This window comes from Lepisosteus platostomus, chromosome 10, assembly GCF_059453375.1.
Source record: "Lepisosteus platostomus isolate fLepPlt1 chromosome 10, fLepPlt1.hap1, whole genome shotgun sequence".
Classification (NCBI taxonomy): Eukaryota; Metazoa; Chordata; class Actinopteri; order Semionotiformes; family Lepisosteidae; genus Lepisosteus; species Lepisosteus platostomus.
In genome coordinates this window covers 1,107,795-1,251,973 of record NC_142620.1, presented here as the reverse complement: position 1 = coordinate 1,251,973, position 144,179 = coordinate 1,107,795, and the positions used below count along the sequence as shown (strand labels likewise).

Sequence of the window (144,179 nt, the reverse complement as noted above, 5' to 3'; positions counted from 1 at the left end):
CAGGCTTTATTTAAATAATCTAACTTCTATCTCCAAATAAAAAAATACTCAGCTTTTGATAGGTTAAGTTAAAATGTACTGTATTAAATGCACATTGGCCATCTTTACAGTAGGCTTTATTCACTAAAGATTAGTGAGACTACACAGAAGCATCCTCAAGATTTTCACTGGCAGCAAAAATTACTTAACCAATCTTCTATCTCTGTAAAAGCACATTTTGTTAAAATACTGGAACTTGTGTGCAATGACAGAATTAGAGCAATTAGTTAACAATGAGAATGGAGCAGTTCTAAACAATGTACTGAAACCTAATTAAACACAGCCATTAGATCATTATGTCAATTATTAATCGGATTACAATTAGTCAGATTTAACCCATATACTGAAGACTCAGTTTAAATGCATCTGTTATCTACCAGTGTCCTGGTCTGAAGTCAGAGAAAGCTTCTCTGGACCGGAGTGGCATGTCGATAGTGACAGTGACAAATTGTCACTAAATTGCAATGACTCCTGGCAAGAAGAGAGGCAGGGGGATCAGAAGCAACGATCACTGGAGTGGGGAGAGACGCTGTAGCTTTTGTTTCTCTGTGAAGTATAAGTTTTCCACAGCTGAGTGGGTATACTACAGGGAAGAACGGGCAGTATTCCAGGGAAGGGCTGGTCACTGGTCACAGAGAGGGAAGGAGAGACATGGACGGCACCCTCACAGTAACTCAGAATTCCCCACATCCTGCATGAACACAGGCAGACAGACAAAGCACGCTGCAAGAGACTGCAGGCCAAACAAAATGGACTTCCAAACTGAGGTTCAGGAGGGATGATGACAACCAAGTCACTGTTCATCCCAGCTTATTCTAAATCATAACCTTTCCCAACATGATTAATCGAAAGATGTTTATATTTCGAGCACAAACCTCACTTTTTTGTTACATGCGTCCCTCCTCCACGCCATCTCCGGCTTGGCTACTCCTCACTCTGACTCATCCTACAGCCAGGGGGCTGCCCCTCGGACAAGCAGGTCAAGTCAAATCTAACTTTACCTACGTACAGTACTCAGCAAATACCCTCGAGCACTTCTCATTCTTGGGCGCTATAACTGAACTAAAAGCATAACTGCTGTATTTGAAATTTATGGGAAACAGCAAAAAACAGAACTGTGCAAAGGAGTCTCCGTGATCCCGCAGGTAGATCACACTTGCCCAGGCTGTGCACACGCTCAGGGAACAGCCAGAGTGGCTGGATCAGAGCTGCGCTCCTCTGTTGATCAGCTGCATTGAAGTCCACCTCATCCGAGCTGCTGCTCCCCACCAGGTGCCCCACTGGAGCCCACAGTGCAATACTAGCAGCAATACTAGTGATCACGAGGGCTTACATGGAAGTCCTGGACCTGGGATTCACATTCTAGACAAACAATTTACTGTAGGGATTCAATTTTTTATGATAAAACTAAAGGATGTTTTTAAAAAAAAAAACTTTTTTCTCATTTTTAAATGAGAATTGAGACTTTCTCTTTAAATTACCAAAGCTGGACAATTTACAACATTGTATCTTCTTTTTGAGGAATACGGTGATCATGTCACTTTATGAACAATTCCTTCCGCTTCTTGACAGCAATGAAGGGAAAAGGTTGGTCTACAGTGATGAGCCAAACATTCTCAGTGCAGCAGCTTCAGTGAGAGTGCACAACCTTTCTGTGTGGGCCTTCCTTTTCATCTCTTCAGAGTTCTCTGAGAGAGCTTATGACCTCTTCATATCAATTAGCTGCTAGCCACTAAGCAAGCTAGATGGCCATCTCTCATTTTAGATCATTCTTATGTTCTTAATAATAATAATAATAATAATAATAATAATAATAATAATAATAAAAACAATTGTCTGGTGGCGTACTCTGTGTCAGCCTTGCTACTATACAGATAAACCCCTGGGGAACAGGCATGGTTCTTCCTTTAGGAACTGCTACAGGCAAATGTAGGGATTTGATGGTTATTCTGGTTGGAGCAATCCAGTGCTAGTTTGCTAATTGCACAGTCTTCTGGTAACAAAAACCATTCAAATTCTGTTGAATGTTCCCCTTCACTGCTAATATCTATAGCGCTGCTTGAAAAATTGATCTATCTAAATAATACAGAATAATACAGGATTCATTTATCAAAGCACTTATGAGCTTATTTACCTTGTTGAACACATCCACATGTGTAAAACAGAAAATTGTTAAACTATGTACCCCCACATATCGAAAAATAATTCTCTAAAGCTTTGTGAATGAGGAAACTGTTTTAACTTAAGAATTAAGGTAAAGGACAGTAGCATAAAATCTTACACTCTCATCTTAAATCTGCAACTGGATTTCAGATGCCCAGTTACACTCACCTCACAATGATATTATCTGTGCCAATTTACATTTCAGTTCTCATTTTTAATCTTATTTTAAAGTGTAGTTAACTTTCAGCTATTATTATTATTATATAGAACCTTTGCAGCACAATCAGAATCTGTAACTTTTTTCCTGCACAATTAATTTGTCAGATTGACTGTATTTACCAATTAGAAATTCCTATTAAATAGGAAACATTATTTTAAAAATATAAACTGATCAAAGTAAAATTACTCTGCAGCACTTCTTCCTGTGTTTGAAAATATGGTTGCTTTGAAGAAGTGACTTGACAGCTACAGAAGAAGTGACGAGGGTCATAAAATCAGTGTTGTGATTCTATTACCATTGCACACCCAGATTTCTTTGTCATGTTTCAAGGCACTGTTTCCTGCAGGTCTGAACTACAATGGATACAGGAGGTGTTCTTGGCTTAGAAGACCACTCTCCAAATCAGAAGCTCCCTGTTTCCAAGGGCACAGTAACCAGGGGTGCGTCACTGAGGCGGGGAGGGCAGGTGAGCATCACTTCATACAGGAGCTGTATAGTAGAGGTGTCACCTCCAAAATCTGCAGCTGGGGAATAGCGCAAAGCTCCAGTAAAAGCAGAAGAAGAGCAGTAACAGTAATTAAGTTGCTGGAATATCCTGCCTCACTGTTTCTGCTCACAGTCAGCAGAAAACACCTTACAGGATTCTGTGGAAGATACCTTACTTCCCTTTCAAAGTGATCACTCTCATACTAATTTCATCTATGCCACCCAGACTATTTAAATTATTTTGTAGAATACTGAATAATTCAATGTAGACTGCTGATAGTATTTCCATTGACTAGAGAACAGTTAAACTCCCAAACACAAAGTCAAATGGTCTTTTCCTCTGCTCCGTATTGAACAATAGTGGATCATACTCTCTGCTGCAGAACCCCTGAATATTGCCCACAATCTAAAAACTCAGTTTGTTCTCATATATATATACAATCCACAGCAGTACACATACACATATCGTCTGCATTACTTTGGGGATTTTTCAAACCAGTTGAAAAAGATTTTACCTTGAAGTATTTCCATATTATTTCAGTCTAGAAGGAACGGTCCTTTAGACTTGAACTTCAACTTGACCTTATCCATGATTGGATATCAAAACAGAGCACCATCTGTCCTTGCCCTGCCCTGCTGTGGCTTCAGAGCACAGGGTTAATATCATACGGTTAGAAGCGGAATAGAGACCATAATTATCTTCAATTCCAAGACAGAAAATCCTATTATTTGGTCCCTCTTTGACAGATGGAAGACTGCACTTTCCACTCCCATTCCTCAACTACCCAATCTGGTCAGAAGAGTTAGGCCTTTTAGACCATGGTGAGAGACCATGAGGGGCTTCTTCTGCTTTGTTTGGTCTTGTGTTAATGAAATAGTACAGTGAAATTCGAGCTAGAACTGAAGCTAATTACAGTCCCAGCTGAAGGAGAGCTACAGTGGAAGTAAAATACCTGATGCCACAGAATAAGGAAAAGGAGCTCCAAGGGACTGAATCTTTCTAAGACACGGTATTCATTATTTTAAAGATAATACAATAATAATGCTGATAATTTTAATGAGGAGAAATTCTATCAAAGAATTAGCAATGATATTGATCAATAACATCAACAAGATGAAATCCCATCCTAGGTCACAAAGTCTCATAATTCTATTAAAGAGTTGATTCTTCAGCATATTTTTTATACTCCAAGAAAATAACGTTTTAATAAAGCTTTAAATGATGTTACTTTAAACCTGTTTTCAGCCACTCTAAGTTTTGGCCTTCCTAAATTTAGGGAATTTGAGTATCAAAGACTGTTTCTGTAATTCTCCTAACACAAACTTCTCATAAGTAAATTATTGTAAAATACAACACTTGGAAATCAAGCCTTTAAAATGTATAGATATCAAACACAAGCAAAATTTCGTATTTCATTAGCAATAATACAGTCAGTAAACCAACGAAATTTGCAGATGACACTCAGAATGGCAGTTTGCCCAGAAAACATTTAATGTAGAGAAGATAAGATAAGAAACACCAAGCTTAAAATGCTACCTATGAAAAAAAAAACTTACAATTACGTGTATGTGTAAATTTTAAATGTTTAATAGTGTAGACTTTAAATCAAGGGGTTTCTGTTTTCAGATTGTAAAATGTACAAGAATGACATGATTTAGGTAAGAGTGACACAATACTGTGAACACTTTTGGTAACACTGAAATGAGTGCAGAGAAAATGGATTCCTATCCTTAAAGGAATGTACTACCTTTTAAGCCTTGAAACACAGAAGACTACAGGGGGACCTTATTCAAGCATTCAAAATTCTCAAAGACACTGACAAAAGCAATGCAGTAAACTTCAGAATCACCTGCAGAACATGAACCAGGGCAGTACTGTATGTAAACAGGCCTTACGGGCCAAACGGCTCGGAAAGGCTTGTTAAACAATAAAATACATATATACATTATGATATCGCAAGTACTGTAATATCTAATTACACTAATGAATAGCAGATGTATCCCTTTTTGGGGAAAATTGGTGTAGGAGCTTGAGAAATCATTGTCTAAATCAATTAGAGCAAAAGATGCTCTGATAAGAGCAGGGAGAGTATAAGGTTCAGTTCATGTCAATTATTAAGCTTACAGCCAAAAAAAGTCAACTGAATTGTTCAAAGAAAAGTGTATTTGTTTGAGCCATGATAAGATACTTTGTGGCACACTGATTTATTAGCTCAATGGGTGCGACAACAAAAGCAAAATGTGGTATTTGTGTATCATAGCATTAAATCTCAAATCACATGCGCACTGCGGGGAACTCAAGCACATGTTTTCCAAACAGGCTGTCGAAACTAAAGTCACAGAACTGAATTTTCATGTAGTATCGGACCCTTGAGATTAACTTTACAGAGCAAGAATCAGCAAATGCTTATTTAATTACAGTTTGTATCAGACACATCAAATGTGTAGCTTGGTTTCAAAAGAAAGTGGGACGAATCAAGTACTTGTAATGTAAGGCTTGAATTAAATATATAAAACTAATGGTGTCAGTCATGCATTTTTAAAGATTCTGTCATAACATTGGTTTATTGCATTATCAGACACTTAATTGCTACAGCCTGCCTAAAGAAGAACTTAATAACAGGTTTAAAAACAGACTTCTCTAGATATTGGTACTCACTTTTGACTATATGAGATGAAGAACCCAATGTCATAAACTTCAGTTAGGTACCCATCAAGCCCAAAGAAGCTAGCTGGCACACATGCCGGATATCCTCAAAAGCTATTTGATATGAATGGTACCAGCCAAGCTCTTTTTATATGCAAATACAGATGTGCAATATGCTGGTAGCATAGAAACAATCAAAGCGAAATTCAGAAAATCAAAGTAAGTTGAAATGTCTGTATTATGGTGTGTAAGGAAAGGGGTGATGTTACCGGTACAGAACAAACTAGACATACAGCTACAAATGAGACAGACAGGCCATTCATCCTACCCAGTAGTTAGCAGTGGGATAGGAGGCCTCTAAGCAGAGCCCGTTGCTGGTGTAAGTGGTGCTTGTCCCTCTGCAGCACAGTTTCTAAAGCGATGCCCCCTGTAGGGTGACCAGGCTGTAGAAGATGTAAACCTGACTACTTGGTCATTAAAGATCACATGACATTTTTTGAACATCAGGGCGTGAGTTCTGGTTTCCAGGCTTTATTCCGCTGTAGTAGAAATTTCCCACCCTCAAGCTCCTGCTGATTTGCTGGCGAAGAAGTTTCTGCTGTTCCCCACCTGATCTGCTGTGCTCTGGAGCTGCTGCGCGTCACCCAGGTGGGTGCTGCCCTTCAGCAGTGGATATACGTGAAGGCGTGGAAGGTGCTTGAAATCCTTTCAGGTGGAAAGAGCAATATACACCCAGGAATTACACAGAGCATCTCCCAGCACTGCAGAGAACTGCAAGCAGACCCCAGTGTGAGAAAATCTCACTGGACCCACACGTGTGAGCACTGCAGACATTCTGCATGCACACTAACCTAAACCACTACACTGCAGTCTTGTTTGTAGCTTGTACACAGGACAATGCCCTCAGCTCTTCAGAAGACAATGTTTACTATAGGACTAGAACTCTCAAATGGCATTCTGCCTTGAGCTACAGCAGAGCCTTGTCTGTTGTCGCCAGTCCAGAACAACCGACAGAGTTGACAGTTCAGAAATACCGTACTGAAGCTTAGAAACATGTAACACAGGATATATATATATATGCCAGTTTATAGGTTATAAAAGTTATTTGGCCCATCTTATTAACACAGCTATATATTGAAACTCCTTTGACATACAGTACAGTACATACAGTACATCACATAGCCTAAAATTTTTGCTCAAAATACAATTTTTGCCATCTTCTCAATTGTTCTACTTCAAATCTAGAAAGCTGCCTAAGTGGATTTAATTAAAAACTAATTGTACAGTCAATGTTTAAAGATTCCAAATTGAACACTGTCATATTAATTTGTATGGGTTACAGTTTGAAACTCAATAAACAGTTATATACTTCAAAAACAAGCATTTTACATAAAATAATAACTAAGGAACTCTGACCTGTTTGAAGACGATATATAGTTGTTTCTATATTTATATGCACAAGTCTTTTTTAAAATTGAAAGACTATAGGAGTTTACAAACAAGAGGTCATTTAGCCCAACAAGCTTGTGTTTGTTTGTAGCTAATTGATCAAATCTTGAGTATCTTACAAAGTTGTTTCTTGAAAGAAGCTGCAGTATCCACTTCAGTATGGCTGCAGAGTTTGCTACAGGCTCCCACAACCCTTTGCGTAAAGACATCCCTCCTGTTCCCAAGTTCCAGATGCAACTCCCCTTAGGTGCTACTTGTGTCCTCTGGTTGTGAGTGAAATAAGCATTTATTCAAAAACAATTCTTTACACTGTAAAATATAATCTTAGCCTTTCACATCGTGGTCTGTAATGTTCATTAGAACTACCAACACTTCCTTAAACATCGCAGTTTGCACATCGGATGTGCCTGATGATGTCAAATTAATTAGGACGAGCCCTTCGGATGCCTCCGCAGTGTCACTGATGGTTGTTTCACCAATGTTTTTTGGTCTTTACTTGTCCGGACAGAGAAATCCTTCATTTGAAATGAGCGGCATGAATGAATTGAAAATGTTAGCCTGGACAGCTCAAAGTAAAGGAGTCTGAGCACATCCTCAGCTAAAGAATGATAAACATGTCTTTTTGATGACCACTAAATCCATTCGATGCTGCCAAGGGTAAATCGAATTAAATTCTTTCATTTCGGCCTCCAGACTTGGTGTGGCAGCTCCAGCCCAAAGTGGTCTATGCCTGGAGGACGTGTGGAACATGAGTCTGTTGCTTTGTAAGGGGGCAGAGCATGGTACACTACCAAAAAGCCCATGCCCAGACAAAACTAAAAACGAGTTTATTTCACTGCATTTTTAGTCTTTCACCTAGACCAAAAATTAAATGTGTATCTACATTTTATCATGTCTAGTATCTTCTTTGAAATTGCAGGTAGTGGAGTGTTTAACATTCCCTTGTCAAGCATCTCCCTGCTGTGACAATAAATGCCTGTCCAGTTTTGTTCACAGCAGCATACACAGATTAGAAACAGCAGGAGAACTCTGTAGTGTGAATACAATACCGATAAGAACGCTTGTCTTAGCCCCACCGCTCAAGCAATTCTTGGAATGTGAGAACCCGCTGTTTTCTAATATTTACACACAACTAGAATCACAAATGCACCATAACTGAACGGAAAAAAATGCCTTTTTTCTTTTCTAAAACGGGTTTGGGGAAATAAATAAGTACATGCAATAACAGAGAAATTTATGTTACCTCTATTCCCTTCAAATTCTCAGAGAAAGACTATTGAAAATAGCAGGTACTAAAACTTTCTTCAATCGCAAAAGACAAAATAAAAAAATTAAATATATAGAAACTCTCACTACTAGAGCATTTGTAACATTCATCCCTGACTCCCACTGTCGGGTATGCAGGGTAAAACAAAGAAGATGAGATTTAAATCTTTGGGCTCCGAATGCCAGAGTTCACTTTTGAATAAAGACACTTGTCTTGTTTCTGAATATTCACTGACATTTCTGCAGCCTATACTGTTCATGCAAAAAATCCGAAAAGGAGGGGATGCTTACTTTTTACTCCTTGAATAAAAATATACACAAAACTACAGGCACCCCAGCCTATAGCAACAATTGTACATAAAATCAATCCCACAGTTTTGTCCCAAGTGATAACACATCACTAGATTAGCCAATATAATGTGAAGATACTGTAGCAATTTTTTCTCCCACCCTTTCAAGAAGGATTTGACCCCTCCGCAGCTATGAATTTGCTTAATCTGCTCCAAAGTACTACATGGTAATATAGCATTAAAAAAGTAAGCAGCACTGCTTGTTCCATTAAATAAGGCTTGATTAATTGAGATATTTATACCTGCTTTACTGAAATTCGCAAGCTATTAGTCAAGCGTCAGGAGCTAGAAAACCATTGCAGTAACAGTCACAACATTCTGTTACTTACAGAATGTCCTATTTCTATCTGAAGTACTCATTCACAGGTTTTGAACTTGTTACAAGAAAAAACTGCAAGAACTAAAAATCCCAAATTAAACTTCAAATGAATTCCTGTCCTTTAAAAAGCCTACTGCCAGCAAAAGAGATCGTCGGGTTAAAGGTTTAATAAATGTTCAATCAATACTACTCATTACCTCTATATTTTCTCCAGATAAAATTGTATTTATAATACTCCAGCAAGACTGCGATATCCTTATTATTGGTATATTTTATATACAAATTTTTTTCAACGCATTGCAAAAACATGCTATTTTTTCTAATTGAACCCAACAGACTTTTTTTTAAATGTTGTACATAAAACTGTTTTTTTTTTATTAAATAATACTCCTTACTCCTACTTAGAAAGCGCTGTTCAATACCTTTTATATTAAAAAAAAAGTCCTATTTCCCAGAGTGTATGTTCACCTTACTGAGCAAACGCCTGCAACTCCCTGCTTTTAAAGAAACAACAAAGAAAGACTGCAGAAAGTTCCAGGGCAGTGCATCTAGACAAATCTAGACCTGACTGTCACCAGTTTTGTGTGATTTCAATTAGAATTTCAATCAACAAATTTCAAAAATACTAACCTTTTTTGGATGAAGTGAAGTTAGAGAATTGAAGAATTCTGCATCATAAGGAAACTCCTACAAACAGAACTTTGGGCGTCAGAAGTACTTTGTTGTGTGTCAATTGAATTAAATTTCCTAACGGCTCTTAATTTAAATAAAAGGTATGTGAAAAATACTGCTCGAGCGACAGACACTTTTCACATGTGAAAACGGGAGAAGAAACAGGTGGCACTTGTGTGTCATACCCCTACAGCAATCATTAGGCACTACTGCCACCTGCTGGGCACAAGTGGTGGAGTAAATGTGCCACCTTTTTCACTATCCCTTGTGGGCTCCTGCAGGACTAGATCTTAGCTTAAATACAAAAAGTACAAACTTCTCTTGAGCTGTAACTATTAAATACTAAAAGGCATGTCTTTCCACAAAGGACACTACCTTGAAATGCTGAGAACAAAGACAAAATGCTAAGATAGTCCTTCACTTCTCTAAGTGCACAGAAAACAAAAGCATAAAAAAGTACCTACCGATAGCTTCAAAATAACAAATATTAAAATGCATTAATTTAAAAGTAGTGCAGGAAAAGTTTAAGCTAGGATCTATTATAATACATAACCCTTAGCAACCTACATCTGTACATCTATTTCATATATAATTAACAGTAAAAAGAGCTGCAGGTCACCAGTCTCATTAGATTAATAACTATTTTTGTGGTTATGAACCTTGATATACCAGCGTCACATTTATCTGTGGAAATCTGACAAACCCCTATTATCTGTAATGCTTTCACAAATGATGTCAGTTAATTTCAGCTCTGAATGTCAGTTTTAATTTTTTCTTTCCTCTAGATGTAATATAGAAACAGAATTTTTGGCACAAGCTTTCAGGGCAGTTCATTGCTGTGTCAAACACACAAAAGTGACAAACTGGAATTTGCCGAGCTGAATTTGGATCACTCAGATTTCTGTAAACTGTTGAGATTTACTGTGTTCCTGACAACAGAAAACAAAGGGTGGAATCTAAAATTCTCAGATACTAAGTTATCAGGTCCACTGTATTAGAATTAGAAAGGCCAATGCATAAAATTACAGCTCTAGAATGTAGACTGTATTCCTTTGTGAGTATCTCTGCATTTCCATTGTATTTTAATGATGTTCTGATACTCGTTTGAAAAGGAAGCAAGAGGAAACCCACAGTATCTGGGTGAAGATCCAGGTGGAAACCATGCGAATAACAATAAAAGTAAACAGCAAACACTCCATTCTATACTTTTGATCAAATAGTGGAAAGTTGCAACAAGCCACAAACAGACCCTGTGCAGTATGTGTTCTCTACAGCCTGCCACAATTGCCTGCTTCAGCACTGGTATCAAAGGGCTGTCTTGCATCTCTGAGAAATGAGAAATATGAATTCATGACTGCTTTCATGCAAAACAAAAAGGTAGGAATATGGTGAAGCACCAAAGTGAAAAGGGGCTGCTTGCTAACAGTTTAGGATCTTACACCCACAAGCCCAGCACTCCCTCTCGGGCTAGGTTTACTATTTTATTTTGAATTTTGCGGCACTAGACTGCAAAAAGATTCTGAAGCCTTTTCTGAAGTTATTTATTAAGAAATTTAGAATGCTGCACATTAAAAAAAAAATTATCAACATATAAAGTATCCCCAAATTTGAAAACTATTTTCCAAGGGACAGAGCAAAGTTTAAAACAAAGACATTCGAGACAAGTGCATTACTCTAAAACATATGTCAAAACTACAGAAAAGCTGGTCTCAGGCATTCTTTTTTGGCCGCCCTCTTCCTCTTCCTCTTTCAATACTTGGGGAGGTCTGAGTGCCCATCTCCACAAGCTTCTTTCTGGGAGACGGCTTTCGTTTCAACATACTTCCATCTGAAAAAATGAAGAAAAAAAACATTGGGGGGAAAAAATGAAAACTCATTCCAAACACTCCCACTCTGAAATGCAATTATGTTTTTATTTTGTAATGAATTGAGCTTTATTTTCCAGTAAAAAAAACAGATTTATAAGAAAACGCCACCTTTTTTCGTGGGGGATTTTGCTTTCTTCCTTGCTGGAACACTTGCTGCCTCTTCCACAGATGCCTCTCGCTCCTGCGCACTCTTTCTCTTGGTGGGCTTCTACAGGCACAGGAACATCGCATTCAGAACAGCAGCAAGCGGCTGCTGCCTCCGCGAGAGGCGACAGAGAAGCAGCAGCAGCAGCAGCAGAAGCAGACTTTCGGAGTTCAAAAGTCAGCACAGTCAGAATTCAGTGGGAAACTGTATTGAACAGTTTCTCCAGAACATCACTGTAAGGAAGATCCTTACCAGGAACAAGAAAACATGACAGAAATAATTTTGCAGGATACTCTGATGCACTCTGTGCAACTGAAATTCTAATCTGAAATTAACTTTCAAAGGAGAGAAGCCCTTTTACTTTAAACATTTCTTTAAGGGCTTTTACCTTTCCTGTAACCCTCAGAAAACGGCAGATCAATACATTTTAAAAGCTTGTTCTTCTTATAGGCGATATTTGTTTTACATTTGCACTGTCACCTTTGATTTAATTTTCTTCTCCAAAGAGGAATAATCACACAATTGCTGCACATCCTTCCTGTTCAATCACCGTAAAGTATAATTGACCATTTTAATTCAGTCCTCTTTTCCTGTTCATTAACTCGTGCAGGCCACATTCATAAAGCCTGTTTTCACCATGCAGAGTTAATCATGGTGTTTTGAAAAATGAAATAAAGCCCTAATATCTCAGAGAAGACATTGAACCTACATGCTGAGACAGATTATACTGAAACTTACTATACATATGTTCTTTAAAAATGAGGAAAACCAAGTGTAAATGTTAGGGAGCAAGTAAACAATTTCTAACTATGTAATTCATGTACAATGCATAGTATCCTGCCAGCCCTTACAAATCTACTCCTAAAATGCTGGCAGAATTATCTAGGACTTTTCACCACTGCTATGAAAGGTAACAAAAGATCTGGGCGATACTGGTTTTGGCACTTCCAAATTTACATCAAATGAGTACCATCATTTTGACATCCATTTTAAAATGGTAAGTATCCATTTTACAAGATAAATCTTGCAAATTAAATAATAAAAATAACTAGGGAAAAAACTAACCTTGAGAGAAAGGTAATCCAACACATCTGTTCTACTATAAACTACCACATACAGTAGCTTCATTCAGGCTTTTTAGTAGAGCACTATAATCCTAAATAGCCTAATCCATTTTTTTCTAAGCACAACAAACATTCTGTAAAACAAGAGAAACAAATCAGGCTAATGATTTAGTGATTACTGTATACTGATAGAAAAGCAATGCACTCCAAACACCTTTTTGCTTCTGAAGATACTAGAGAACCACAGCAAAACGGAAATTTATTTTGGGCTTGAAAATATCTTAACTCAGGTGACAACGAAGATGCACTTAAAGACAGCAATCAAATCCTGTCTCTCGCTAAGAGATTGCAATAATGAACACTTTTTTCCTGACTTGAACTATCACAGTACTTTTTTTCCATTTTGCCAATTGCTGCCTCATGATTACCATCTAGACCCTGCTGAGCTGAACAGATTGGCTCGATAATTACATACAATAACTGCAGTGGGCAGGTAACCCTCAGCTGGCACAGGCCAGCTCCCTGGTGGAAACTTCCATATGCAAACTGCACTGAAGAAGTGCATTATGTCCATCCTGCCTGCCGCAGCACAGCAGAGTGATTATCAGCCAGCTCAGACTCCAAGGTTACCATGTCAGCAAATTTGTGATACATTAACACGGAATAAACACAGACACTTCAGACCCCGTCTGAAAATTAAGGTGGAACAACCTACACAAAGCCTTCGTTATCAGTGGTTTATTAAAGGAAGCCATTACTCTTCTGTTTTTCTTGACACTAACTTTTGCAAAGATTGATAGGAAATGCCTTTTTTCTTAAAAGGAATTTAAATACGAGTTACGTAGAATTACAGCTCATTTATAGAGACATATGTTTGCTGCATTTACTTGATAATGCTACATTAATAGAATTAAAAGTTTCATCCTTTTTTATCTTTAGGGGGAACATTCATGATGAACACATAATTCAAAAAGTTACCACAGCTAGCTATTAATAAAGAGAGGGACCATATCCTTCATATATGAAAAACCTGAAATTTTCCCATACACACACATAAGCCATGTAATGCACTGAAAAACTGTTGTTCTCTCTCTCAATGTAATTTACCTTATCCATGTAATAACATTATAGGAATCTAATGTATTTGATCACTATATAGCTCATACTCTTATGGAACAAACGGAGGATAAGGAGGAACAGGAGGAAAACGCACATATCTGACAGACTGCTTCACAGGATCTGCAGTGGGTTAAACAAGAGGGGCCCTCTGGTCCCTGCTGCTCAAACTCAAATCAACATGCAAAGGCTTAGAAACATACGGGTTTTAATAACTCCAGTTACGACAAGAAAGGCCAGCTGTGATCCTGGAGGGCTAACGGGTGCTGGTGTTTTAATTTCAGATGATCGCTCAGGTACCTAGCTGAACAAATCACCCACTTCAATTGCCATGACAAAACTATTCCATGCCTTTACAAAATGACGATTTTTAAAGGTGACCTGCAAAGTCTACTGATTTGTGGCCCTCCAGGAACATTGTTGGCCACCCCTTGTAAAATGTCAATTGTTATAAATATCTAATTTTTTCTGGATGACAGATTACTTGGCATGCTTGAAGAGTACAACAGACAGTGATAGAAAAGAAAAGAACTGTCACCTAATAAACATATATGCTTTGCAGGCTAGCACATCACAATTCAAATTCAAACAATGAGTGGCTCAGAGACAAAATCTCAGAATCTGTGGCAAAGTCTCAGATTTTCATCCTGGCACTGAAATTCTCACCCTCTGCTGTAGTACATAATGTAACGAATTTTAATTCAGACAGGTTCCTGAGTGTTTCTAGTGTTTTATCAGCAACACGAAAAGAACATACAGTGCTTATAAAGCCATGGTCACTTCATAATTAATTCCTCTTCAAACTAATTTCCAGAACTTAACACATTGCCATGCACTTTGTAACGCAATGGATGTACTGTGCAAACAGTCCTGTGAAATAACACCCATAGTATACCGAACTGCTCACTGATCCTTCATTGGCTTTAATGAAGGGATTTCTAGAGACTTTCATTCAGTGACTGGATGCTGAAGCTACGTGCCTAACAAAATTTACAGATGAAAACTACAGAACTACTGCATCTGGAACTAGACTGGTACTACCCTACAGCTTGTATTTCTAAACATGACATAGCTGTAAAATACGTGTTTGATTTTTCATTTCTGTTTTTTCTTTCAAGAAGTCTGTAGTCTCCTACCTTTCTTATCTTTTTAAATGTGATAGTAAACTATAAAAAATAAAAATAAAATAGAATTAAAATAAAATAAATTAAATTAAAATGTTAATTAAAAAAATTGTAATAAATCAATATACAATAATTATAATAGAACCAAAATAAATGGAACTAATAAAAAAATAAAATAACTTTAAAACCAAATATTTACAATATGCTGAACAACACAACATGGATAAAAAATACTTACAGTATCCATCTTAATGAATTTCATTAGATTATCTTATTTCTTTAATGTATAGTTTTCTAAAAATAGAAAACTGTTCTGCAAATCCTATTAAAATGACCCCTGAAGGATGTGGAGTGTAATCTCACAAGAGAATGGAGAAGATCTTTCCACATAGACCTAAAATGTCCTTGGGGTAAATTCAAATGAAACACCTCCACTTTGTAAACCATACGCTTGGTTTGAGGATTAATTATGCAATACACACAAAAAGCATGCACAAGAACAATGTGACAAACACTGCTGCGTGGGATCAAATTTAATAGCTGGAGATCCTCCACCTCACGCCATGTATGTTGGTGTATGTTAGGAGGGTGCAGTGGTCACTGCACATCTGCCCCAAGAGTTATTTTAACTATTGAATTTAGAACTGGACAATTCTTTCCCAGACCAAGACAAGATCAACCCACCAGCCGCAAATGTCAGTTCCAGAACCTTTTGGAATTGACGAGTGCATCAAAGATTGGATTTAATCCTGGTCTTGAGCTGAATTGAGCACCTGAAGATGACACTTTTCATGACCCTGTAAATTGGCCACACATTAAAGAGACTGAATTTAAGACTGAAATTTTGGCCACTGTCCTAAAATGTGCCATAGCAATAAGAAAACTGATAAAAATGAGAAATTAAACACTCTTAAGACAAAAATAGGCTATAGAAAGAATTAAAGCACACTGCTGTGCTACACAATAATTCTATTGCAACTCCAAACATATTTGAAAGATACCACGATGTTATAGAGGCAGAAATGGCAGTATCTGTTCCATGCACTGCTGATGTTCTGTGCATAAAAGTGACTAAAAGAATATTCCAACATAACTAAATAAAGAAGAGGCTGTTCGCCTTTTCTGAAAATATATTTCTAACCTTGCCCAGGGATGAAGCCGGACCATTGGCAGATACGGAGAAGTCCAGTTTGTCATCATCGCTAGAGCCTATGGATTTCAGACCCGCCTGAAGTATGACACGCAATTTCTGGTAGGGTGGTCTGTCAGTGTATCCCAAGGACTTCACTTCTTCCATGAACTTTATCATTTCATCTGAAATTTTAATTAGAAAGGGAAAAATGTCAAAAAACATTCCTACTCAACCAAAATGCTGAAAACAAAATCCTATATTCACGCACGAACAAATCAAGCTGATTAAAGCTGTCTTCGCCACACAGTCCAAGCTTTTAAGGAGTGAAAGAAAATGCAATCAAGTTTTCATTTGTTCCTAAGGCATTTCAAAGAAACTGACAAACATAAAAGTAAGGTTAAACAGGAATAGAAACAGTCCTTATCACAGCTCTATCTAAATTCTTCCTTATGCTTCATTAATTTTATATTTTTGTTTACCATTACAGTACTAAAATAGACTCACCAAACAAAATTATTACTGAAAGCAGTAATAACACTGCCGGATGTCCAGTGTATACACATGACAATAGCCTAAAGAAAAACAATCCATTACTTTCCCATGCTGTGACAGCTCAAAAACTACAGTGATGCCCCTTTACCTTAATCCCAAGTACAAAAAACTGTAAATGGAAGTTTGATGGATTTAGCTGTTTGCTATTTGTATTCATACATTAAACCTGTAGTCCCTTTCTAGCTCAATATCCTTTAAATACATTATATTTTGGACATTCTTTCTCCTCATGTTGATGTTAAACCATTATATGAAATTTAATATTTGACTGCCCCTCTGCGGAAGGATATACTAAATTACTCTATTAAACTGGAATGACAGAAAGAGCACATTCTACTTTTTAAAACTTCTGACCATGTCAATTATGATTCTCTTACGTATGGCCAAGCCTGCTCAAAACAGTTGTTTAGATTCTGTGAAGTTTAGTGAAAATTAGCATGCTGTAAATGAGCTCTCATCGTCGGAGAATCAACAGGTTGCTGCTCACAGCGTGAAGAAAGAGCTCTTCACGTCACTTATGTTTCATATTAGGAAGTGTTTCAATTCAATTACCACTCTGACGGTAAATAGACAAACATGCCCTGGTTAGTATTATCGAATGAAGAGCATGAGAGGGCTTTAGTTAGCGGCAGAAAGCACCACAGCCGCATCACTGGGCAGTTAAGGACATTTTAAGGATTAGGATTAGTCAGGTTTTTCATATCTGAATGTAAATACCTTGACATTGAAATATTAATTGCAACCATTAGTAGTTTTTAAATTTAAAATTAAAGCAAACGTTTCATACACAAAACTAATTATAAATGCTAGTCATAGTAATCACTGGCTTACATGTTACTAAACTCACACAGTTACGTATCTCAAGTTAAATGTGAGAGTTCTTAATTAAATTAAAAAAGGAATTAAGAAGGGAAATTATGGAGCAGATTTCTAAATACACATTTAAGAAGACAGCTAAACTAGGACAGTAAATGTTTCTAATAAAATAATCTGCGTGCTTCAGCTTTCTTCCAAAACATTTTTTCAGGAAACCATAAACATAATTTGAGATATTGTTTTAATTGTTACACTGGGCAGTGGTTAAACTCTCACTGTGGAGCTCTGCAGCTGTGATTCAGTTTCTGTTTCAATAGGTGTTTTTTTTTCCTATTTAACACATTTCTGGAAAATGAAAGATATTACAGAGTATTTCACAATTTACTTTGCACCACATATGCACACAAATATCTGCACTTACCTGGCTTTTCCTTGGTTGAAAAACAGTTTGAAATAAAATCTGAAATGTTCTCTCTGCACCTGGAATGAGTTGATTGAATTAATTTTCTTAAAAAACAAACATCTGGAAATCAAACATTCAGCATGTCAGCTTTTTGCAGCTTTTGCATAATAAATTCAGACTGCAGTGAAATGAAACCATTACCTGAGCTTTGCGTCTCGAACGTAGTTGGGGTCTTGCAGATTATCCTCCCAAGGCAAGCGGCCACACAACCACTGAATCATACAGTACGCCAGGATCTCAATGTCTCCTCTCCTAGAGGGAGCTGGAAAGGAATTGGAAAGACAGAAGAAATGCAATAATGTTTCAAAAGATCCAACAACAAAATCTTGATAATATGCAGAGGCTTTTACAATATTTCCAACAACAGTAATTGGGAACATTAATAAAGTTTGATTTTAAAAAAACTGCTGCACTTTGACTATTACAATCTTGTGGTTGTGAGGCTTTCATTTCCATAAAAGTATTTGGAAAGTTGAAACACTGAAAAACAACATATTCAATATGTTCAGCATTTGTCATTTTCAGATGAGTCAACCAACTACCTTCTTTCCGCATTAAACTGAAGACAAATGTAAAAAAATCTAATTATTTCAATGGGTAGAACATAATGTATGTAAGTAACGCTATCTTCATATACAGGGAATAATATTTTCATCTCATTTCGAATACTAACGTACCTGCTCCTCTGTGTGCATCAATGCTGGTGAACTCAATGGTCCCATCATGACACCTCTTTGGATCTTCTTTATAGTCTTTTATGTTCCCCTCTGGACAATACCTATAGGCCAGTCCATAATCTACTAAGTAAACCTGAGTTTGCAAATATATAAATATATAAATTAGATAAATATTTGTATCCATATCCATAGTTATATACAATGAGAAATATTATGCAATAAACCTATATTAATCTATACAAGTTTTAGATGCAGATTGAACTGCAGAGCACAAAACATAAATGAAAAGGTTTTATGTTGTAGATAAGCTTTCAATGATAAAAAAAAGAGTTTCAGGACATTTCTGGAAAATATCCTACTTCAGCTGGTCAGAAAGGAATTGAACAGCAGTGCACTAAAGCCATTACTGGCAAGGAAGCTGCTAGTTATAACAAGTTGAGCAAAGGATGGATTACGAGGTACATCACGGTATTTTATCCAAAAACCTGGTTCTTTCTGTTAAGAAGCTCAAGGTTGATCACAAACAGAAATTACATTATAATGACCTGAAACATTCTTCCACATCTACTGCCAAATGCTTAAAGGAGAATAAAAACATTAGCCCCACTGTCCAGCACCTTTTCTACATTCTTCTCAAACACAAGGGAGTAACAATAACATAATGACTGCTGAGGTGTGAATAATTTTGAACACAACTGAATTTTTGTTTGTTAAACCTATTTTCAGTTACATCAAGTTCAGTTTGTACCAAGGGTTTGAATAAATTTGAAGCCAAATCAACAGTACATATCTTTTATAAACTAAATTAGCCAAACATGTTGCATCTATAGCCCTGAACATTTAAGCAAGGAAAGAACAGCTTGAAAGTCACTCACATTTCAATAACTAAGGAAAAGGCGAACAGCTAAACCCAACAATCCCAAGAGGTCTCTGTCTAAATTTTAATTATAAAAATAGCAGTTTAATAATATACCACTGTTGCATTATTAATCTCCAAATTAAATATTTGCTCATCTAATGTGCTTTGAACAGGCTTTGTAGTTATTTCATCTATTTTTTCAAGGTATCACATGCACAGCATACAAACATAGGTAGACCTTTATTTCTTACAACTTAAACAGAAATAATGTATAAAAAGCAATAACACAGCATTCTGTTATGCATCCTTATTACCAATCTTCACTTTACACAAGCACACAGACGAAATAAATTAATGTGGGTCTTAAAATTTAATTTAAGCAAACTGCATCAATCATTTAATATACATCGTAATATTGGTATTAACAAGTTGAAAAAAACAATCATTTTCTTTCTGTCAGAAATCCTAAAATAAAAACATAACACAAGGACACTGACCTGATTGGGGTGTTTGTAGCTAAGAAGAAGGTTCGAGGCCTTGATGTCTGCATGCACATACTCGTGCTCATGGATGTACTCCAGGATGTCGAGCTAGCAAGAGAAGACAAGTGCTTCAAACACCACGGCACCATGGGAGGTCAGGTGTCAAATCTATTTTTATACAACGCTCTGAAAAAGAGGACTGCACAGAGTTAAATAAATACAAAATGCACATACTATACATACAAAAAAAACAACACTGCTGCTTAGCTACTAAAGAAAACCAATAAAAAAAAGGTTTTTCACTTGGACTTCAAAGAACTCAAGAGTTTCAGTATATTTCAGCCAACATCAAGTGGAACAGAATTTAGTAGATGGAGAGCACAACAGCAATAAGCTCATTGTTTTCTGGTCTTCTCCAGTACAACCAGAGAGTCAAATTGCTCAGATCTGAGAGTAACATGAAATTCAGAGCTCTTGAAGATATTAAGGACTTTAACCTCGAAGACCTCTGCATGTTAATATAGCCATTTTTAAAGTCAATTCAATGATTCATGACTCAGAAATAGCCAATGTAGTGATTTTATAACTGCTTTAACAGATTGAGAATGCTTTGTGCGCACGTGCAGCCTTGCTGATGAATTTTGAACAAGCCAAGACATTCAAAAATCAAGCCATGAATTTATAAATGTACTTGTCTACATCATTCAAGTTAAGCAGGTTTCTATCTAGCAGTTTAAACAACAGAATTTAAATTGAAGGAAGGCTCAGTTCTGTATAAACAATAATAAATCAACATTTCCTTCTAAAATGACATTAATGGAGTCATATTATGCCAAGCCTCCTTTAGAGCCAATTGCAAAAACTCTCAATTAACAAATGTCAAGTTTAGATTTTCTATTTGTCCTCAAAGGCAGCATGTAGCCCAACCAAAGGAGCCCAGAGATGGTCCTCTGAGGAACAGCAAACCTCAGAGCACCCAGATTTTGAAGACCAGAAAGAAACCAGTCCAGCCTTACCAGAAAGATCAACATAAAGTCTCAGATGATTTCAAAGGCTTGTATGAGCAAATGTATCAACTGCAAAGAACATTTCTAACAAAATAATAGGCCAACCTTTTCCAGAATTCATTTAAAGGTCAATGTAAATCTTTAATAAGGCAGTTACTATGCTCATATCTGAACAAATCCAGACTGAAACTTCTCTAGCAAATTGTTACTATTAGCAGTCCCTTTTGCAGTATTTTATATAAAGATAGTATTGATACATAATTAGCTAAACCCTTAAAAGAAAACATGGATTTTAGAAGACATATCTAATCAATGAGCAAAGAGGAGTGTTCAGTCTTTGAAAACCCAGGTAGGTCAGGGATCTAAGTTAACAGCAGCAGGGTGCAGCTCCAAGACTACTTTCTCAACATCACAGCAAGACAAGCTACTGGTAGACAGAGCTGAACTATTTGTAGGATAAACAGCAATGGCAAATTAAGTCAGGAGGAAGAGAAATTTTAAAAATTACAAAAGATAGGAATGGTTGAAGATTTGTTTTCAGAGAAATTTCAAATCACTACAATAGGTAAAAATTGTTCATTTTTCTCTTCTAGAATTGAAGCAGATAAATAATTAGCCTAAGCTTTTGCCAGGGCATCCCTGCATTACATCAAGTGGGACTTTTGGACACCAACACAGACCTTAGCTGACCTCCATCGCTGCTCCAGCTCAGAGGGAGCTTTCAGGTCCATAGAGAACAACGTCTAGTTAAAATCGAACATGTCTGAACTGGAGCTTCTGCTTTTATAATTTAATGAGAGCAATATTATAATAATCAGCAGTTTCAATTGGCAAGAAAAATGAGCCCAACGTTAGTGATTATGCTCTGAATCAAGATTTAAAGTGAAAGGAGGTTATGCTCTCACCTGGAAAACGTTAGCACAATTAGAATGACAGCACCATTGTTAGCTGAAATCACAATGTTGGTGATATTCTGTTCATTTAAAAAAATCACAGCATTCTGCTGCAGCAGCCATTTGCAGAACTACATGTTAAATGAAAAATTTCAATTAAATTACATTATCTTGTTTACTCTACAGTCACAGAAGTATGAGGCTGAAACAAACTACTTACAAGCCTCAGTCCAAGCTGCAGGACTGTTTTTCGAGAAAACTGCTTTCCATTTTCTTCAAAGATTTTTTGCAGGTCTGTACCAAATCGGTCCATAACCATGAACCTATATCTAAAACAGTGAAGACATGTATAAAAATATATATCGCTTTGAATTTTAGTAAAGGTTAACAGTACAAGCTGTGATGATGAATTAAACTGTCAGGACAATGATGAAATAATGAGAACATTTCATTCTAATCAGTTGAGCTTATCAAACAAAATGTCCTTATAAAGCTAACAAATAGTACAGTAATGTTTTTTGTTATTTCTTTTTTTTTTTTATTTTCACTTCCTAGTGACAGCACTAGGTATATGTAGCTGCTGAGAAAATTATCTTTGAAGAAGAAGCATACAATTATTTCTACAAAACTTTAAACAGCCCTCTAAAACAAAAGGGCTTTATTCCACATATAATAGAAAATAATGAAATATAATGGTTTGAAAAGTGAAACTATTTTAAACATTTGGCATATTAGTCACTAAGATATGATACAGTTTAAATTGCTAGGCTTTCCCAGATGCACCACTGAAGACAAAGAAATGCTGAATCACGCAGTGAAACATTAAAAGCAGATTCACCTCTTCCCTCCCTTTGTGTGCAGTCCTGATCCCCAGTACGCCGGGACTCCTAAATATTTCAGCTTGTGAGACCTCACCCAGCTCTGAACTAAACAGGAAAAAACAGTCTAAAACCTTCACACCCAAACAGTCGGTCACACTCAGTCAACCTGTGAATGTAACCTTTCACTGTACAGAAACCACATACAGCATCCAAAGCAGATTAGAAATGCATTGGAGAAAATTGATCATACTTTATTGAAAAACTATACAGTATAGTCAGATTCTGCCGACTGAAGTGAAAATTAAATCAAGAATGGGGAAATCAATTAAACGTGTTTAATGAAAAAATCCAACTTTCTTGTATGCTATGTAATAATAACGCAATTCCACTGAGGCAAAGTTATGAGTGACTGCAAGCAAACTTGCTAGTGGGCCGAATATTTACCAACAACATGAAAGTTTAATGAATAAAATATGAATCTTACTTAGTAATATAAAGATTAATTGTCTGGGGAGATGCACATGAGAATTTTAATTTATATAATCCAAACCCCTGGGCCACAGAGAACACCAAAAGCATTTTGCAGTGTGTGTATTTGTCCCTTAAGTTGTTGAAGAATAACTTTTTAATAAAAAAGTTTTACGTGCTTATATATTTAAATGACAAGAGTGTTACAATCCTCACACTTATAGAAAGCTTACTTAGTTCTGATTTAGCAGCTCTCATGTAGAACTTCAGCTCGGAAAAAAGAGGTCCGTTGTCACTTGGCTCCTGTATAAGCACAGTATACAACTGTAGTTTTCACGTTTGAACACATGCCTTAAAGTTATAATCTATAGTATTAGAAATATAATTGGCACCCTTTCTCAGGTATTTACGTGAACCGCACAAGAATCACCCACGCACTAAAATAATGCAGTCTATATAATTTGGATTTTTCAGTAGGGACTGTGCTATTCAAAATCAACAATTCAAGTCTCTCAAAAAATGAAATCTTACCACTTTAATGACATAAGGTGCATCACTCCCAACTGCTTTAGAACTCTCATCAGCTAAAAAGAAAATCAGATACGTTACCCAAGTTTGTTTCACAGTCATAAAAAAATTAAATTACAATTAAGTGACAGACTTTTACATATCCCCTTACACATGCACAGCTAAAAACATTAATTTAAGATCGCACATAATGGAAATTAGATTTAAATCACAGGATGAATCTCACAGTACTTTACTATAGAACAACAGAGGTAATAATACACAAATACAGTAAACTGACAATAAAACCAGTTTATAAAGTGAGTTTTAAGACCAGATTTGAAAGTGCTGAGTGATTTGTAAGATCTGATATGGGTTAGAAGATCACTCCAGTCTTGGAGCAACAAAACAGGGCCCTTCCTATTCAAACCCAGACACCCAAAAGAAGGCGGTGCAGGTTACATTTACTTTAGAAATGCAGGTTTATTTAAGATCCAAGCAGTTCTAACCAGCTGCAAGTGAAGAACCCAAAACTGCACTGTAATAATCAAGCCTAAAAGAGATAAAATCACGCATTAGCTTTCCCGCAAGAGAGAAGGAGAGCTGCGAAGGATTTATTGAAATTTAATTGCAATTTAATGAAAAAGGAAAAAAAGGGATCTTCAGAACACTGTAAACATGAGCTTCTGTTGGAAAGATGACCCGAGAATACCCGGACCGATGCCAAGACCTTCAGCCGGAGCTGACCCATTTGCGGAGTGGATAAAGGGAGCTCATCAGCAGAACCCGCTCCAGCCAGAGTTCGGGTAGACTCACCCAGGTACAGCACCCCGAACCCCCCCTCGCCCACGGGCCCGCCCAGCTTCCACTGCTTCTTCGCCGTGTCGGCCAGCACCTCCCCCGGGGGAAACCGCTCGGCCACTCTTCTCTTCGCCGGGGCCTTGCCCTTCCCCGCCACCTTGCCTTTCGGGGGCATCTGGCGTTACACACACAGTAAAAACACATGATGAGAACCACGAGTCCAAGACAACTCTCTACACCGCTGAAGACGACTCTTAGGGGCCGCGCTTAGTTCTTTAACCCGGGCTGTCAGCTGCTATCCTGGGAGTGTTTACATGCGGCGACTGAACCTTCCCTCTGGGTCAGCTGCACAAATTCAAAACACAGCACGACGAGAAAAGCAAAAACGTACATAGTAACTCCAGAGTACATGAACTGCAGTAAAATTTAATTACGAGTTTTGCTGGAACTTTACACGCTTTGTAACACATCGCAATGTTAGGACTTGTTTTTAAAACGTTACGGGGAAGTCTAACTTCACCGATTTATACGGCCTACCGGTATTTACTGCTTCGTCAATTTCCGTGCTCCTGTTTTGTTTCCAAATAAAACCTCAGTGATCGTGCAAAAAAAAATGGACAGTGAAGATAGCTAACCTCTCAAGGTACCAAAACTTATAGTATCCGGAAGAAACCGAGACTCTGAGCTCTTCCTATTTTCCTTCCTGACGACCACAACACTCCGAAATTCCCGCACTGAGAAGCAGAAGGAACACCTTCCACAAACACAGCAACAACGGAGCATCTCATTGGTCAGAAACGGGAGTAGTGCGCGCTTCACATCCGGGGTTTCGTCGGTGTTCATGGTATTTGTAGTTCTTACACAGTGAGTGAAAAGTCGCGTTTGAATTACCAGGAAATACTGTAAGATGCTCGTCCTTACAAATTAAATATACAAGAACAGCCAATAGTAAATTAAATACCAGTTTTCTAATTAGACCATTCTAAAATTTGATAGCCTAAACTATGCCAAAACAACATTTTATTTCAGTTTTTGTTTCTCTGTATACCATGAACCTCTTAAAGCAAGGACGCCATGCAAGTTTCAAGATATCTTTGAGAAAAAATAATAACATTTATGAAGAGACTTGTTATTTTTGGAATTCCTATCAGCAGTAACGACAACACACTAACACAAACTTAGCTTAATCAAAAAGTTACAGATGGCAGTGTGTCAATATTTCAGAAACTCTGAGATGGTAACAGCCTTTACACGAAAGAGTTGCATTATTTGTATTTATTGCTAGACAGCACTTGTTTTGTCGGGGGCAGTAAGGTTTCCTCTTATACGTGGGGATGGAAATAACATTTTTCTCCCCCTTTTGTATTTCTGGTATATATACAAGATATATATGGGTGTACATGAAGCCTATTATTTGCATTTTATAGTAATTTTAACAATTGTCCATGGTTTCCTTTCAGCGAGGATAGGTTTAATGAGTCCAGCTGCAGCGCTGCTGTCGTGCTCTGCAGGCGGGTAGAGCTGGAGACCCCAGCAATAGGGGATGAAGGGAGAGGAGGAAATTGGGTCATGTGTCAAGGGATTCTCGGCACGGAAAGAAGCCGCAATCATCTTTCATTCACATTCATTCTGACCATCTACCCGGCTGCTGGACGAAATCCGGACATTTTCCGAAACGAGCAGAGCCCGGAGCGAACACGTTGCGCCGGAGAGGCAGGGCTCTGAAGCCGCTCGCCATTCGCGTCTCCCCGTGTACGGAAACTGTAGCAAAATTCAATTAGACACAACACACGAAACCTCTCCGGACAAAACTGTAACATCCTTAACTGTCGGATTGTTCGCTGCGTTCAAAAAGAAAGGAGAGGCCTCCTGGACACACCGCCAGATTATTGAATACTTTCTTTCATATTCACAGTCAAAAGAAGAATGGAAGCGAAACTTTTTTTTCCTCACCCTGTTGATGTGTGATCAGCATATTGCACATAATGTATTCATTACTGACACGGCACCCGTAGGGGTAATTAACAATACTTTGAAGAGTTCGTTTGTGTCTTCATATTAATAATTAGTATTTGGTGCCTATGAACTCATTCCCAGAAATCTCCATAGTGCATACCCAGGGCACACTTAGAGCATTTAGCAAAGAGGTCCTTTAAAATAAGATGTGTTGTGCAAATGTAGTTTATGCCTTCTTAGCTTTAGTTTCTTTTATCTGGCTATTTGATATGGAAATATTGAATTTCACATGCATGTTAGAAGACTGCCTTATAAATAATTAATGGCATGGTATCCTATATCAGCTTTACAAAAGTGTAGAACAGAGAAAAGGACTTCAGACTTCAGCACCGACCTGTGTCCTCAGAGAGTTACTATCTGTTGAAGCATTTTGCACTACTGAATAGGAAAGATGCATATTTAAGATTCTGCATATCTTAGCTATGCTAATAACTCTATATTATGACAGTTCTTCATAGGTTAGCTTTGTTATTATTGGTAGTAATAATACTGATTGACTTCATAATGCATACAAAAAGTATATAACCTGGAACAGTGACTTAATACGACAGTTTTTCCAGCGTAATAGGACGCAAAAGGAACAGAATCTGAAAATTCGACTAAAATCCACATACAGCAGTGCACTCTATCTTAGGTATTACTGTGTGGAGAAAAAAATACAGTTTGTTTTTACTGAAATGCAGAAGTCAAGGAGATTGTGAACAGACAACATTTAGCTGGTTTAACTCCAGTCCTGTACTGACAGGGTGCTGAGCCCACAGCTCGAGATGGCTCACTCTGAGGACCACAGCAAGGCAGCGCTGACTCCCTCTCTCCAGTTTACAAAGAAAAGCAAAGGCGAGAAGCGTGTGTCTTTCCCATCGGATGAAGAAATGGTGTCAGGCTTCGCTGAGCACAAGGACGTGTGGAGGGACGGTGAGCTGATGTCCTTTTTGTACCCTTTCGTCTCTGCATTCCCCAGACTGTAGATATACAGTAGAGAGGGTGTGTGGTGAAGTGGGGTGAGTTGGAATGTAAGATCTATTGGACATTTTCTGGCCACTCATTCTTCTGTATTTTCAGGTTTTAGCCCCATAAATCTGAATTCTACGAGGGTTATGACCAGTGTCCCCCAGACTTTAATTAACTGGTCATGTGGGATACTTTGCAGCTTGTCTTTTTAAGTACCCTGATATCTCTTGTTTTTCACAGTAAAATGCTGCTGCTGATGACATAGCTAGAACACTATGGTACTCATTATATTTCCACTCGCACCCCTTTCCTAATGTCAAACCACTTTTTTTCCACTGCTTTTAAGGACAAAACTATGTATTTCAATGGAATTTTATCCTTACGATAGCTTGACTGCACTACCACATTTTATTTTTAAAACACTGCTTTCTGTCCCTTTTAATTTTTTTACTGTAAGGAAACCACAGTTAATTTTTCTTTTGTGTCTTTTAATGTCTTTGCTGTTCCTGTTAGAATTAATATACCCTTATAAAATATGTAAATAGAAACACTTTTTAAAGATGGTCCAGATCACTATGTATTGATGGACAATCATGATTCTTAAGAATTAATTTACCTTCTTCTGTTTTTTACTGCAATTGTACTTCTATTGAATGTTTACTTCAGAGTTCTGAGCCTAAACCACATAGCATCTCCTTTGAAAATTCAGATTTTCTGACCACAATTTGTTCTCTAGGTATAATTGTATCCCATTTTACTCTATCTGTTCCATTTTTGTATTTATGTTTACTCTCTTTTCCGATTTAAAATACTTTAAATTGATAATTCCATCAAATTATGAAAAAGACTAAAACACATTTGCTGTGATCAATACATACTGTATCCTATAACTAATTTTATCAAGATTAAGTGAACACTGCCATTTTCCCGAGCCTCACATTAAATGTCTGCATTTACCTTTTGTAGTATTTACCTATATGCAATAATTTCTGCAGTCACACCAAAAAACAAAAAATCTCTCCAGCATACTTACAGCTATTTTATGGGGCAGGTAAATAAGCTCAAAAACATATTTTATTTCCCTAAAACTATATTCCAAAAGAAAAGGATTCAAGACTCTGGGTAAGTTTAACCTGACCTCAATGCTCTGGGACAGGACCTAAAGGTTACAAATCCTGAGGGAACTTGGTTTAAAAGAGCATTAAGAGACAGCTCCTGTGTTCTTTACTATCAGTATGCTTCTCCAAAGGACAGTGTGTACCTCATGAGATATTTCTTTGAGACAGGAAGCACTAATGGTCATTTATTTGTTAGTTGAGTGATTTTTTTGTTAACATGTCTCTAAAGCTGATTCACACAACCCTTGAGACTTCCTATAACTTTGGTTTCTCCTTTTTAAATAATGATACAAAACGGGGACAGCTTTAATCTAGATTAAGTTTTTAGTGAAAGCTCAGTCCCTGTTAAGTGCGTGTAACATATGTTTAGTGAGTAATGATGGAATATTTTTGTTTCAGTAGACAGCATCACCTTGAAAGAGATAATAGCAAACTATAAGCAGGGCTGTCAAAAGCACCAAGTGGAACCCAAGTCAATGATTCTGGAACAGCTCCAGGTTAGTATATAGAGCATGAATCTCTGCACCCATCCCCTGTTCAAGACAATGAGGGTCAATTCAGGCTGCTGTCAGATTTGAAGTTGATTTAATGTACCACACTGGTGAATTATAGTATGTGGTATGTCTATATTGCATATCTAATATTTCTATAACTTGGAAAAGCACAAACGTTCAACAAAATAATGACAAGTCAGAGGTGTATCTTACACATCTTAAACATCAAAACTACAGAGTACACTTAGAAATATATTAAAATCAGTTAATTAAAAAGTTTAATGAATTATCTTAATTACATTAATTAAAGCTGGTATGAGCAATTTTAAAAGGAAATGAGTATGGGTTAAAAGTTAAACCAATTAAAAGGTGGGTTAAAGGAAGAAAGTGAAGGGTTCAATTTTCATCTTATTTTACTGAGTTATCACGTACAGTATTAAGCACAAGTATATATAATGAATTTAATATCCGTCCTTTTAATTTGGCTACCCTCCTTTTTAGCATCCATTTGTATTCAGATACCATCTGTAAAAATAATGATTAGATCAAGGAGAATTATTTGTCAAAAGATTGATATAATACAGTATATCAGCTTAGATTAGGCTGATATACTGTATTATCTTGTAGAAGTAAACGATCCTGAATGAAGGGAAAAGTTTTGTAAGTGGTCTTCATACAGCAGTATAATATGTATGGCTTCTGTATGCTGCAGCTGAATGGAGAAATATTTAGATTTAGGCTGCAAGTGAAGTCATAATAAGAGTATGCAAAACAGAAATTGCAGCTTAAATAGCATATTTATTAAATTAGGTATTTGAAGGCAGGGTAGTCCCGTGAGAATGGCCTTGAAAGACTATTTAAAGCATTTATTGTACCCGTGGGCTTTCAGTTTCCTTTGAAATGTTTCAAGTAGATAAAGCAGTACTGCTTTTGGTTACATCTTCATAAGAGCGGTAAACAATAATGGGCTTGAACACAGGGCTCTGGGCCCTAGACTTAACTAAAGGCCTAACACCCTCAGAAGTTCTCTGCAGGGACAGATAAAGTCTGGAGTGTTGTGCTTTAGCTTCTGTGGCATGAAAAAAATTACTGTAATGGATTTACCACTAGAAGGCACCAAATTATATCAGAGAAGGGTTTGGGATGAGGGAATGGATTACTTATTAAAGTAAGTGATGCATTCATTGAAATTAATTTGCAAATTTACAACATCTACAACTGTATTTGGCCTAACGGATGTTTGTGTAGATGACTACTGCAAAAGCTGCTGTATATTTTGGAGTTTTAATTTCCACAGTCTTCATTAAATTACTAAGGACCTACAGTACAGTATTGATTCCATTCATCGACTTACTAGAAACTTGTTCCTTGTTATTTTTCACTTTTTACACATGTACTATAGTAGTATAGCATCAAATATGCATCCTTGTGCTTTTGTTTTTGAAAAATACTTCCGCTGATGCACCTGCACACATCATCAGTGATGTTACCTGTGGTCACTGGGAGTTTCAGGTCCTTCACCGTCACCCTCGCCCGGTGACTAGTCTGGGTTGGTAAAGCCCCAGGATGCATCCAGGTGACTTTGTTGCCCACGAGTCACTGCTCTTGATCCACAGCCATATTGAGGCTCTTTCTGCAGCGTGTATGTGGTTTTGATGGCCTTCCTCTTGATCACCCCTGTTAGGCCCAGAAGACTGTAGAAGACAAATCCTGTGCAGCCCACCTCAATGGCCTCACACCGCGCTCTCCACCCATTCAAATGACACTGGTCAAACAGATCTTCATCCTTTCATTAGCCTCCTCCACTGGGTCTTCCCAACAATACAATCTGCCTGAGTGTGGTCACTATGATGGTGTTGGGGAACCTAAGCTGCCTTCCTAGGTCGTCCTTCAGCTGCCAATCTCTCCCTTTTGCCAAGAAACCCACTGATACTTTGGGCTGTGGCTGCTGACCAGCTCTGACAAATGCAATGGCCCAATTTTCTAGGTGCTGATGTTTACTGCTTTTGATACCCCAGCTAATAGTGTCCGCTAAGTTCAAGCAACCTGGCACCTTAGAGATCCCACCCTTCTGCACTGACATTTCAATGTAATTGTTCTTAAGGATATGTCAAGTGCTGGGTTACAATGCTAAAAAATATCTTCTCCTCAGCGTTGAGCAGTGAAATGATCCTTTTCATTTTAAAATCAATCAATGCTTTTTGAGCTCTCATCTTTAGAAATACAGACACCCTCTCCCATCCTCTACTGTTGTGCCACTTTACCTCTCCACCGGACAACCTTCAAAATCTTCCGAAGCCCGAAAGGGAAGCTTCGGGCATCACCTGTACTCTTTCTAGAGTACTCCACTCAGGCCAGGTGCTGAGCTCGCTCTAGCAGCTTTGTCAGCCTCCTGAATCTCCTTCCAGCTGGCTTCTGTTTCATCAAAGTTGATGCCAGATCTTGCTGGATTTACTAAGCAGTCCCCGAGATCTTCTTCTCGTCTTTCATCACTGTGGGTATTCCACAGATAACAGCCAATGTCCTCTTTAGAACAGGAGAGCTGGCCGCTGCGCGTCCTCTCAAGCAACTGTTTGATAAATCCAAACAGGTTTGCAAAGAAGTAAGCTTGCTTTACCTGGCCCTGTCTCTCGCCCATCTCCTATGCCATTCCGCCCAACGCAGGGATATAAGCTTCTTCTGAGGATATTGCTTAACTCAGCCAGTGGTGTTCTCTTTCCTCACTTGCCTTTCAAAATTCTCAGCTCATGCCTTAAGTGCAGAATTTTGGCAGCTCTCCTGTTCATTGCAGAAGGAGCACTGGAGGTCTTCTTCTCCACTGTACCAAACCTCTCAGCGGCAGTGTTAACTATGATTGATTTCATGTTTTTACAAATTCTAGCAAAGCTTTCACATTAAGTTTGCCACCTAACTATTCCTTCATAATCACAATAATGTAATGGTATTGGTTCCACGACCATGTATCGCTACGATTTTAGTGCCCCAGATCCACAGAATACCATGAGAATACCTCAGCTACATTTTAAAGGGCAGGACTGCTTCTCTTAGTGCTGAAAATTATATCTTTTTTGTGTTGATTGACTTCACATACTGTGGTGAGTGGGTGGAAACAAGCCATGTTATATAAGAGCTGGGATTTTTAAGGCAGCAATACTCACTACTTGACCTGGATTTCATCAAAACCCCAAGTCAGCCAAGAATCTCAAATTACAAACATAATACGTGATAGAGGCTTGGTTTACTACTGGTTTCTTGCACCTGAATGGTAGAAACTCTCTATCAAGTGTTGGTTTATAACATGAAACTGGTGGATGGGTCAAAATTTAATCCAGAAAATAGTGCCAGGGAATTATAGATTTTATAGGTGATTTCAGATCCCCAGTGGCTGAAGAATTGAGAAAACCCTTGCACTTTAGACCATTTAAATCAATAATTGATTAAGTCATTAAGTGCTCACACAGACTGGAAACCAGGTTACTTCAGTTTCACTCTGGGAACAAGAGTGAGGATCACAATTCTTAAGGAAAGGGTTTTGTTTTATACTCCTATCCTATATATTCTCAAATAAAAGCTTGATTCTGAAAAGGCTTAACTGTCATATACTGTATGTATCATTCCCAAGGAGAAGCCTGCATTGTGCTCTGGTCTAAAGTGTGCTGTTAGTAACATGCATGGACCCTGAATACAGAAATGATGCAAAACGTCCAGCCAACCCAATGAAAAGCAAGTAATGGTATGTATATGGGCCAGCAACCGGGGAAAGGAAAGAAATAAATGGGACAAAGTATGTTTGCTGTGATGAACATTTTCAAGAAGAATGAATCATGATGGAGATGCAGTGCACAATATCCAAAGAACAATAAGAAAGAAGCTGATCCTTTGTCAGATGCCAGGAGGAGGTCCTTAAGCTGGCAGGAGAGGCTGGATGGTGTTACAGTATACAATGATGTTACTGGACAAAAACATCCAGCCGCAGATTGATGACAATGGAGATGCTATTTGTGTGTGGAGCTGTGAGGGTTTCACATTATACAGTGTTAAAGACCACGTGTCAGGTACTGCTGTTGCAGATCCTTGACAATCGGGATCTTTGTACTGTACATTGTGAACAAGTTTTTGAATACTATTTGAGATGCCACAACCTGACAAATACCTTCCATAAATGTCTTTAGAAACTAAATAATTTGGAAATTATGTACTGTACATTCCTTTCTTTTAATCTAAGTATAATATTAAAAAAAGCAGATTGGAAGTACAGACTTCTAAGATGCTTCTTGTAATATAACAGAATTTGCAGATGTCTTTGCAAATGAGTACAAGTACTTGCAAATACTTCGTTAAACATTTTTTTTTAGTGAGGAAATAAATTTGAATTTTCTCAATGCATGATCATTAACTCCTGTTTAATCTACTGACCAAATATCATAAATCATGTTTCCCAGATTGTTATTTTTTTCATGTAAAAACATGTGAACTTTGGTTTAATTTGTCCCTGACGTGACTTACTGTAAAAAGTCAATAATAGTGAGGCACAGCGTTAAAAAACAATGGTTCACATTTTCTTACACTTTTTTCTTCGTCTGATATTAGGCATAAAATAAAAATAGCTGACGGAAATCACATGCTCTTTAGAAACTAGGGCACTATCATTAATACGCCAGTATTATGTCTACACCAGTCTAGATTTAGTAAGCCGACAAAATCTTGGAAGCATTTAAATGGAGGAACTACTTTTTCTTATTGTGTTTGTAAAGTTCTGCTATACTGTATAAGAAACACAATAACCTGGAGATGCTGAGAAAGAGCGAAATATTTTTTTTCGGACTCTTAAGAAGAGATTGAGCATTTTGAATTTTTGATACCCGTATCACAACACACTGATTTTTTGTAATTTTGCCTAAATGAATTGCCTGACCTTTTGGAAAGATGTAGAGTGTGCAGGCAGCCGTGTGGAGGAGAGGTCAGGGCTCTCAAGTTGGAAGGGTGTAGGGTGAAGCCTGGGGCAGGCTCCACTGCTGTCCACTCACGTGGATCGCTCCGGTAGCATGCCATGCTGCACAATCGGAAGTCGATCTGGATGTGTGCACCAGCCAAATCCAGTCATAATGATGATTGCATGATTTCTTGTTTTATATGTATTATTAACACGATTGATGCGGATATAAAAGGGCTGCCGTGAGAAAAATGCAATTAACTTTAAATAAAGATTTCAAATTGCACGGCCAGTCATCTCATTCTTCTTTATATGATGTGAAAGAGCATGTTTGTTAGTGTTTTTAAGAAAGTGAACTCTTTACCTTGCCCACAGCTACAATACCCGAGTTTTTGCACCGGAGTAGTATGATTGACATGATGTTGATGGAAATGTCTGCGTTCCTTATGCTTCCTCACAAGAATGTCTGTAACAGAGAAAACCTGGAATTAGTGGCATGTTGGTGAATCATTTAATGAATAGACATCAGTTATTACTCTTGCCGATTATTCAGTTGAGTGGTCTGAAGAGAAATCAATTACCTCTACATAACTTCATTCTTTGTTTGAAAAAAAACCCAGTGCAAGACTGAGAACATGACATTTACAGCTTAAATTCTTAAGGTCAGACTCATTTCATGCGAGTGCTGTTTTGGCTGGGTATTACCCATGTGAGAAACTGCTTCAGCAATTGAAAGACCTAAAAATGGCAGCTGTTTTATATGCAAAATCTTTGCCAATGCACCACTGGTTTGTAGGCTCTGATTAAGGCTAATATCAGAATACCATGCCTAGGTAATGTTAGGTTTCCTAAGATTAATGCAAAATCTAGGTCTGTGAAAACTGACACAAATGTTTTCTAATGCTGAGATTTTTTTTCTCACAAATACTGGTTAACTACAGTATAAATGCTGATTATTGTTGCTCCATCCTAATGAATAGTCTGACAGAAGTCAATATCACTAATAAAAGTATCTTACAGTATTTCTGTGGCTTTTGTATTTAATAGAAAGTAAACCTTTACAATATGTATTTTAACATTTTTAATTTAATTTTAACAAGTATTCAAAATTGGTCATTTAAATTGATTTTTTGTAAAAGTCATCAATCAATTTTATATAAAGTTTGTGCTTTTTACAAATGCTAAAATGACACCCTCAGTTAGACTTGCTTTAGAATAGGCATTGAACATGTATTTCAGGGCATTGCCCCATCAATTTAATTCTTACATGTGTCGTTTATAGAAGTGAATGGCAGTGTTGCTTGAATATTTTTATTTAGTTACTGTATGTGGGATGTGGGTCCCCTCTCTGTATACCAGTAATTCGGATTCTAAAGAGTTTTAAGGCTTTCATTTGAGTGCTAAAATACGTTTAAAATAATAACACCAACAGCTGTTACTTGAAAGCTGATGCTTGAATAAAGTATTTAAGGTCAAAAAAACAAATTGTATGCCAAGAACAGTGAATTCTTATTTTCTTCAATTTAAAGATTAAAATTACCAGGCTTAGTTTTTAAAAACTGAAGAGTTTTTCAGTTAAGCTCAGTATGGTTATCTTGCTGTTAAAGATTTACATTTTGTTTTCTATTGGCAGACAGTCACTGCTTAGGTCTCTTTCATTCCTTTTGTATTTAAAAATACGAGTTCAGTGTGGGAGAAAGGGACACATTGAATTCCTTATGGTCATGTTGTGAAATTCTGTGAATTTTGTGTGCAGAAAAAGCTTGTAAAATTGATGCTGTGACGATTTTGTGAAACCAGATCTATTTACTTTCTCTAAAGCGAGTAGGCACCGTGCAGAAGACACTCATCTCATGCTCATGAAGGCAAAACAGCTGCTTGAAACTGAATGTCTTACACCTTCAGCAGACAAGACACTGCATTCTTCTGAGCTGATAAAGCGCTCCAGCTTAGGAGTCTTGTTCACTTTTTTAGTTTCAGGTTTTCTTTTCTAAGTATAATGATGCTATGAAAAAGACAAATCAATCAATCAATCAATCAATCAATCAATCAATCAATCAATCAATCAATCCACCAGAGACACTCAATGAAATGTAACTGCAATACAGAGCTACCCAATATGTTAACCCCCATTATCTGAAAGCAAGGTACTTCTGGCCTTTAAAACCTAAATGTGCTTTTTTTAGTGGGCATCCACTCTGACATTACTACAGTATGCACAGATTAAATGTATCAAGGAAGGAGGCAGAAGTATAAGATTATTTATCTATCTACTCTTACAGAATCTATCATGATACATATATGTTACTTCAGCCACTTAGGGTTACAACATATTTGACATGTAGTCCAATTATACCTTTTGCCTAAGAATGCAGTGTCTTGTATTTGAAATCGGAACCAATGAACAAAGAAAAACAGTGGAAATATTTTGAAAGTCAATTAAAATTTTGTGTACGTTTTCATTTTTTTAATGATAAATTAAGTTACTAATTTTGTCTATGCTCTTTCTAGACACTGCAGGTTTAATTGCTAATTGTTAACTGGGAATGAATACATTTGCATATTAATTAGCTCCCAATTTACATTTTTAATTTGCTGCCTTCAAAGGGTGTGAGATAAAAGGTCGTGTTATTTTAAATAATTTATGCTTTATTGCTGAAAAGATGCTGAAAGGAAATGTGCAGCTGATTTTAACCCCTGAGAGCTTTTACTGTATAAAGCACTCTGAAAATTATTTTAAAAATCTAATTAAATGAAAAAAATGAAGTGAAACAGTTCTTAACACAAAGCCACCCAGAACTGAAAAGTGCTTCAGTGAGTCTCCAGGATTTGTACAATGAAGTATAGAATGCACTGGAGATGGCTTTGTTCAAGTCAAGTACATACAGTAAGCTGCATTTCCAGGAACTTACAGTATATCTTTTTATAACTTTTTCCAGTGTTTTGCTATTTCCCTTCATTACACTTTGTTGTGTAAATTTTTTCAGAAAGTTAAGCAGTAAAGTACATTCAATTGTTCAAAATTAAAATGTTTTAGAATTCCCATTTTCTTTGTGGAAAACTATGCCTGTGAAACACACCTACAGTATTGTAGACCAGCTTCCTGTGAGGCACACAGTATTATTCCTGAATATATGGTTCCAGATGCAATTCAATCCTTTGGTAATTTATGTCCAAATTTTATTGTCCATCTCATTTCCTTCTGTACACTTCCTTTAAAAAATATATTTCTTTGTCCATTCTATCATGATCCAGATGAAGGTTTATTTCATGTTACTGTTTCCATTTGCTCAGCTTTGTTAGAGCTATTAACATTAATCACTATGCATTAATACATTTTACAAATTAGCTGGAAGTATGCTCAAGAACATTTTAAATGTATTACTAGAGTTTGGACTGCATGCTTTCAGAAAAAATCTTTAGTTCAGTAAATGTGATTATTAATATTGTATTTTTTCATTTCGCTCATTCATAGATTTACAGTTTATTCTTTGCCAATGTCTGGCCTCTGCACTCTCTGTCATTTGTTTTTCACTGTCAGCCGTGCTTCACGGAAGGTATAAGGCTTTATTTCTGCTCAGATGGGAAGAACTGGGACCCATGTAATGGTTAAAGAACCATATTTACTGACATGCGTCTAAAATGTGAGAGAGATTAGAAGCGTTTTTGCTTAATTGTCCAATATGTTACGTATTAGCGCAGACGTTAATGAGCCATGGAAAGCTGCCATCCCCTGACTGTGAGTCTTAAAGTGCTGCAACTCCCCTTCATGCTACAGAACTGGGTCCAGGGACATTGCAGTTTTTACTGGTTTATATGTGTTGATTTGTTGGCTTTATTTCTAATACTTGTTTTTTGTCTTGAAAAACACCTTGCATATTCCTGTAACCATGACTTTTCCAGCTGTTACCTCTCCTGTCTAGGCAAGGTCAGAGCGAGACGGTTTTAGTGATCTTCCTTTCTCCTGTCAAATCTAAAATTAAATGAAGTTATTTCCTCCTGCTTGTAAACAAATGGCTTAGCAGAGCCGGTGAAGAGTTTTTAGCATGTTCATTTTTAGTTGAACTTTTCCTCTTATAACATTTACACAGTATTGCAGTACTGAGGAACGGATATCCCTCTGAATATACTTCATAGTGTAATCTACACTTGCTAAAAAATAATTATTAAACTATACTGGAATTGTAAACAAAAATATTATGCAGATGAAGAGTAAAGTATAATACTGCCCCTTTACAATGGCAAAATATCTTTAAAATATGTACGGTATAAGCAAAAAACATGCAAAATATGTCTGTCAGACATCTTTACTTTACATAATAAGGTTCAACAAAAGGCTGCTGACGTGTCTTAAAATTATACTAAGTTACTACTGAAATCATGTAATGCTTGTTTTCAAGAGGGGAGGTTTATAGAGTCACTTTTATCATCTCAGAACAATTTTTCTTCAATGTTATGAGCTAGATGGGCTGAAAGGGCTGTTCTTAAGATTGTATAATTGCCAGGAGAAATGTTGTCCATATCAGCCACCCAGACAAATATGTCACCTGAGAGAATCTGTGATGGAGTTAAATGATATGGATGGAACAGCAGACAGCCAGAAAAATGCATCAATTGATGGGCAGCTGTTTTTAATTAGTATACAGTAGATAATTGGGCTGGGTTTTACCATAAACAATTAACCAAACGGGATAAATAATTTATTATTTGATTGCGAGAATATACAGTAAATACGAATTGACTATAAAAAGTCAAATTATATTTTCTTCATATTGTTATAGTTTTAATTATATAAATTATTGCTTTCTTCCTTCAATAACAATATTTTTTGTGCAATGTTTTCCATATTGCAATGAGGTGTTTCTGAGAAAATTATTCTAGCTGGTCCATTTGTTAAATAAGTAAACCTTTTGTGCCATTTTAATCTTTTCACAGTTGTATTTTATTTCTAAGGTGTTTGAAGCCACAGCTATCCCGAGATAACGTGAAACTGTAACCCTATGATCTAATACAGTGTGCTGCATGTACTGTACATCCACAGTATTAGCAGCTCTTTCTGTGCCTGTGTGGTACTATGTTTTCCATTTACATAAATGCAGGGTATTTGTAATTATATACTACATGAATTATGTGCACTTTAATATTAATGCAGCTTGTCTGATTTATAACTTTGAGGAATCTTTGAAAACAAAAACAAGCAGAACTACACAATTTTGTGTCTGTAACATTTGAAGGTGGAGAGTTAAATGTAAATGGCAAGATGTTGCAAAAGCCATCAACATCTCTGGCTTATGAATTTACAATGCATGTGTTGTCCCTCTGGTACTGGCATTATTCAACACTTAACTCTTCTGGCACAGGAGCTTGATGATTCTTTAGAAGACATTGGCGGAACATTTGTAGTGCATTCATTTATTTTTGTTCTGTAAAAATGTTTAAAACTTTTGGCTTGCTACAGCACAGAGCAATTGAAATCAGTAAGGCAATTCACAACAATTGCAGTGCTTCAACTTAAAAGCGAGTAAAGCAATAGTGCCCATAAATGATTAGATAAGAGATTAGAATATAGAAGAATAGTTCTGTATATGTCTTCTGCTTGTAAAATGATATCACAAGGGAAGTTACCTGTTTGTTAGTCTTTAGAGGGCACTGTGATTTGTTTTGACAAAAGCTCATCAGCTTTTCAATAAACAAAACAGAGGAAAACAGATATTGCTGAAAATACCTAATTTAAACAGTACCCATGAATTAAAGCATAAAACAAAAAGATTGTTACAAGGCCATGAGCCACAGGATAATTTTTATTTTTTATCCCATCCTTTCCTAAGGACAATATTAGTCTCTAGTATGTTTGGAATCCATTTCATATGGATGCATATTGGAATACATTTTATGATAATTTGTTTGAAACAGTAAATGCTGACTCTAGTCTATAGTAACATTTTCTCAGATATATGTGGTGGAAATATATACTGTATATACCTAAAGTTGACTGAAAAAGTGTTTGTTTTATATGACATTTTCTATCTTGTTTTACATGACACACAGGGCATCACAGATGTGAGTAACAGGGCCAGATGCCTCGATCTGAAAGGTACAGCTCTGGAATTTAAATGACCTCTGAAGAGTCTGATTTTTATCCACTTTGTAGAGGAGAATGCATTGGTATGACTGCTTAGATTTCTTTTCAACAGAAATGTATTATGTGACCAACACGTGTTGTGTGAAACAATAAATTGACAATAATATATAATATTTAATTTTTTCCTTCAAAAATGATGATCAAGTTTCTCTCTCACAATCACAAAAGTTATCGTCAAAACTGTAATACACAGCAGCTTTTGGTTTACTGTGGTGTTGTAAAAACTTGTTTAGGTCTCCACATGCTGTGTATGGTATGGAGATCTTAACATTTTTGATTTTTTTGTATGATTAAATTAATTAACTTGCGTCTTGTGGAGGAATCCCTTCAGCATTTTTGTATTTCTTTTTTGTTCAGTTTGGTCAGCATGTTCTTCTCATTTCGTTGTCACACAGAGATGACATCTGACTTTAAGCCTCTGCACATTATCTGTAAAAGGCAGAAGGGATTAGAAAATGGGATTTCAGATCCCTTCGTATGGTACAGTTAAGTGATTATTGTAAAATCATTTTATAAATGATATGCTAATGATGAATAAATTATTATCTACCAACATGCAGCTCAGAGCAATCTGGCACACTTACCAGCGAAGAAGATAAGAGTTTATGAGGAGAAAGGGTCCTTTTGAATATGTTCATAATAAAGATGGACTACTGTGTCCATCAAAGTGTTTCTCCAGGCTTTGTTTAAAAGTCATCTGTTTCTGAATAATCAACAGCTTCTTTGATTTTACTGGGAGAGTGGGAGAGATCTTGTTCATAGGCATGACTTGCATGTAACTAATTCTAGCTAAGACTCGTATGTACATATACTTTATATATATATACTCACTCCACAGGGGGACTTTGTGAAAAGTATTGAAAAGTCAGGCTGTTAGCGTTTGGAGATATTCTGGACTGCTATTATTCTGGCTTTGCAATTTCGTATAACTTTGATCTCTGTCTGAGATCAGCAATTTGGCTGCGCAGCAAACAATTGTAATTGTCTAAAGTCTGATTGCTTTTCAGGTGAACGATTAGATTACCAATCATGTGAGTCTCTTGAAGAAATATTGAAACTACTCCAGTTTGAAATCATCAACCTACAGGAGACTGAACTGGAGGAGAATGTAAGCACGCAAAAGGAACTGTAGGAGAGTCGGGTGTTTTATAGATTATGCAGTTTGATGCCCTCTTTGTTTGGTTTCACTTAAATAGAGCTTCTGCTTATTTTGATAATGCAGTAAAATAAATATTACATAAATTATACCCAATAGCAAACAAATATACAGTACACAGAGCCTATAGAATGTCTACTCACTGATTTCAAAGTGACACTTTTTGTGGCTGAACAGCCTGAAATCAAGATAAATTAAAACAGAATTTATTTTACCTTTATTTACACATTATAACACACAACCTACAGGTGAAAAACAAAAGCTCAAACATTTGAAAATGTAAATTTAGATGTCCAAAAATTAAACATGAAAACCTACACAAATGGGTTATATACACACATAAGTTATATGAATTGTAAATTAGCTCGTGTAACCAATTGACTTCCAAATCACACAAGCTAATTAGCCTCCACCTGTGTTTGAGTGTAGTGATTGTGATGATTTGAGAATAAAGTCTGCTGTTTTTGTAGGTCTTCTCTGCTGGGTAGTGCTTCCTAAAGTAAAGAGTCAAAATTGGCAACAAGAAGCTATCAAAACACCTCTGGGATAAGATGTGACAAATAAAGCACAGAGCAGGAGATTTCAAAGGCCTTAAATACTTACTAATAAGTGGTATATGGGCCCACCTAGATCTTACCTGGATCAGCAGGGACTTTCTCTGCAGCAGGGATTGGAACACTGGTCAGGACTGAAGGGAAATTGGATTAAGCAAAATACAGGTAGATTCTTGAGAAAACCCTGCTGCCCTGCTGAAACTGACAAGAAAGCTTACCTTTCAACATGACAATGACCTTAAGCACACAGCCAAAGCAACAGTGAAGTTCCTAAAGAACAAAAACATAAATGTCCTCAAGTGACCCAGTCACAGCTCTGACCTCAATCCAATTGGAAATCTGTTGAATGACTTTGATGGTTGCTGTCCATCAACAGTGCCCTCACCATCTGACTGAGCCTGAACAGTTCTAAGGAGGAATGGGCAGACACTGCCGAACCCAGGTGAGCTGCGTTGGCACAAACCTGTCCAAACAGAATTATTCTGTAATTCAAGCAAAAACGTGCTTCTACCAAGTACTAACACAGTTAACTCAATTATATAACCCCTTTTTCTAGGTTTACATGTGTAACTACTTATCAGAATGTTTGAGTGTTCATATTTCACTTGGAGGTTGTGTATTACAATGCATAAATGAAGGTAAAATAAATTCTGATATAAAGAGAAACTGCAGTGGCAATTTCTCAGACTGGTTATTAACAGTAACAAAATAAATTCATTGATGTTATAGAAAAAAAATACAAATTTTCAATAAAGCACAAAATTGTGAACTTTGTTAAAGTACTGTAAGTCACCATGTTATCGCAAACTCACATTCGAGTTCCCACAAATGCAACATGATTTGGCCCTTCCTGCTCACTAGTCTCTGAAATGACTAATCTACTGTGATGTACGAGTGAATAAGTACAGGGTGAGCAGCAGACACCTTGCTGGAGGAATGTTTCAACTTGATCTGGATGCAGACAGAGTTAACAAGTAGTATTTGTCATCAAACCATCTCAAAATCGAAAGCAATATTTCTATTGGATTAAAAAAGATGTTTTCACAAGCCTGCTTGTCATAGGGCGGAACGCGTTGCCTGATGTTTTGTTGCCTTATTCTGAATCACAAACATGGTGCTGCGCATACCTGGAAATTGAATCAATTTTGTGATGTAAATTGGTGGTTTACCCCTTCTAACCCCTTAAATTTAAAAATAGCATTGCAGTTCCCCTTAAATGTACCTTGATTTCAGACTGTTAGACCTCAAAATGTGTTACTTTGGAAAGGATGTTTCGACTCTATAGGCACGTAGTATGTATATATACATACGTACAGTACATGGAAAGATATATTGTATATATCTTATATTGTAGATATAATGTACTGGGCACATTAAAGTCACACACTTTACTAAGAATGTGAATGGGTCAGGTGGATTGCTCAGAATACACTTCTTTTCTCTGAGGAACAGCTGCAGTTTTCCTTCTGCAGTGGCCTTCAGTATTCGTATTGTTTGCAGGGGGCGTCTGCCTTGCTGGACATGATTCTGTACTATGAATCCACAGCACGTCTTGACATGTCGTCAAACACAAACATTGGGGTGGGCGGCTGGCAGGCTCTGTCTCACCTGCTCCAGAAGGTAAAGACCCGGAGGAACTGCACCACAGTGAGCCAGGACCAAATTCGGACTAGATTTTTACCAAAGGGCTTGTTTTTCTCTTATTGCAGAGAATATTGCAGTGGATTTATTCAAGGGGGGTGTTTGGTAATATGGTCAGAGTAGACTTAACAGAACCTTTAACATTTGGAATGTCCTATAAGAGTTCTTGGTAAAATTAGTAGAGGGTGTTGGGTTGTTAATAATATGGTAATAAAATCCAGAACTTTGGGTGACTTAAATTATTTTTAAAATTAAAATCAAGTATGATTTGGCCTCAGACACCAGAATAAAAAGCATTTAAAAGATATTCTGTGAGAGTAATAGCAAAATCAAACATTCTCACTCCAGTACAAAATTTCTTCCTGTCTTTCCAGTTCTTTTCATTATAAGCATAAAACATTTCAAAAAAATATTGACACTATTCATCCATTGAAATGTTTTTATGTGTTAATCCATTTTGCTCATCTAGAAATACATTTGGATGTTATTCTCCTTTGAACATATGCTGTGCTTGATGAAGAGGCAGTCAGGGTCCAGGCTTTGTGCTGTCCAAGCAGCGGCTGGTGTCTTGTGTGTTTCAGAGCCGGTGCCTGCGGAGGCTCGATGCCTGTAACCTGCCCCTGCAGGAGTATCCTGCCCAGAGCCTGTCCAGGGCCCTGCGCTGCAGCAGGCTGGCTGTGCTGCACCTGGACAATGCCTCCCTGAACGGCCAACCCCTCTTCACGCTCGGTATGCTGCCCCCTCCCGTGGTCACAACAGTGGCAGCACTGGCGACCTGAGTGACATTTTTCCGTGAACCTCAAGACAAAGACAAAACACACTCTAGTTTGTAGCGTAGAAGCACTGCAAGGAACGTTACACTCTTCGAATCTATATGGAGAAATACTTTCTTACTTTGACACTGGGTTCTTGCTGTTCATTTAAATCTCAAACCAGTATGCAGGTGATGCATGTTTGCTTGAGGGTAGGTCAGCAGGAACAGGACACATTGAAAGAGAAAACCACCTCTGACCTCTGTGAATTTCCCAGCCTGAGCTGGGGATTACAGGTCCTAATCTTCTGGTGCCACTTTAAACACCAGTATCCTGAGAGGCGCATCCTGCTGTGGTCAGAAACTTCGAAAATCGGCAAAGATTTCTTCTGCAGAGATTTTAAATACACAACTAACAATACTCTGTCCTTCTGGAAGATAAAAAGGTTCTTAATGAATCAATAAGCCCTGACTCAATGTTCAAACTCTCTACTTCTTTGTTATTAGTGCAGTGCTGTCATGCAAACTACCTAATCGTGATAAAATATATTTAGTAAGAACTTTTACTTGCACAAATGTACTTGCTCAGTACCCTTGTACAATTACTTGCGTGTCTTTTCCGTAAATACTAAGGCTGTAACTGCGATGTCAAACAAATGACAAAATAGCAACAAGGACACAGTCAAAACATGGCTACAATGTACTAATCAGCCCCAGTCAGGGTGAAAGTGCCCTGTAGCTGTGAAATGTTTTGACACTGATAAATTCTCAAGCCTGATGGAGGTGGTGTCATGGCTTGGGCGTTAGTGACTGCCTTTGGAACTAGATCACTCATTATTATTGATGATGTAACTAATCATCAGCTGAATTAATTCTAAAGATTGCAGAAGCTTTATGTCTGTTTATGTGAACGGAAATGCTTTCAGAATCATTGGGAAGCGCTTCACCTTGCAGCATGATACTGACCCAAAACATACAGCCAATGCACCAAGATGTTCATCAGGAAAAATAAATAATGAAAATCTAGAACTCGCCAAGTCAATCTTCTGATTAAATGGGAAACTGCAATTTTTAAATCAAGGGGTTAAAAGGAATCAGCATTGATGAGTGCATGTCAAACCATAATTAAAGTAAAATATACACAGTAACTTGTAAAACCTCCAATTTACTTCACAAAATAGATGAAATTTCTAGGTATGCGCAGCACCATGTTCTGCAATTCAGAACTTGACAACAAAACGTCTGGTGACATGTGTGGTCTTATTACATTGTAAACAAGCAGGATTGTGAATACATCTCTTTAAATCCAATAGAAATATTGCTCTTGATTTTGAGATGTTTTCCAACAAATACTGCTGACTTATTAACTCTGCATGCAGATCACATTGGAACATTTCTGCAGTGAAATTTCTGCTGCACAACCTGTAATTATTTGCTCTTACATCACATTACGTTAGTTATTACAGTGACTAGTGAGCAGGAAGGGCAACATTTACATCACAATTCTTACAAACTTTCACTCTTGCCCTGACCAGGCTAGACCAAGTGTTTGTGACAACAAGGTGACTTACAGTGCTTTCACAAAGTACACAATATTGTTCTGTACCATCAATGAATTTATTTTGTAATTGAGTTTGAATAACCAGTCTGAGAAATTGGGACTGCAGTTCCCCTTTGAATTTTAAATCTAAAATGCATCTTGCATATTGAAGAAAAAACTGAAGTCAGAACACTCCAAGTACAGACCAGAACTTAAACTGGCTACATCTCAGATGATCACACAAAGAGTTTTGCAAGTGCAATGAACACAGAGTTTTATACTCACTGACTTTTATACTCTGAAATTGACTTCAGTGAATGAATACTTACAAGCACTTAGAATCACTGTATGTTTCTGACCTAATAAGATCAAACTTATGCCTGGAAGTGCTGAAAATTAAAACATGTTATGCTTGTCATTCATATTAGTCTAATCATGACAAATACAAATTGCTCCACTGTAAAGCAAAAATTGCAGTTTTGACTTTGCTGTCCAAATACTTTTGGAGGGCACTCCAAAAAAATAAATATGATGTAAATAACAGCTCCTCTTACAAAGCACAAAATTATGAAAGCAGAAAAGCTTTTAAATGTCTTTACTGCACACAAAAAAGGCCAGATTCAGACTGAGCCCATAAAGCTCTGCAAGTTCAAAATGAAGCCAGCAGACAGAGACAGTTTGCGGGAGACTTTCAGAGCCTCGTATCCCATGCTTTGCCTGTCTCTTCCAAAAGATGAATGCCTGTGGGAAACAGAAGAGATTTATTCTCCACTTTTTAGAAATATTAACGGATTCCAATGACTCAAAAGAAGCAGGCTGAATTCTTTGTGTCTTATTGTTTTGTTACTACTACACTTGTCATTATACGAAGGGACAGATGCAGTTCACTAAGTTGGTAGTGAAAAGAAAGTTCCACCTGTGTTCCTTTCTTGCTGAGCCCAACAGTGCTCTGTGTAAGTTCAGCAAAACAGAATCTGTCCCTTTAAACGTGTCTTGATTCATTTGGTATTTTGGCTATGCACAGTGTCTTCTCTCTCAGTGGGAGACACGGGGGCTGATCATTGAAATCGATTTGTTGGGTTTGATTGCGCGACTTGGCGGCCTTCACAGTGGAGTCACCTGAATCAATTTCAACGATCAGGCCGTTTGGTTCCCACTGTGTGTGATGACAATGTTGGCATTCCGCATGCAACCAAAAGGCTTGATCAAATCTGCTGAATTGATCGGCGAAAACAACAGTGTGTGACCACCACAAAAAGAAACCCTAAAGACAGCAGTTTTCAGGAGCCTTTCATTGAAATGAAAAAAAAAAACTATCCTTTTAAGAGATGAAAAATGGAAGTTGTTTTTATTAAATATGTAATTAGGAAAAATTAAGATAAAACATCAATCAAATAGAGAATATTTCTTTCTATTGTCACTGTTTCGTAATCTAAATTTGATCATTTGCTTTTAAGTTCTTTTTGGAATGCTGGTCCTGTCAGTGTTCATCCACACATACTCAGTTAAGCTCATTAAAACTGCACGTTTTAGCCTTACTCCGTTTAAGATCCATATTCTATTTTACATCTGTTTTCAGAATAAATATGTATTGGATTTACAGCTGATAAAATAAACTGAGAAAAAGAATTTGTCACGATATTAGTTCCCCCTCCTTAAGGGTGCTCCAGCCCTATCACTCAAGACTTTATTCCATGCACCTGCGCCCTATTCCCTGCCCCCCTTAAAAGCCAGGCGCTGACGCTCTTCCGGGCTCTGCATCTGATTTCCATATCGTGCGAGTCCGGGACCAGGAAGCGCCTGGTCCCGTTAAGGTTTTAATCTCGGTTCCCGTTCCTGTTCCCCGTCCGCCGGTTCCGTCCCGGCCTTCGTGGTTTTTAATTCCTTCGTCGGATGGATCTCCTGGTTTTGGACTTACCCTTGCGTTTTGGATACTCTATGGATTACTCTTGGATCGTTCGCCTCGGCCACACCTCCCCCGTGCACCAGCGCACCTTGGACACGCCCCCTGTCTTCTGCCCCGTTTTCCTGCATGACATTTCCCTAGTGTTTCCCCACTCCGTCGGACTGTGTCGTCCGCATAGGGTCCGGAAAGAACTGTTCGTTACAGAATTCAGTCAAAACCATACCATTTACCAATACAAGTGCCATTAAAGCAAATCACCTTGATGGAGCCTTTATTTTTATAAATGTAAATGGAATATAAATCACACATTTATTTTGTGTTTTGACTCTATATTTCACAGTTTGTGCTCTGAAGGTGAACTGTGCCTTACAAGAACTGTACCTTGGAAACAATAAGCTTAACAGCTACCAGGATGCCATGCAGCTGGGAGAACTTCTCAAATATAACCACTGCCTCAAACTGCTGGACTTGAGTAACAACCTTATTTCAGATGCAGGTAAACAATCTGGTTTATCAAATGCCAATAAAGGTAATCACAAAGGCAATTACATACCTCGTTTAACATTTCAATTCATGATGTATACCATAGTTTATGTGATAGTGCACCTACAGTATCTACCTATTTTCCAACTATCTTCTAGGTCTGGAAGAAATCTGCGATGGTTTAAGAGTGCAGAGAAATGGGATTAGAAGTATTGTGCTATGGAACAACCAAATAACTCACAGAGGCATGCTCCATCTGGCTAGCACACTGGTGAGAAATACAGGAAAACTGCACGCGTTTGCTGCACTGCATGTGCCAGGTATATTGGAAGTATGAACCTTGGAGAGTGGAGATAATAAGTAATTACTACCTAGAAGCCTGAAAAGTGCACTCACTGAGACGCAAGGCAAGGTGAACCTGGTGTATGACTTGGGAGCAGCCCTCTGAAGACATCAGATGCCGCAATGCTTGCGGTTCAGTGCAGCTGTCTGCAAGAACGGACAGTGATCAAAGGTACCTTTGAAGCAGGGTGTGATGCCAAGACTCAGTGCTGGATGGTACAGAGTCTCTAGGATTTTTATATATTGCACTTGTGAGTTGAAATACAGAAAATCCCTGTGGATATTAACAACCTCAGTTAAATAAGGTTAGGTTTTATCTGTCAGTACAATACCATTTAATCCCATCACTTGGCACTTTATTCCATTAGTTATAGTGGCGTTACTCCCCCAGGTTTCTGGAGAATCCCCTTGCCAGAGGACTAGAGGTTTGGTGCTCTTTTGGCAGATTGAATCAGCCACAACTACAACTATGGTGGAATGTCGAATCCAGGGTCCAGTTGCATCAGGTGCATACTGTAGTTGGCACTGTTCATGTTCTGGACCGACTGCGATTTTTGATGTGCATTTTTTTCAGGAATGGCTGCATCACTTGAGTGCCCTACTCTCCCTTTTTTTTCCAAACTTGACTTCATACCACACTCTCGGGGCCCAGTGAGACAAGAGAATAGTAATATAAAGAGGAAGAAAGAAAGTGGGCACACCAGAAATAGAATGACTTTTCCTCACAGGATATCTTATGTAAAATCCCTAATAATATCCATTCTTCTTCGCCCGCACTGATTGTCAGAATAAACTACACCTTCCGTCATTTGAATGGCGATTGAAAATCAAAAGGATACAAATTAAGGGCCCGTTCTCTTTCATCTCGGATATACACATTCAAGGCTGATCCATCCAGGCCGAAAATAAAGCGGACTTGTTCCATTTCAGTGCCACTGAATAGGAACAGTTTGATTAAATAATAGATATGTGTTTAGGAGGTTTTCTCATGTAGTCTGTGATTAAGAAGGATAACTAGACATTCTTGCGACCATAATGATCATAATTAGAGCAGTGGCTGGTAGTGTCGAATATGACACTGGAAAGGCTGTTATTAACCTTTCGCTGTTTTTTTTTACTTCTCTTTTTCTGGATGCCTCTAAAAAAATAAAAGCAAAGCATTTGGCCAGAAGTGAATCCTGCTCCAATGTCAAAGAACTTCATTAAATCACCCATTTACCTGCCATCTGAAGTCCTTGGAGCCTTTCAGAATGCAAAGCCTTTATTTTTATTGGTTCTAAATGGCTCATTTCAGATGTATTATCACTGTCATTCTAGAGTGATGCCACATGGCTTTTTACAGGTCAAACATTACTATACAGTAGTGTTGCTGCAATTTCAAACTTTTAAGACTGCCGATGTACTAACAACACAAAAACAGATTTTTCATTGTCTATGTAGGTCATGGTAAGATCTAATGAAATAATTACTCAGAATGACAAAGGGAACTGAAGAAAGATTTAATTTAAATTCAGTTTCTTAATCCTATAGCATTTGAATAATTCCAATACATTTTCCCACATAGCAAATGTCTTCAGTCAGCAGTGAAATAATTATTTCTAAACAGGTTTTCACTTTGTGTTCAAGATACTACAGGAAAATTAATTTTGGGATAATATTATATCTGAAAGCATCAACTCTTGCACTTGTCCAGCTCAAAATGTAATCTCATCAATTTAAATATTGAAAAAAACTAGACTAAATAGTGGCAAACGTTAGTAATTAAATTAAATTCTGAAAAAGACTTTGAACTGAAACCTACAGCATACAAAAGGTTTAGCTTAACTTGTCATTTATAAAAACATAAGTATGTCTCTTAATTTTAAACATCACAGTGTAATTTATTGAGATCTTGTTTTACAAGCACTAGTATAAATAAACAAATACATACTAGTGAAATGGGATCAGAGAATATGGGACTGTTTGATTAATTATAATTAATTGAGCCCTAGGTATGATTGCAGGTGGATTAGAGTTTCCAAATAAGTGTTAAGCTCATATATAGTACACTTTATTTCACGTTTAAGACATCTTACTGTGAAATAAAATGCTATGAATGTAATTTTACATACACACCACCTTAAATTACAAAAAATGAATCCTAAAAAATTCCAATATATTCACTAATTAGTCTTTCCCTGTAATTATGAGAATGAGTTTACAGCTTGGCACTCTCCCAGAATGTCATGCGGGTAATTTCTGTAGAGAACTATGCATAATAATTTGGCCATAATTTGTCTACTCTTATTACTTTACAAAAAAGAACAGGTGACATTAGAAAGGGGAAAAATGAAAATGGCTCCTACAGAATTTAGCATTTCTTTTCAAGGAGTTTGTGTTTTGCATGTGTAATAATTCTCAGTTTCAATTTACACTAAATGGTGACCAAAGATCTTTACATTTAAGAATTCTGGCTCTACTGTTTACATTCTAACTCTGAATATTGTAGAGGAAATCCAAGTACTACAGTTTATAACACTTAAATCCTGAAGACATCAGTAAGCTTGTATAAAACACAGTCTTGATCTGGAAAGCTCGACTTTGTTCTTAGGTGTATTATACTGTCCAAAACTCTGCTGCCTTTCCTGTCCCATGCTGCACACTTCTGAGGTAAATTGCCACCCCAGCTACCGTGTGAAGCACTAGTGATTTTGTAGTCACCCGTCTTTAAATTCAGTCTCAAAACAAATCTTTAGACTCATTTAGCTGTGTTTTGGGGGATGTTATCTGGTGCTCAGGCAGTGTGACAGTAAGACAGATCTCCTAGCCCTCACTCCGTTATGTAACGTCATGGAGCTCTGATGGTCTCCCTTGCCACATTGGTGCTTCTGGTTTATATAGCTGCTAATCAGGCTTCAAAATCTGTAGCCCCTAATTTACTCTGGTGGGACAGTTCCGGGCTTTTGGCACATGCAGACTGAGGTTCAATTTGTCCCAGTTGTTTCCAAATAATCAAGGCACCTCTTTTTTCATTAATCAGTTGCTTGTTTTTCAGTTGACAACATACTATGCTGTTTAAAAAGCTAGGTACTATTTCCAGTTATATGTAGTATTTTTTTAGCAGAGAACATTTGTCAAATACTGTACATAAAATATCCATGTAGTATTTATGAGAAGTTATATTATAGCAGTGATTGTGAAATAGTTCTGTTTCACAATTCTGAGTGGTAGAGCTGTTGAAAAAAAATCCTTCTAATGCTGTTTTGCACGAAGAAAATTGAAATTTGCTGTCAAAGATAGCCATTTTGCACTTAGGACTCACCAGCATGACATAGCTAACATCAGCCAGTGACAAAAGGATTTCTATGTGCCTTTTAATGCAGACAGAACTAGAAGTCTGTTTAGATGATTGTGACTCTCGCTATTGTGAAACAGCGAGAGCTAATTTTATATATGGTAGACAAGTGAAACAGTGGATTGTTGTGTCTGAATGAAAATGTTTCATTCTTACACTACAGTAACTTTAATGCATTGTAATGCATGAAACCCTTATTCTACGACCTTGTAATATAATTTATTTCAGCCCTGTGTCACAACCCTTGAAACACTGAATCTTGGCCACAACAATATCCAGGACAAAGGCATCCAAGAGCTTAAGGAAGGTCTGATAGCTAACCGATCTCTTCTGCAGCTTGGACTGGCCTACACTGGAATCACTTGTGAAGGTAAAGATTCTCTTTAGTTTTCATCTGGGAAGATGGCTTACATTATCAGTATTTTAACGTTTTTTTTTTCCATACATGTTGTGTCCGATACTGTATATGTCCTGTGTGTCAGCAGTTGTTTATTTTCACTTTTATATTTACTGGACTCATCACCCATGCTCTTGGAGACAGCTTTTGGAGAGACACCTTAAAATGAGCTGTTCCTTGAAACCTGATTAACTTTATATGGAGCTCTCTGTGAAATCCTGAGATGAACAAATTAAAAAAGACATGAACAAATCCAAGAGTTAAAAGCACTGATAAAAGTAAAATAGTTGCAGCGGTGTGGCTTTCTGCTGTGGAGACTTTAGTGAAGAAACAGCCTTCAAACAATTTCCCCTGGACTTCCTCTATAGCCCTTAAATTAATCCAGCTGTTTTTTTATGCGATTAGGTTTAAAATATAGGAAATATGACCTTGAGAACACACATGATTAGTGCACATGGCCACATTAAACACGCACAAAACAATACAGGAAATGCACAAGGATGAAACAAAAACGTTTTTTTCATAAGGGATTCGAACTGCCATTATTTCATTAATTACCAGCTGCAAAGAATCAATACATAATTCTTCTGATTTTTTAACAGTGTTATTAAATTAAAGTTAGTGGCCTCGTTTTTATACTAAGTCATCAGCATTAAGATAATAAGGTCAGGCGGATGTTCTGTTTCGCTTTAGCATTTTTCTCTTTATATTTAAATTAAAAAAGTTTAAAAAAACTTTTATTAAAAAGCTGTGAAATCAACAAATCAATTTTGAAATAAGCGAAAGAACCGAGCGGTTTTGTAAAGTTTTTTTTTAGCACTTTAGCCGCAAGAAGTTAAATTCAGAAATCACTTCTCCTAGGTGCTGTAGCTACAGCAGAATTCATCGTCGAGAGTCTTCGCATCCAGAGGCTCGACGTGCGAAAGAATTTGATCCGAGCAGCGGGCCTGATGGCTCTGTCCTTGGCACTCAGAATAAACCATTCACTGATCAGGGTGGACTTGGATAAAAAACCTAGGAAAGAGAAGGTAAGCCAGCCTACTGTCCCATGTTGGCAACATGCAGTACACATGCGCTGCCCAGGTGGGCTTCCCGTGCGTAAAACTCGCCTAGGTATCCGGAGCGTGTCTGACAGTTGCTCGTTTGTTTCTAGAAATTACAAAGAATCGTTGAATCATATCCATTTTAACAGCAGAATAACAAAAACTAATTTAAACTACGTTTACTCCGTGCATCAATCAAATTGTTTTCAGTTTCAGTACCTGTAATTAGATAGACTTCTGAAACCCACGAATTAGCCGCGTCTGTGTAAAAAAAAACAGCAAAAATTAAAAAATATTATTGGTATTCACCAGTACTATCTGGGGGGAAAGGATGGAGATTTTGCTTGTGTTGTTAAACCAAGTGCAGCCGCATCTATCGGTTGAGCACTGAAGCCCAAGATTAAAATGAAGGGGTTGTAATAACATTTTGACACTGACACAGGAGTAGATTCTGTGTTTTGCATTTCCAGGCCTTGGATGTAATTTGCCAGGTTAACATACAATCTGAGCAAAGCAAAACAACTTTGCAGAATATTTTGGGGAAGTATAATTAGGAAGTAAATATGTGCTGCTCTTTTTTCTGAAGCATATTTTGCACTGCAGTCTGTGCAGTGATACTCTTTCCTTGTTCCTCACACTCAGCCCTTGAGCTTTGTTTGTGATGACACACTTAACTAGGAAGATGAAAAAAACAAGTGAGAAATGAGAGAGTAGAAAAAGGCAGATGGTGTAAATCAGAAATGAAAAAAATAGTTATTTGGTTTGTGGGAAATTGCATTTTTAAATATATTCAAAAGGGAGCATTTTATTAGTATTTGCAGAAACTATATGTTTATATATTTCCTGTATTTACATTTAGTAACTCCACTGTCATTTTGTGGTTTTTCATGATTTTTCTATATGAGGTAGGCTGCCCATTTATGAATTGGTTTTAAAGCAATCTCCTAACAAATTCATGGAAATGATTAGTACAACAGTAATGTGCATCTATCCTCAACCACAAACAAGTCTTGTGAGTGTCATTAAGACACAAAAGCAAAACTTTTATTCAGTCTGCTTTTAAAACAATACACCAGTTCTTCTGGCGTGCATTTTTTATGATTCTGTAAAGGCCTAAGGAATATGATGCCACAACTTTAATGCAATGCCCCTGCTGGATTAAAAAAAATAATTAAGCTTACTTGCCATCTGTTTGTCATGATTTTATCTTCACTAACTTATTTGCATATTAAAGCATTAATTAAATTCTCTAAGGAAAGTGTGCTTACTTTAAAATTAACTCTAAAGCCGAATGCCTTAAAACTTCTTTCCTTCATCTTTTGTACCACCTTCACATTTATTTTCATCCACAAGCTAAGCAATATCTGTCCTTTCTCAATATTACTTGTTTTTATTATTTCATTACTATTTCAATGGGTACATTTGATAAACATGTGGGTGCAACAGGAAGTGTTTTATGTTAATTTATGTTGCTAACGAATGATTTATTGGATGTCCATTGCAGCTGCCTAAGTGTATATAACATTGGTTAATTAAAAAATGAGAATCATGCAGGTTGAGTAAGAAGTTCACACAACATACCTAATAATGGAGGCAGTGGTTTTCGTTTTACGTACTGTTCTAAGAAAAGAAGATTCTGTAGCTGTGTCAGGAAAAACAGGCTTACATCATTCAACTGTATGACAAATGAAATAAGGGTATCTCATAATGTAAGTTATCACAGCTCTTTCTATTTGCATCTTTATCAGAGATTTTGGGATTTTGCTATTCATATTAAATATCCATTCCGACTGCAGTAAGAACGCACTCTAGCCTGTTAGGGAGTAGTGACACAGCTGTGTTTTGTTAGAACATTTCATAGTGCTGGGGGATGACCCATGATTGTATTACACACATACTTTCAGCAGAATGCAGCAGGTAATCAGATATAGGTAGCTGATGCAATCCAGTGGAATTCCCCAGGCTTGTAAAATATGTTAATAAATTGCTGCAGCAGTTTATCCCATAGGGCTCTAGGTTGATCAAATACACCCCTAAGCATGTTTGAGAATTCAGAACCTCAGTGGATACTTTCTCCCGCTAATATAATTAGAAAAAAGAGGGTAAAAAGAAAAGGGAATTTTACATGTAGTGGCAGCCCTTGGTTCTGTGTATAAAAATAGGTGTCATGGAGGAAATATTTAGTCCCTCTCTTCTTTGATGAAAAAGTCCCTCTTCTATTTGATCCTCAGCCTTTTTTGTCATTAATTATTAATTATTTATTCATGTAAAATATTCATAAGGAGTAGTCTTCAGAAATGCAACATTCAGAGGGCACGTCTGTAGCTCTTGTAAGGTGTTATCTGTTTATTTGTCTTGACTATCTCCAGAGGATTTTGCCAGCCTAACAGATACATAGATTGATCGAGTCTGTCTTAGCCAGAGAGCAGAAGGTTACGCCTTTTATTTTAGTTTCCCTACTCTTCAAGTGCAGACCTCAGAACGCTAATGAAATTATCCTAGTCATTTAACAGAAAAGGGTACCATACTTTCTGCAAAAAAAAAAGTGTTTAATTTTTTCCCATTCTTTCAGTAAGATTAATTTTAATTTCATTCGCACAGAGTATAATTAAAAGTGAGAAGCTCTGATTGGAATAAGATAAGCAGCCTGTTGGGAATAGGATAAAGAGAAGCAGGAAATGCTTTTTATCATGAATGTTTAACCACTTTGTCATGTTGCCTAACTATCTGAAACTGGTAGCTGACCATGCATGCAGCAGGAACAGGTCCAGCTTGGGACTGTTGACAGATATCGAGAGCCAGAACAGCTCATGACACCACTGCTCCCCGGCAAAGCAGGCTGGGTAAAAGGGAAGCTTCTGACTTTGACAGGTCAGTAATTTTGAAGACCTGATCATTTGTCTGGATTACACTGGCAAATGCATGTCAAGAAAAGGGGGTGATCTACAGGTCCTAAATGTGAACCAGACAATGCCGCACTGTGCTTCTGCAGGATCCAAGCCTCCGGTTCTTAACCCCTCGCACAGACCCAGTGAATGGGACCCGGAGTGTGTCGTTGGTGTAGTCTGTGATAAAACCCAGCCTGGCTGCTCTCTTGATGAATTAAAAAAAAAGGCATATTTGCCAGCTGTGTAACTTACTGCAGCTCTCATTTGCATATTAAAGCATTAATTAGCCCCTCTGAGCGCCTGTGCACGGATAGTGTAATCATTGGACATGTAGTCGCTCGGGATGGCTCCCTGGTGCCGTCCTGGGGGAGGCAGAGCAGCTCTGCCTGGGTCTCTGGGTGGTGGTGTTGACCATGTGGAGCGTGTTTGTCGGCTTTGTTTCCCAGCTCAGAGGGGATGTAGTAGTGCGTTGCTCAGTTTTTAGCTTTTCCAGGCTCTTTGAAGTGTCACATTTGATCTGTCTCCCTGTCAGTTTAATAGCTCCACTCTTCCTGGTGCTGTAGTCAGAGGTGTGACCTGCAGTTTCACATTAAACAGGGGAGAAGGGAGGATAAAATAACTATAAAGTCTGGTGCTTTAAACTGCTGCCGCACAGGTGGCAGCACCTGTTTTGAGTCTGGAAGTATTGTACAAGCTGGGGTGGTTGAAACCATGGGTACTGCAGCACAACCAGTGCAGAGCATTGGGTAGATCTGTGTGAATTTATGCCCCTGAGAAGTTTAATAATAAAAGCAGATTGTTGTTCATAGGCAGGAGGTTTTTAAAATTCTATGAGTCTATGTCATTTGTTCTTGTTATTCTTTTTTTAATGAAAGATGCTTTATGAGTGTTACCAGCTCTCCTCCCACCCCTGTATAACCTAGAGTCTCTAGACAGAAGGACAAGTAGAACCCTATCCTAATGAGAGCTGGTGTGCAGTGGTGACTCAGTGAGTGTGGGTGTGTGATACAGGCGGGGGTCACACTGGAACAGCTGACAGAATCAGGATTTTATTGACAAGGGGAGACTTGCCCCTGGCCCTTACCACTGACCTTTAGAGAGTTTCAGTATTTAAAGCATCTTCTAAATAAACCCGTTATATCAAATGTTTAAATTCTTAATTAATAAACCCCGGGTTGCAAGGACAAGAGAAAGCTTGGTGAAAAGATCTGGTGCAAAGTAACCTCCTTGGGACAGACTGCCTCAGTGGTGGAGACCAGCGAAGATTAGACCTCTCGCTCCCCCAGACGGCGATCACTTCCTCTTTCCAAAACGTGTTCACTTCCTCCTTTTTGTCTATCGCTCCTTGTCTTTATTCCTGCGTCCACACATGTGACCACCATTCTAGATATTCGGAGCCTTGTCTATGTGCACGCAGCTATAAGTGCAGTACTAAGACTGTAACATGAGCTGAAATCCATAAATTATCAACCCCTCAACAATCTAGTCAAGTCTAATTTCAGAATTGAATTAGATATTTGCAGGCCAAATGTGTGTGCTGACATCAAGAAAGCACGTGCATTGTTTGCTTAAAGGTGAAAATAATTACTTAGTGACGACTATCAGTTTAATCGAAACAGCATTTTTTTTTTTTCAAAATCCTTAGCAAAGGTTCAGCAGACTCTGCCACCAGGGAGTACCACTTAGACAAAGTTACATCACCTCAGACTATTTTTCTTCTGTGTATGCAAGCTTGCAGACCTGTCAGATGTGTCAGTGTGTCTGCAGGGAAACATGAGAGCCATGTTTCTTTCTCAGATTGCATAGAATCCATCAAGTTGGCAATGAATAAATAAATGCCAAATTCTGCATACTCTGAATACATTTACCATGTACAATTCCATTAAGCCACAGTGTGCATTGTGGAAGTCATATGAAACAGATAAAGTAACTTTACAGTTATCTTAGAGATCCATCACTGAGCACAAGTTGTGTCATGTTGAGTCTTATGATATGAACTTAAATATTAGCATTTGCTGATATTATTACTCCGGACTAGGCCTGAATTCAGCCATAAAGACTGCTCATTGATACCTTTTCATTTGGTTGCCAGAGCCTTTCATTACCTAATGTAAACCTTCCATTGAGTGCTAGGTTTGGTGAATTCCCTAAACCAAGATAATATTACTAGCTTGTATTTTATTGTTCTCTCAATTCATACTAAGAGTATATTAGGACAAAAATAAATCAATAAATCAACTTATAATTAAAAAACTATATATGTGATATAAAACATTCAGTTTCTTTGACAGTGTACAGTTAAGATTGCGTACCGTGACAGAGGTTTTTTCTTATGAAACTCTTCATGAAGATATCCTTTTCTTTTTAGTTCTGATTCTTAAGCCTGCTCTTTACTCAAAATACTGGAGGCAAACCAAGCTTAATGACTTAGCAAGTCAAAGGCTGCGAACGTAAAAACATAAGAAAAAGGTGAGAAGAGGTCATTCAGATCATTTAGTCCATTTAGTTCCTATTTACTAATGAATTGATTGGTTTCTTTCTTAGACACCAGGGTATTCACCTGAACAACATGATTTTTTGACATGTCATGTACTCCCACAAATGATGTGCTTTAAATATCCTTCTCAATAGTTTACATTTGTATCCTCTCTTGCTTCTGAAGAAGTTCATTGGATTGGCTTTGTCAATGAGGTCCCATTAAGTCTCCTGAATGTACTGATTCAGATTCTTTTACCTGTCACGTGGGTTATTTCTTTGTGCCCAGGAATGATGGTTGCTCTTCTCTGAGCAGATCCCAGAACAGTAACATTTTTTGTAACAAGTTGTACAAAGTGCATGCTATCTTGCACACTGTACTAGTGCATTGAACAGTTTTAAAATATGATCCATTGATTTTAATTCTATACTTTTAACTATGTAGTCTAACAGCAACACTTCTCGAGAGAGAAAGGCACTGCAGAGAATGGTGAATGTGGCCCAGAAGATCATCGGCTGTGGTCTCACAGAGATTAAACAGCTCTATGAGGACTGCTGCCGTGGTAGAATTCTTGTCATCATTGAGGACAGTCACCACCCCGGGCATGAACTCTTCACCCCACTGCCCTCAGGCAAGAGATACGAGAGCATATGGACACTAACCACTAGATTCTTCAATAGCTTCTATCCACAAGCAGTGAGATTGGTGATCACATTTAGCCATGCCCCTCTGACCACACCTACACCATCTACCTCATTATGATTTCTTATTTATTGCACAACTGCAGTAACTGTGTACATGTCTGCATTGTTTAAATTCAAGCGGTTTACTTGTTTACTTGTACATTGTCTACTGTTTGTTTGTATATTGTCTGGATGCACTGTCTGCACTTTGTGTTGTTGCATTTTTTTAACAATCAAGAGACTTACTGTAAGTAAGAATTCCATTGTACCAGTACATGTACCGGTTACATATGGCAATAAAGTTCAAGTTCAGGTTCAAGTTCAAGTAACATCTTGTTTTGTTTTTTATTGCTTCCCCACATTGCTTGGAAGATAAAATGATGGTTCTACGTAAGCACCTGTGCCAAACTCATTCAGTGGCATCTTCAAGTTTGGTGTTTCACATATTATATTTATAGTTTATCTCTTTATACCTGCATGCAACGTCCTATGCTTGTCTTCATTAGCTGTGGGCGTCCAGGTATTTGTGCACTGCTGAATTTGGTCTGATTCTTTTTGAATTTATTTTGCAGCTGCTACAGTGTTTGCTAATCCTCCTAGTTTGGTGCCATCTGTGAACTGTATTCATCTGCTATAAATTAGGAAGTGCAATGGTCCTTAAGATGGATTCCTGAGGTACTCCACTTATCTGTAGCCTGTTCACTGTCCATGAACAAATTCCTAATCCAATACCTACTGTACATTACCTTGAACTCCTACTTCCTGGATATTGTGAATTAATCTTCATAATAATTTGTTCTTGCAAATTAATGCTATGGTCTTTTTGATTCTATGACTGTTGTTTCCTCAAAAGACTCAACTTCAGTGTAGCAAGATAGTTAAGCATGCCTTTTCTAAATTATTGCTGACACTCTCCTAGAAACCTTTTGACTTAAAAATGCTCCTCTAGTTCAGTTCACAAGTAAGAGAAGTAAAACTTATTGATCTAGAATAACACGGCTCATTTTTGTCACCCACTTTATGGCTGGGGGCTGCATTAGCCGTTCTCCACTCAGTGGGTTGAAAATCCACCCAGAGGTTTGTTAATGAACAGTGATTGACATCTCTTGTTTCCTTAAGTACAGTTCGGAGAATTCCATCAGGCCCTAGAGATTTGATTATCTTTAGTGTTTCTAGTGTTTCACTTTTTCTTCTATGATGATACTGTTAAATACAGAGCTTATAATACATCAGTTATTCCTTTTATCACCTGTAAGATCTCTTATCAGAGATCTTGGTCTCTGGTATGCTTTACTTCATTTTTAGCTGTTCTGTTGCTATTGAATCTATTAAATAATAAAGCCAAATAAAAACAAGCTGTAGCATAAACTCTTGTACAACATTATTTTCTGTCACTGTGCCTTAGTTCAGTGAAAATGCATCAGAATACTTCAGAACGATATACAGTCTGCAGTATAATTTAAGAAAGTATTATCAAGTTCAAAACTGCTTACCTGAAGTTTGCATCGAGCTTATACTTTGTAAACAAAACAATGCTGGCTGCAAATAAGCAGCAGGCAGTTTTTTAACTTGAACAGTTTCCATCAACTAAAGAGAGATGCTTAGAAGTCTGAGCTTTCATTTCTAAGTACTTTTCTTTCAGGTCTTTGCATTTTTTTTTCAATTCCACAAGGTCATGCTGTGCTAACAGAACTTACAGTTCACAGTTATAAATTGCATTTGATAACACAGTGCCATGAATTAGCACTATCACCTTTCAACAGAAGGTTATTAGTGTTACTTCGTGCCGCTACGTGTTTCGCTGGAGTCCGTCTGCTTTGAGCATGATGTTTTTTTTATCAGCAGTCAGGCACTGCAGAGCGGGGTCCGATTCTCAGTAACTCCAGCTGGAGCGACTGCGCTGTAGAGGATGTTCCCCGCTGTGTGGAGTGTAGCAGTCTCGGGCCTTGTCACGCTGTCCCTGCCTGCACGGGCGCCATGGAGAGGAGCTAATTGGATTTGTTGTCACCTTCAGTAGCTGCCAGGAGCTGGCGTCTGCTCCGGTTAGAGATGAAGACATCACCATGACAGGACCCCGGAAAAGGATCAGCTGTTATCCTGGGTACCTCTAATAAAGTCATGGTTGTAATGTCCAAGTGGACAGACTCAGGCCAGCTGTTCACTGCGTTTCAGGGGCAGGCTTAAGGAAGAGGGGACATGGCACCCCAGCCCACAACGTCGCAGAGAGCCGAAATGCCCACAGCATTCCCAAAACAATGTGTCACTCAACAGCAGTTAGAGGACAGCACCTCCTCAACTACAAGGGCTTTGTTCATGTTGCTGTTGCTGCTGCCTCTGCAGGCTGACACAGCGAGCGTGGCTTTCACACTGACGCTGTCTGAACATGTGGTGCGATGTGCTATCTCAGGCAGTGCCACATGTTGGAAGTTTAACATCTTTGATTAGAGCTGGATTTAGAAAGAAAGACAAAAGAATGCTCAGCCTTGCGTTGGGCAATGTCAGGTGCATGTTGTAGCTGCTGTTTGTGTTGGAGTCAGAGTTCTTTTAATTCTTTCACTGTGTTTTTGGCTGTGCTTCTAGGTTGCTTGTTTTCGTATTTTCTACCCATCCTTAAAAAAAGTTTTCTTTCTATTCACTCTTATCTTCTCGGACTGCTTATTATCATTCTTAGAAGTAGTTTAAGGATACCCTGTATCCTTTGTCCTGATGTTTTGTGAATGTGTGATAAATGTGTCCTTTATAGAAATATGCTTATAATTTTTTTAACATCCTGCAAAGCATAGTGGAGTGACAGAGCAGTGGGAGCAGTAGAGTGTAGCAGAATGAGCTGTGTCATCACGTCTCTATTTTTCATTATACTGAGGCAGTGTGTGTTTCTGGCTGGAAAAATAGTGACACAGTGACTTAACTGTCATTTCTGTAAGCTCTGTCCCTCAGAGTTTGTTTTTAGTATTCAGTGCAATAGATATCATATTCACTTTACCTTGCTGTGGTAGAATAATATGAAATAATATTTTAAAGAATAGAATCAGAAACCTTGCAGAAGTGTTGTTTGTGTAGTTCTTCAAGATGCTTTGCTGCAGCTGCTTAGGTTTCTTACTTACTATACAGAGTGCTCTGACTTCAGCATGTTGGCTTGGAAATATGAAACAGTTTACAAAATAATTAAACTACATAGTTCTTAATTTAATAATATGTAGTTCTTGACAGTTGTTCCCAACACATTCATATGTATAACTAAACTGAGTGTATAAATGTTTTTCCTAGTTCAAAATATCAATTTGTACATTATTGTTTTGTTACACATGTACAGGTGAGGCAGTAAGAGTGTGTTTTTCGGGAGATTGCACTAACTGCTGTACAATAACACACACAGGGTGTTACGCACATGGTAAACAGAAGTAAAAAGACAAAGAAAAAAGCACAATAAATTAACCCTGTAAAGTAAAACCCAGGAGTAAAATTAAAATTTGCATCAATAGCTTAATGAAAAAAGTACAATGAAAAAACAGATGTGAATCTGCCCACAAGAGGATCTGTTGTCCACTGTGAGGGCTGGTCTTCAGCACGCAGCACTAAATCAGCAGATCTCAGATTAAGAGTTGGACTCTACCATTCAATAAGTCCACTCTGAATCTCGCTGGGTACCTGTGCTATTGACAGTGACATGGGAATGGAGTTACAGTATGTGCAGCTGCAGAGTTGTTTTAGTTGACCCAAAGGTCACGGGTTTCTTGACATTCTGAAGCCTTTTCAGTACCTTAAATCCCCCAATAAGAAAGCTGTTACAAAAGTCTGATGTCCATGAAATAAAAGCATGTAGAGCTTTTTTTAGCATCACATAGGCGAAGACAGCAAAGATATAATCAAGCAGTGTTTTGCAGATGGAAGAAAGATACACTTGTGAAGTTCCTAACATGTGCTTCAACTGACAAACAGAATAAAAAGTAACACCAAGATTTCTAACTTTGATCAAGGGCTTTATTTCACAACCATCAATAACAACACTGAAGTTAGGAACTTTGATGTTGGGAGCCTGTGGGCATAGCATCAGATTTGTCTCAGTTTAGCTCATTTTATTTTTTAAGCCAAACACTGTTTGCCTCAAAATAATGGTACAGTAGATATGTGATGATTTGAGATGATCATTCAGGAAATAGTCAAATATATCATCTATAGCCAAGGTGATAGTTATTCAGCCAAGATGCAACCTACTGCTGTTTCAGGAGGATCCCCTACTAGAATGTATCCAGAAACCCCATTTGAGAGATAATAGGAAGACAGTGTCTCTGAAACCCAGAGAAGTGGCTGCATCTCTTGTAATCTGTCTCCATCAGGGGTATAACACGTTTAATTGTCTGTATTATTACTTCATATTTATATCTTGTGCTAGAAGTATATGAAATTGACTATTTTTTTAGCAGTTCTTTTGATGTTTTGTGTAGTTGGTCACCTGAGCACCATGACTGTTTCCCTCTGCCTGTGACATCCACCTTTAAAAAACATTTAAAATCAAGATGTCATTTTGGAAAGGAGACAGAAATAAATACACATCTAACAGAGATTGAGTCATTTAACCAAAGAGAATTATTTTTGATTCTCTTTCTGTCAAGCAATTATTTTCCACTAGTTTTGTACTGTTTTCTTTTGATTTCTGTCTTCAAAAAACTTCTATTGCCTTAGGAACTGATCTTGCGTGATTATAATTAAGCTCTTCAAGGTCATAACAATATTGTAACACTAATATAAAATACTCTAGTGAGCACATGAGATGTGTCTCAGTATTTATTATTGTACTTAAATGTTCAAAGTCATTTTAAGAATATTCCAGAAGTGGTATTGTGTAGATTACATTTCCTCCCTTATGTCCCCCTGGACTTGCAACGTATTCTGTTTTGTTCATGTTCTTTGAGTAACAGCACTGCGCTGACAGCCAGCAGGACCGTGTGGAATCCTGGTCCTGGAGGGGTGGTATCTGCAGCTCTTCGAGGTCTCCTTAAAGCAGCAGCACCTGTAAATTGGTCTAGCTAAGCCAGCAGCCAGCTTGTGAAGAGAGATGAGTTGGAATGTAAGGACTGGGCATTCCTTGTGAAAACAGTACATGGAAAAGTGTAAGACCGGCCTGTCCAGTCCTGTTCCAGCAGGAGTAGTGTGTCTGCAGGTTTTTATTTCAACTTCGCTCTTGATGAGCTACATTAAATCATTATTAGCTGAACTGGACCATTTTACCAGCTTCTCTGTACTCCAGGTGCTGCTGCTTTAAAGTGCCCGATAAAGATGGACGTCTCAGGTGTGAAAGTGAAGGTCTGCTTCCAGTCTGACCTGGAGCAGGGTGGCATTAGGACTGAATGTTGCCCACGTTACGACCAACAGCACTTCAGTCTTACAAGACTGAAGAGACGCATTAAAACATATATGTGTATGTTGTTTGTAATGTATGCTATTTCTGTTAAAAAAAATAAGTTTAAGTGAAATTATTCAAAAAATTTGTCTAATTCTGAAGCACAGTAATTTGAAGAGGAAGGAAAAAAATATCAGTAATTGGGAAAATGTTGGTTCTGCAGGACTAGACATTCTATACTCAGGGGATCAATTACAGAAACACTCATTCAGCTCTTTCTATTCAAATGAACACCTGAAGAGTGGGGTCTCAGTGGTTTTAAAAGCTTGGGATATTACTAGATAAATGTTAGTCCAATAAAGAGCTCATCAACGGCAATTTGTATGCATTTAAGCTGACAGCAAAAAGGCTTTTTTAATTGTTTTGTCCTTTTTTCCCTTTTTTATTTCACACATTTAAGGAAACAGGTAAACTATTGTATATTTGCAAACGCTGACCAACATTTATAAAATGCAGGTAGCTTTGGGCAGGTCGGACTTTGTTTCCTTGTAGAACAAGAAGGTTCATTGTTTAGCTGTATTGTCTGTTCCATGCTTGGTGGATTACTTGCCTTCAGTCCACCAGGTAGGCCAGACAGACTGACAAGCAGATGGGAGTAAGTCCCATCCAGTGACGCAAATAAAGAGAAATAAAAACTCTTGACATTTTATATCATCATAAGAGTGTGTATGTGATTGATGTTCACAATAACTTACATGTATACATGAGGGTCATTAGAATGCCAACCAATCAGTCATTCAAATAGTCAATTAATCAATTAATTACATGCTCAATGATATTTAATAAAAAAGGTTTTTCTCAAAGAAGCTCTCAAAGCCTGAGAAAGGATTGAAATTATAGCTTAAACATCATTTTCCTTCTGTCCCTCAAGCAGATGATAAACTAAAGCGAGGTTCAGAATCTGTACAAAAATACAAAAAGAGACCTGCTGTTCTCAAACACAGTTAAAATATGCACTTTTTTCTAAAGGCTGAATGTAATTGTCTTTTCCAGGTTCTTAATATAAAACGCCATAAAAGTGCCTTCAATGACCTTGATGAAGTCATTAGCCAAACAAAGATGGGTTCTGTTGTTCACCTGTGCCCTTCTCCCAGGGATGTTTGGAAGTCAGTAATGTACAGTATGAGACGGTATGAGACAGTACTTCAACCTGACTTTCACTTCTTAGGAGCCATTGTGGCCAAACAAGAAATTGATGGTCATGGATGAGTGAATTGGCCCGTAGTACTCATCCCGTTTAAAATATCCACCAACTGCATTTCTAGGCTTCTCTTGAGTTAAGTAGCTTTAATTTATTTTTTTAATTGTGATTTCCATGAGTACAGTTTCATATGTGTGATCTTTCAGTGCTCCTCAGCAAAGCCACTCCTCTGTGTGGTGTGGTCTGTGCATCCTGAAAGGAGCAGCATTTTTTGCACTGTGATGGATCTGTGTGAGTCCAGGGAGAAACCTGCCAGACAGATGAGCTCTGCCCAGGGAGGCTGGGAAAGGTCATCTGAGTGACAGTCCTGTTTTGCTAGCCTTCAGACAGCGGGGCAGGACAGGGTGAGGGCAGTCTACACTGACACCTGAAGCAAAAAGCACGGAGATCATTCAGATCATTAAAGCATTTGCCCCATGTTGGACATAATACAAAAATAACATATTTTGTATTTGCCTCTTTTTCCTACAATCACAAGAGGTTTTGATATTGCATCTAATACAGGATAATAACCAGTAAAGTGAATCAACCTAGGCAATTTTGTTAAAGTCAATAGCAACATTCTGATTTACTCGTAACGTGTGTAAAACACATTGATTTGGTATTCAGAATGAAAGCAATACAATGTGATGTAGCCTCTCATAAAATTTTAATTCTTAACTTTGAAATCTGTAGGATTCTAAGGTGATCTGATCACACCTGATCTGAAAACTAGTTAGCAAACAGGAAAAAGTGAGTCATCTTAAGTCATCTTTATTCAGTCCTTAATTCAAGACCCATTTATACAGCAGGGCACTTTACAGGAATAATTTGAGCCAAGTATCCTGTTCACAGGTATAACAGCAGTGTCCCACCTACAACTTGGACCCAGGACCCTCAGATTCAGAGTCCCTAACCATACAGTAGCATAGCTAATTAAATGTAGATTATGCAAAATAGAGGGGACAAGCAAACCCGGAAGTGGCATCAGAGATTTACAAATGGACGTGAGCACAATCACAGGCTGGGTATTCCACCACGACACTTGGCAAGCTACTGTTGACGAGAGCAAAGGGCTCTATGCTGGAATTAGGAGCTCATACAATGCAAGTCACATGGGTGATTCTGAGCTGCAGGATGACTTGTGTGAAAAGGACCTGGGTATTTATGAAGATTCCTCTTTGTTCATATCAAAACAATGTGCAGGAACAATAAAAAACAGAATACTTGGTTATATAGCGAAAAGTGTGAAATTTAAGTCAAAGGAAGATTTGCTTTACCTTTACAGTGATTTAAAACCTCATCATTGTGTTCAGATTTCATCATTATACTACATAAAGGATATTATAGCCTTAAAGTTGGAAGAGGAGTAACAAGAATGTTCCTCGGGGTCAGACGATTGTCATACAGTATACAGACAGACAGGCTAAAGAGACTGGAACAAAGACTGAGAGGATATATCATCTCCTGAGGAGTGTACATACAGGTAGGGTACACTTGGAGAACCATGGCAGGCTCAGTAAAAAAACAAGGACATCATGTGACACCTGATGACTAAAAAGTAATTAATCTGAAATGGAAAATAGTAAACGTTTACACAGAGAGCTGTGGATTTTCACAACAGTGACTCCACAGATTCTTTTAAGAAGTGGCTTAATAGAACTTTGAAATTATTAAACTACCAGACAAACAAGGTGGGTCAAACAGCCTCCTCTCATTTGCAGCCTTTCTTATGTTCTTATGATGCAATAAATTGATCTCCATTTTGCTTTAATTCAGCAGGAAGAAAAATAGTTTGCAGTCTTCCTGTCCCTTTGGAAGGTCTTTGCATTTCATACAGGTGACTCCTACGGAGAGAGCCACATCTCCTGCAGTGACCCATGCTTGCCATCTCTCCCTGAGACAGCACTGTTCCGGTAGTGTAACCTGCAGTGAGAGGATTACTGCACTCATTCCACTTACTTACAGATGGTGCTCTGGCGTCATCTCCGAGTAATCTTCCTACTGTGCATGGGAATGATTCATTAAAGCCTAGAGGAAGCTGGAGTGACACACATCTGAGCTTGACCTTACTGTAGGTCTTGTTTTCGCACTCTTCCTTTTGAACATCTGTTGCATTAAAATGCAGTACAGAATAGACTAATTCTGCAGTCCAAGATAAAAGTATTTTCTTATGAAACATGACGTATATCACCACTTAAGAGAAATACTTTCTCTTGCAGCGCACAAACATTTGTAGCTTTGGAGGAGTGGTCTGCATCCATCCGTTTCTTCCACTGAGTGCTTTCAAATTTGTGGGTTTTCCCAGTAGCCTCTGCTTCTCTCTCATGCACTTGTAAAATTCCCAAAGGATTAGTTTAGCTCATGAGATCGCAGCATCCGATTCAGAACTTTTTCTTTCAAAGTTGCTAGGGTGCAGCTGATGAGCCCACTGTCATTTTACAGTTAGCAGTTGGGGTACTTCGATTTTCCTTCCATCTTTGAGGCTTTTGTCTCCTGAAGAGCTAAGGCAGGATCTCACCATGGTGGGACCTCCACTGTGCCCAGACAAAGAGCTGTTGTTGAAGGCTTTGTTGTTTTATCTCCCTGTAACGTCAGGTCACTGCTTTGGAAACAGTTGAGCTTTTGAGTCATTAGGTAACAGAATACTTGTCAAAGTCTTTATCAGGTTTTCTACAGTTATTGATGTGTGATGTGTTTGCTTACTTGAGAAGTGGATTGAACAGCCTGCATCCTCTCACTGATGTCTGGTTTGTCCAGATATCTCAATGTTTTCGCATGGAGTGGCGTTTTTATTTTGTGCTGAATCATTCTGTAAAGCCTTGACTTTTAGTCCAAGTCCATTTTGAAAAACCTTCTCAAAAAACAATTGTTTTACTTCGTCCTGCTTCATGCCACTGTTACATAACGTTTTCCTTTGTGTGACTGTATGACTTGAACTGCTGTCAGAGTGTTACCCATTTGTGAAAGTAATTGGTTGGCTGGCTACAGAATCTCCATGAGATCATATGATGATATACTGTAGATAATGAGAAAGGATTACTTCCCCGTTATTACTACCTTTTGATTGGTTAACTTGTAAGCATGTTCATGTGTCTGGGATTCTTGTGTCCTGGCAGTGTTGTTGCTGTGGGTTAATATCCCAGCTGGGATGCTGCTGTCATCCTCTTGAGGAAGGTTCTTCACTTGGAGTGCTCCAGTGAAAACCCAAGTTACCCTTCAAAGATAAATGTGTTCTCCATAATCTTATCTGGTAAAATAAAAGAATAAAACATTATAGAACAGTTTTAATTGAAAAGAATATGTGATTTTCATATTTTGCTCTGTATTTTTTAAATTAGCATGGATGACCTATTTTTGACGTGAGTGTCTTTGTAAAAAAGTCCTGTACACTCCAGTGAGTGCTTTGAAAAGGTCCAGCCTGGACGCTGTAAGTTTACAGACGTAAATGAATTCAGGCTGTATTTGTTTTAAATTCCAGTTACCACATAAGACCATTCTGACAGCCAGCGCTCGTGATGTTCCTTAGAGCCCTGCTACAGGTGTTTCTCTGAATGTTGGTGACCAGGAGCAGTCAGCATCGGGTTTGTTTGTAATTTTTATTTTTTGTTGTCCTTAGTAAGCAAGAGGCCAAAATACTAATTTCAAGTGTAACGATCCCTAAATTTCCAATTGAGCAGATCAATTAAATTGGCTGTGGCCGCGGCTATCCACACGTGTTTCAAACCCTGCTGAGGCCGCAGTGGTGGGCTGTGTTGAGCTCTGATAATCACAGTGAATTAGGACTCTCCTCAGCACAAAAGCCTACCTTAATTACAGAGGTGAGAGTGTGAGATTTCACACAGCTGTTAAACTGTTAAGAAATGCTACAAAGCATACAGGAGCGAAGTGGGCAGAAACGTTACAGTGCAGAGCCCTTATCCGAAGGGGATAGCACCTACGGATTCAGTCTGCAGCGTATAATATCAGCCTGATGAGTGAAGCGACTGGCTGTCAGGGCCATCTTTCTCCCTGTGTGAAATATGCCATTAGAAAGGCTAGCCGAGGGGGGCAGTGTGCTCTGGCGGCTGCAGCCTGCGGTGTCTGTGCTGGGGCTCCGGAGGCCTGTCTCGAATTACAGGGCAGGAAGCGTTTGTTTAGAAATCCAGCAGGTCACACTATCTAAAATCATTTTTATCTGACAGCAGTGCATCTTCCCCTCTGTTCTCATGAACACCGCTTTGTCGCTGAATTATCAAGAAATAAGTGGCTTTGTGCTAATTCAGTTTTTCTGTACCTGGTTTTAGTTTGGGTCTCAGATTGGAAACCCCTGAATCTTATGTTATCTTAGTCTAATGTCTTAGACTAAGTCCCTTGGGCTGAACACTTCTTTCCCCAACAGGTATAGATTTTGTCTGTCTACTTATGATGAAAGCAATTACCTAACAGGTTTTATGTGTAAAAGTCAAGTGTGAAAGGAACCTTTTCAGTATGTTTCTTTCAAATCAGCAAAGTCAAAGAGGATGATATGCAAAACAGGGTGACATGAAGAACAAGGTAGTTTTATTTTTATATTCCTGTTCTATATAGTTTTCTTTGACCTTGATGTGTTTCATTTCCAAAAGACAGTAAACTCAAAGCTTGAACCAGTGATTAATTTCTAACAAAATGGGAAAATAACCAGAAAAGCATTTACAATTACTGTTTAAGGCAGCAAGCATCATTGCTTTCCTTGTAAATACAATGATTTCAACATGGTTTATTACAGCACCTACATAGTGAGCCAACATTGTTTTTTTCTATCTTAAAATTAAGCCTCTGTAGCATGAGAAGCTGTTCATGAACATTTCCAAATGAAAACTCTAAATGATAGTTTACCACAATTGATACAGTTCTTTCAAAGTTTCACATAGCACACAAAGAGAAACATTGTACAGTATTAAAGACAGAAAGGCATTCTTATTGTGCTTCCTAAATGTTATTTTGAAGACAACAGTGACATCTAGGGTTGAGTAAAGCAAATTTCTTTCTGTAATGAAAATACTCAAACAATCACAAGACAATGGAGGAGAATGTGCTTACAGCATCTTTGTATCTTGATGCAGGTTCCCTAGGGAGAAAGAAAAAACGTAATGTAACATTAATTATAGCTATTTATGTAAGAAAAAAGCATAGTCATATGGATAAGTGCATTCATTAACATTTACTTAAGAGTGAAGTCGTCCCCCTTTCCAGTAAAAAGGTTTCGAAGTATAATATACACATACGAAACGAGCAGAAATTACTGAATAAGGCAATAAATTCAAATTGCTTAAAGATTTATGTTGAATATATTTGGAAAAATGGTTTAACTAGAAAAATATTCAGCAAATGACAGAGCCAATGTCTGTAATATTATGAATGGCATTGCGTAAACTAAAACAAGATGCTGTTAGAAATATCCATAAATATTTTCATTGTATTCTAAGAGGCAAAACAAGCCTTAAGTGTTATCTAGCAAAGACTGATCAATGATTTTTATGGATATTAATAGATGCTTTAATACAGTTGGCATTTGTTTTATCTACCTACATGAATTAATCTCAATAAAATAAAAATCTCACAAATCTGGAGCTGGTTTTTAACCAAAAAAAAGCAGAAAGTTGAAAGGATGCTCTGAAAGCAATTTGGAGAATTATGCCTACAAGTAGAAATAGTTAATAACCCAAACTGAACTTCAGGAATAACGTAAGTCCACAGAAATTTCTTGTTTTAAGAGGAGACACCTTATCATGTCACAGAAATAATATCCAAAAGCAAAAAATATATAGTCTTGAAAATGTAAACTAATCCCTGTATTGCTGTGCTTAAAGAATAAAATTTAATTTAAAAAAATGTTGCTTGCCTATACTTGTAACTGGCGTATAAAATGTTTAGTAATTTACATATATTAGCATATAAAGTAATTGGCACAGATGCCAAGAAAACATTGAAAAACAGATTAATTGTCATCCACCGGGCGCAGTGACATAGTTAAAAATGAGCCCCTTTTAAGAAGCCAATTATCAGAGAATTTCCAAAGTAGCCTTTTTCATCTCTGTTGTTCTCCATAGACACTCATGCACACACACAAGTCCACACGTATCCTGAATGTCCATGTATATAGTGAGAGGGACAGCCCAGCCATTTACACATAATATTTCAACATGACCTTATATTTGTGTTATGTGCAAGTATGTGCAGATGTCTTTTTCCTCCTCTTGACCTAAGTACACATTTAAAAAAAAATCTAAACCAACTTAATGCTTAGAAGCATTAATAGCTTTTTATTTCATTCATTACGTAATGAAGCAATGAAGAAAACATAGACACACCTTCCCATCGAGTAGCAGATTCACGGAGGCACGGTGCAGAGTCTGCTGGATTCGGAACAGACCTGTTCAGGTGTTTTGAATCCATGCCTCTGAAGACAGTGAGCAGCGCTGATACGCTTCCAAGTGTCACCCTTTGTCAGGCATGTTTAAATGAATCTGGAATGCAGATGTTTTTCATCACAAGCAAAGCTGTGCTAATTCAAAAGGAAACAAAAACACAGCAACAGGATAAATGTGAGAGCACAACTATGGAACAGAAAGATTTTATAGACAGAAGGTGCAATTGCTATAATGCATATGAAGGTTAAGTGAAAAACACAGTGTGCCTAAATGCCATTAGTCAAACCTTAAGTGATTATTTCTGATAACCTTCAATGTGTACTAGTTATTGTAATATTAACATTATAGGCATTGCAGTTCTTGTTAAGCTCTATAAAAATATATTTTTACTGATTTCATCTTATGGTACTAGAATTGTAAGACACAGTTATTTCTGGACACAGATGTAATAGGTTCCAGTTTGCTTTTTCTGAGCGGTAGTTTTATCTCCTGTAATAATTGCACAGTATCTTAATTTATAAGGATTTATATGGGTAGTAACAATGCAGTAGTAACAAATGAGCTAGTTCAGCTGCCAAACCCACTGCTATGAGAGAAGGGCATAAATGACTCGTGCTTTCATAGGCATTGTGCATCAGAAATTGTAAATAACATAATTGTAAATAAGATCATACAGAAAAGCATGTGAAGAACTATTATAGAAACACACAACATCATGCAGTATGGCAATTCTGACAAATTAAAGCAATTTTTGAATAACATCAGGCTTTAAAACCAAACATTGGCATCTTACTGTAGGCATTATAGAAGTACTGTAGAAAATACATCAATTTCTCCAGTAAGCGAAGATAATGCATGTTAGAAATATATATTAGAACATACATACCAGACCTAATAGTACATTATTATTCCCCAGCCTGTCAGGTTCAGAATGCATTATAAAAAAACAATAATTAAAAAAGGACTGTTCTGTAAAGAACGTAGCGTGCCACAATGTCTCGATATAATTTTAAGGCCTTAAACTTTTCACACTACAGACTCAGCTGGTTTTAGACCAGCCCTTTTATGCCAGTATGCAAAACATGTTATTTGTATTCATTAATGACTTTATAATATGAAGCCAGCGGGAACCTGGTTTCATCTCTATTAGTTTAGTAGCCTGGCAAACAAAGGGAGTCTGTGCCCATGGCATTGTGCCAGTGTAAGCCACAGCCATAAAGGCAGCTGTCCATCTGTGTTGCCTTTGCAGTAGATGTGCAACTTCCTCTTTGGTGTGAAATACTCCCCTCATCTGTGCCATTTAAAACGTCTCCGTCTCTTAATAGGCTTTCTCTTCACACAAGGCTATTGATCCTTCCCAAACTTAATCGGGTGTGAAATGTAAAAGGTTATGGAAGCGAAAATAAGCAATAAACCCTAACTTACGAAAGATACTATGGTATCAAGCTCTTCACACTCTGTGTGTTCAAAACAAGACACAATAAGGGCTTCTGAGCCTTTTCATTCTTGCCTGCACCAGACCGCCCTGGTCTTTAATGGTGGTCGTGTGAGTGGTCATTGAATATTTTACTGTAGCTGTTTTGATGCTTTTGAAGACAACAAGCCCTGTTGTTTTCTGTTATTCTGAGGTTCTTTTCACACGTTCCCTTTGAGCTGTGCAGTGTCGGAGCGCTGTGTGCGCAGCCCAGGGATCACAAGCAGGAGAAGGAATCCTTGGATCCATACACTTCCACCACCTGCTTCTGTGGCATCCCAAGCAGTTGTGTTTCATTAAAAGAGCTTGGGGAAAGGCAGGTACACGAGGTAGACAGGCATCGCGTCTACGAGCGAGCCTGCAGATCCGCATCGTGCTGGAACTGGCTTCAACAACACAAGGCACAGCAGCACAGTGCTGGGGAGAGCTAGAGCTTGTTTACACATACGTGTGAAGTGTTAAATGTTTAATTACAGTGTATACTGTAGACTTGCTAGCAATCCCCTTTCAAGGGGTGTCCTCTATTATTAGTTCATGTGCCTAGATGCAAATGTTCTTAATTGCGTATGTCAGCATGGCCAGAAAAAAAGGTGTTGAAATTGATAAGCACATTGGTGAAGACAGATGTCAAAACATCAGGTTCCTTTTGGTATTACCGAGATTTCTGTAAATGTTAAGAATAACAGATAAAAACCCCTGAGTTTGCATTCTGCAGATGGATATTATAATAAGTATATTGTAAGTTGTTTTGAACTACAGTATATGGCGTGGAATGAGTTATGGTATTCAAGATATAGATAGATACTTTATTGATCCCGTGAGGGAAATTGCAGTGCAACAGCAGCTTAACACAGACAACACAGCCACAGTGTAACGAATGATACAATAATAATAATAGTACAACACATACAATACAATCAGTACAGTGAGGGGTGCACTAAAAGAGTTATTCACAGTCTGGACACACAAAGAACAAACTAGAACAGAACAGTATGCAGAAAAATCGTATCACACATATGAATATAAATATAGATATAGATATAAATATAAATATAAATGTATTGCACAGGTCCCTGGCATATATTGCACAAAAAACGGTTGTAAACGGGAAAAGAAAAGAAAGAGAACAGATGTAGCAGTAGATGTGTAGATGCGTTCAGTCCAGAAACAGGTCACTGTCAATGTTGCCTCTGCCCAGACGCAAGGTGGATGCGTTGTACAGTCTTATGGCAGAAGGCAAGAATGACCTCCTGTAGCGCTCCCTGTCGCACCGTGGATGAATCAGTCTATTGCTGAACGTGTTCTTCATTTCTGTCATAGAGGGGATGGGAGATGTTGTCCATGGTGGCCTCTAGTTTGGACACCATTCTCCTCTCAGCCACTACCTCCAAGGGGTCCAGGTCAGACCCAATGACAGAGCTTGCTCTCCTGATGAGCTTGTTCAGCCTTTTAGAATCCACTGCTCTAATCCCAGGGCCCCAGCATACCACTGCGTAGAAAATGGCGCTCACTACCACCGACTGATAGAACATGTGTAGCATCTTACTATACACATTGAAGGACCTGAGCCTCCTCAAGAAGTAAAGTCGGCTCTGTCCCTTCTTATAGATGGCCTCGATGTTCTTAGACCATTCCAGTCTATCGTCGATGTGCACTCCCAGGTACTTGTACGAGTCCACCATCTCCACGCCACTCCCATGGATGTAGACAGGAGTAGGTTTGACCTTTTTCCTCCTGAAATCTACCACCAGTTCCACAAAGCTGCTGACCAGACCTCTGTACTCCTCCTGCTCACCCTTGATACATCCCACAATTGCAGAGTCATCTGAGAACTTCTGCAGGTGGCATGACTTTGAGTTGTACTTAAAGTCCGAAGTATAGAGGGTGAAGAGGAATGGAGAAAGAACTGTCCCTTGAGGTGCCCCTGTGTTACTCACTACCTGTTCAGACACACAGTTCTGAAGTCTCACAGACTGTGGTATACAGTATACAGTATACAATATACAGTATTTGTATAGTATTTCAGAATATATCTGAGTGGCATCATAATAATTTCAACTGCTTTGTAGCCCATGATATAAAGTGATGGGGTTATGATTAAGAAGTTACTGATTTTCCACTACTATGATCTCTAATCAGTAAAATTGCAATGTAGTCCTTGCCCTCAAAGTTTTAGACCTCTGATTTCCCAGTTGAATTGCTGTGGGTTCTCATGTTGTCCATCCATTTCTTTACCGCTTCTTCCGACTGAGGGTTGCTGGTGAGCCGGAGCCAAACCCCACAAGCAGCTGACGCCAAGCAGGTTACAGACTGGACAGGACTCCTTGTCCATTGCAGACACACACACACTCACACCAGGGCCAGGTTTCCCAGAAGCCAGTTAACTGGCCAGGATGTCTTTGGACTGTGGGAGGAAACCAGAGCACCTGGAGGAAGCCCACGTGAACATGGGGAGAACATGCAAACTCCCACAGACAGTACCCCAGGATCTGAACCCAGGACCCCAGTGCTGTGAGACAGCAATGCTCACCACTGCTTTACTGTGCCGCCCCTTTTTGGTTTGTCAAATTGCATATTTCTCACAAAAGTCTTTTGTTGATTTTTTGGTATTTCTATGAATTTTGTCTGTTTTTTGGTGATCCTTTGCAACATTCAAAAATAAAAATCAGTCTATTAAATCAATGTCTTACATTAGTAAGTAAATCCACAGCACTTCAGTCTTGGGAAGAGCAGCGGCTGCCCAGTGCTCCCCTGGTCTCTTTCTGAGCCCCTCAAACCTCATGCGCTAGATGGGCTGAATGTCCACATTATACTGCAGCCTTCTTCTGTTCGTCCTCATATTAACAGATGTTTGATGAACTTTTTCATCATCTGTGATGTCAATCATAATGTGCTGTCCGTACCCTAGCTGAATTGTAGACTGTTCTTCTTCGTTCGAAATGGCTCTTTTCCCTCCGCTAATTAAACGAGCCTGTTCGTGAGGTGACCCAGCTACAGCAGGCAGCTGTGCGAGGCTGGTGTGACACACCAGAAAAGGTTACTCTGTGTCTCTGAACTCTGGCGCTACATACAAATCCCCAGCAGCACTTGCAGTACAGAAGGCAGAGCCGCATCTTTGCAGACCCCCTCCAGCAGTCTTGGCACGGCGTGTGGGTGCTGTCGGCGCTGCACTGGTGGTGTAGTTCTTGGCTGTGAAAGTGGAGCATGCCCTCTGTCACTCACGGGGAGCGGCCCTGTCCAACTGTCACTTCCTGACAGTCTCATAATCAATCTCTTTATTAACTGCTCTGCTGCAGACAGCGCCGGGGTAGGGAAGTGGGCAGCTTGTGTGCCATGTTTCTGTAAGACACGCAGGTTTCACTCAGTTTGGGTCGGAGGTTGACGCTGCAGGAGAGCACTGCTTCCAAGCGGGGTCCTTCTTCTCCACCAGCACCTCGCGTCTCGGCACTGGGCTGCGTCGTGCGCGATAATTTATGAGGAGGAAATGCACAGCTAATGCAATTTATAAGCCAGTTTCTGCTGGTTGATCTGAGAGGCTTCTTAAGAAATCCTTACCAGCAAGAAAGTGACAGTAGATTATTTTCTTCTCTTTACTTCTTAACTTCTAATATAAAGAAATGATATCGAAAAAATAACCAGGTACTGCATAACTCTTAAACCCATTATGACCTTAGAATGTAGAGTAATATTTAAGTAACCTTTCTTCCTTGGCAAGACTTATGATATTACCACTACTGTTAATAATAATAATAATAATAATAATAATAATAATAATAATAATACAAGCAAGAGTAAGCCAGTTTGCTAGTTTGTAGCTAATTGATCTGAGGATCTTTCTATAACTGTTTCTTGAAAGAAGCCAGGGTTTTGGCTTATGAATATAAGCATAATATAATTTTACACAAAATAGAATACACAGCAAATAATAACAAATAATAAAATCTCTTGGGTGTGTCCCTGATAGCTGACAGGATTGCGGTCCAGATGATGTGCAGAGGTTGCTTTGCGTTCGAGAAAGTAAAGTGAGACTGGAGAGTAACACAGAGCCCTGGTGGAGATCATGTTACGATGAAGGAACAGGGTGCTCTGTACTCTTTGTGGATGGAACAAACTCTCCTTACCTACAGAGTTTTATTATGGGGCTCCTGGTGGTTTTTCCACAGTCCAGTCACATTTGCGAGTCTTGTGTAACCCAGGGAGAGGGTGCTTTCAAAAAACTATTTTGACATAACATCCCTTCATTCCAATTCTGCACTTTTAAATTCTACATCCCGGCAATTTCTCTGCTTTCTTATTTGCTCTCTCCACATTGTCTATAAGATATAAAAGATTTGTCAGCAAAAACAGGTAGAAAAAGACTCATCGCAGAAAACTTGTGGGTTAACGGACTGATGGGGGGGAAGGGTGTCTATTTAATTCCAAATGTCCATTAAATCATGCATGATGCTTTCAGCCCAAAACACACTGTTGCATGAAAAATACAGTATATATACTAAACATATGGTTCTAGGATCTCTGACTTGTTTTTTTAGAAATTCCAATCAATGTAATTACTGTTTCTTTTTTATCATAAATATACAAGCTTTATATTTCTGTATACTGCATCAAATCTGCTAAAGCTACACCCATCCTAATCATCCTGGCCCATTATCCATATTATCTAATATTACAACCATATTATCTGATATTTATTTAACTCTCCTTTATTGTTTATGCATTTTCCTGTTATTGTGGCATTTCAGATTTTACAGACAACATTGTAATTTTGTAGATTTTGTCCATTAAATCCAAAGTCCATTGAACTGTGAGATACTGTACCTAAGCATTATTTGCAATTTTGCTTGCAATGTTGAGTATTACACGTCTGTATTTTTCACTTTTCATAGGAAGCGTTTCTGGTTGAAACCCAGAAGAATCTGTTACAAGAGATCCATAACCAGTGCCTGAGCAATGCAGCTGCAGCCAAGAAGACTGTGTTCAATGCTGCTCCACAACCTGAAGACACGCTGTGAGCCCATGTCTTTACCCACATGTGCAGTAGCACTGTCACGAAGCATAATCAGACTAACGGAAATACTCATTCTGAACCCAAAACTTTGAGAACATGAGAAAGGTTAAAAGTCATTCGGCCCGACAGCTGATTTGGTAGTTGATAGCGAATTGAACCAGGATCTCATCCAGCTGTTGAAAGAAGCCAGGGTATCAGCTTCAACAACGTGGATCAGTAGCTCCTTCAACACCCCACAACACTTTATCTAAAGAAATGCCTCCTGTTCTCTGTTTTAAATGCACTTAGTTTCCACTTGCGGCCTCTGGTTTGTGTTTCACTGCTCGTTCCGAAGAAGTCAAACTTGGTTGACTTTCTCAATGTGTTCGAAGATTTTGAAAACTTGTATCAGCTCCTCTGCTCAATAAGAATGTACACATTATTTTCCCTGTAAAAACAACAAAATAATTGAATGTATCCTGTTTTCTGCAATATATCCTGGCAGTATTTTCAACTAGACTTTCAGCATTTCTGTAAAGCAATATTGAAGCCTTTAGAAACTTGAATTACAGTGAAGAGCATTGTTCCCTATTTCACTCAATGTGGTCTGGAAAGGCAATGCTTACCACATCTCTATTGATGACTGAGTCTACGGTGTAGCCTGTTTTTTTCATTAGTTCTAAAGTAGTTACTTTTATGCTTACATATTTTTTTTTATTTCACAAGACATGACAGTCCAGCACACTGCTCTGATCTAAAGACAATATATTACCAATTGGAGGTTTGATTCTAATTAGTGCCCTAGAGGAGAAAGCCAGAAAGAGTTTTGTGAGCTGTGTTTTCTGCACTGTTCAAGGGGGTCTGTTACCCCTTGATAAACTTTGCTTGTACTTTGTGCAAGGCTGGTGCATTGCACTGGCATTGGACCTGAATTCATTTGAAAGATTCTTATTCCTAATTGTTAGTGGGTTAAACTTTAGGTTAACAAAAGCAGCAGCACAGTATAAAAATCTGAGTAGTGAACTGAGATGCAGTGCATTTGCATGGCTGTAAATGTATACTGTGATTAAAAAATGGGAAAAGCATAGCTAGTAGGTTTCCGTTGTTCTAAACAGGCAGCCTCAACCGTTGATTAAATTCACAACGTAGTGAACACTCTTGAGTTTCCTAGCCATGCACTGGCCTTTAAGTGTTACCGTTATTGTATTAATTAGCCACAACAGAGACCCCACAGTGATTATCACTTACTCTGTTAGGCTGCGTTAGGAGTGTGTGCAGAGCTGAAAGGGGAATGCAGTAAATTAACACTTGGCTCCAGAGGTTCTCAGGATATTCAGGGCTCTTAATCTTCTTCTATGCTGTATTGGTATTCAGGGACATCATTTCTATAAATAACTCATTTCGAACGACTGATTCTAGATGGTAAATCCTGAAACATCAGGACAATTCTCCAGTAGCAGAATATTTTAATATGCAAGAAGGCCTTAATATACTGTTTAAGCAAACTTTGTTAAGGGTGTGCAATACATTTGTATACAGGAAAATATTAACTTCTTCTCATCTTAATAGCAGCTAAATAAATAGTTTAATGGTTACTAAAAATAGTAACCGCACAAAGTTTTTCTTGTTGTTTAATGAAAGTGTGTTTTAATATTCACTACTTGTGTGATTCTTGAAGGAGGCGGTGAGGAGGCCCAGTGAGTCACTGTTCCTCCAGGATGGTGTGATTCCCTGGACACTGCCAGTGTGGCCACAGTCTTACAACAACCCCATCACAATTAGCACCAGAGAAGACACTCAGAATCCCCTGCCTAAGTATTCTTTAATTCAACTGAGCTTTTATTTATACTGCAAATCTGGGCTACAAGGTAGTAAGATTTTTTTTTTATCAAGCAGTGCCTGTAAAACAATCTATCACATTTTCTGATGGCCTCTTAAATATTGGTAAAAGTATCAGTACTGCGTGTCAGGATACACATAAGAGAACCTGTCCATATTTAACAAGGACAGTCCTCTAACACTGCAATTTGAATTTAGTTTAAACAGGAAAATCCTACAGAGGCAGCATCTTCTCTCATCATCAGCAGCAGAGCTGAGGCAGATTGAGAAAGCAGCATGGGGCACCAGCCACTGTGCTAACTTGTCCTGTACCTGATGTTTCAGCAAAGGGCTCCATCTCCAGCATTATCACTGCTTTCGCTGGTAAAAGCCATGTGCTCAGTAAAGCAGGGGTCTCAAGGGAAAAAGGAACACGGAATAAATACAATTTATGTTTTGATACATTTCTGGGAAAAAAATCTGTACAGTAAGTAGGCTCAAGGGTTATAATAGCAGAATAGCATGTTTTACTATATGTACAACGTATACATTTAGTTGAATATACATACAAGTGAAAGTTTTGTATGATGAGAATGTTATTGAGATGTTAAAAAAACACCCTTAATTTGTCTATTATAAATGTGCACTGAAAACACACTACAAAGAACACGGAGTGTCCAAGGACTCTCATCTTTCTCTCAGTGAGAGGATAAATAAGACTGCAGGGGCACTACTACCCCGAAGGACAATCATGAAGATTCTCCCGCTTTTTGTGATTTTCCTGCAGCTGTCCAAAATCCCTGCTGTACGTATGGCTGGTGTCTCTCTTTCCCCCTGTCAGAATGATCCGATGGATGATCAGTCCTGAGGTGCCGACTCTGTGGGGACCATTCTGTTAGTCACAGTGCTCAGTCTGCTTCCTCCTTTGGAACAACACACTTAACGTGATTCATGATCTGGGGCCCTTCCATACTAAGATCTCGCTTTGGGTTTTGGAATGATTCTTCGTAACAGCAAAATGAAACTACTTAGGAAAAAAAAGCCATATAAGATATAAATATGCATATAATCCATCACTGTACCTCAATACACAGAGACTTGCACTGTATTACGTTAATAATTTTAAGTTCACAGATATGAAACTTGATTTGACAAAATATGACCTTTGCGTTTAAACAGAATAAATTCAGCATTGGTTTAAAGATTTTAATAGCCTCCCTTTAAAAAAATTTAAAAAATCTTATTAATTTAGTTTGTAAAGCATTTTTGCCTTGTATCCTTACAGCTATTCTTGATGGTCTCCAAAAATTGTTTAATCTTTTCTTCCTGACTATTCTAAGGTTCAGACTTGAATGTTCTTTAATCATGGAAAACATTTTCTTTATATAGCTCCAAAGGATAAATTCAACAAGCAATAAATATTGTCAGGAAAGGCAGAAATATGTTGTGCCTTCCCTGAATGATGGGGCATAATGACACTCACTGGGATACTCCCTGCAGAGAAGGAAGGCAAACTGTTCCTAAGCAACACAACACACTTTCTTTCTTTAATATGAGTGCGCTTGTCAAAGTCCCCGTCATTATAAGCACCTAGATTATGATGTGGATGAGGAATATGTATCAGGTATAACTGTGTGGTTTAACTGGTTTTAAGCAGACCAGACCACATTCTGTACATTGGATTGAAGGTGCTGTATTATTTATGACTGTTACTCGTTGGTAAGGATAGCCCATACATGTTTTAGAATTAGTTCAGAATTTAAGATTATCGTAGTACAGATGTAATATCTGTTGAAAGTGTGATTAGAATCTGCTAGTAGGTAAAACCTAATCCTATTGAACGTTTCTAATCTCATCATAAATCCTGCAATCAAAGATGATATAAGTCTGCCACCTAGTGGCACCTAGGATGGAGACAACCTTAAGCGATTCATGAAGAAAAAACAAACGACTGGCTTCCCTTAATGGTCAATAAGCATGTTTAGGACTATTTTGTATCGCAGATCGTTGATCTATGCAAGAAGAGGTTCAGTGTGATTTAATACATTACCTTCCATTCTTTAAATTTCCTTCAGATGTATTCACATGCAATAGAACAGCAGGTGACGTTATTTGAGCAGAAGATTCCAATCTAAATGGGTGTATATGTCATCCTTTGGCTTTGTGCTATCAGTAATACAAATAAAAGCAGCAGGTATACATTTTAGGACCTAGAAATCATTTCACCATAAAATAATGGTATATACAAGCTCCTCTGTGCATTCCTTAATTTGTTGATTGAATCATTAGAATATGATTCATTCATTAGAATGTCTATTATGATTAGAAGATATAGTACCTTAAGGTATAATTCTAAATCAGGTCAATAAAAAACTGCATGTTTTGCATGAGCCTAGTCTTGGCAAACCCCTTCTGAAAGACTGCTGACCCTTGTTGAGAATTACAGACCAGTCAAGCATAGTTTTAAATTTCATTTCTTCCTGGCTTATTTGCTGCTTTCATTGAACGTCGCTATAAACCCCTGAGTGTCGACAATGGCAAGTGTGTTGCAGGGTGCCAGCCCCCATTCTAGTTTAACATCTGGATCAGAATCTATTCTTGAAGGTCTCGCTGTTTCATCCTGATGGAAGGGACTCTTGTACACACTTATTATTGTACGTCAAAGAAAGAACTGTTAGAATCCGTAAAAAACATCACAAGAAAAAGTTCATCGTAACTCATGTTCAGTTATTGTGTTCAGTTCATGTATTATTATTGTTATTACTGTTTGTCATTTGCGAGTACAGATAAGGCTACATTTGTCTCCTAGAATACAATTTCCGATGCATACAAATGTTTTAAAAGTTTCAGTCATCACTTACGACTGTTTTTGAAATTGTAAAGGGATGTCATGAATTTTGCAGAGTGTGTACTTGATATTCACCACTGGGTGGATGTATTCAGCACCAAATGCTTTATTTATTGTCTGTAAATATAACAAAAAAACAGTGCTTAATACTTCTTGGTACAAAACAGCAAACATATTAATCAAATATTTTTTTTTACTTATGTTGGGAGAGGAAATAGGAAAAATAAGCAATAGGCAATCTAATAAAGGTGAGAATCATATTTCAATGTTACATTTTATGTAACATATAGCACAATAAATGTTTTTTTTCCAAAACTGCATGGATGAAGTATTCCCATGTGAAGTATTTATATGCTTGCTTAAGTAGTGTCACTGAGAATAAGAGTGGGTCTTTGTAGGCTTTGTAAGAACTTTATTTAAGTTGAAAGTACAATTCTTACAAATAAGCTTGAGAAACGTGGCGGGAAATGATGTAGATCGAGGTAAGATAGTGAAAATCATCTTTCTGCACGTGACAGTGGTCCTAATTACAGCGCTAGTACTGTCTAGCTTTTCAAAATTTTAACACTAACAAATATGACAAGGAGAGCAATGCTTTTTGTTAAATTAACAAATCTCAACTCAAATTTAATAAATGAAAATGGATGTTACAACTTTTTTTGCCAACAGAAAACTGTCAACGGAGATTATTACTGTTACAGCTGTGCACTAAAATATGGTTAATATGGTTTTACATCCAAATGGCATTTTTTATCAAATTCAAAATACAAAGCAATAACTCTCAAAAAGAAATTTTATTTTTTTGTACAATACAGACACACGAGGTACAATGCAAATGAACAGTCTTGCACAGATTACCTGCACTTATTTGTTCAAAATCCTTGTTCATGTCAGTCACTGAACAAATACGAAAAAAGAAAACTGCTGGGAATTCCTCAAAAATGACTGAAATGTGCCTGAATAATTCTTCTCTAGCCACCATCAGGAAAAAAAAGGCATAGTTTAAGCTAAGAAAACACAATATATTAATAAAATGCAACATATCATTGAGAATGAGTTTTTGGTAGTTATTTTCTCCAACCTGAGCTACTTCAATTAGCCATACTTAATTTTGAAGACTGTATTCATTATTGTAACTTGGTATATTTGTATTTTTTATCAAATCCATCCAAAATCTACATAAAGGCACAGAATTATTGACAAGAGGGTACCTTGTAAATTTAATTTTTTTATTTAGTGGTCTTTACTACTAAGTGAAGTCACTGGGCAGTGTTGGATTCTGGTGGTGACTGCTGACAGCATAAAACAGGCCCAGCCTTGTTCTTAGTTAAAATAAAGCTCAGTACTTAAAAAAATACCTAACTCTGTGCCTCTGATGGACTTTTCCTGTTTTTATATAAACAATGGAAAACAAAACGAAAAATGTACACACGCACACATACATCTTAGCAGTCACGTGAACAGTGTGAAGATATGACATTTCATTTGCTCACCATTAATTCCTGTCATTTACTACTCTGGGGAATAATGCCATGACGTGCTCCCAGAAAACAATAGCTAACTCCCCCAGGGAGACAGGCCAGAATCAGCACCAGGGGTCCCTTACAGGTGCAGCTACTGCTCTGGCCTCTGATACGTTTTGCAACCTTTCAGTCCTTCTGTGTGAGTCTTAGCTCCACGGCTCTCCAGGAATTCTGGGCTTCTCCTACCTACTTAGCCTCAGTTTTATTGAGTTCTTCACAACTGGAATGGGATTGGCAGGAAGAAGCGGAACATCGGACAGGTCTGTGCTGGGAATTCTCTGAAAAAATAAAATACAAGTACAAATGAAATGGGTCCCCTGTAGCAAGGACCATCTCCAGAAATGTTCTCTTAGCTATACATGCATTTACTGCTTGTTGTATTTTGGTAACACCTGTTCTTTTCAGACAATTGTGACCTACACCACAGTCAATGGGCAGCTACTATTACCCATTCTGGCTGTGTAGGGTTATACTATAGTTAAGATTCTAAATAAATGTATGTTTATAAATCCCTTCCAGAATCAAACATGTCACCAGAAACAGGGGCTCTAAAAGGCCTCAGTGAGTAAGGCACTTGTCCAAAGTGCAGGGTGAGCTCTGCAGCCCAGACATCACTTCTCTGGGCCTGGGCTGTCACTGGCATTCGGAGTGGGATTCACAAGGCGGGGTGCTGCTGTGGTTGGGTGGCTAGAGTCAGCCAGGGCAGCCTCGGCTTGTCACACAACAGCGACCTCTCGCCCCTGAGCTCTGTTTACGTCAGTAAATCTCTGGCCAGGTGCATGTTCCGAACACAGGACTCCCCTCTTCGCTTTCCCCGTGTGAGTCAGAGGGATGCCACAGTCAAGCTGAGCAATATAAACTGTCAGTTCCGAATTTCCAATTAAAGGCAGTTTTTTTTTAAAGTTAATATTCAAGATAAAGGTCAAGCAAAATGATTGATGCCATCAGAATTTAAAAAGATAGGATTACTTGGAGTGTTTTCTGCAAATTTAGAGAAACTCTATAAACGTGTCAAGGGAAACATATTTGCACATATATTTTAATATCATGCATATTTATTTTAACAAATGATCTGCTTATTACTAACATACTTGAAATGGGTAAAAAATGAATAACAACTATACATACAACTACATATCTTAAATGTAGTTTGATTTTGCTTACTGTACACATAAACAAAATTAATCTACAAATCTTATTTTTCTTCTAGCACACAGTGATGCATGACCATCAGGACAAAATAAAGAAATTTTAGAAAGGAAAACTTTACAGGTGTTCGAAGTTAAATGATACACTTTCCTATTTTACTTCTTTGACATCTTTTTGATAAAATTCATACCTGTGTGACAGGAACAGGTGGAGTGAACTTCTGTTCTGAATCCAGCTCCTTAACAATGAGAGAAAACATGAACGAGAAATTGTACATTACTTGAAACATATACATTAAAAGAGTTTTTAAGTATTATAGAACAGTTGTCAACTTAAGATATCACATCATTCTCACTGTAACAGAAAACACACTGCACATTCAGGCTTCTGGCTGAGGCCGCAACTTTATAATGGGAGCTCTCTCATCAGAACTTCTTCATTTCTTATTTAACAAAAAAAAGAAAAAGCCTATTATTATTATTATTTACTTAGCTGACCCCCTTATGTTTGCTTTACAGACCGTCCAAATCTATTGTCGCTGTCCACCCAGTGGAATACAGAATAAGCAGTGAAAGACACACCAGAGGGTATCTGTGGAAACTATCCTGCGAGAACAGTAGGCACTTCTCTGTAGGGAGTGTGGAATAAGCTGCAGCTGTATGATCCTTGGGTCACTTAACTACAACCAAACAAGCTAGAAGGCAGGAAGGGTGTCCTCTCGTCTGTAACCTTTCTTATGTTCTCATGCGGACATGGCGCTGTACTCGAGAGGGCCCTACTGTGGCCTGGTAGAGCCTAGGAAGGGCAGGGATGCCTGTAACATTACGAGCCCAGATTGCACTCATGTAGCAAGTTCCTAACACAACCTGGAGCTGGAGCTCTCAGCATCTTATACACATGGCAAGGAGCACCTGGCCAGAACACCTGGCTTCCACTCCTCCCTCTGCACACCGCAGTGGCAATGTCAAAGGGCCCAGTGCCAAAACTGCTTCAAAAACCCTTTAATATTTCTATAAATATTATATAGAACACTACACTTTCTTCATAATTATGTAGTGCATTTCATTCCAAAGGATCCTAAAGTATTTTCCTTGTAATACTCAAACACAGCCTTAATGAGCTTAGCTTTCCCACTGCGGTATAAAATACGGTCTACTGCTGAGATCAGGGATGGAGGAAGGTTAGCTCAGACCTTCACGGCTCCCTCGCTCTTGGCTTCTCCTGGAGATGCGTTGACAGAGCTCACCTCTTCACCAACCTGTGGGTACAGATATTGGCATGGAAAATTACAACAGTAATTCCATCAAATCACAAAAAAATGTGATACTGGTTGTTTTTTGGCAAATGACTGTCAAATGAAAAACCTGTCATGCTCTTTAAAATAAGGATATTCACAGACTTGAATTAAGTTAACTAAGTTAACCTGAGGTAAGTGCTTCTGAATAGACATCAGCAGGTATTATTTACCTCCATCTCTACAGATGGCTTGACATCAGGCTGAGCTGTATTGTTATCTCCTGACACGCGACTTTCTGATGGGTCCTGTTTAAAAAAATAATAATTACAATTAAATGCAAGATTTAAAAAAAATAAAGGACTGATAACATTTTTCTGAACAGCTTTGGGTAAAATTTCACTTTTCATGTTACAAATATAAAAATTATTTGCAAAAAAATTATATTTTTACAAACGATTTTAATCGATCACATATTCCCTTGAGATTATTTTTTGAAAGAACACATTTTGATTCGGTTTTTGCCTGATGGTGCAGCGGTAGAGTGCTGAATCTTATATCTGCCCTGCTGGGTCCTACCTCCTCTGCTCTTGGTTTTTTCGGGGTTTCCTCCTGGATGGGGGACCCTGTCCTCTTAGCGGCAGGCTTCGCTGCAGAGCCGCCTGCAGCCAGAAGGGGGCGCTTGATCACGGGCGTGGAGGACACCCCACGAGCTGCGGCTGGCTTCGGCGGTGGGGCCACAGCCACAGGCTTTGGCGGCGTGCCGTCGCTTGGGACTCCTGAGGGGGACATGGCACTCGTCAGCCTAGCGAAGCCTTCCCGGCTCTCACAACGACTGAGCAGACGCGCGGGCGGTACAGACCTGGGCTGACCGAACTTCCTGCCCCCTCGCCTCTGCACGGGCCTTCTGAAGCCTGGCTGTTGGCCACGGGGGCTGCAGGACTGAGCCTTCGCAAGGAGGAGGAGAATTGCAGAAAATTCATCAGAAACAACAGAGACAGATCTGCTATTGGTCAACAATGTTAAAAATGTACCAGTGAGAAGCAAGTATGAACATATATTAGTAAAATATCATGATAACGTGGTGAAAATGTTGTCGGTTTAGTATCACATAAAGCTAAAATACTTTTAGCATGACGCAACATACACACTTTGTAAAATAATTTTGTAAAAACTTTCCCCATGTGCAGTTTTCTTCTGTTCTTATTTGCAATACAGTACATAGCCATTTCCTGGGTCTAGTTTTATTTAGATGAACTCAGAATTGCTTCAAGGGGAATGAATCTGTGAACCTGTGATCCCCCAAAATGCTGAAGTGTTTGAACAAGAAACCCTGGGTGCAGCTGAAGGAGGGCGTTACCCCTGGGGGCTGGCAGAGCGGGGCTGGGAGCCCCTGACCGCAGTGGTGGGCGAAGGCACAGACATGCTGTTGTCGCTGTCCAGAGACAGGTCCAGGCTGCTCTCGTTCACTGGCTTTACACCCTCAGTGGAGTGCTGCAAGACAGGGCATTACAAAGAAATTACAAATTACACAATCACAATTACAAAGAAAATGTACAGTGATTCTGTTGCACTTCCTGGCAGGAACAAAAATAAATCAAATCACTTCTTGTCTGATTAGCACTTTTATTCTCCTCCTCCGTACAAACCACATCAGCAAGTTCTAATTCAACAATAAGGCGAAATTAGCCAACTGGCTGTCTTCATGTGTTTTAGTAGTACTACAATACCCTAATGTCAGTGTTACCTATGAATCAGAAAACAAACACTGTCCAAGAAGGTTTACAAATGTTCTTTAAATAATGCTATGAAGTTCATACTCTAGTGCAATACTAACTCACCCAAAACAATAAATGCATCATTTTGAACATTAGTAACCGACATAACTGAAGATTTCTGTTTTACACGTTCAAATGTATAGGTGGAGGATCCCCTCTCTACACAAAGTCAATAATCATTTTTATGTAGAGCAACTATACTGTACATAAACTCTTGATTTTTTAAACAAATTTGCTTCGGGCCAATTAGCTCACGCAATCCAATACTACATATTTAGTGACTGATGATGTTTTGATGTGTTATGAATTAATTTAAAGTTAATTTAAATCTCTTACCTTTCTTCTTTTTTGTATTACTAAGTTCGGCAAAAGCTGGTGCAGCTGTTTCCTCTTTACATGCATTGCTGTGATTTTCATATCGGGCTCAAACATTTTACTACTTATTGCTTGCCTGTAAACTAGAATTGGAAAGAAAAGGAAAACAGAACTACTTGTTGCCAGTCAGAACACTTACATGTATATGAACAGTGACATCCAGTGACATCCGCATGCACACGGACTAAAGAATCGGGTAAAATTACTGCGTCTTACTGGCTGTGTGGGTACCCTGGTAAGACACTGATGTGCAGGCTACAACTGCACACATACTGGCTCTGGCACTGTTTCCATGATGCTGTTAGTGTTTGTAAGTAGCACTTTCAATAGTCTGGCTTCAAATAAAACAATATTAAGAATTATATTAACAACTCCTCTTACCTGTGTCAGTGAATGATTGAATGTCATATGTCAGGTCAACATTGAGGTTTTCAGCACCTTCCATTTTCTTGAACGCAATCCCTATGACCCACATTGTGCTGAACTCTTCCCTAATGCAAACAAGAACACACAGTGGTCAAAGCCCATCAGATGCTCAACACATGCCAAACATACCAGACATTTCCAGTCTCACAATACACGGCTGCTTTTCAAAAAGGAAGGAAATATCTACAATGCAGATGAGAACCTTTCTATGCTGGTGCTTGGCATTGTATTCAAAACCATTCTGATATCTCAGAACAGAATTTCAGTGCGTTGAGGAGTTATTACATGATCATGAAACGTACTTCTCACTGCCTTCCTTGGGGCCTGGAAAAGACTGGGGATTCACGTGAGCGAGCGTGATGAATTCGTTCTTCTCCAGATTCCCAACCAAGATGCGGATTTTTGACTCAACCAGACCAACCCTGTAAGAGACAGTTAGATATAAATAAAATTTACTGCTGACCACTGCAGGATTGCTTCATATAAAAGGCACAGTACCTTAAATGAAAACCCTGAACTGACAAACTGAAGAAATGCCTTTTGACGTACTATATTTTCATTGCATTATTTTTTAAAATATTATATTTGAACAGTAAATAAAAATCCCTGCTCTATGATGCTGACACAGTGAAGAACTTATTTTGTGAGTTATACAACATAAGTAAGCTGAAAAACGAATGTTACTACAAAATGTCATTACAATAATTGCTTCTACTTACCATTCCAGGTGCTGTTTTTCTGTCGGTGCACTTGCTAGCAACACAATATAATGCCTTGGAATATAAAAACAGAACAATTCCATTACATCCTTTAACAAAGCAAACGTACTGTTTACCTTTAGACATGATATGAAAAACACCAAGGTGGACAACATTACATGAGCAGAGACACCAGGGTTTAGATGTAACTACATGGCCACACGGAAGGTACATATCACAGGTAGCACCTGGCACCTAGCTTTAACATTTAGCTTTTTTTACATTTCCTCGGCTAAGGAATAAACCTGTTTCTCAGTTTGGTGTTTTTGTGTGCACTAAAAGCATGTCCAAAATGTATTTCAGGGAAGGGAAAAAATTCAGGTCTCTGTCACTGCTTGGAATAAACTTTAAAGATCCACTGAACATTTTAACAGGGTACCTCCATCACTACTGTTAACCTATGTGGTATTTCAAATAAGAAAAATGACATGATTTACATTTCTAATCTTACTTTTTTTACCCCCAAACTATTATATTTAAACATCTAAGAGGTACTGACAAGTGCTTTATATACACAATGAGACACACAATCTGCATATACTAAATGGTATTATTTTAAAAATATCATTATATTTAAAATATATTTTTTGTTTGCAAATTCACTGGCCAACTTATTTCCATTTGAGGAATGTAAAGTTTACAATAACAAAAAAGGTAAATGAAGCACATATCTTCATTTTCACCTATAGTTGTTACATTGTACATGTCAGTGTGGATCTGGAAGAGGAACTTACTTTCCAATCTGAAGAATAAAATCCTAAAGCTAAATGTCACTTTCTTCTTAACGTGAGGTTTCTTAACATCAACACAGAAGCGGCAATGACCTGTTACTCATTTGATTTTTTTTTGGGGGGGGGGGGGTCCTCAAGACACATTAAAGCACATTCTGTGTGCTAACTTATTCATCCTTTGCAGGTTAATGACATCACTTCAGGTTTTATTAGGATGTGTTTGATTTATTTGCTCTCAGCTAAATTTCAAAGGAAATGTAGCTTCCTTTGTATATCTTGCTTTGTATATCAAGAGCAGTTCACACCCCTAACACCACATTCTACGCCCTCAAAAGGACATGAAAGCACATGGGGTACAATGTGCAACTGGGACAGTTATGAGAACTGATGGAAGTTATCTGCAAAAACATATGAAATTATGCATGCCAAAGCAAACAACCTAAAAACTCAAATATGAAGAACTTAAAAGATACTTTAAATGTAAATATTTTATAAATGCTACAAATTAAGACTGTAATCTTCCTGTTCACACTACTTTACTGCATTTGTGAATTGTTTACCCTCATGGACAACAAAAGCAAAACAGGATTTTAAATGGAAGTAAAAAAACCCAGCATGGAAGAATACAGCTCATTATATCAAATTAGCTTAAATATGAGAATATATGCACACTTTTCATGGAAAAAAACAGTGTAAGACATGTTCTAATTGAAATAACAAATTAAAAATAAGGTAAAATGACAGTTCAAAATAGCGGAGAATATAATCTTAAAGTTAATGGCTTTATATTCCTCTCAAAAACTTGAATCCGTTCGTCCATTACAAGGAGCTGGGACACAACTGAACTGCATTAAACCAAGAGGCACTTTACTCCTCTGCCTCACTTCTGTTGGAAAACAGCACAGGTATGAGGCTCGAAAGTTCCTTTCCATTGGTGGGGCATGACACTTATTCCACAGAAGTCACAGGGAAAAATTCTGCTCATCAGGCCTTACGTGTAAAATAAAAGGTCTGACACAGGAAGAAATCATTCATTTATTTAGAAATATATGGTACATAAAATTCACAAAGCAGTGGGGATATAGGCAAACCTGAAGCTTATGAAACACAGGATAAATACTGCATCGTAAATAATAGCACACAGTATAAATTGTTTATTGTATGAAGCTAAGCACATTAAGACCAAAAAAATAAACCTTATCTGAATGCCTTTTACAGTGAGTCTTGCTAAAGTTATAGTAAAAAAAAAAGTACACTCAACACTGAAGGTACTGACTTTGTTCTGGATCAAAAGATATAGCTTTAGATTCAGACTCGGTCCATATACGAGAGGAAAAGAGCAGTAAAGTACAACCTATTAAAAAAAAAAACTTGGTGTCTGCTACATTTCTGAAGTCTTACTTGTCCAAAACAAAACATTAGAGAAATTTCAACTTGGCAAAGTAGTCTGAAATTTGGGGGAAAAAATGGAAAAAAATGGATCCTGTTTGTCAGACATATTTGAGGAGTCTCATTCCTAATAGCACTGAGCTCTATCCTAGTTCTGAAACTTTAACAAAACAAGCAAACTCTCAATGTGTCGTAAAATGTTATAATCTAATTCGCACAAGTATGAAAACCTCAGATTGCTGTTCCTCAATAGGGAAATTGTAAAGTAGCAATCCCTCTGGTGGCAAACAGCTGCAGTGACAATTCGTAATGGTCTCTAGCCTGGATCCAGAGGTAGTGATTAGTAGCCTATTCATGCTTTAGACGGGAAAGCAGACTTCTTTTTATGAATTAGGTTAAGTGAGAAACAAAAATCTCTGTCAGTTTAAATAATTACTTCAGCTTCTGTGCCAGTACTTGGATTTCTAAGGTCTGGCAAGGAAATGGTATAAATTCTTTATCCAAATTAAATCTTTTCTGTTACATTTCCATTAACTGCATATAAAAAAGTCCATGCTCTACCAAATGTAGAATATTTACTATACTTCCTGCTTCCAATAGTGCAACATTTTCACAACTGTTTGAGATACAGTAACCCTGAGCAAAATCACAAAAGGAAGATAAGGAGCTCATGACCTCAACTCAACTCCATTAGATCATTCTGCTTATTAGTATACACTAAGGAATTAAGAAGAATAGATATCAATTGGGGAGATTTGTGCCTCAATCCAGACTGCTTGTACACATGCTAATCATGTTTACTGCTCAGGCAAGTCAACTACAAGCTACACACTATACAATGTCTTCAAAAGCAGTGTCATACTGGGTACTTGGTATAGATTCTTTGACTCATTGGCATTGTTCGAAAAAGATATTTCTCTAGTTACTAAGTAATTTTAAATTGTAATTAGTCTTTTAAAAATATATTTAGAAAAATAATGCAAACCACTTCTAATTTTATTGTTTTGAAAAGGATATAAAAACTTGCTGCTTTAAAAAGCTTAAGTTACGTCTTCAGCTTGCACAGCATCAATAATATCGGAGAACACACTTTCTGATCACAAATATATTACCAAGAGGAGTCATTTTCACAGAATATACGTCTGACATGTTCTGCCATAAATCTGGTCATTTAAGAGTCAGTGATACTACTTTAAATCCATGTGATCTTCTGTTGTCCACTAGATTAACACAATATCTTGTCAGCGTAGACAAAAACAAAATCATGAAAGGAAAGGAGGAAAGCAACATAATTTCTACAGTAACTGTATGGCCAGGCTTAATACCTATATTGTCCTCCATTGCTGCACTAACTAATGCACTCATTATTATGGAGTTTTGGAAACAACTAAGTTATCAGGTCTTGACAGAGGCAGTCTCAGGCCACAGTTGTGTGCTTATTTTGAATGACCCCATTTCACAGAACAAGAAAAAACTTCCAAAGACACCACTTTCCACACCGAAACCCTCGTTCTGTCTTGCAGGCTTCAAACACGTTATTCCTATTTTACTTCGCTCTATCAAAACCAGTTGAGAAGTGGAGTTATACATGAGCCTATATGAAAATTATTAGTCTCTCATGCAGAATTAAGGTGAGTTACTTCTCTGTGCACTGAAGAGGAGTTTTATACGGACAAATACTCAACACTATATTGACAAAATGCTGGACGTACAGAATCCAGACACTGGTCTTCACAGCTACAGAAGCTTTTGTATGAAAGATATTCACACTTTTAACTCAACCGAAACTTATACAATACGGTTAAGAATTGGTCTGCTCCCAGCTCAAATGTATAACATTATTTTTGTGCGAAAAATAACTTTTCTACTAACTGATATATTAAAATGGTTTTTCAAGTTTCTTAAAATGTCAACTCTGCAGTTGAATTATCTGTTTAACTCTTCTATTTAGTAAGAAAAAATTATGTGTGCATTTAAGGAACAACAAGCTTAACATTGGCAATTCAAATTTAGAATATGACAGCTCGCATTTTGTGGTACATTACAGGTGTTAATGTCTTAATCACCCAGTACCTTACTGTATTTTAAAGAAGGTCAAAACCTGTTAAGTTAACTGAATATGTAAAAACAAAAAAGCTGCTGAAACCACACTAACAAGAAATACATAGTGCAAATTGTGAACTAAAGTATTTTATTTGGAAAAGCATACAGTTTAATAAAGCACAAGAAAAACCAGGAGACAAATATTTTAATAAAATACTGTACAACTATTGTACCTACCTTTTCACTTCTAAGCTCAACATTTACAAGTATTATTGACACTTGTGTATCACTTCATGCTGAATATTAAAAGAAGCGAGATCAGAACTAAGAAATTCTAAACTACTGTATGTTAATAAACTCATTCAGTACATTATACCTCAGAGAAATGTTTATTTGCTGAAAGAAACTGATGTTAATTAACTAAAAAAAAAATGTACTAACAGTCTGGTCTACATATGCCTTTATTTCAAACTCACACTGGAAATAATTCCAAATCTAAATGACAAATCACACAAAAATCACATCACATTTTCTAAGAAGGGTGGATATATTTTGAAAAAAAAATCTTTATTGAAATAGTAAACTCTCACCATGTGTGTCCAGCAAGATAGGCAGTTTAATACATACTTGTATTTCTGAAAGAAGTTTGGTGCTTCAAAAAGTTTGGACCACTCTGCTTTATTCTGCAAAATTTCATCTGTGATGGCAAGACCTATAGCAAAAAAAAAAAAAATCTCACTTACAATCAAGACTCATTCTGATATGACAGAATACCTTCTTAGAATGTGTATGTGTAAAACTTAGTTGCACTACATGTGAGTATGGCACACTTTCATCATTTTGAGATATTACCTCTAAAATTTCATTTTTTATTTAAAATGATACTGCTTGATTTAATAACCACCTTAGTACAAAAATATTATCACCTTAAAGTCTGCAAGAAAACCTAAAACAGACACTTCAATAGAGCACCAACTTTTCAAATTAAATACTTGTCAATCTAATGACAATGTATAGCCATGTAAACGTTATGGAGTTAAAAAGACAAACAGATTGATTCCACAAACATCAAAAGCTTAATCATGCAAGGTCTATGCTGTTGTGCAGCACTTGTATTATGGACATATTTTACTGACCCTGTTTAAACTCCTCAATCATGACAGCTCGAGTTGATATTGACACATTATAGGTAGAGTTCTGTTGTGGATAGGCTGGTGTAATAATGGGCATCAAGTGGTATCTGTCACTTGGAGTCACCTGTTCAGGTAGGGAAAAAGAAAAGCAAATACACTGTAAACTACAATAAATGAGTCTTTATTGACTTTACTTCAACCTTAATGTGTTTCTCTGGCTGCTTGAACATCCTAAGAATTTTGACTATCAGTGAACTTGTCAAGGACAAAAAATACAAAGCAGTGACATATTCCTGCTGTGCCCAGAAGCCAGAAAAAAATCGTGTCAAATCTGAAACCTTATAAAGCTGAGGCAAGCAGTGTTGTATTATTCAATAAGTTACAACAACCCATTTTTTAATGCTCACAGGAAAAACTATTAAAAAAAGGACAAAAAGATTCTTCATCCTCATTGACAGCTCAATCAATGAACATAGACATGCTCAAGAAATTTAACAGGAATGTTTAAATTACCCTGGGATCCCAAACTGGAAGGTTGAGATTGCAGTCCTCTGGCTGTTTCAGAAGGACTGGATTTGGCCATTCCCTAAGATAAAGAAACACAATTCAGATCGCATTAATGTAAGTTACTGTAACCAAAACCTGTTTATGTTTGTGCATACATACACCCTATATCTACAATGTGTTTTCTTGGACTATGGGTAGAACTTATGTTTTTTTTTTTAATTTAGAAGCAAAGCTATCACAAGGACTGAATGATTTAACTGTGATTTATCTTCAAGGTCAAGAGTTAAATACATTAATTTAAATAGAAACATTCACAGATGTCAAAGTCAGCTTAATTATTAATTTAATCATAATATAACCTACAGATTTACCAAAACAGCAAAATATGATTAACACATCACTTACATTACTTACAAAAAACATCTATTTCATTAAATAAAATGAAAAATGCACAAAAATAAGAATGCTTAATTTCTCACCACTTTGAGAACACCAGGAAGAACTTGTGAACAAGTGTAGATGCTACAGCATTTGGATATAACTGGCATGTTCTAGCAACGAGCATAGCCCACGACACACCACCGAGGAAGCCAAGTATGTTAGAATAGATGTTGTGACCTGGAATACACTCAAGTTACAGCTTTTCTGTCCAAGTTAAATTAAGTTCAATAACTATAATCATTTCCTTAAAGGTCTTATTGCTACCATATCCAATACAAAAATCATGCAATTCTCATTTTTAATGCCTGTTTGCAGCAATTTTCTTCATGCCTTAAAAATAATATTTCAAAAGTCCTCAAAAACGTGCTTTGCAACACAGGGAGTTATCGTGCGTTAATGTACAAAATCTTTATTGAAAAAACTGTCAGGTAGAAGCTAATAACTCAGACTTCCTCCTCAATTGGCTATGTTCACAATGTGAGACATCATTACATTCAAAATTGTGCTTCACAGCACGAACAAAATGTTAAACATGGGAAAAGCTAAGAGCTCAGCTTGCATGCTCTTCGCAAGAAAGATGCAAATGATCCACTTTGTTAGACAGCTTGAAACTTCAAGTTCGAAGTTGATAAATTATAGAACACTATAACCTGATTACAGAGATCACAGATTTAATCAAATACAGCATGTAGAAATGTCTTCCACTACCTGACTGATGACATATGAACTGGTTAAAGAAGAAATGCAATTAAAGAACTCACGTTTTGCCCACAGCTTGATCGCCCTAAGGGTAAGTCTGAAGTTCTCAATGCTTGGTACCAGATGCAAAATTTCATCAGTGACTCTACAACCTGTAAATGCAACACAAACAAAAATGCCAACATGACAAAAGAGTGCTTTACAGTTCTGGACAAAAAAAAGCACTGAGGCCTACAATTGACGTTTACTGGTGTTAACATAATAGTCCATATCTAAAAGGAACTACTCCCTGCTTAGACGAAACATATACAGTTTTGCAGAGATCAGACAAGCAGGCCAGGACTAAATAATGCTTAAACCAACTATCCATTACAAATTACAAATCTAACTCCTTGTAGTAAGAAGTCTTTGTGCAGAAAGAAATCAGTTAACCCCTTTTTCACATCTAATCTTTCTTCAGCCTCTTGGCCAGTCTGAGTAAAAATATGCCACTAAAATAGCTGTCAAACTTAGGGTTTGTTATCTGAAATTGGCATGCAGGTCTGATTTTTGATTTACTTCAGGTCATATTTACACTTAATGAGACTAGCCTTTTGATTTGACTGTATGACAATGTATGTCTGTTACTATCGGAAAACTTACCATTAAGACTTCGTATGCACCTAATATCTAAATTCTTGAGTAAACCGTCATCTCGAAGATCCAGGTCTTCAGGAATTGTTTGCAATGCTAATCGAGCAAATAAAATGTCAATCTAAAAACAAGAGAGAAACAAGTAGTGTTTCAAGCGGTAAATCTTTTCTAATTACTTAATTCAATCACAACAGAATAGTCAATCACTAGTTACACCACACTTGTAGGACAAGTAGCTACACTGAACTATTAGTTGACTGGTCATCAAATGTTTAAATAATGGAAATTAAGGTTACTTTACATTTACCCAAGGAAAAAACATATTTAAACAATAAGGGGCTTGTTTATCAAGTTCAAAATCCTTAAAGACAATGTGAAAGATAACCTATGTTAACAGTGTCAACAGTGAAACAAGCAGAGGACACATGAAAACTAAGGGGAAGTACTTCCAATACAGGTGAACAGACAATTCTCCACACAAAGGATTACGGGAATCTGAAACAAACTGCTAGATATGTTGGATAATCCAAGACTATTTATTCTTTCACAAAACAGCTGTATAAACCCCTTGGATAAATTAACTGCTACCACGCAAACAAGCTCTATGGGTTGTTGGTCTCCTCATTTCTGACATTGCATATGTTCTTGGAAAAATTGAATCAAAAGATTTAAAATTAAACGAGAATAGAAACACATCAATCCTACCTCTATGCCATCAAACGATAATTTAATAACTGGGACAAATGCTTCCTCAACAGCCTATAAAAAAGCAAAAAAAAAAGCTGAATTAGAAACCATACTCCTATAGGAAGTGGACAAAAAAAATGGAAACCTTGGTAAATGAAGGCCACTTACTATACTGAAAGGGCAACCAGAAAGGTATGGCTCATGCATTAAACAAATATCTAAGCTTATACAATGAGAATACTTAGTCATGTACAAAAAATGGCAGACAAGCCTGGTTGCTTAAATTACGGCCAGCAGGCCGGTAAGAAGAGGAGCCCTCAGTGACTCCGAAAGATGCATGATTGTCGGGGGCATATGGCAGGACCTTCTGTGACCAAGACAGCTCGACAGCGCAGCAGCTCAACTTGCAAGGCCTAACTGGCAAGGAACTGCAGATCAACTGATTACAAAGCTGACCTGAAAAAGCAACCAGCCAGTTTAATCAAAAACAGTCGCTTACAAATCTAGTGATGCAAAGAGTGCAGGCAACTGACTACAGATCAGTGAACAAACACTGTTATGTCCAGATGAATCATCCTTCGCCATGTGCACAGCAAACAAGTATATGTATAGTGTCTTCCAAGATGATGTCACCTAATGGTTGATTGAACACAACCTTGATGTTCGGTTACCAGATCTGAACCCAATTTACCCATTATGGTATATTCTGAAGCAACACCTAAGAGTGTTTTCCACCAAAATCAACCAGCCATGACCTGACTGATTGCTTTGTGGACGAATAATGTTGAATCGCTCCAGATGTCTCCAGAATTCCACACAGTGGTAGACTCTGTGCCATGGTGTATCAAGACCATCTTTTTTGTCCACTACCGGTACTTCACATGCAACTGCAATTACTAATTAGAAGTTGGGATGAAGAAACTAAAGCAATTACAACAGAGATTACAATGTTAAGAAAATAAATTTCCTACATGTATATACTGCTGGAAACATAATCAACATAATTTGCAAAATGCTCTTTTTAAATTACAGAATGAATCACTCTTAAGTAAAAATAAATAAATGCATTAACTACTGGCACTACAGTTGAGTACACCTGACATTTTATAGATCTGAGGCATTACTGACAAATACTAACACTGAATTTAAAAGCTGTTAGTTGTTTTTGAACAGCACTAAACGTCGAGGATGGTATTCCTAATGTCATCTTTCTTGCCAGTTAGGACTTCCACTTACCCTCAGGTCTTTGACTTCTTCTTGTTCTTTAAGCTTTTCATAAAACGAAGTAAAAAAGTCAGACCTCTCCACATGTCGTGGGGCAACACAGAGTGCATCAATGTCAGCACCTGTAACCAAACAGCAAAGTGCAGACATTAGAAAGTTAAATATCAAATAGAGTATAACTCGATTGTATGACTAATGTCAGGGAACATAAAATTAAAACCCCTCAAAATCTTACAAACATTAAAAATAAGACTACTGCTTCCAAAAATTAAAATTCAAAAGTGTTCAAAGTGTACCCTTTCATATCTCACACCACTTCCTGCATTATTTATCATATTGATTCTATAAGAAGCCCATCAGGAGTAACACCGGCACATCTTGCATATTAAACTCTGAAATATTTTCTTAAATATAGCTCATTAGAAACCACTTTCACATGGCCAGTTAAACAAAAACAATTTCATTTAAAATGAATGTTACCTTTTGTGTGAACACCTAATCTATAGGAACCAAAAGTGAAAATTTTTCCTCCAACATTGTCGATTATAGAGGCTGGCAAATTCTGGATAAAATAAAAAGAAAGCATATTTCAGCGCATAATTAAATACATATTCTAAGAGTATGTATTTTTTTTATAATATCAACTGACAGCAACAAGTATATTAACACTGATCAAAACACTAAAACTGATTCTTGATATCCACATGAGCAGTGAAAAAAATAAACATACCTTTGTTTCACTGATGTCTCTGATCCATTCTTTAACCAGGGTGTTTAATTTACCCAAGACTAAAATTCTGAACAGGAAAAAAAAATCAGTATTGCATAACAATTAACATCCATTGTTACACTTTAACCTCTGAGAAAAATAACTTGCAGAACTCTGCAATCAATGGTAATTCTGGTGCACTATGGCTGCCATCACATCATCCAAGTGGGGCTGCACACTGGTCCCCATTACCTGTATAGCGCTTTGAGTGGAGTGTCCAGAAAAGCTCTATATAAGTATAAGCAATTACTATTACTATTAATTCAATAATTCTCCTTCTCTTCTCACATTAAAACAAACTTAGTTTGACTCATCACAATATTAAAGACAGAATCTTGCAAAGCACCAGCGAGCTCCTTCAGTCTACAGGATGTAATAATAATAACTGCTTACATTTACATAGCACTTTTCTGGACACTCCACTCAAAGCGCTATACAGGTAATGGGGATCCCCTCCACCACCACCTATGTGCAGGCCCACCTGGATGATGCGACGCCAGCAATAGTGCAGCAATAGTGCACCAGAACGCTCCCCACACATCAGCTATTAGTGGGGAGGAGAACGGAGTAATGAAGCCAATTCATATTTGGGGGATTATTAGGAGGTCATGATTCATAAGGGAATTTTGGCAAGAATGCCCTGGGATTTTTAATGACCACAGGACCTCAGTTTTACGTGTCATCTGAAGGACGGCGCCTTTTTACAGTGTAGTGTCCCCGTCACTATACTGGTGCATTAGGACCCACACAGACCGTAGAGAGAGCACCCCCTGCGTGCCCCACTAACACCTCTTCCAGCAGCAACCGTAGTTTTTCCCAGGAGGTCTCCCATCCAGGTACTGACGAGGCTCACACCTGGTTAGCTACAATGGGTTACCAGTTGTGAGTTGCAGGGTGATATGGCTGCTAGCTGGATGTAGCTGGATGTAGGTCTACATCACTGTACGCTGTAGGCCATATATATTCATTTTCACACTCAACAACCTAACAGAAATGAGGAGATTTTTAACATAACCCCAGGACTAACCATGCTCCATAGCTACTCCATGCATTATCTCACCTGCGCTGCAGCTCCAGCTCTTCTTCAAACACACCGTAGGGCTTAAGAGCCTCGGTCAGCTTCTGAGTGAGAACAAGGTCGGCCTCCTTTGGGAGGGCAAGGCTGATCGGAGAAGTGATGCCATAGTGCTTGGTGGGCTGCTGCAATGCTTGCACAGCCTGATTGGCGACAGGACTGCAAAACACAAAATAATCGGAAAGATAAGTCATTTTAAATGATCCTTTAGGATTTGTGTTTGTACTGCGGCTAACATGACTCTTTCATACGATAGTTTTTGCAGAAATTGTTGCCATCAAAATTGCCACAATAAAAAAGCTGCATTTCATATTCCACTTCTGCACAGAACACACATTAGGTCTTGTTTGTCAAAGGACCAAAAATCTTGGTAATCTGGTACCGAGTTTACGTTCCATTCCAATGTAACAGCGTTCCAATGACCAGACCATCCGAAAGGCGGCCATTCAGCACATCACTGTCATCCGCTTCAATTTCTCCTACTTGTTGAACTGGGAACCCCTCCCCCCATGTATGAAAACCCCTCCACACACTTCTGATTGGGACAATTTAAAGGTCAAAGAGACTGAATCTGCATGTCTTTGGGAGGTGGAAAGAAAGCCATGTGAACACAGAGAGAATATTCACGTGTGAATGCTGGGGTATTCTCTTTTTCTCATAGTTGCCTTTAATTTCTCAACCATGGGGTTTTATTTTATTGTTTCTCTTATCAGATTTCTGATTGATTTAAACTGATTTAAAATCAGTTCTGCAAAACAAAAGTTCCTAATGAAAAATGTCCACAGCAGTATAGAGAGATCCTTTATTGATACCGTGAGGGAAATTGCAGTGCAACAGCAGCTTAGCACAGTCAACACAGCAGTGTAACGAAATGATACAATAATACAGCAATACAATACAGTCAGTAAGTATGTGACATTATCAAACACTTTTTTTCTAAAGAAGGGGTAAAATGTAAATAGTGAGGCTGGTCAACTTGGATTGATGATAGCCTAACAACTTCTAAAATGACCTTCAATTGGGATAATTACCACAAAAGGAAGTTAAGAGACCCAATCTCTAAAGAGATTCAGAAGAGTTTAAGTTGACCTTTCACATTCCTTATTTTTCTAGCTCTCCAAAGTGATGCAGACGTTTTTGAGCATGTATTCCAAAGCTGACCTCCAACCGTGAACTTTTAACTGGGAACTTTTGAGTTGCATTTAAACTGATCACAAGCAGTTAACCCACCCCCCTACCAGAGATGTATTCCACTACCTCACTGATGCACTACGTTTTGTTCAGACGAGTGCACTGCTATACTTCCGTTCATTACATTTTAACTGTTGGTATAACTTGGCATTTTTAAAAAAAGACAACTATTTTATGCATTCGGGTATTAGAATATATTGAGTGCATACAACATAAAACACGAACTACAGCTGTCTACCACCTCAGGTGAAAGACAGTTTACTCGACGGTCACAGTCCTGGACTGGGATTTTTATTTAATGAGCAACAATTCGTCGAACAAGTCTAACAGCCAGAGTAAAGAGATGGCAGAGACCCCGGGGAAAAACGTTTTCTCCTTTCTTTTTCTAAAAGCAGAAGTAAATGTTATTTCCAGCGGAGAGCGGGGATAAGTGTAGTTTTGTGTTCACGCTACACCGGTGGACTGAACCGACGACGCAGCAGCTTCTAGGAAGTACAGATAAGGACAATGTCCAGAGCTCTTTGCTACACGATGCTACACTGAAGTGCAATAATACATACCTGTGTTAGATGTCTTGTACTACGTATATGTAATGAGGTCCTTCACCTCACTTCATGTTACACAACGTCAGGTTTTCTAAGATGTAAACCCTCTTAGAGCACAAACGCCATTTGCGTGCAATATGTTCCGTAAGATCCCGGTGCAGCCTGAGCAAACGAGCCCCAGCGGTGCATATGCCCGCGCAGAGCTGGAGTCTCTGACCGCATCCAGGGGTAAACAAAGCTCCCTCATGTCAGCAGGGCTCGGAGCTCCGCCTCACCGGCCGACACACAAACAGCCACACTTTATTACGAAGAGTACAAGGACGCCCTTTAGGCACACCACGGTAGTCTCTTTTGCAGTAAATGTGCATAAACTATAAGCACATACAACCCAAACTACCGATGTTCCTGTTCAGTTTCTGTTCCTTTGCAGGACCGGAATAGGCCCGCTCGGTCCCCGATTCAAACACAATGGTTAAAGACAGAATATACTTACAAAGGCATCGTAACTCCAACGTGTAGTCTCAAACACTCCAGAATGCCCTTCGCATTATATTTTATTAGTCCTTTACAGTACGTTGGTTTTAATCGTCTGCTTTACCCCACTGTTATCGTTTCTTCTTATTCGTCTCAACATGGCGCCACTGCTGCCACAGCAACCTTCGAGAATGACGTAGTGCAGGGGTCACACGTACCCCCCCCCCCCCACTGCCTTATGGGTATTGTAGTTCAATATTTTCAATTTATAGTTACATTGTTTTCTCTTGTGAATACGTAATATGTCTTTTTTTTAAAAATAATATCTTTTTAAAATGAAACTAAAAATATAGTTTTTTATTTTTTTATTTTAAATCTAGCAACAAAACAAAACGTATTCAGTCTTTAGGATCTACTGTGTTTCAGTTTTTCAGGAGCCTGTCTTAATCTTTACATGTTGTTACATAAGAAAGGGATAATCACCAAACAAAACATAGTTAATACAATTATATTGTAGTGAATGAAATTCTCACAAATAGAACAGAACACATTTTAAGGCACCATGTGTCACTGATGTTTGATCCAGTAAGACAAAATTCAGTTTTCTAAAGAGGTGCTTCTTCAGCTTAAAAACAGCTCAGTTGTTCAATCAATTTGAGGGTTGTTCTTGAACAGATATTCTGCCTGAAATAAAACGATAAAGTACAAGTTAAAATGTAAAATATATTATTGAAAAATAATGCTCTGTAACAATTTCACTATACACATTTCCTTTTTTATTAAAGTACCCAAAGTTTGAATGTAATGTGATACAACATAAAGCCACATTTATTAATATTTAGCATCCTTCCATTCAAACCCCAAGAAAAGAAAAGGAACACAACGTTTTGGCTGTGGAGCCTTCTTCGGTTGTGAAGAAGAAGGCTCTTCAGCCGAAAAGTTATTTTTCTTTTTTTCTCTTTTCAGCAGGAAATCAAACCTTGCTTGTTTCTTTTGTATTTATTCCTGCTTGGTTTCAAATATACCGGCCAGTAAAACAATATCACTCTATAGAGGGTGGGGGGCCTTTTCTGTTGAATTACAGTAAGACTTTTATTCTGGTGTCAAGGGGAACCCCAGGAAAACACACCATCTACGTTCTCTTTTTTTCGTTTTTCTAAAAGCAGAAGCTGGTGCGCAAGCAGAAAGAAGAGTCATTTTCTGCGCGGAGCAGGAATGAGCACAGTGTGACGTTCACTGTCCAGAGAGTGGCAGAGAGTGGCAGAGTATAGAAAAGAGTGGCAGAGAGTGGCAGAGACTGGCAGAGTATAGAAAAGAGTGGCAGAGAGTGGCAGAGAGTGGCAGAGTGTGGCAGAGAATGGCAGAGAGTGGCAGAGTATAGAAAAGAGTGGCAGAGAGTGGCAGAGAGTGGCAGAGTATAGAAAAGAGTGGCAGAGTATAGAAAAGAGTGGCAGAGAGTGGCAGAGGCAGAGAGTGGCAGAGTGTGGCAGAGAGTGGCAGAGAGTGGCAGAGAGTGGCAGAGTATAGAAAAGAGTGGCAGAGTGTAGAAAAGAGTGGCAGAGAGTGGCAGAGTGTAGAAAAGAGTGGCAGAGAGTGGCAGAGTGTGGCAGAGAGTGGCAGTGCCGAGGGGGAACGGTACCAGGAAGTCCACAGGGTCGTCGGGCTTCACCCTGCAGCACTGGAGCAGCCCCTGTGTGAGAGTGGGCATGACATTCCTCATCAGGTAATTCCTCAGGGGCACCGCCTGCGCCTCCAGCTGCTCCTGCTCCTGCCGCTTCACCTCTTCAAGACGCCTGTTCTGGAGACAAGCAGCACACGGCACTGGAAATACTTTCCCCTTTCTATCAAGCACAACCGGTGACATCTGAGCACAACAGCCACTGGCTGAGAGAAAATAAACTGGAGTAAGGGCACCTGTGTACACTGGGGAATCTAATCACCTTTAGAATCTGAAAAACGGCAGAAGCAAATTGAGATCAGCAGTAAGTATATTTTTGTAAGGAAATGTTTGCTAATTTTATTTTTCTCAAAGTAGAACAGCTCAAAAACAAAATTTAGCAAGGATCAATCTGGAAATAGTGAAGGGGGGCTTTTTCACCGTGACAAGGAGAGCACTCACAGTCACTCAGACACTCTTTCCTCTCTGGGAACTGGAACATACCCACTCTTCCCAGCGTGCCATTCTGTCTGCAGCCTCCCCTGCCTCCCTCCTCTCCCTCTCTGCCTGCTCGGCTGCCTCCCGCCTCAGCCTCTCGTCAGCATTCCTGCGCTCCAGCTCTTCCAGTTCCTCCACGGTGGGCCCGTAGTTTCTGGGTTTCCCAACAACTTTTTCAATCTGTTCAATCACAGCTGTGTATTCAGCATCATCTCTGCTGGAAATATCTAAATATAGCCAAGATAGATACAATTTAAGGTAAATGACTAATTCACCTTCAACCACAATTCCCCACACTGGGGTATTTACTACACAGGTCATTTAGGCATCTCTGAAACTAAATATGTGCTCCATGTGTGCTCCTAGTCTTACTGATGTGCTCAGGGTGAATTTCCAGCTCATCAAAGTAGTTGAGCACAGTTTCATCTTCAACGTTAGCTTCTCTGAAGGCTGCCAGGCGGCGCAAAAACTGATCCTGGGTGTAATGAGTCCCAGCAACCACACTCTCTGGCAGGTTCAGCACACGATTCTTTAAGAACTCATCAGTGGCATCCAGGGAGAAGACATACTCTGAAAGCAACAAGGGGAAAATCGTAATGAGGAACAAGGCTGAGCTGGAACTGTTCAAGTGCATGTTTGTAAGTCACAGACTAACCTGGTATGATTTTCTTGTCAAATGGAGGTATTTTGGATTTGGCATCCTCTGGTTCATCTTCATCTCCTAAAGAGGCAATAAATGCATATTACTTGAAGGAAATGCACTATTATAAATTATAAAACATTATAAATGTTTGGTGGGTATGAATTTAAAAAAAAGCAGGGATTACCATAGAATAGCTCTTTAGCTTGCTCATACGTCTTTGGGAAACCATCTAAAACAAATCCCTGGTTCTGACATGGTTTTGACTTCAGCTTGTCTTTTATCAGCCGGATGACATACTGATCATCTAATCGACCTGAGAAATGGAACAGCAAAAGAAAAAACATGACTGTGACTACATGACAAGTTTTTATCAGACTACAACACAGTCCTGACTAAAACGTATATACTGTAGTTGTACAAATTACAGCAAAAAAGGCTGGACTGGATATGCAAAAGACTTAACACAATCAAGAGTTATTCTATACAAAAATTATATTGTATACCAAATTGTTTCATCAACTGAATTAAGGGGGATATTAAAGTAAGTAGATTGCACAGTTCCAGAGTGTAATTTTCGTCAGTACACCACAATTCTTTTTAACAAAGCTGTTGGATCTTTCATGATGAGGTCTCATTTTAACATGGACTATCCTATGGTACAGTGCCCAGGGTCGGCCTTCCTAGGGCATTTGCTTGTTGGCTATTCTTTTCTAGTGAGAACAGTGCCACCAAAACCACTTCCAACAGCAACCTGTGTTTCCTCAGAGGTATCTCATCTAATGTTTCCAGACCAGCACTCTCAGGATCTGACCAGTGCCAAACCAAGTTAAAGGAGGGCAATTTAAAGGAGGGCAGAAGGAGATTCTTTTTTAATTTTTAAATATAATTCTTTTTTAATTTTTATTTTGCAGATTAAATGCTCCTTAATTATTATATATGAGCATACCTATATACCCTCCTTAAGCTTCCACGTAGCCAATTGAAAATGATTGCAGGGTTGCAGGACTGATAATGATACTAACACTGAGCAACTGTACCTACGATTTCACTACTTGCAAGATATATGTGGGGTTACATTAGAGCTAAATAACAGCATGGAAAACATGGAGCCAGGATTGGTAGCTGTAAACAAGCTTGGACCCACTCATGAGCAGCGGATATCCAGCTAATTAAAATCCTGCCGGATCATAGGTGCTTGCCAGTAGAAGTGCCACCTGTGCTGACTAGGCCTAACCTCACGAGGCTCTGAGATCTAACAAGATCAGGTTACAAAGCGGTAGTAAATCTGAATTTACTGAATTGAGTCAATGCATAAAGAAGGAAAAACACAGACTGAAAAGAATGAAAAAAAAACACGTCTCAGACTTGTCATTTAGTTTCAATTCAGGAACATTTCAATTTCTAAATTTAACTGTACTAAATCTTCTTTAGCAAAAATAGCTAAAGAATAATGTCTACCTTTATCCTGAAACATTTGTGCTGTAAACTTTAATAAGATCCATTTTTCTTTGTTTATTCCCTAGATCTTCACAGTTCCAGATGTACAAAAACGATGTTGCAGGCCTATGATAATCTCAGACACGTGGGTGACTGATTGATGAAGAGCTGCCCAGGTTACCTGAGTTCTGCTCCATGTTTTCCTTCAGAGCCTCCAGGAGCTCCTGTGCTCCTCCCCCAGATTCTTCACCCTCATTCTCTCCCTCTTCCATTCGGGACTGCACCTCCTGAGATAAAACCACACCAGTGAAACGCATCTTTATTACATCGACATAACAAGTTCAATAAACACTTTTTGCATTGAAAATAAATATTTTCTTGTGAATACAGCTGAAGCATCATGACTTCTTTTTTCATAGCTTCAATATCAAAATGCTTTTTTAAGCTTCACTGTGACAACTAAGGTTATGTTCATGGGCTTCCAAAATCAGGTTCAAAAAGTGATGACTTCAGTGTTTGGTTCAAGATGCTGAAATTGGATCTTTCATGGAAGTTAGAAACCCTGGTGTTAATTTTGATTCTGTGTTGTCAGATGAAGCACAAGTTATGAATGTCACAAGAGTCAAGAAATGCTCTGCGTATCTGATGTTGGAGTACTGCTACATGCCTTTATTTCATTAAGATTAGACTACTTTGATTTCTTACTTATTTCCTAAATAGGCCTCCAAATTCCAGAATTCTGCTGCTCATTCACTAACTAAAAGTACCCTGCATTAACTCCCATTCTCTATAAATTACTCGCTGTGAACTTTAGATTGGACTTTGAAGTTCTCCTGCGCCTGTCTAAAGGTAATTTTAAGGGCCTATTGCAGGAGTGTAATCACATTCTGAAACTGAGATCTGCTCTTTCAGGGTTTCTAGCTCTGCTGAAGACCAGGCTCAAAACAATGGGCAGCAGAGCCTCCTGTGCACAGCTCTGTGCAATTTACCAAATCTATTAAAGATTTTGCGACTGTCAACATTTTTAGAACTCTCACAATGACCTATCTTTTCATTATAACTTTGAATGTATAATTTAGTTTGACTCTTGGTTTTACTCTGATAAATTGCAGTTTATAAAACGCTGCTTGTGTGTAATGTGTGTGTTTTTGTAAAGCAGTAAGACTAACAATATTAGAAAGACGAGATATTGCACTGTCAGAACTTACAAGCTTTGCAATTGCCTCCGTGATAACGCCTTTAATTTTAACGTGATGCAGCTTGTAACATTCACAGATCTTTTCTGCCACTGTGCTTTTACCAACAGCAGGAGGGCCAAGGATACAGATTTTTATTGGCTGCAAGAAATACAACAAATGTCATACAAAATTAAACATCATTTTTACTTGTGGGCTGAGGTACATATGTTCAGTTAAAGCCCTCAGGCTGAATCCAATGCACAATTCTCTCAAGCCAAAAATACCCAAAGGGATAGAAATGCATCACACATAACAAAAAGCTTTGTATAGAGAAAATTAGATTTTTTTTGTTCATGACTTTTTTGTTTTTTGACACACTTGTGCCTGTAAGAATAAATGTTTTGAAGGCCAGCTGGTACACATTTATTCCATTCTTAATGACGGGGACTCTATCTTAACTGCTCTGTGAAGCAAGTCACTTACCAAAAGCCCTCTTGTTTGTTTATATTCCTTAACTATGTGTTCTATGTTTTCAATCAGCCCAGTCTCTGTCACCCAGCGGATATTAAAATTTTCTTTCAGGAAGACAGTCTCCATACGTAGGCTCACTGCAAGGGAGTCAATGTCTGCTTGCTGAGATGGGGAGAGAAAGAACGAGAAGTGTGTTATGTACAGTAGAGCAGAGCACTTCAGTTTAGTGTTAATATTTTGTTATATTTGTCTACACTGTTGTGCAAAAGTCTTAGAAATCTTAGACACAACCAGGAGTTACTATATACTGTCAATAAACATCAGCAATCGACTTACAGCTCCCACTACTATTTTTAAGCCCTTTTTAGTCCATAAATAAAGTAAAAGCAATTGTATTATTCTATTGTTATAACAACCTTGACTCTTATTAATATGGTTTAGTCTGGGTGATTAAATCTGGGTGAGAAAAATTCAAGCTTGCCATTAATTAATCTTTAACTCACACTGATCATAATCTTCAAAACCACACACAAACTATACATCTAACAGATTTAACATCTAATGTCGCCATTAACATCATTTATTCCACTCTACACATCTATTAAACTGAAAGGCAATTTTCGTACTACAAAATGCAAATCTGTCAGAATCAACTGTTAACATACAATAAAACAGAAAAAATCAAAATATACATTTTATCTTTCAACTTAAGTAACTAGGTCAAATTCAAAACAACATGAAGGGCACTGCCACATGACTCTAATTGTCACCATACATATGAGATGAGTCTTCAGTAGTATTAAGAGGAGTAACACACACACCATTAACTCCCTGTTGAGGAAAGCGTCTTCTTTAGGCACCCGCTGTGTTTTACCAGGTCCAAGCACAGAGCTTACAGTCTGTTGAAAGAACAAAGTAAAGACCCAGAATGCATTTCCCGGGACACAGACAAACTGTGCTTAATTCAGTGCTAAACATTTTTTACAACATAAAAACAGTAAAATATCAGAGAAACAACGTGTCTCTATTATCTTAAAATACTAATTATTAGTATATTTGGTAGAGAAATTAATATATGAATGCACGTGAATCCACACCTTCACAATGTCTTCTAACGAAATTTTAGAATCATCCACAGCTAATAAGTAGTGAGTCTTTGGCTTGTGATCTATAACATTCTGGATCACTCTGAAAAAAAACAGAAAAGGCACAGCCTCAGTCATCAACAAACCGAAAGCTCACAGGTATTCTGCATCAAGATGTGTAAATACACACTCGTGTACTATGTGCAAAAGTTTTGAATGCAAAGTGGAAAACAGGAGTTCAAGCAACAGACCCTGCTAGGTCATTGATATGAATGGTGGGGATGATGTTGGTGCCCTGTCCAAAGACTGGAATCGACGGAAGCTCTCCCAGCCATGAGGCCTAAAAAAGAGACCACATGAATGTGAATGTTAGTTATCAAGCTTCATCATATTATTAGTACTGTTATTATGAAGCTGTTTATAATGTTGACCTTGAAAAAGAAGTGAAAGATCTGCTCCCCCATTCCATACCGAAGGCCAGAAGCAACAACATAGGTAGACAACCTGGACTTTTTCTGTAATACAAAACAATTATTTATTGTCAAAGGGCACACAAACAGATTTCAGAAAAAAAAACAATATATACAATAGGAGAGTTGTGAACAGAGTTTCCTGAGATGACCTGGTAGTGGATCTATTCTGATTCCATGTGCTGTAACGGAAGCTGCTTACTGTTTTGCCCAGTTTAATGACCAACTTCTCAGTGCTGATGTGATCTTTAAAATTGGGATGAGGTCTCCTCCTCCTGTAGTCATCCTCAGTAAAAGGGATTTCTGGATCATCCTAGAAAACAACAGCAACCACCACAGAGTGCTGACACTGCCATATCATGTTTGTAAGTGGTCTCAGTTTACTTCTTAATCTAATTTCTTGCTTTTCCTCAGGTTTGAACCTGTTGCAGCAATTGCACATTTTAGTGCATTTGTCTAAAAGATCAGATTTTTGTTAAGATATGAAAAAGACTAAGCAATTAAAAGAATAAAAACAGAGCTGTAGTTTACTTACAGGATCAACAGGTTTGCTAAGTGCCCATGTCATCACAGTAGATATTAAGATGAACATCTTTGGGCTGCTGAAATTATCCAGTTCTGAATGCAGAGCTGAAACAGAATTTAGTCATGCAAAAGCAATATTTATGTGAATTTCAAACAGCGTAAAGGTGCACAGTGTGGTATAACATTTACTTATAAAGCACTTTTTATGCACAAGGTTCAAAGCACAGAAAGTAAAAACACAGTAACAGAAGAAATAAAATGGGTCTAATTAAAAATGAAGAAAGTCAAAGTTAAAAATATTATAATGGAATTAAAAGCACACTATTATGAATCAGCTTAAGATCAAAAACTAATTTTTAAAAGTATGACTTAAGCATACTTTTCTAGTCACAGGAGGCAAGCTTTTTAAGACTATTGGAGGCCCAAATTAGAAAGCAACTTCTCCTGTTCTCTTTAATCGACTCTGGACACTTGCAGTAGCGGAGAAGGTCACGATCAAGGAAAATAAGATCACTTTATTAGCCATATACAATTTCTTGCATTAGGAATTCGTCAATTAACTGACCTCAGTGCCTCCTTAGGCTCATAGGGAGACAACATGATTGCAAAGTAAGCCAAAACTCTGAGTAATTTGTATGCAAGCAAAGTGATTCTAAATTAAATTCAACGTTTCACTGAAAGCCGGTACAGAGTATGCAGTAGTCAACTAATATGTTGCTTTATGTTTTGGTGAGATCACTAACATCTGCGTTCTGTACCAGCTGTAACTTTGATATTGCTTGATTGGTGACACAAGTAAACAGAGCATTACAGCCAAATCTGTATTAAATAAAAGTATAAGCTTCTTTCTCAACACCAAATAGTGATAAAACAACTGTCTCAACAAGGTTGTTAATTGCAAAGGATTTTGAGACATTTAAGTTTGATGTCAAAAGCCATAATATTAAATAAGTAAAAAATATCTTTGGATTTTAGAGAGATGTACTATTGCACATGACCAGTATAGGTGAAAAATAAGGATTTATTATGGATTGTTCAATAATACTTGTACTCTTATTACTTATCTTTTACTTTAATTTTCTGCAATAATAGAGATGTATATCTGTTTTATTCATCTTATAGCTTATAGCTTCAATTCCCTTCCATGACAATTATGCATAAGTAATCTCGCAATTCACCATTTCTGTTCTAACAACGCATATAGAGCAGAAGATCAAAAGGGCAGAGAATACGTCTGTGATAGAGAAAGGCAATAACTTCACCGTTTCCATATCTATGTTAGTTCACACCTGAAATTGCCCAGGATGCTTCATCCACCTGGTCAGCATTTTCACTGATGTTGTAAATTACAACATCACATTCCATGAGACGGTCCAGCAGCTCTTCTCGAGTTGAAATCTGTAATGATACCAAAAAGCATCAAGTTAATCATGATTTGTTGAAATCTTGAAACAAGAACAGAAGATGAAACACAAACAAGAGGAGACCATTCTGCCTTTCAAGCCACTGGAGCTAATTAGTTAGTAGCTCACTGATCAAAGGATCTCATCCAACTATTTATTGTAAAAAGCCAGCAGATAGGCTCCAATGACATGGCTAGATAGCTTGTTCCTTACTCCCACAACCCTTTGTAAAATAGTGACTCCTTGATTGAAATTCTATTCTTTTAAGTACATATGCTAACATTTTGTTTGTCTTTTTATTTCCCCACAAAGATGTACTATAAATAATGACTCAACATCAGCATGTCTAACTCATAAGCAGCCTCGCCTTGCTCAGCGTTTCCCATTTTGTATGTACCGTATAGTTTTGCTACCTGCATGTAATACTCTGCAAGTGTTTCCCCAGCCGCTAGCATCATCATGGCAGTACATACTTCAAACTTGTGGAATGGAAAGTGAAAATGGAGATGACACAATATCTATTAAACATTGTTTCCACCTGAGGTATTGCTGTAATCATTACAGTGATCATTTGTCACTTGTCATACAGAGAAGCACAGTGCACATTTCAACATGCTCCTAACACACAAGGAGATGCACCATGATGAATGCCTTTTTTTTTATTTATAGATGTGTTCTGACTTACTGAATATTCTTCTTGTGCAAAACCTATTTTTTTCTCTTCTGGTTTAGAGACGGTTCCAACAATCTGAAAAGTTCCCTCTTTAGGTTTGGGCAGCTCATCCTGAGCTGCTTTTTCCTCCTCCTCCTCCTCTCCCTCGATTTCCTCCAAGGACGCTCCGACAGCACAGTTGGAAAGATACTGCAGGTCAAGGAAGAGAGAACAGGTGCTCTTTGAACTGTTCCCACTGCCTGTAATATCCTTCCTCTGGTGCAACTCCATGCCAAACAGCTTTGTCTGCGGAATGTTACTGTCCTAACAGGTTTCTGGACACAGACATCACTTAAGAAATACGGTTACGAGCTAAAGAAGCTAATTCTTAGTTTAGATTATCTCACACGATTTTAAAAAGAAAGGATGCATTAACTTATTTCGCATGTTTTTTTTTTTCCTCGTCCGCAAACCCGTGTCTCCGGAGCAAACTCTTATCTCCTACCTTTCCAATATGCTTAGAGGTGTAGGTGTCGATCTGGTTGATAAACACTCGTTTACTGCGAACAATGTTTTCCTTCTCCTCGTTCGCCATGCTGCTCTGAGCGAGGACCCCCGTTACCAAGTAAACAGACGCGGACTTCCTGTTGCTAGGGGTGCGAGAGCCCGCGGGGACCGGCTGGTTGCCATCCAGTCACCTGCAATGCGCTTGAACGCCAGGAGGTGGCACTAGACAGAGCAACCAGGAGCAGAACTGTGCTCCTACAGTATGGCCTACTCCGTGCCAGAGGCTGGGGATTGTCTAGAATCGCTTTGCTCCCGTTTTGTTAAATTTTTAGATGCCTCTGAGCAGATCTCCTGAAGAAAGAAACAATAAAAAACCTCTTTCATTGCACAAAATTCGCCTCCCAGAATCGTTTTATTTTAAATTAAAAATTAATTTTCAACTGACAGATCTAATCTTGCTTTCCTGTGCTTCGTGGTTATGTTGAAGTGAGCACAGGCATTACTGGTGCCTGAGAGTAGGACACTACTCTCTTATATTGAAATAAAACACAAAACCCAAACTAAACACTTTTAAAGTTAAGGTGAGACAACACAGAATCGAGTGACACCAAAACACCACAATTTTATTAATTGCAGAAAAGGACAAAAGGCAATATATATATATACAGGATTATAATTTACAGTAAAAATATCCCTTTATATACACATACAGTACCAGATATTAGACAGAGTTTGAGTCAATGGATTGCTAGAAAACTACACACAGTACTGTACATCTCTCTCTGCTATAACTTCATAAAATCAAGATTTCGCCTGTGCTCCAATCCCACACGTGGAACCCAACACCTGAAGGCTGAATAATTTAACAAAGACTTCCATCCCATTTGCCTGGAGAGAAGCAGCCCCAGCAGAGCTGGTTTGGAATGAGTGGCAGCTGGGTCAGTTCAAACTGAAGCCTCATGTATAACATTCAATGCATTCCCCAACTCCAGTACGTGTGCAATTTCAACATTACGAGCAGTGTTGTTCTTAGGAAATAGTTCATTCAATCCTCATATTTTTTTTACTTACGATGGTTTCCTGAACCTGTTCAAGTCATTAAAGGAATTGTCTTTAAAACGAATGCAAACAAAACTAAACTGTGTTGTATAGGTTTCTAATGTATGTTCCTTTGACATTCCCGTATGTTTTTCTATGTCAAAATTATTCTGGAATTCTGAGAGTGCTGTCTTTACAGTCAAGGTCTTGGACAATATACATCAGATAAAACCGTTTGCCACATAAACTACAAGATGGGGACATATTAAAGTATATTTGAAACTATTCTAAAAGGTGTACATTCCCTTTAAGAAAAAGGAACTTAGCTTTGTTTTGTTCTAAAAATAAAATGTGCTTTTAAGGCAGACAGAGCAAGAAAGCTGTTAAGTGCAAATTTCCTACAGAAAAAGTTTCAGAAAAACCATTTAAACCAGTAGTACTTTTATATAAATTGTTCTGAAGAAAAAAATGATCAAAGAGAAACACATTTCAAAGATCATGATTCAAAGTTCAATGCAAACAAACCCAACCATTTCATTAGAAACTGTCTTTTTCATTAGCAGATCTAATTACAATGAGCTTCATTATGCACGTTATCGGCCTCATTAAAAGGAGAGGTAGATGAAATCAGCTGGCATCTACGCTGAAGTTGTCAAACTGCGCAAGCTCGAACCCGAGCGTGCCTATAGCTGCCCAGCCCTTCTCGGGGCCCAGGATGGTCACGTTCTTCCACAGCGGGTATCCGTTCAGCATTCCCCAGGCGCGCTCCCCCTGCGCACAGAAACACAAGTGAACACGGGGGGCACAAGCGTGAGCATCCATCTCACCCATCTGCGGCTTCCTCTCCCTCTTTCAGTTCCAGGAATTCTACTGCCCGACCGTACGGAGAAACAATTACAGGCTGCGGTTTGCTTATCCAAACATGAAGCACGAAGGCTTCGCAGAACGAACCTCGATATTAAGCGTTAAGGTGTGCCAAACCCCTGCTCTTGTTCCAGACATCCCCGACGCAAGTACCACCTGTCCACCTGGGGGAGACAGAAACGCTTTGGGTCAGTTACTCGTCTTCACAAGCACCTGAGAAATTAGCCATTTTTTAATCACTTGGGAATTTTAAATGCAACATCTCCTGATGGGAATTTGTTATTTAGAACAAGAAATTGCTTAATACTTCAATAACATATCCTTCAAAGCATTGTCTTTTGCAACAGTGATATCTGCTTATTAATTCGGCTATTAAAATGGCCATGAAACTGCCAGTGATGACAGAGCTTCTGCAGGATATTCTTTTTTTCTCTCTTGGATTTTCAGAAAGGGTCGATTTGAAATGACATAACTTACGGAGATCATTAGTGACTCTGTAAGTGCCATTTGCGAAGGCCCAGAAGAAAATGCCTTCTGCATTTCTAACAGATTGTCCTCCTTTATCCACCCTGCCAGCAATGAACACGCCTCCTGTGTTAGGCTTTTCAATGTAGATGTCACAAGTCACAGACATGTTCTGCCTAGAAGACAGGAGACAAACCAAGTTACCATACGACTAAAACACACTGCATGTAAACACAAATGCACCTTTGGTGCCCTTTTTGATAAACAAACATGGCTTTAAGAAACCGGGGGGAGGGAGGCATGAGTTTTTAAATAAAGAAAAACTCCCCCAACACCCTCCAAAAAAAAAAAAGATGAAAATACAAACCATATGCACTAATTTCTAGAGATGTTTCAGGTTTAATAGCACAGTACTTGCCATGTGTGATCTCCAATTACACTGATGGTCTGGTCAGCATCTGCTGCCCAGGTGATGGGGCGCTGAGTGACCACCTGTCGCAGGGTGAACACATGGTCTCCGGGATCACTCATGTTGATGAAATATTCAAACACCCCCGTCTGGTCAGCAAAGTTTGGAGCCTCAGTGAAGGAGGGGTTACCTACATGGACAGGCAGGCAGACTTCAACTTCATGAAGCATTTCAGCCGCAAGGACAGCAGATGGGGACAAACCAGTTACAAAATTAAAAGTCCTACATATGTCTCATGCAATAAGGATTGTCTAAATCAATGTGCAATACAAAGGCTAATCATTTCACTCTGTTTTAAAACAGGTAAACTACTGTGCAATATTTCAATAAGTCCCTTTTAAGAAATCCTAGACCAAGAAATTAGACTTGGAGATTAGACCCAAAATGACAAAAATGAAAAGTGACAATTAAAAATAACAGACTGAGACAGTCACACTCTGATATGTTGTGCATTCTTTAATTACAGACCTAAATCAAAAGTCCTGTACAGTGAACTGTAAATTGACAGATTTTAAAAAATGTAACCACATTAATGACTTTAGTCAGAAAGAGGAAGACGTGCTTCACTTTTGCAGATAAAAGCTTCCTGTACCACTTTCTGTTCTACTTACAGTTCATATGTAGGTGTATTAGCGCTTAAGAACCAGTTCCAACAGATGTTTCAGAAATTTCTCATCAAAGCACATTAAGATTTTAGTAAACCACTGTGCACTAAACCCTTTGTGTTTGTATTAACCAGCCAACCAAAGTACCGAGCCTGTCAAATTGCCTTTTTAATTTAAAAAAATGTTTTTAATTCATCTCAGCCCTTTTCATCTGCATTTAAAACCATTGTCTTTTTAAACATTTTTCTTCATGCTGTGCAAAAAATGGAGCTGCCCATTTCAGCAGCAAACATTTTATGCCCCTACTGTTAAACAAGGGATTTTGATGAGGTAAAGGACTTATCCTATGTGTTTACCAAAGCAAAACATCATGCAGTTAACACAGTTAATACATAAAAGTAGTCATGTGAGGCAGCGCACCAACCGGAGCAGGAGCAAAGAGCAAAGAGCAAAAAGCCAGGCAAGTAATGCTCCCGTCAGCTGGCACAGGCTGGTTATGCAGGAAAACCTTTTTTTAAAGATTTAAGTATGTGGTAGAGTTTCACTGCAAATACTTTTGAAGTACGTTTTAAAGGAAAAAGTTTCTCCCAACTTGTTCTCTCCCTTAATACTCACGGACTTTGAAATCATCCTTGTAGTGTTTTGGGAAAGGAGACGAGCCAGGTGGCTCAGGGTAGCTGCCCTTCTTGCCTGTGTTTAGTGTCGTTAAAGTGTAAACCTCGTCCACATCCAGCTTCAAAGCAAAGGACCCATTGGAAACCTAAAAAAACAATCCTGCAATTTATGACTGCCATTACTATTAAGGTCATAAAAAGCACCAACAAATCATGCAGCAGAGTAAAAGAGAAAAATCTCCAAACGCAGGCTGGAGAGATCACAGAAAGTCTAATGAATGCGGCAGCTCATGTTTCCTTGCATTGTGGCCTGATGACAACAGGGCAGAAGCTTCCGAACATCTGACTGCTTGTTTCATTTCCATGACCAATACAGGCCACGCTTGTGAAAAGCCAGGCGTGATCCTCAAGTTCTTCTGAGAAAATGACAGAACAAGCAATTGCTTTTAATAAGTCTTTACCTTAAGTGGGTCGAGCTGTTTGAAGAAAGTAGATTTATTCGTTTTGAAATCAAACCTGGAGTACCATACGTGAAGCATTGTTAGTCCAGCCTAAAATAAAACCAATATGCAGTTTTTAGCTTGCAAGCAGATTCGCGCATTGGCATATGTAAAACAAAAAAGTCTTCCGATACTTACAAAAGATCCCTTCAGGTTGAAGATTGCAGTTTGGGCAGAAACATTGAAGACGGGGAGAGGAGGTCTGATACAAACTGAGTGATCATGTGTCTGCAAAATAAAAAAACAGCCTCACTGCCAATGAAAGAGAAATGGTAGGTTTTTATAGTCTTGTAAATTAGGTTCATTTCAATAATACAGCTTTGGAGGTTGGATGTTGATAGAGACAAACTGATATAAAAAACTAAGAAAACTGAAAAAGTATTAACAATAACATTGCTAAAAATTCAGCTTTTAAATTATGTTTCCCTAAGAAAAAAAGCCTCTAGGAAACGCAAGATACAGAGAGATCTAACTTACCATGGTTTCAATGACCATTGTAAGATTTCCTAACCCATCTGTTAGTGCCACATAGCTGCCGCCGCTGGCCAGGTGCCCAATGGTCTGGAGATACGTCCATCCTGGCTGGGCGAACTGTGTGGTGTGGGCTGAAACACAAGAAGCCTTCAGCAAAGCCCCCCCAAAGTTTGGAACACATCCTCCAATCTGTGGTGATTCGGCTACTGTACAGCAACAAAATAACCACATTAACGTCTCACAATATTTTTTGTGTAAGACACGGGTACAAGTTTGTGTTTATGCAGGCGGCCATCTTACTGGAGCAATCCAAGGGAAGCGTTTTGCAAGGCGCCATTAAGGCTATGAACCCTTAACCTTCCAGTTACAGGTCCAGAGCCTTAGCTACTACTGTTAAAACAAAATTTACTTTTTTTTAATTTAATTTTTGAGCCCCTGGGGAAAAAAAAATAATGGTCTTCAAGCCTGGCTTATCAGCTAAAAGACAAATGGAAACGGTTTCATTTACCTGTTATCCATATGGGAGATTCCACCACGTAGTGTCCACTCCACGGCTCCTGAGCGGTCATCAGCCCATCACGGCCAAAAGGCAGGTCCTCATAATAACTAGCAACCAGGTTCCAGGATATAGTGCTAAAAAAAAAAAAAATCAAAGATTTCTTTACAGGACCCTTGTATCTATAGCACACACAATAGATCACAACTTAAAACATACAAAACTTCAGTTACATATAGAGTGCAAAGTTAATGTATCCTCTTTTTAAAGTTGAAAAAGACCCACCCAAACTCTTTTTAAAGTGCCTAACCATATTCAACCGGACTAAATAAGTTAACAATTACTGCCATTAAGAAAATAAGGTCTTAGTGGGAATTAAAATCAGGTAAACTTCAACAGTCTGTAGTTGTAAACAAAAACTTACGCGGTCATTCGTCCATTAACGTAGTTCTGATTTAAGATTCGAGCCCAACACCCTCCTCCAACATCATCATTAAAAGTGCTGTAATCTTCAGAGGACCACAGCTTCTTCTGTGTTAAAAGTGCTTCCATCACTGTTGTAGTGCCTGGATAATGGGCCCTAGAAAGAAAACGGAAAGCTTCTGTTGCAACTGACGGGATGAAGGATTTTACATTTGTATTTATGCACTGTTACGAATGTTTGCACTTAGAATTCTCCAATACACACCTTGACATGTTTCAGTACTAATGCAACCCTAGAACAGGACTTGAAATGTTTATAAGTCTTTTGTGAGTATTCTGCACGACTGTCCTCTGTCCCGTACTTTACTGACAGACTAAAACAATTTATAAATACAAAAGTTTTAAACAACACGTCTTCCAGAAGAGCAGGAAATCATGGGAAAACAATCTAGAGATCATACCCTATGACATCAACCACATTCAGGAGCTCTGCATCAAGAAGCATGTAAAGTGAGATGGGTTCCCACAGGTTATCACTGGCAATTATTTTAACCCGTTCCAAACCACTCTTATCCAACGTATAGCGCAGGAGCTTGTACCGGGAGAGGGAGGGAAAGAGAAAAATGCAAGAAAGTGACTCAGGATCAAAAGAGTCAATTGAATTCAACTGAACTGACAACTATCTCAGCTTTCCACATGCCATAACGCTAACCAGTTACACAGGTAAAACAGCTACTTCACATTTCTTCACAGAAATAAACACAAAAAAGTATTTGGTAGAAAGTATGTGAACAGAACACTGTGTCCTGTGCTTAAGGACTGTAAGTCAAAAGCCCTTTTGCAGTACTGCAGATCTTCAGCAACTTGAATAAAGAATAAAACAGGGGAGTATAAATCAGCCACCAACATTAAGATACAGGTAAACTGATGAGACACACTTAAAAGACCTCAGTTTACCAGATTTTCAGAAAGATCAGCCAGAATGACACAAAATAGCAACTCGACAACCCAAGAAAAAAGTCCTCTTCCTCACTTTCCAAAAATCACTTCACAACTTGGGATTTCCAATTGCTGAAGGCATTCTAAATTTTTTCATGATACTTCAACTTAAAAACTCCTTTTTAGTAATGTCAAATGTTTTACTAAAAACCAGAAGCAGCTGTCTTCTGTGTGTTGATTACTAGGTATGATGACTCCACCATGCACTCCCTATGATGGTCTACACCAGGAAGTCCTAATCAGTCATCACAGAGAGACAACTACAAACAGGAAACAGTGCAAAGAAGCTAAGCACAGAAGCAAGATTTTTCAGATGTTTTCTTAAAGAACCCTACATTCCCTTTACTTACCCTATAATCTCAACGGCATCATTGAGGTATGGGTCTACTACCATTTTACTGGAAATCTCCCAGTCTCCATCTGCTGCGATGATGCCCACATTGGTTAAGCCAACTCTATCCAGAGAGTCACGAAGAACCTTAGCAATAGACACCATACAAGCAAATTACAGCTCATAAAAAGGACACAGAGCATCCTAGAAAAGTCACAGTAAAGCAACTGAGTGTTTTACTACAATTCTAACACTGGAAATGCTCATAAGCCTGTCAATTTCAGGACATGTGAAAAGCAAACATCAAATTTTGATGGAATCATTGTTTTTGTTGAAAGACACATATGGACCACATTTATGCTGCTAGCACTTTCACAGAGCCAGGGGGAGTGGCAAGGTCTTAAGTCTAAAACACTGTATCAAGTTCTCATTTGCTGCTGTGGTCAGTAATAAACACAGCAATTAAATATACAGACACAAAACAGGAACTTCAGACAAACTACCGATTATTACTGTACACTTAAAACACTGGAAAGGTAACGTTTCAGAGTCACAACTCAGTGAGTCAAGACAACTCTAATGTTTTCGTTATTGGAACACGAAACTCCATTTCCTCACCAGGTTCAAGCAAACACGCCAAGATAAAAAACAAGATTCCATGTCTACTACATTGGAGCACTCAGCCTTCTTGTAACATGGCAAGTGTACTTAAACAACTGCATGTGGGTCATTCAATGCAGTGCTGATAAAACAGAAACTTGTCTCACAAATTAACTGCACTTTCCAAAGCATTTATATTATCTTACAATGGAATCAAATGTTGGTGGCTGATTTACTTTTTGTAATAGTCCAAAGGGGTTTGCAATTTAAAACCATAACAAAATCCTTAAAGGAAAGTAAAAATAATAATATAAACATTGTCCATTCTTTTTACATACCTTAATATACTTGTTGTCAAAGCTCTTTTCATTCCATATCTGTATGAAACAAAAAACGATTATGACTTTTCTTTAAAGCAAACTTTGAAAACTTTTCATTTTTTCCCTTTGAGGAAGAGATACAACATTTTCCCCAACTTTTGACAATGTATTACTCATGCCTTAGGGAATAGACAGGATTTTGGAACGGATTCACTTCCGCAAGCCACCAGGCTGGGAAGACTGAAATGACTCATATGTCACATTAAGAAAATCCCTACAATACTGCATTGTATATGCTAATGTACAGACTAAAATTAAATATAGTAGATAATATGCAAAACAAAAGTGTACACACCCCGATATAATCGATGTCCAGGTCATGGTACTGTTTGGCTCCAATAATCCAGGACACGACGTAATAAGCAGTGACATCAGGGAAGTCATAGGGCCAGTTCTTTCCTCTGCCCACCCATCCAGGGAAAGCCCAAGGCAGCCCTTCAGAGAGAAGCAGCATCACTGCCTCCTGCAGCCCAGCACACAAGCGAGCCCTGCCCTGGCCTGCGATCAGCTCCCTTCACTTTACCCCTCACAAACCTCCCAGTACGCTTCACTGAACATATACCAGTTTCTATCAGCTCCACAGACAAAACATCACCTGGACCTACAGGAATTACATGAAAAGGGAACTTTAGAGCCTTACCTGCCTCAGCAAACAGATTAATATCATGCACTATAAACAAAACTAAATCCTGGATGAGATACATTAGTGCTGATTTTATACAGGAGTTAAAAGAGATGTCAAATGCCCACGTAAAGTGCAAACAGTATATTTCTCACCGATAAGTGTAATATTTGGGTTCCTTTTTTTCGCCTCCCTCATTAGCCACCACTCGTATCCCCGGAAGTAGTTCTCATCATCCTCGTAGTGCATGTGAGAGGGCTCCGTGCCATCTGCCACAAACACACACGCGTGCATCCAGTAGGTCACAGTCCAGCTTCAAGCACAGCTAACAGATTTACTTTCATTTATAGATGGTTATAGATATTAGTGCCTAAAAATATGCTGTTTAGAATAAAAACTGGCATGCCGCAGCAGCATTGCAAACTCAATGCACTCTATAATGGGACCGGACTCATGCAGTCAAAGTACTGACAAAACCATCCCCATGTATATCTGCAGAACCCAACGTGAAACGCCAATGAGAGGAGAATGCAGTTAAAATGGAGAACACTTTGTTTACACAGAGGATTGGCACAAGCTGCCCAGCCATGTTGTTAAAGCCGGATCTCTGGCTTCTTTCAAGAAACGGCTGGATGAGATTTAGAAACGCAAACACACAGGCCCACAGGGGGGCATTCCTTAAACATGGCGCACTTCGAGAACTATCAATTTCCTTACACATTTTCAAACAGGTGCATAGAAGTGAAATAAACTAATCAATCAAAGTTGCAATAATGTCTAATTGGCTCAATTTGTATACTTTTTCCTAACAACTCATATTAATGTACAAAATAGTACCTGTAGTTTGTGCATCACCTCCAATTTCAACTTTCAAAATGTGTAAGGAGGCTCCGAAGTTTGGCTAGAAAAAAGGGTGTTTTATTAGACTTCGGGAAAGTATGAATACTCGACTATGCAAGACAAAATGAAAAAAAACTTCACATCATGCTCTGTCAATGTTAAATGATAAAAATGTGCAAACGTGATTATGAAAATTACTTATGATTATGAAATCCCTCCTATATAACCAACCAGGCTACTGGCAAAACGAGCTACAAAGAGAAAAGTATTCAGATTGCAGCAGACCCTGTTCCTGAATATAACAAAGTATCTGTAATTTTACATGGTTATAAAATTCAGAAATCAGAAAAACACAATCTTTTCACACATCTCTGTCAGCGTTTGAGCACTTTACTAGGGTGAGGAGCCAAGCTCTGAACACCAGAGAAACATGCCTTTCCGAAATGCTCACTACACAGAAGCTGTTAAATTCTAGAAATTCCAAGAAGCCTGAACTACAGAACTAGATAACCACAGAAAAATGATAAGGAAATTGTGTGGTAGGCGATTTCAGATGTTTTGACTCCCACCGCAAATACAGGAATTGTGAAGTGTGTGACATTTTCAAAAAGAGTTATAAGCCAAAAACATTTGAAACCTTGGTCCTAACCGATTCAGTTTAAACAAACAGCAACTCTTTTCAAATAACATCAACCACACCACAGGTCACCTCTTATGAAAACCACATAGTAACAGTTGTGTATGTCAGATGGAAATTATGCTTCCCTCTTGGACACTTTCCTAGCTGACAAGTGTCAAAAAGAGAACTTGTAAATTGGAGACCATAATGATCAGCCTTGAACTCCAGTGTCAAGCTATCACTTAACACTTGAATCAGTTTGAATACCAGCACATCGATTCCCCGTAATCGATGTTGAGGATCTTCAATAACACTACATACAAGACAAAGAAAAAATGCACAGGTTTTTACCCACTTCTCTGTTTATTTTGTGTACTGTATTTAGCATTAGAAAAATAACATATAATATTATTTATAATATTATTATGGTATTTGTAGGCAAGCGAATACCTTAAATAAGTAGTCCAATATCTGGCCACGATAAGGCTCGGGATAGTTGACAAGAAGACGCGATGTTGCCTAAAAACAAACAGAAAACGAGATAAAAAAAGGGATTCACGAAAAACTAAAGTAATAATGATTTAAAACGTCACCTTCCGAGAAAAGAAGCAAACAAGGAAACAGGTTTGACGAGGTGTGCTAGAGGCATTTTGCTCTTTTTTTAAAATAAAATATGCCTAAAATGTGAAGACAAAAACCCTTTTGCTATTCTCTGTAATGTATTATATATCCATTTAATATCAAGAATTTCGCAAGCTTTGCAGAGGGTCGTGAAACATCAACACGAAGTGATTGAAACAAACCACTGCCTCCACACACACACTTAACCACATATTCGTATGCTAGAAAGCGAAACGATTGCCTGAATGACCAAAGGAAAATTGCTGCACTCAGGCCTTTAGTTTTTATAGTTCTGATCACAAGCCGAGCGGTATAACACACTCCTCACCCCTCCGCCACTCAGACCGCCAATGCCATCAAACGTCCGCCCCAGACCGATCTGATCATCCACAATATAGCTCTCGGCCCCGCACCGGCACCGGCACGAACAAGCCCATGTAGTCAAAATCGATAGGAGCTTAACGATCATCCTGCAGCAGCAGCAACAATAATAACGACGAGCTCCCCCAGCTCCCTGGCCAGCAAACCCCGAACACCGAAATCATATGACCCGCACCCATGATCATGTGATGAGGAGAGGTTTCAACCCGGAAGGGAGTGTGACGTCACCGGCCAGCAGCCTCTGAGCTGTAAAGTTACAGTACAGCCAAATGTTACTTTCGTGTTGGTAGTAGTCGGCTTTGGTTGGTTGCATAAAACAGCTCAAGCGCAGAGTGCTAACTTTAAAATATTATAATATTCTTTTTTTCTTTGACATCAGTGCCCTTAGCTTCCCTGTGTAACAGCCTTAAATTCAAACAACACCTAGAAGAAATTAAAATGAAGGCGTTTTATACAGCTGGCCTCTGATCTTCATCAGGTGCATCAGGCTGAAGGACTGCCTAGACAGTCGTGTCAGCTTCCTAATAGTGTGTTTTTATAGCTGCAGTGTGTCCCATTCCTTGGCCTGCAGCAGACCTTCACCCTGGGCATCTGGTTTTCATTCAAGATGAACTCCTTCTTGATTAATCTTGTTGAACTTTAATTGACCTATTTTCCCCCCAATAGTTTCAACACTTAGATGGCAGGACAGGGTTAGAAATGAGCATAAACGCTGTGCTGATGCTGGGTTTCAGAGCTCCTCACATTTAGGGTTATTATTTTAATGAGAAGGTAGAATTTAATCGCTGATTCTGCACATCATTAGAGTGCGTCTTAAGCACAGAGAGTTTGACAATTCCCAATTGTTACTGTACATCATTGATAAATTGGGGGATGGTTACTGTTAGAACAACTTTTTAACCAAGTTGAAACTGATCTGAAACTTCTTTGCAGCATTACACATGAAAGAGATTATTTCTCATACAGAGTACAGAAAGCAGTGGAGGACATGCAACTCATAAAGCTGAAGGTTCAATGAATTTATCTATGGAGCTTAAACTGAGTCAGAACCCAGAGAAGAAGGCACTGCGTCATCGCTGGGAGTGTTGAAAAATAAAAACGTGAGCACAGGGAAAGACGGAGACACTGTACTGAGAGGTGTCTGCTGGAAACATGATTCAGCCAGACCTGTCTCACGTGTCAACTGCTTTATTGACAAGGATTTGTGTTTGTCTTATTTGTGGCACATGTCACTCGTGGAGCTTATGGCTGTTTGCGGCTTCTCCAGTTATCCCCTTGATTATTCTGTTTTATGTATTAGGTGCCATAATTAATTAATTTTAGTAGTTGACAAAAACATAAAAGGGAGAAAGGGACTGCACTGATTAAATATTAAAGAACGTGCCTCAGCAACATGAGACTTTGATGCTGCTCAGGTGTCACACATGGAGGTAAGAAGATGATGTGAACAAGGAAATGTGCCTGGTCAGCCAACTCACACACCAGGACAGGTTTCTTCTCTCTGGCTTTCAGCCCATCCTTTACAGAAAGGCACAGTAAACTTATCTTTTGTACACCATCAAATCAAATAGTCTACATGAGTAAACCTGTGAAGAAAGAGCATTCTACAGTATATAAACCATGAGGAATCAACTCAAAAAGAACAGAAGCTACAATTTGATTTTTTTAAGCAATGTGATAAATTCTCACATTCAAGCATGTCACATTCAGCATGTGACAACTAGTGGACCTGAAGAACAAAATCACCAGCACTATAAAATTTACAGAATGTTCTGTCAAGGGGAAATTGTATTGATGAAAAAATAAAGGAAATGAAAAACATTTTTTTAAATGCCAAGATCACAAACTAAAAATCATTTTAAAGGTTTTGCTTTTAATAATTCCCAGTCTCATAGCATTCCTGTTTGCTTACAGCATTACCTACCACGCTTTGAGCCCCGATAAGACCCTCCTTCAAGGGAAGAATAGCTTATTGAAACAGTGCCAGTATGAAGTCTCAGAAGCTTTTAGAACTTGTAAAGCTCTTTTGGTTATAATAGACAAAAATTCAATACTGTATATGTTAAAATTGCTGCATTTCCTCAGTGATTTAGCTTAAAAAGGAATAATGAGTATAAATAGATGGATTGTTAAGAAGGCATGTTTCTTTCAGTGAAAGCTTTTCATCCGGTGACTTGTAATTTGGCCCATAGCGAGCTTATATTAAAGATAATGAGCAAGAAACTGCACAGATGTCTCTGGGTAACAACGAGTGAAAATAAGAAAAGGAAATATCAAACCTCGGCCTTGCTTTCAATGTAAGACGGACTGAGTAAGCCGAGAAGGACTATACTTGAAATTATTCTCTTCAGTCACTACCGTCTCCCCGAAACTGAATAGTTGTTTTTCTTATGGAAACATCATTTTTTAAGATGCTGAATAAGAATAAGAAAAAACAATATGAAAATAAATATATGTTTGTCATTACGGCGTTTTGTAGTTTCACGTACCAAACAGCATCTCTCCTGTGGGTACAACAGCGTCCCCCTATGGTGAGCAGAGAAAATAACTTAAGAAATGTGACCATAATGGAACCACATTTTTAAAAACTCATTAAGAGCATTTAACAACATGATAAAAAGTCATTATTACAATAAGGAAGTAACAAAAATTCTGTGTAACGACATTTAAAAAAAAGGGTAACTGAATTGTAGAAAACTACAATGATTTGTACTCTAAATAAATATTGTGATTTGATTTCCGGCATGATCTCCGAGATCTCTCACTGTTAAGTCCTGAGAACAACATCCAAAATGCCACTAGATGTCAGTGTTGTTCCAGCACAATTAATTTCTTATTGTCACAGTCCTGATAATAAAAGATCTATAAACCTGAATCTCAGTATGTTGACATATCAGTATGGCCTGTTATTCTCAGAAGCGGTTTGGATCAAGATGAACAGCTCCTATTTGCAATCAATATATCTCAATTTTCAACAAATAAAATACCTTGTAAGAGCAAGGGAAAACCAAATGCATCAAGAATGGATCTAAAAATTGGAGCTCAATCCCTGAATTTAAAGATACATTGTATCAAAACGAGAAATGGTAAAAAAAAATATATAATTTCAAGTCCAGGATGAAGATGAATTGAAAACCAGAATGAAGTATAAATGTGTCTTAATCTTAAAAGAGCAACCTGGACCCAAGGACACACCTAAATGCCAAGAGTTTGAAGAAAAAGAGTGGGAGGCTTGTATTTCTCTAACACTGGTAGAGCATGAACACTGTGCCAGCCCATGTGGTGGATTCTCCACAATCCACCAGCTAACAGCATTAAGAGGCTCTTATGTCACTAAGTTACTTGCATCTGTACTGGAAAAGTGCGCTAAATGTCCTCTTCTCATTTGCAATCTTTGTAGTTTAATGTTTTTATATTAATTTAAAGCAAATGTGTTGTACAAAAATTGTAATAACTTATTTCCCAACTGGGCCAACTGTGGACAAATTGTCCATCTGAACAGAATAGACAATATAGAATAGTCAGTGTGCCCATAGTGTTACATGTTATATGTCTGCCTGCTCATAGGTAATGTAATGACTAGTGCTGTTATGACCTTTTTGCACGCTTTACTGTATATGCTCTACTCCATTACTGTTATATTTGATTTACCACAACAGCATAATTGAAAATGGTACTCTTAAAGATAAATATAATGTCTTGTATTACATATAAGATGTACATACAGATGATTTATTAAATTGATTTAGAAGTTCAAAAAAGTTAAAAGTTTGAGGTTGACATCTGATGCGGATTTCTAAAGCTGCTCTTTTTACAGTGTTTTTCGTATGCATTAAATTAAAACACCTGGCAGGTGTAACATAAACAATCCATCACAGGTCTGAGCTGGTGAAGAAATGCTGGACCATTACTGATGGCAGTACTGTAAATACAGACAGCATTGACAGATTGCAGCTGACACCATCTGTGATACACAGCAAAGCTCCCAGTACTGTGGTCAAGTACTGGGGCTATTGTGAATTTCACAGAATGGAGTTAGCAAATATTATTACCATAGCCGCTCAAGCCAAGCCTTGAAAATAGTCACCGATTTTATATTTGATAAATCATCATTTTGTTACAGGAGGAATCCTACACAGAATCTAAAAGTCATTTTGTGATAAGACTAAGAAACTATCTCTCACTGAGAGATCATTATAACCTAATTTAGTGGCTCACCTGACTATCCCCTCATGAAAGTGTCAAGTAATATGCAGCCATTAATTAAATAATGCTGCTAAGAAAAAGCAGGAAGACCCCCGAAATGAACTTAATTTGGAAACATTTATCTCTGTTGCATGATGCTGATTGGAATAGTTGCACAGTTGAAGCATCTTCTTCCCTGCCAAAAACAAGATGAGAATTTAAGGGATATAAACTGAAAAATAATAGTCAATTATTCTGTTGTAATACATTGGAAAAACAAATACAATATGGGACTCATATTGAATGTCTGTATTTTTATTTCTTATTGTCATGTGACCCTGGTCTGACCAAACATTATTTACAGATGTTGGCACAGTCCTGATAGAGAGGGAGCATGTCTTTGAAAGTGAGTGTTTCAGGGTTTGTGCCCTCATACTAATAGGAAACGGCTGTGATAGCTGTAGCACTATAAATAAAATATGAAATAGAAATGTTTAGCAGTGAGACTGAAAACAAACCTGTGACTGGTTTTGAGAGTTAAGCAAAATGTTTTTAACAGCTTGTGGTTGGAGCCGTCATTGTAAATCACAGCTGTTAAAACAGGAAAAAAAGGCTGAGGAAGGGGTGAGGAACTATGACGTGCAGTGTTGTGCTCTTTCTGATGTCTTGTCTTCTCCAGCATTGAGAAGGATTGTTTAGGAGCCCTAAGGATCTGAACAGACCATTCAGATTCACAATTTTGAATTGCTAAAGTGTTCGGTGCTGCTGAAAATGTGATTTGGAATTGCAGGCTTTGACATATACTGTATGGCATCTCACCTACACTGTGTGCCCTACAACCTATAAACTGCTATTACCTGCACTGTACTACTTGGATCAGTTCAAAATTACCTTTATTTTTATTCAGCAATTTGTTGTGCTGCATGCATGCATCAATATCACCAAGGTCATCATCATCAACACAACCATCATTAACGTTATTTTCTATACATTATTTAATGTTACTGAAGCTTGCATTGTTCTTTTCTTGTATTTGTAACTTACAGTACACCTTTAGATTATTGCCTTATGCTGCAGTTTGTTAAAGTATTACTTGGAACTGCACTAAAGAATCTTTCTATTTCACAGCTATACTTGTATAAAACCTGGGTAACTGTGGTTGTGGTAACCTGGAATCCTTCTTGTATCTGACTTTTAATTCATACCACATTGATGGAAGTAACTCCGTGAAATACTGAGTGTGATATGTCATTTCAGAAATCATTTATCCAATGGAATTCCTTTATGCGAGGTAATGAATTCCTTTAAAAACTCCACACAATATTTTCTCACAAAGCATGCTTTTATGCAGTCAATTTTGATACATTATGCAACAGTATTTAGACATCAAAGGAGGTTTTTGAGTGTGCATTTACTTGTGCGTAAGAGGTCTGTTTTTGCTTCAATATTATAAGCAAAGAATACAAATGGGTCTTTCTAACACACATATTTTTGTATTATTTTTCAAACCTGTCTCTGAGCAAGTCATTTTAAAAATGAGTTCTTTCTTTCAAGGCCTATAGACAAGACCATAAACATCCAGCAGTGTTTGATAGAGTATATACAGCAGATAGCTTGAGGTGAAGGTCCCAGCACAGGCCAATTGAATAGCTGAAAATTAAATCATTGCTAAAAATACATCCAGCTAAAGCCTGTAGACAGAACATTTAAAGATATGTGCAGAATAGCCCAGAAGTGGGTAATAATTTAAACACATTGTGACATTGTATTTTGTCAGTCTCAAAGGTTAATTTTGATCATAGGTGTATTCTTTAGCACTGTTTCTCAAAAATTAACAAAAAGTAACAATGAAATGTCTGAATTGTATTCAGTCTCAGGCTTTGCTTTTACTCTGTCCTGTTGAAAAGCATAAGTGCACACTGATGTGTGAAAGCAAGAGTAATTAAATTCTTAATGTTTAGTACAAAGCTAGAGCTCTGCTAAATAGCTCCAAGCAGCAATATCATATTTAATTCTCATCAGATTTAACAAATTAAAATTGGTTTTAATGAACGCAACTAGTTAAGGAGTCTTCAAGGACCTTCCCAGCCAGTAGAAAAAAAAGTGTTATCAGGAAGATACAACAACTTCTTTTATCTGTAGCATAGTGGATATTATACAGTATGCTGTCTGACATGTATTTTGTGTTTGTTTCCTTTCTCTTTGCTTTTAAAGACACATTGTAAAGTCACAGGTCTAGTCCACTATCTGATAAAGCACCTACTGTATGTCATAAGTCTGCTGTCAACTAAAGAAGAATGGGCAACACTAAAAATACATTTCACCATCATACACACATTTATAGTTTTCTGACGTTAATGCTAAAATATTGCGATATATTGGGGTCTCTGACAAACAGAAACAAAACTATTCTTGCATGTCTACCACTGCAGATGCTGGGGGTAAATTAACATCCCTGTTGATAACCACTTTTTCCTTTACACATGCAGAACATGTTAAACAGAGGTATAATTGATATCTGAATTTGGTGGATTCTACCACTTCCATTTTAATGTTTATGAAACTCACATTCTGAGACCCTCCATTCATCTTGTTCAAATTCCTGTGGATGAATATACTGCATGTACTTTCATATACATGCAGTACAGTATATTAAGTATATATATACTACACCTCTTCCTATTCCACCTCTTCTGTCTCTCCAGAATGCTGTTTCCACAAAAATATTGTCACCATAACCCTCTGTTAGACACTTTTTCTGTGACCCCAGTTACTTCATAAACATCTCTTTCTTTTATTGTGTTCCAAATACTCCTGGCATTAATATACAAGCACTTCATTACTTATTCTTTTTTCTTTATGGATTTCTCTTGTGTGATTTTTGCACCCTTCTTTTATTCTAGTTTGAATGTTATTAAATGTCTCCATAGGTGTTTGCCCCATGTTAATTAATACCTATCAATTAAACCATCTCAGCCACACAGATAGATGGTTTTCTAGTGGCCGAGAAAGTTGAAGCTTTCTTCAGTATCTTTGTGTATGGCCATGCCATTTGTCCGAAGTGAACAACAGTAGCCTGTCTGCTTTTTAGACAATATTATCCACATCAGCTTAAGGGAGACTGAATACTATTATTAACATGAGTTTCTTGAGGCATAAATCACTTGCAGTGCTCCTGAGAATACAGTCTCCAGCAATCACCACTTCTCTTTTTTTCTGTTTTTGGTGGCACTCACATTGATTGAAGGTGCTAGAGTATGTCTGATGTCTGGTCTGATCTCATGTTGATTTTTGGGAGCTGCAGCCTTGACTGTCTTGACTGCTTGTTTGCAGGACCTGTAATGAGATGTTATCTGTATACACTATTATATTTGATTTAGTTGAGGACCAGCTGCCTTCTGTCTGTTGCTCGGTACTGGAGCTTTGGTGTTTTGGGGTGCACAGATCCATGACAGGGGGTTTTGCCCTTTCCTCCACCTCATGGTGTCATCTCAGGGCCAGCAGCTTCGACCCAGGCACGACTACAGTTTCAGGGTAAAAATGCAGTTTTTGACCATTTTAATTTATATAGTTTAGGTGTTGAGTCTTCTGGATTGCTACACGTTTCACAAGTGACAGACCACAGTTCTGAATACCATTTCTAACTTGGATGTATATATGAAGAGAATCAATTTCTGGCCAATTACCGTTTCTCTGTAATAGTAAACTATCGTTTGTTTGGTTTATGTTTCGAGTTTCTCAAATACCAGACCCGTTTTCAGTCTAAACCTCCTATCTAAAGCCCAATTAGTGGTTCAGACTAAGTACAATTTAGCAGCAGACTAGATTCCTTACCTGCCAGATCACTTAATATGCTTGTTTTCTCAAGGGGACAGTACTGTTTGTCTAAGGGTTTACTGGAGAAAATCTCTCCTCTTTATCGCTTGAAAGGAAATCCCTGTTGTTATACACAATTATTATGTGGGAAAAGTTTTATTAACCACATATTTAAAATCTTACAATATAAGGCAAAGTAAAGTAAAGAAAAAAGAAGAAAAAGTACAAAAGAAATAGTCATGTAGGCTCTTATGGAAAGTATCTTCTTCCATGTTTTTGACAGGGGTAAAGTAATTCCAGGAATCAGACAGATTTATACTGTTGTGGTAAGGATGGAAAAATTCCATTGACATGATTCTACACTTAAAAAAAAATCCATTATTTAAATTTCCACGGCATGATGATTTAAACGTTTAATTTTTCAAGTTCAAAAAGCAGAGACGGAGACAGCTGAGGAAGCAATACATAACTCACTTGATGTTACCCTTATTACAATGTGCTATAAAAAACTCATTATATTTCCACATTGTCATCGTATCAGCACTAAATGTGTTACTAAGTATGTAGTGTAAATTACATGCTCATAAATAAGCCATCTAGTATGTAAGCAGTGACAGGTCCATCCATCCATCCATTTTCAGTCGCTTCTCCAGGTGAGGGTCACTGCCTGCCTGGTTCAGTTCAGCACTGTTTATTTTGCAACTTTCTATCTCTGAGGGCTGTTGCATACGGAGGGTATTTCTATACTGCTAAAAATGGTCTAGAAACACAAGCAAACTGAATTACAAACTGTGAATGACTCATTTGTTAGTATTCTTGCAGAGTGTGCTGCCATTCTTTCTAACTCAAACCCTTTTCTTGGCTAGTCATGCAGGCTTCCGGCTCTCATCCTGAGTTCAGAATGCTATTAAACCCTTAGAACTCAGAAATAGACCAGGAAAAACTCCAGTCTTATTTAGCTTTGAGTGTCAAAGCGATATATTTTAGGAATCATAATCCTGGGCAAAAAGAAAAGACTATTTTATGTCCATATATAATCATGGACTGAGATGGACTGGCGTCCCCTCCATGGTCTATCCTGCCTTGCGCCCAATGCTGGCAAAGATAGTGTGACCCTGAATTCTATAAGCAGTTATAAAAAGTGATGTAATAATGATATGATCAGGGATGTTTTAAGTTGTCTGTGAGCTTTATGTAAAAGTACATATAAAAGTGATTTGAATTGCATTCAATATCATTCTCTTTTCTCATTACAGCTTTCCTATATTTTAATGCAGCCTGTGTTGTAATAGCATGTAGAGATCAGGTTTTTTAAAGGCCTGTTGAATTCATGGGTTTAGTCACAGTTTAGTCAAGCAGTCAGTCATGCTGCTCCGATGAAACAGATCTAAAGAATGATTAACCAATTAGTCACATTAACCCCTGACCTGTTGTAAATAATTAAAGTCAATGATGGCAATTCTGAAATATATACACAGAGCTTCACTATGAGAGGCAAATACACTATTTCATATTTTAAATATGCAAAATGAAAGTGGAACATGTGCAATATAATCTCTTATTATTAAATAAACCACTAGTGAATTGAAAAATTAAGGAATCCATATATTCATTGATTTTCTATGTGAATGCATTACTGGAGTGTGTCAATTATATAATAGCCTGAAGCTCAAGGGCTGTGGATGAAAATCAGTTATATGATTATGTCAGACTAAAGTTTAAGATCCATATGAATTTCGTTTGGGGGAAGGAGAGAGGACATTAGACATTAGTATTGCATGATCTCTTAGGATTTCTGTATCTAATTTTTCAATTTCAAAAACCTGTTTGAATTGACATACATTTGATGCCAACATTTCCACACTGTTAGTCTAATTAACTCATTCCAAGATACTCATACAACATTATAGATATTGTAGAAAGTGTCATCACTTTTGTATAATATTGAAAATGCTATTTTGGCAGGTTATGAATGTAAGAATGAAAGAGAGTAAGAACATTTTTCATTTTTCCATCTATCCCTGTTGGTAGTTTGTAATTATTTGATCCAGATTTCACCCAGATGTTTATTGGCAGAGGCTTCTGGTTAGCTCAGAAGCTACACACTCCTGAAACATTTTGCATAAATAAGTGCCCCCTGTTCTAAGTTCTAATTGTGCTTTCATGTAGTTTACAGTGTTGTTGTCAGATTCATGTTTTTACTTTGGACACTGGATTGACTTTGTCAATGTTCATGAGAATTTTAAATACTCAAATCAGGTCCCCTCTTAGTCTTAAATTCTCAGTTCAAAACTAAACTATTTCAGTTCTTTTAGGGTTTCCAGGACAATTCTTCCAGAAAGGATGACAGGGAAGGAAATTACTTTTTGAATCTTGGTGACAAGAACGGTGGATGTGTAAATGACGTTTTACTAGTGCATTGTACTGGTTTATACATTGCACTGCAATATCTCTTGCTTGAAATTAACCAATAACCAGAAAATTTATAATTCCTGTTTTTTATGATTCATAAAGCACACTACATTTTTTATATTGAGTTTTTAATTTTCCAGGTAAAGTAAACTCTGCCTGGTGAAAAAAGCTTTCTGAACATGAACGCTTGGGACAATAATTAAGTAGATTCAGTGACAGTTCAGGAAAACACTTTTCATCCATTCAATTTCAATACCAGCGGGATGAGCCAGACTCTAACTGAGTGGGCACTGGGCACAAGGCAGGACCACACCGTGAAGGTGATACCAGTCCATCACTGAGTGTGCGCACAAACACACACAGACACCCATACAAGCATAAGTAAGGTTTGCCTGTTATTCTCATGTCCATGTGGACTTTCCCCCAGACTTTCCATGTTCCTTCTACCAGTCCATAATATATCTAGGTCTACCCATCTCACACCACAAGGGGAGTGTATATGTGTGTCTTGATGGCACCTCATCCAAGGAGCAGTCTGCTAACTTCGGCTCACCTCCTACTATCCCTTTTAAGGATGAAGTGGTTGCTGAAAATGGATAGATGAACTCTGTATCAAGCCTCAGGTTAAATGATGCAGCCAGAAAGCAACCTTATTTTTGAGCAAACATAAATCATGGTGTTTTTTTTACCCTTTACAAAACCGCAGCTATTTACAAGACTGCGTGTTATAATCTTCCCTGTATTTCTGTCCTATGTACTGATTTATTGAGCAGCTGAAAATCAGCCTGGTTGAACAAAGAGCTGCCTTCCAGTTTCATCCTTGGCGGAAAGGCATCGGTCTTCTTTAAATCACTCCTGTGTTTCTTCAGGGAAATTATCTGAGAATACACACATTTCAAAATACAAAGGTATATATAGTTAAAATAGTGTTATTTCTGTTACAGGCTAAAATAATAACATTCTAATGGAGAGAAGGTTTTCTAATGGAAATATCTAATTCTAATGGAAATATCATTTATTGCCAGGAGTGATCTTTGAACTCTTTGTATATCACTGTTGTTATAAATAAGACTTGAGTGTTTTATCTCAAATCCTTATATGTGTAATAACTTACAACACATCGTAATTTACTCTTCCAATACTCCTATCTCTGAAAAAGAGAATAAAAAAACTGAAGAAAACTCATTTTTGCCCATTCAGGAGGAGACCCTCACTGCAGGTCCAGGTGGAATAGATGATTGCCGTCTCGACATGTGTGATCCATCTTGGTGCCAAGGAAACTGATCGCATTTCCCACAATGAAAGAAGGGCCATGTACCATTTGACCTGCAGACAGAGTACAGTGGGAACTGGGAAAGAAGTGGTGTAATTCAAGGAAAAGTCCTCACATGCAGATACACAAGGTAGGTGTGAGGAAAGGTTAAAGATCACCATCTGAATTTCACTTTGTGACAGGGAGCAACATTCTTTCTACCACAGCCCAGTGGCCTGGTGGATAGCACTGTTACCTCACAGCTCTTGGGCTTGGGTTTGAGTCCAGTCTGGGTTGTCAGCAGTATGGAGCTTGTACATTCTCCCAATGTGCATGTGGGTCTCCTCTTCTCATTTTCCATTGTAGGCAGGTTAATGGGCGTCTCCAAATTGTCCCCATGTGCCCCCTGTGATAACCTGGTGTTTTACCCCACTTTGTGCCATAAGGCTGCATTGTGAAGATCCTTGAGAAAGATCTGGATTTCCTGAAAGACGGTGGAAGGATTAAGGGTTGACACAAAAGTAATGGCATTTTGTATCAACAATAAAACAATATTAATTCAGCAATCATTTTCTCTGAAATGCAATTTTCTTTTTATTTTTTTCTGACGCTCATATAGATTTTATTAGTATTACTCTTTCCTTGCTAAACAAACTCAAAGACCTGGGAAATAAGCTAAAGAGTGTAATAATAGCAGTCGTATTCTTGGGGATTCTACTTCCCACTCCTAAAGCTGAACATTTCCATGGTAATCAAGCAGTACAGCTCATGCCTGGGGACAGGAGTTTGCTGAAGCTGAAGCTGCTTTTTTGGCTTTCTCGGTCACGTACCCTTTAAACAGCAATAGCTATCTGCCTAGCTGACATTATTATGCTACTAATTATAACACCATTGAGAGGAGAAAACAGTATGTCTAAAGGAAGCTGTAGTCAGCATGGGAGATTTTAATTTTTCCAACAGAGATTGGAACAAACCATTAGAGACATCAATAACTAAATTGGTACACATGGCTAGTGATTGCTTTCTCACTCTATTTGTAAGAGCACCTACTGCCTGCCTGTGTTGATCTAGCATTTTCAAGCAATCCTCACAGAAGAGTGAAAGATGAAAGACCCATTAGGTGACCACGATCATGCACTTTGAAGCATACTTTGAAACTGAATGGGTAAAGTTCAAAACAAATGTTTAGGAATTTCAAGAATGTACACTTTGTATAAATAAGACAGGGCAAAAGCGAAGCAGAATGGGATAAGACAGATATCAGTAGAGAATGGGTGGCAACTGTTTAAAAATATTCTGTTTGAAGCGCAGAATGAATTCATGCCATGTGTAACTAAATCAAAGTCTAGAAAGCAGTGCAAGGAGAACGCAGTACTTTATAGAATATTTTGAAAAGTATAGGATCGAGTTAAAGAAAAAAAGAGCAGACAGAAAATAATATTAGAAAAGCCAAGAGATGGATAGAAAATAATATTGCAATGTATACATTTGTATTTACTAAAACAGTGAAAGAACAGTAAATGCAATAAAGTCTCATAGAGATAGTAATGGGAAAATTTTAGTAGATAGGTGTCAAATGGCTCATGTGTTAAATTAAGACTTCACTTACTGTAAACAAAGGCGGATGTTGACAACATACCTCAAGGTGAATGAAGACAAGGTCCTATTCTAAATGGCATTGGCACAGAGAAAGCAGAACTGTTAAAGGTACTAGAAACACTTATAATAAATGACTTGATCATTTGGTAGTCTGATAGCATTCTACCATTTTTACTAAAGGAATTATGGGATGCTATTTATACACTGTCAACAAAGCTCTTCTACATTCACAAAGACAGGGGCAATAATCATTGACACAATTACTGTTAATGCAGTGCCCATCCATAAATAAAGGTGACAAAACCAGACTAAAAAAACAAGTAATTCTAAGTCATCTATTACATGTGAAGTTATGGACATGATAATAAAAACTAAGCTAGTGTATCACCTGTATAGCAGTAAGATTTTAGGGCTAGTCAATATAGATTTAGGAAAATGTGTTTATTTAGAATAAAAACTAGTTATTATAGTAAATAGACAACATATGATACAGAAAATGGGAAAAATGCTCCAATCTGGATGATGTAATGTAATGGATGTAATGATGTAATAGTGGAGTATGTTAGATGTGGGTAGTTTACTTTAAACATAAACATAAAATATAGGGGAAAAACTATAAACAAAGTTTATAGGAGTTACTTAAAAAATGACTCAGGTGATGACACATCATTTACAGCTTCTATCTAGATAATATGGGAAAACAATAAAATGGCAGACCAAATGCTATGATTTAATAATTAATAATTCCTTACATTTGTATAGCACATTTCTGGACAGTCCACTCCAAGCACTTTTACAGGTAATAGGGATCCCCTCCACTCCCACCAGTGTGCAGCCCCACCTGGATGATGTGACGGTAGCCATAGTGCACCAGTACTCTCTCCACACACCTGCTCTCAGTCAGGAGGAGAACAGAGTGATGAAGCCAGATCAGAGATGGGGATTATTAGGAAAGGCCAATGGGAAATTTGGCCAGGACACTGGGGTTAACACACCTGCTCTTTTCGAGGTACACCCTGGAATTTTTTATGAGCACAGAGAATCAGGATTTTGGTTTTACATGTCATCTGAAGGACGGCACGTTTTTACAGTATAGTGTCCTCCTCATTATACTGGTGCATTAGGACCCACACAGACTGCAGGGTGAGCACCCCCTTCTGGCCCCACTAATGCCTCTTCCAGCAACAACCTTAGTTTTCCCAGGAGTCTCTCATTCAGGTACTGACCAGGCTCACAGCTGCTGAGCTTCAGTGGGCTGCCAGCTGTGAGTTGCAGGGTGATATGGCTGCTGGTACATTTAGTTAAAAATGTTTACTTCAAGAGATGTTATGTTAAAGTTTGTGCACTGCTCTACTAAGACATTATTTATAATATCTGTTTAGAATTGTGGATCCCACAATAGACAGGAGATATTGCTGATGTGAAATTAGACCACAAAAGAGAAACCATATACTTTCCTAGGATGTATTATGACAAGCTAACAAAGCTGAATCTTTTAGTCTTGAACAGAGAAGACTGTGAGGGGATTTGTTTTCAAAACCTTCAGAACCAACAGTAAAATACAAACCGCAGGACACAATTGTAAACTATAGACAAGTGTATTTAGAGCTGGGAACATTTCATACAAAGGGTTGTGGCGGTCTGATACTCAGCCATGCTGCGGAGGCTAACACCCAGGCTTCCTTCAAGAAAGAACGGGAAAATATCCTCGAATCAATTAGCTACTACCCGCTGAAACAGCAACATTATGTTAATTGTCCTCTCTTTTGTGGCTTTTTTATATTCTCATGTTCAGTCACTGTTTGAAGAGATAGTGAATATTATATATGCTGGACTGGTTGACTTGTCATGGAATTGCGCTGTAGTATTGATTTACCAGCAGGCAGCGTGCTGATGGATCTTGTTGGATTGGTTACATTTCCCTTCCATTTTCCACTATTCCAGGGCCTCCAAAGACATTCCTGAAAGTCGGGTTTCACATGTCTCCGTACTCCATCAACTGTTAGAGGCCTGGGAAAGACGTTAGTTGTGTCTATCTGAGCAATTAACACCACAAAGGTGGAATGGAAATGAGAGTGGCCCCAGGTTTAAAGCCTTTCAACTTCTGAAGAGCATTCTCTGTTCAGGGCTCTGAGCCAGTTGAACTCCACGATCATCCGACTTGCACTCTGAGTGAGCAGGCTGTGCTGTTTTGTGCCCTGGGTGTTCATACATGGTGCAACGCCTTCAGAGCTATATTGTAGGTACGTGAGGCGAGGAATCATTATTCTTGATAGCAAATTACTAATTCAATTCAATTAAATATTTTTACTTTCATAAAACCTTCCTTCCAGTTTGCTCTTGCATGGTTAGTAAATGTGACCTTAAAAGCTAGTCATATAAAATGGCTTCCTCACTTTCTTCTAATCACTAAAGCAGTTAACAGCGGGGTGTATAAGAGCTTTTAAGGCCTTACAGCTTGTCATAGACACCTATTTAATCAAACCTTGGCAGTTGAAACTTATGCCTAGATGTTCCAACACTTCTCAGATGATCTGCATTCCACATGCAACGTTATTTCAATTTTCCATCTTTGATTGCTGACAATGGCAAAATTGATGTTTTAATTTCTTAAACCATGGTGTCACAATGTGTCTCAAAAATAGGGCATCCCCTGTGCTTTGCACATCTGTACATTAAATTAATTGAATTCCCAGAATTTAATTGTCTTCATTTTTTTTATATTTTCTCTAAAATCCTTCCAAATTTATTTTCAGTATAAACTCTGACCCAGTCACATGTGCAGCCCCGCCTTCTTATAAATAGAAGCAGAAATGTCTAATCTGGGCTTTAATTCGTTCTTATGTTTACTCTTTGCAATTGCATTCAACCATTTTTCTCACTTTGCTGCTCCGTGTGACAAAGTGCCCAATATCATTCCTTCTGTTCATGCAGTTCTCCCCCCTGACATCTGTATTGTGCTGCAACAAAGATATAATAATCTTGCTCATATTTAGACTTTGAACCTAGTTCACGAAAGACGCTGGGGGAAACGTGAGCAGCATGAGAATGTAATGAAACTTGGATCTGAAACACTAGCTCGCTGCAGACCTGGAGCCAGGGGAGAGAGCTGTGAGTCGATATAAACTGTTGTGGAATGTAAAATAAGTCATGCTTTTATTATACATCACATCCCAGTAAAGTGTTGGGTGGTTTTCATCTAAATCTCATTCAGTCTTGGAATCTGGGATCCATATACTGTATGGCCTGTGAAAATATTCCACTAGGTCACCATGTGCAGTATGTGGGACTGTTTCAGTAGAAAAAAAGAGAAGTTACAAGTTTTTGTAGAAGGAATTGCATAGTTGGAAATATTTACATGGAGACAAAAAGGTGATTTATCTTGATTAAAAATGCATCAGCAGGAGGTCTTAGTTGTGGGAAGAATGGAAATTAAACTGTTCTGCTTCAGAAAAGAATTTGATAGCTTGTGTGTGTGTGTTAGGAAATAAGGTTCTGCATTAGTAAAGCATGTCTGAATGCACCTGTCATTCAAGAGGCTGCAATGCCATTTCATACGTACAGTATAGCAGGCTTCCCGTTTTTTTCTGTGTTGAAAGGGCAATAAATATTTGTAGTTTCACTTTTAAAATTAGATTATATTACACATTAAAAGTGCTAATTAAAGAAAATGGCATGTTTTCCTTCAAGAATCAGAATCAGAATGAAAAAAAAAGATCAAGTCCACTCTAGAGCCGCTGTAGCTCAGCTGGCCAGAGCTCATGCTGCTGGAGCGCTCAGTGAATAGAGAGCACATGATACAGCTGGGTGGGCTGGAATAACCAGGGTACAGCAGCAGCAGTGTCCACAGGAGGGACATGAACCCACAACCCAGTCATATTAACTATTGACACAGTTTACACATGTGTAAATTACAAATATAGGAAATCAAAACAAAGTGATTCTTAATAATAACATTACTTTATTAACCCTTTACAATTTCTTGCATTAGGAATGATCTTTTCACATACCCCAGCTTGTTCTCCATGAGACACACAAACAGGGAGAGAGCCTGGAGTCAGAGTGCAGGGTCTGCCATTGTACAGCACCCCTGGAGCAGGTGGGGTTAAGGGCCTTGCTCAGGAGCCCAATGGAGTAGGATTCCTCTGCCAGCTGTGGGATTTGAACCGGCAACCTTCCAGCCACGGGTGCAGATCCTTAGCCACAGAGCCACCGCTCCGCCCCACAATTTTAATTATAAGAACCCCACGATTCTTTGTGTAGTGAAAGGTTTGCTCCTAATTTAATGTCAGGTTTACTAACCAGAGAAAAGAGAAATGAGTAAAACCACTCTACATGTTAATGCCTTTAATTTCTTTTAATTTACACCATTTGGTATTGACCTGCTACATTGCAATAAACAGTATTTTAATGTATGTACAATAAAATATGACAGTTATAGATGCACAATGATGCAGTGAGATCACTTGAATAACCTTTAATAAGATCAATTTGATCCATCTAGTAAAACATGATGTTGGCAACCAGCATTGGTTGACTTCGTATATTGATAAGTCCAAAGTCTCTGACTGGAATGCCAAAGCGTTTCTGTGGGACTAATCAGTGCAACAGTGAATCTGAGCACAGAAGGAAATAAAACAATGGGAGCAGATGTCAAAGCTTTTGTGTTTTCTCACACCTGGAGAGTGTCTAATCAAGTACATGTCATTCCAGTGAACCTAATCCATTTTTAAAAGTCAAAATTCTTTATAATTTATATGTTTTTAATTATAAGGATCACACTCAAGAAGGACTTTCTTTTCTGAGCTAAGCAAATTAAAACAGGACTTTTGGCTTAAGCATGTAGGGGAAAATATCTCACAACCAAACATTCACTCTCAAAACATACTTTAACCTTGGAATATTTCTTA

At 38.0% G+C, this 144,179-nt stretch overlaps 5 protein-coding genes across 9 annotated transcripts; 1 reads left to right on the top strand and 4 right to left on the bottom strand.

The window, feature by feature from the left end:
• Positions 1-11,136: 11,136 nt before the first annotated feature.
• vrk1 (VRK serine/threonine kinase 1) lies at positions 11,137-25,199 on the bottom strand. Of its 2 annotated transcripts, none has more exons than XM_088647401.1 (13): positions 25,042-25,199; positions 24,422-24,581; positions 23,630-23,682; positions 23,332-23,401; positions 22,648-22,735; positions 22,030-22,138; positions 19,925-20,017; positions 18,569-18,701; positions 18,033-18,153; positions 17,850-17,908; positions 16,070-16,242; positions 11,588-11,687; positions 11,137-11,439 (listed from the first exon to the last, which is right to left on the bottom strand). In XM_088647401.1, exons 2-13 carry the CDS (start codon positions 24,579-24,581, stop codon positions 11,321-11,323), a joined length of 1,278 nt encoding a protein of 425 aa, XP_088503527.1. In that variant the 5' UTR covers positions 25,042-25,199; the 3' UTR covers positions 11,137-11,320. The 2 variants fall into 2 exon arrangements, with proteins under 2 accessions (XP_088503527.1, XP_088503528.1); XM_088647402.1 differs by having other exon boundaries at positions 24,944-25,179.
• Positions 25,200-26,062: 863 nt separating this feature from the next.
• Positions 26,063-80,600, top strand: LOC148652991 (protein phosphatase 1 regulatory subunit 37). 2 transcript variants are annotated; one of them, XM_088647399.1, is made up of 11 exons: positions 26,063-27,337; positions 28,894-28,988; positions 39,967-40,012; positions 41,068-41,168; positions 43,271-43,390; positions 43,993-44,140; positions 47,949-48,104; positions 48,250-48,362; positions 51,996-52,137; positions 53,026-53,192; positions 78,588-80,600. In XM_088647399.1, exons 1-11 carry the CDS (start codon positions 27,190-27,192, stop codon positions 78,711-78,713), a joined length of 1,362 nt encoding a protein of 453 aa, XP_088503525.1. In that variant the 5' UTR covers positions 26,063-27,189; the 3' UTR covers positions 78,714-80,600. The 2 variants fall into 2 exon arrangements, with proteins under 2 accessions (XP_088503525.1, XP_088503524.1); XM_088647398.1 differs by having other exon boundaries at positions 28,891-28,988.
• Positions 80,601-84,129: 3,529 nt separating this feature from the next.
• Positions 84,130-104,345, bottom strand: papola (poly(A) polymerase alpha). The gene is made up of 23 exons (XM_088647390.1): positions 104,158-104,345; positions 101,914-102,087; positions 100,815-100,881; positions 100,565-100,646; positions 100,097-100,206; positions 98,879-98,932; positions 98,183-98,294; positions 97,603-97,692; positions 96,880-97,018; positions 96,407-96,479; positions 95,897-96,017; positions 95,388-95,472; positions 90,559-90,612; positions 90,142-90,261; positions 89,795-89,904; positions 89,375-89,496; positions 88,621-88,754; positions 88,123-88,208; positions 87,840-88,039; positions 87,494-87,568; positions 87,219-87,284; positions 86,217-86,264; positions 84,130-85,155 (listed from the first exon to the last, which is right to left on the bottom strand). The coding sequence occupies exons 1-23, from the start codon at positions 104,163-104,165 to the stop codon at positions 85,060-85,062; spliced, it is 2,226 nt and encodes a 741-aa protein (XP_088503516.1). The 5' UTR covers positions 104,166-104,345; the 3' UTR covers positions 84,130-85,059.
• A 285-nt stretch (positions 104,346-104,630) lies between these two features.
• ak7b (adenylate kinase 7b) lies at positions 104,631-114,807 on the bottom strand. 2 transcript variants are annotated; one of them, XM_088647392.1, is made up of 18 exons: positions 114,663-114,807; positions 114,191-114,367; positions 113,392-113,500; positions 112,113-112,207; positions 111,780-111,890; positions 111,539-111,622; positions 111,359-111,447; positions 111,120-111,210; positions 110,844-110,921; positions 110,035-110,184; positions 109,582-109,710; positions 108,555-108,660; positions 107,121-107,249; positions 106,949-107,014; positions 106,666-106,863; positions 106,300-106,520; positions 105,778-105,936; positions 104,631-104,822 (listed from the first exon to the last, which is right to left on the bottom strand). In XM_088647392.1, the coding sequence occupies exons 1-18, from the start codon at positions 114,750-114,752 to the stop codon at positions 104,784-104,786; spliced, it is 2,121 nt and encodes a 706-aa protein (XP_088503518.1). In that variant the 5' UTR covers positions 114,753-114,807; the 3' UTR covers positions 104,631-104,783. The 2 variants fall into 2 exon arrangements, with proteins under 2 accessions (XP_088503518.1, XP_088503519.1); XM_088647393.1 differs by lacking the exon at positions 104,631-104,822 and having other exon boundaries at positions 105,789-105,931.
• Positions 114,808-115,261: 454 nt separating this feature from the next.
• Positions 115,262-126,188, bottom strand: galcb (galactosylceramidase b). 2 transcript variants are annotated; one of them, XM_088647395.1, is made up of 17 exons: positions 125,953-126,188; positions 125,454-125,522; positions 124,382-124,445; positions 123,700-123,813; positions 123,218-123,357; positions 122,881-122,919; positions 121,962-122,089; positions 120,614-120,769; positions 120,202-120,326; positions 119,697-119,824; positions 119,358-119,447; positions 119,181-119,270; positions 118,721-118,865; positions 117,446-117,630; positions 117,044-117,203; positions 116,654-116,730; positions 115,262-116,473 (listed from the first exon to the last, which is right to left on the bottom strand). In XM_088647395.1, the coding sequence occupies exons 1-17, from the start codon at positions 126,091-126,093 to the stop codon at positions 116,330-116,332; spliced, it is 1,995 nt and encodes a 664-aa protein (XP_088503521.1). In that variant the 5' UTR covers positions 126,094-126,188; the 3' UTR covers positions 115,262-116,329. The 2 variants fall into 2 exon arrangements, with proteins under 2 accessions (XP_088503521.1, XP_088503520.1); XM_088647394.1 differs by lacking the exon at positions 121,962-122,089 and adding an exon at positions 121,074-121,204.
• Between the last annotated feature and the right edge of the window lie 17,991 nt (positions 126,189-144,179).

Excerpts from the sequence above, each read along its gene's own strand:
- vrk1 (XM_088647401.1), bottom strand. The coding sequence starts at position 24,581 with ATGCCCCCGAAAGGCAAGGTGGCGGGGAAGGGCAAGGCCCCGGCGAAG. Across the intron at positions 22,736-23,331 it reads AGCTGCTAAATCAGAACTAA|TTCAGAGCTGGGTGAGGTCT; the intron begins GTAAGCTTTCTA and ends TTTCCTGTTTAG. Across the intron at positions 16,243-17,849 it reads TTCAACCAAGGAAAAGCCAG|ATGAAATGATAAAGTTCATG; the intron begins GTAAGTGCAGAT and ends TTAAAATTTCAG.
- LOC148652991 (XM_088647398.1), top strand. The coding sequence starts at position 27,190 with ATGGCTCACTCTGAGGACCACAGCAAGGCAGCGCTGACTCCCTCTCTC. Across the intron at positions 28,989-39,966 it reads TGATTCTGGAACAGCTCCAG|GGCATCACAGATGTGAGTAA; the intron begins GTTAGTATATAG and ends CATGACACACAG. Across the intron at positions 44,141-47,948 it reads CCAACCCCTCTTCACGCTCG|TTTGTGCTCTGAAGGTGAAC; the intron begins GTATGCTGCCCC and ends TATATTTCACAG.
- papola (XM_088647390.1), bottom strand. Across the intron at positions 100,647-100,814 it reads GAGACATCAGTGAAACAAAG|AATTTGCCAGCCTCTATAAT; the intron begins GTATGTTTATTT and ends TATTTTATCCAG. Across the intron at positions 98,295-98,878 it reads TATCGTTTGATGGCATAGAG|ATTGACATTTTATTTGCTCG; the intron begins GTAGGATTGATG and ends TCTTGTTTTTAG.
- ak7b (XM_088647392.1), bottom strand. The coding sequence starts at position 114,752 with ATGGCGAACGAGGAGAAGGAAAACATTGTTCGCAGTAAACGAGTGTTT. Across the intron at positions 114,368-114,662 it reads CCTCTAAGCATATTGGAAAG|TATCTTTCCAACTGTGCTGT; the intron begins GTAGGAGATAAG and ends CTTGACCTGCAG. Across the intron at positions 107,250-108,554 it reads AAACATGGAGCAGAACTCAG|GTCGATTAGATGATCAGTAT; the intron begins GTAACCTGGGCA and ends TCCATTTCTCAG.
- galcb (XM_088647394.1), bottom strand. The coding sequence starts at position 126,093 with ATGATCGTTAAGCTCCTATCGATTTTGACTACATGGGCTTGTTCGTGC. Across the intron at positions 119,448-119,696 it reads CAATGGTCATTGAAACCATG|ACACATGATCACTCAGTTTG; the intron begins GTAAGTTAGATC and ends TTTATTTTGCAG. Across the intron at positions 118,866-119,180 it reads AACAGCTCGACCCACTTAAG|GTTTCCAATGGGTCCTTTGC; the intron begins GTAAAGACTTAT and ends TTGTTTTTTTAG.